We start from the raw sequence: 144,179 nt of genomic DNA, 5'->3' as shown, positions 1-144,179 counted from the left end.
CGAGAAGATGGGAAGACAGAAAGTGTGCAGCAAATGTGTTGTTTGTCCTATCTATAAAAGGAAATAAAACCCTTAGCATGGGGGCTTGCCTATCATAAATGATCTCACTTCACTCTCAGGACGTATAATTGTCAATCAAAATGAAATATATTTTACTATATTATGAGCTGATCCAACCCCTGGACTGCTGACATGTTCTAATACTTGGCGCCTTGCATAAGACCTTGCATTTAATGGATGATCAATTAGGCATTATCAAATGAATAATTTAAAAAAATATTTGACAGCTTAAGATAAATCGTTGTGTGAGCTCTGGGACAGATGCAGCTAAACTTATAAGTGAATGCAAGAAATGTCCCCACACATGTGGAGAATGAGCCTCTATTTGTGTCCACATATGTAACATGACTTGGAGGGAATTAAAGGGCCCAATGAGATCATTTAGGTATACTCTGCTGGCATATATAGTTTGAGTCATTTTGGATGTCCAATACAGTCATATCTTAATCTAAAGAAATGTTAAGTTTTAGACAAAATTATGCTAGAACTAAGATAATGGAGTTGACCAGTTGTGTTTTTATGATGGAAGCTATCGTTTATAGTAGTTAAAATCAGCTGCACTAGGCATTTTCTGGGTGTTAATAATACAAGTTTAAATGAAAGTAATTTTAAAATGTCTTTGACATCAAACCCAAATTCCCCTGCGTTAATTCTCATGTTTTTCAAATAAATGACTTTCGCAAGTTTTGCAAACTCATTGAGAATAATTGAATCCTATTTGCATGGATACCAAGGCAGGGTGTCCTTGATCCTTTTTTTGACAAATTACTAACACTGATCTGACAGGAGGAAGTAGATAATTAACCAGAAAATAAAATGCCTATTTCCTTAGGAGAGACAATGCATGCTCTGCAAAATAAAGCACTTAATTTAGGGAATAATAATTAACTTTTAAAATGTTGGTTGTTAGTGTTAAACTCAGCTAAAATTTAAACCCTTTAGAGTATATTAGTACCAAACACTGTGAATCTGACTGAAAACATTTTACTTGTTATTTATATTCATTGGTGTTGGGGAAAGTGAAAGCCCTTTGCAAATAGACCTTCGCCACCTTTATAATATTGTTGAAAAGCCTTATTGTTTATAGCAGCAATGTCCACAATAACCAAACTGTGGAAGGAGCCTCAGTGTCCATCAAAAGATGAATGGATAAAGAAGATGTGGTTTATGTATACAATGGAATATTACTCAGCCATTAGAAATGACAAATACCCACCATTTGCTTCAACGTGGATGGAACTGGAGGGTATTATGCTGAGTGAAGTAAGTCAGTCGGAGAAGGACAAACATTATATGGTCTCATTCATTTGCGGAATATAAAAATTAGTGAAAGGGAATAAAGAGAAAGCAGAAAAAATAAGTGAAAATATCAGTGAGGGTGACAAAACATGAGAGACACCTAACTCTGGGAAATGAACAAGGGGTAGTGGAAGGGGAGGTGAGTGGGGTTTCGGGTGACTGGGTGATGGGCACTGAGGGGGGCACTTGGTGGGATGAGCACTGGGTGTTATGCTATATGTTGGCAAATTGAACTCCAATAAAAAAAATTTTTTTAAGTCTTATTGACAGAGAATCCCTGTTTTTACTGTTTACTAAATCCATTTCTTTGTAGACAGAGTGAAACAAAGACTTCTCTTTAGAGAATATATTTTCTTGAATTAATCCTAATGTGTTAGAAACTGTATTTTGTTCAACAAACACACCACTTCACACCCCTAAAAGACCAATGTTTTCGAGGCATACTTTTGTTCTTCCATCTCGAGCTAAATCAAAAGACATACTTCAAACTCGAACTGCCCATCTCTGATCCTCTACACTTTAGTAGTTGCTCAATTAATCTTGAATGTGGAACCCTCCCACTATAAGAGTGACAAGAATAGGGACTTTGTTTAATTGTATCCTCAGCTCCTAGTATCATCCTGTACTTAATAGATGCTAAAATAATATTTAGTACATGGATAACCTGATTAAAATTTAAAATAGCCATAATGTGAAATGCATAATATCAGCATAGCTCAAGCCCAAGCTTGTTATACTATGCCTACATCTCAGAGTCGTCTGGTCCATCTCTGGTTCCTTCCCTCCTCTCTTGCATTCCTTTTTCCTTCTTCCTACATCCACCTGCATAGTCTGCCAGATTCCTACAGTGAAGGTGTTTAAAACTGAATTTCTAACTACCTGTTTTAAATTTCTTTCCTGACAAAGAGATCTCAATTCCCTTGATCATCTGTGATTTACTGAGTCCTTTGACCTCCTCTTCCTCACCACAGCACTTCCCATGCTCCTCCTAGCGAGGCCAGTGAAGATGTGCCCACACTCCCACTTCTGACTTTTCCCTTTCCTCCCAGAAATGCATGTTTGAGTTTGCATAATCTCTTATCCTGGACCTCTGTGTGCATTTCTGTCTAGTGACATTTTCCTGGACCTGCTGTGGGAACCTTGTACCTGGTCTCTCTGCTCCAAGTTCCTCAACTGTCGTCTCCCGGTTGCATCTGTTCTACACATACATCCATGCCCTGGATTTCCCATCTCTCTCTTGCTGAAGAGCAATGCTACAGAAGTGACCATGAAGAAGTCCATCTCCTCAGGGCATGCAGAGTTTTCAGTGTCAAGACCCAACCTATTTTTACATTCTTTCTCCTCCCTTTGCTTTGTTATTATTATAATTATATTCCAGCCAAACTAAACAGAACCCCTCTGCTCACACATTTTGCAAATATTTGCTTTGTTCCTGCTGTGCCTGAAATAACTCTTTTCATCCCTTTCTATTGAAACCCTGCTTATTTCACTAAGATTCTTCTCAAATGCTACTCCCTGGGTGCATGCACACAGGGACTCAGGGACAGGATTTCCTGCTTCTCCTACTGCTTCTTCTACAGGATTTGCCTGCTGTCATCACTGGTCCAGAGGAGGCCCCTCTGTCATCACATCCTGCTCTTAATCCTGCTGACACTTCCTCCTTCTTACAGCTTACAGTTCCCCTGCAGGTGGTCAAGAGCAACCATTGTAAAAAAAAAAAAAAAAAAAGAGCAACCATTGTAGGGGTTCACTACACATCCTTCTGTTTGTGTGTGCTCTGATCAGGTCATTCTTATAAGGCTGGCATCGCACTATGGGACAGACTGCCTCCTCTGTTTTGTGTGGTTCTGTGGTGTTTGGAGCCCTATCTTTCAGTATCTGTTTCCAGGCCATTGCTTCTAACTGCTGCATCTTTTCCTGCCAGTCTGCTTGTTCCACGTCAGCCCCAGTAACCTTTGAAAATACAAATCTGACCATGTCATTCAGTTGCTTAACAGCCTTCAGAGATCTTTCATTTCATTTAGAATAAAGAATTCTTAAAATGTCTGCACAACTTGCATGACTTTGCAGGAGGCAGGCTGTATGCAGCTCTGCGCTCTACCCACTGCCCTTATCCCTTCCATCTGCACCTCCAGCACACTGACCTTGCGGTCCTCAAACTTGGAACAGTCCCCGTTTGGCTCTTTGAAAACGATGCTCTCTCTTCTGTGGGGTACCAGCTGAAATTTCACTTTCTCAGATAAGCCTTCTAGGACTAGCAGAATAAATCAGGGGCCAGAGTGTTGAATATTCATTCACATCAGGTTTTTTAAATTATACTTTGCACAATCTTGCACAGTATTTATCCCTGGCTTCACTTCCTTACTGTGTGTCTGACCTACTGTGACATCAGCTCTGTGAAGGCTGTCCTTCCTCATGGGAGGACATGGGCAGCCCACAGTAAAAAAAAAAAGTGCTAAGTGAATGGATGACAGGAAAGGTGACTTACTCAAGGTTGGCAAACTAATTAAAGTCAAGGTCAGGACAAGAAAGTAGTGCCTTTCTCCTTCCTGAATTTGATGGTCTTTGAATGTAGTGCAATGGTGTCTTCTTATGACTACTTCTAGGTCAATGCCTTGTACAAAATCGATGTTCAATGACTGCAGGAATAGGTATAAATAGCAAGAGATGGGACTGTTGAATATGTGGCTTTATATTTACAAATTTCTATGAAATCTGCAATTCTTAGAAACGAGTGGCAAAAAATAATTGTCACTGCCATTCTCTTAAGCTCATAAGGAGACACTACATTTTAAGCTTTTATCAGGTTGAAACTGCTTTCTTTCTTTCTTCCTTTTTTTCTTTCTTTCTCTTTCTTTTTCTTCTTTTTTTACAGTCATAAGGTCAGAGCAACATTCTGAAAGTGTTGACAGGAGATTCTGACTCAGAAAATGTCTGTTAAAATGAGTGGAAGCTGTTTCAGACTCCTGGTGAATAGAGAGAATCAATTTATGAATGTTCAAATTGTGCTCATTTTAATAAAGGAAAAAGACTAATGACCTCTGTTTAAAAGAGGATGGATGGATTCAACTTTCTAAGGATATTTCCTTTACTTCTAGAGAACTAGAATAATAAACTGTCATTCTCTGCAACTTGGTTTCTGCCTGAGCAGGTTTTATCAATGGGCCTGTCACAATGCTGAAATTGGGAGCTCTTGCTATGTTGTTTTATAAATCTAATTATCTTGAATCCTTGCATTATCAGCAAAAAAAAAAAAGAAAGAAAGAAAGAAAGAAAGAAGAAGAAGAAAAAGAAACTCTTAAAAAGGATCCAAAATAGGCTTTTTCCTTATTTAAGTCTTAGCACTATCAGAGAAATTTCTATTTCTTCACCAATTGTTGTATTTATATTACTTACTGAATCCAGACCTTGAAAACCAAGAATGTTATTTTTTCCTGCTATCCTCAAAAAGTTAAATTACTTGGAAAGTAGTACTGTTTTAACTTTCGGTAGTGCTGATAGGTAAATAAATAGAAAATATGGCTCTTACGTAGTGTGACCAGGCAGGGGTGGGGTGAGTGGGTAAAAGAGTCCCTGGTCCCACTAGCCTGTCTCAGCATTTCATGTTCTATTATCTAGACCTATTCCTTTGGATTAAGGTGCTATGTTTATAGGATTCTGTTTTAAAAAATTATGTGTAAAAAATAAAAAAAATAAAAAAATTATGTGTAAGAGAGATAGGGAGAGAGGGAGCACAAGCCCCTGTGCATGCAATTGGGGGAGGGGCAGAAGAAGAGACTCAAACAGACTCCTCACTGAGCTTGGGAGTTCCAGGCAGGGCTCTATGTGAGGCTACATCTCAGCACCCTGAGACCACAACCAGAGCTGAAACCAAAAGTTGGACACTCAACTTACTGAACCACCCAGGTACCTCTGTAGGATTTTTATTTACTAAGTTCTGTCTAATTTTCAGAGTTTATCTATTCATTAATTATTTCATATTCACAGCTATGATATAACCAGATGAGTTATTAATACCCAATAATAGAAAAGGAAACTGAAATTCAACACGGCTAATTTATTTGTCCGTAGACTTGGAGCAGACATTCAGGCCTTCTGATGGAAGTACTTCATGAATGTCACCAAGTGCTAATGATTATTTACTCTAAGTGCTTTGACTGAGGCTTTTATGAGTCCTTTTTCATAGCCTCAGCTCTTCTTCCTTTCTGATAGTCTCTCATTTGACAACCATTTGCTTACCTTGCTTTAGGAAAGTCTATCCTACCAGGAGTTGGCTTTTTCCAACAAGTTTTACTTCTTTCTGGTGCCATCATGGCCTCTCAGGGCTCTCAGAGGTTCCCATTGTTGGATTCTAAAGCTCTTAACAGCTTACCTGGTGGGATTCAGAAATACACACAAGAATGAAATTAAGGAAGGAAAAAGAGTATGCTAAGTTGATGACTCTGGCCTCAGGAGACGGTTAAAAGAGGAGTCCAGGGATAAAGTTGCATTTATGGACATGAAGCAGGTTTTCAAAAAGGTGACAGAGGGACTAAACCCTGGCTGAGAAATGGCTGTTGCATTAGTCAGAATTCTTGAATCGTAAGTGATGGTACTCCCGTATATCAGTCTAAGTTAAAACAAGAAATTAATTAGGTCACATCACCAGGTGGAAGAACAGAGTATGGTAATGTGGATGGAAGCTAGCATCGGGGACGGCTGTAATCAGGGATCCGAGCTATCAAGCTGGCAGCCACTACTCTCCTCTATGCAGTTTCTCCTTTTTGAGGGATGTGGAGGATGGGGTACTGGAATATAGATAGACCTCCATTTTCTACTCAAGTTCTTTAACTCTATAATCAGAGATAAAAGATGTTCTTTTCCTAGCTGGAGTTAGAAATATTTAGGTGAGTGGGGACCTTGGTGGCTCAGCCAATTGAGCATCAAACTCATGATTTCAGCTCAGGTCATGATGTCCAGGTCCTGGGATTGAGCCCCACATTGGGCTCTACATTCAGCATGGAGTCTGATTTTCCCTCTCCCTCTCCTCCTCATTCTCTCTCTCTCTCTCTCTCTCTCAAATAAACAAAGAAAGAAATGAAATATATTTCTTAAAAGGAAATATTTAGGAGATAAATCTGATAAACCCACTTTGGGTCATATGCCAATTTCTTTGCCAATCAATATGGATGGGCACAAGTTTTATGACAGCCCAGGTTGAGTCATGTGCCCACAGCTATAGCCGGGAAGGTGGTTGCCAAAAGAAAGTGCAATTGTGCATTTATTGCCTTCCAGACCCAGGGATAGATCATGGAAAGCCTAAAAATATGGAGTTTGTCTGCTATGCATAGCTTATCCTTACAGGACTTAAAGTAAGAAAAAACATAAGTTTTACACTTCAGGAAAATAATTCTGGTAGTAACGTAAAGGGTAAAATAGAGTCCCCACCCCCAGCTTGATTGAGGTATAATATTTTCCAGCTTTATTGATATATAATTGACATATTACATTGTGTAAATTTAAGGCATAAAGCATGGTGATTTAGTATGTGTATACATTGTGAAATTATTATCAAAACAAGGTTAGTTACCACATCCATCACCTCACATAGTCACTTGTGTGTGTGTAGTGAGAACATTTAAGATCTACTTTCTTAACAAATGTCCAATATCAATACAGTCTTGTTATCTGTAGTCCATGCCATGCATTAGATTCCCAGAACTTAAAAAAAACAAAAAAAAAAAAAACAAAAACAAAAACAAACAAAACAAAACAAAAAAAAGATTCCCAGAACTTACTCATTTTACAATCAGTACCCTTTGTCCAACATCTCCCCACAGTTCCTGGTACCCATTCTACATACAAAAGAGATCATACAGGTTTTGTCTTTCTCTAATTTCATTTGGCCCAATGCCCTCATGGTTCATCATGTTGTTGTAAATGGTGCTCGTTCTCTCTTTTTAATGGCAGAGTAATACTCCATTGCAAATATTTTATATATATATATATACATATATATATATATCGTATTTGTCTTTACATACATTTATACATTTTCCTTATACATTTGTCTGTCAGGGACATGTAGGTTGTTAGCCTGTCTTAGCTTTTGTGAACAATGCTGCAATAAACATGAGGGTAAAGATACCTCTTGAGATAGTGATTTCATCTTTTTCAGTAAATACCGAGAGGTGGAATTTCTAGATCCTGTGGGAGTTCTTTTTTAATTTCTTGGGGGAGTCTCCATGCTATTTTCCATAGTGGCTTAACCAGTTTACACTTCCACTATCATGCACAAGTGTTTCCTTTTCTTTATATCCTGCCATGACTTACTATCTCTTGTCTTTTTGATAATAGCTATTCTAACAGGTGTATGGTAATATCTCATTGTAGTTTTGATTTCCATGAAATAGGGGCAGCCTGGATAGCTCAGCCATTTAGCGCCGCCTTCAGCCCAGGGCCTGATCCTAGGGACCCGGGATCAAGTCCCATGTCGGGCTCCCTGCATAGAGCCTGCTTCTGTCTTTACCTTTCTCTCTCTCTCTCTCTCTCTCTCTCTGTGTGTGTGTGTCTCATGAATGAATAAATAAAATCTAAAAAAAAAAGAAAGATTTCCATGAAATAGAATATATGGAAGGTAAGTGTCCTAGAAGGCTGTTCTACACGTCTAAGATGCAATTTATGGCCATGAGGAAGGCACTAGCAGTGAGTATAAAGAAGTGGGGTTATGCTTTATTATTGGTATGAAGATAGAATCTATAGGATTGTCGAGGCTTAGTAGTGGAGAATGGAAGAAGATGAGATGTTTCTAGCTAATGTGATTGCATAAATGATGGTATAATTCACAATGTATAGAAAACATAAGGAAAAGCAGATTTTCCAATAATCTTTTTTATAAAATCTGCCCAATTTTCATCTCTGGGTTACTAGGCAGTGACTGTGAGCTTTAGTATGTCCAGAAAAATAATGACTATTATTCTTAATTTCCTTTGTCTTTGATGTAAACTCTTTACTCAAAGAGTAACTAAAAACCTGCTAGAAGTATCTTGATCAGAGCCAAAAAGGAGAAGACCTTGGCAAGTGGCTTTTTCTCTCCTCACTCACTGAATCTCAAATCTGCATCTTCTCTGGTACTTTTGTGCACAGAGATGTTAATTCCTCAAATGGTACATTTTTTTTCTTTTTACCTATATGTATGTGTATGGATAGGGTGTATGCATTAGACATGACTGCACACTACTTCCTAAGTCTTCCATAAATGTTGGAGCAAGGAATAGCAACAGTGGACATGATACATGTGTCTGTAAGGACCTCAATAACAAGCTCAGAGATTATCCATGATCACACATTTAAGTGTCTGAAACTATCTCTAATTCAATTAATATCTTTCTATGTAGATGATTTTTCAAGAAGTCCTGCTCATGCTGCCATAGAACTCAAGCTTACCGACTGTATTGTCTTGACTTCATTAAAAGCTCTCATTCTTGATTGGACATTACTACCTCAAGCTATAGAATGAATTGTTTGTTTTCTTGTGTTTAGATCCATAAATAACAAGAAGAATGTTAGCATATACTTTCTCAGTAATCACTTTGACAAGCTATCTAGTATTATCTTTAAGGTTCCAGTATTAAACAGTTTCAGTTAATTTTATCATAAGTATTCGTATTTCTGAATCTCTGTATTCTAGACCAGGATTTCACACTACAGGCTGATTGCCAGTTTGGGGGGTTTTATTGGAACCCAGATATTCCCATTTGTTAAATATTTTTGTGGCTGCTTTTGTGATAAAATGCCAGAATGGAATAGTTGTAATAGAAACCAACTACCCTTCATAGCCTAAAGTATTTATTATCTCACTCTTTATAGAAGAGTTTTGCCAACCTCCATTGTAAACTATAATTTCTTGATAAGAGGAGACCCTAATTACAACTAACATTCTCATTAAAGGCATTCAAGAACAGGGTGGGGAAATACTCTTAAAAATATTTCCCTCTTTTCCTCTGTCAGCTGCTTTCTCTTTATGTGGTTTGTTCTTCCATGTATTTAAACTTGAGTGGATTTGCTGCAATGTCCCCACATACGATAGTACAAGCTGACCTACACCACCAGTATATGTGCATTTTAGAGGTTGATTTCTTGGGTCAAACTGGAAAAAAATAAATAAGTCATAAACATTTTCTGCTACCGTTGTGCTGTTCTCCCTACAGTGGAGAATCATTTTTCATTCAGATTATTTTTGAGAGAAGCTAACAAAATTAAAACATTTATGTTCAAGAGGTAACTCTTCATTGCCATTCTCTGCACCTTTTAATATCAGTTTATTTCCAGAGAAACAGAGATGTCACAGTTATGTCACCCTAACAAACTGAATCTTTATGGTTTCTCTGTGTCTGGCTATATATGATTCATAAGATCTATGGACTGGACACACATTTAGTGAAATGACTTCTGCAGTCTCTCATACGATGCTAACCTTTTTTGTCATTTGGGTCTTCCCTTAGGCAAAATGACGACTCTTTCTAAAGGAAACAAAAGTTAAAAGATAAATGTAAAGATGAAACAAACAAAAAACCATATCCCTTTGCTGAAATAGAAAAGAGAGAATGCAGTGGTTAGAGTCCCACCACAGGGGAGGCAGTTTCACATAGTGTTCTGGGATTAGTCTGAATCTCTACGCTATGGTTTAGCAGCAATGTGACCTATCTGAGATCCATTTCTTATCTGTAATGTGAGATAATAATAGATCCTATTTCATGGACTTGTAAAGGGGATTAAAAGAGTAATTGCACATAAAGCACTTAGCATGGAGCCTGATATTTAACAAATGTTCAACAAATGTTAGCTCTATTAATAGGGGCCATAATGCCTCCTTATAAGACTTACTGTCTTAGCTAGGTCTGCTGTAACAAAATACCATAAACTGGGTAACTTATCAACAACAGACATTTATTTTTCAGAATTCTGGGGTGTGGAAATCTGAGGTCATGATGTCAGCATAGTTAAGTTATAGTTAGGAAAACATCACCCAGGTTGCAAATGGCTGCTTTTCCCTGTGTCCTCACATGGCTAAAAGAGAGCCAGTTCAGTGTGTGACTTCTTGTAAGTACACTAAATCCATTCATGAGAGCTTATCCTCATGATCTAATACAATCACACTGGAGGTTGAATTTCCAACATAGGAATTTGGGTAGGACACAAACATTCAAATCATAGCATCCACTCTTATGTTCCAAGAGACTCTGGAGCAACATCTACATGAAGACATCTGCTCAGTGGGAGGTCACAATGTAATAGTCCAAGAGAAATGAGCGGTTACACAGAAGGCTGACAGACACTGCGCCTGGCCTGAAGAGGGGGTTTAGGCAAGACCAGGTATAGGAAGAAGGGAAGGGAGTCTCACGAGTCTTTACATCCACTTAATTAATCACATGCACTCTCTTCAGTAAGAAATAATGTTATTGTGCAATTAGATTTAATTACTTAGAAGAGATTTTCAAAATGGCAATCACCTTATTTTAAAAATAAGGTGATTATTCATATTTTTATAAATATGAGATTAAGAACATTTTTTGTTGACATTAATTTTTAATAATGAATATATAGAGTATTGCTATTTAATTGCCACCTCTAATTCATCAACAATGACCAAAAAACCCACATGTATCTTCTAAATATTAAAAAAACTAGGACTGTGTTTTTTCCTACTTATGGAAGAAAAGGAAAGATTTCTCACTGAGGCCTGGAGAGGGCCTTCCTCTCTGTAAAATTAATGATTTTGCTAAACGATATCATGTTGACAATTATTCTCATTCCTTTAGCTGTAGTGAGCTAGTGGGAAAATGTGCAAGCTGGTCATCCTTCTTGTTTAGGTCTTGGCCTGAGAATACATATGGGATCTGATGATGCCTTAACTTACAAAAACAAAAACAGTAGTTTTATTATTACCAGATTTCAGTAAAAACATTCACCTGATATACAGCCTCAGGGATCTTAACAAGTTCCCCTGGGCTTCTTCTCTGATAAACTAGCTATAAAATTGATTATTTTTATTAGTAGGTAGTTAGGCTTTCTTTTGCTGCTCTTTTTTTTTTTAATCAGTTTTCTTTTAGCAATAAAAATATCAAGATCCATTAATATTTCAATTACCAGTGTTCTTCCTACTATAACTGATTGATAAGTATAATATTTTAAAAAGTTTTTCAAAAAGTTATTTTAAAAATCTGATTATAGAGAGTAGAGAAAGATAATCCAGATTTTATTAGAATAGTTACAGGAGAAAGTGCAAATTAGCTAAACTTATCTTCAAGAATAGAAAACATAGACACGCTTGCAAGACAGTAGTCATCTGGGTGATTCTTTTTTTTTTTTTTAAAGATTTTTTATTTATTTATTCATGATAGTCACAGAGAGAGAGAGAGAGGCAGAGACACAGGCAGAGGGAGAAGCAGGCTCCATGCACCGGGAGCCCGATGTGGGATTCGATCCCGGGTCTCCAGGATCGCGCCCTGGGCCAAAGGCAGGCGCCAAACCGCTGCGCCACCCAGGGAATCCCATCATCTGGGTGATTCTTTAGGACAATCGATACGCTAAGGTGTTCTTTGAATTGGGTTATAATATTTTCTGTAAGCTGTGGAAGTTTCCTTTTGAGAAAAAATGTGAAGCCAAATGTAAATGGAGTAAACTGTATAGTAAGTGGAAGTGGATTCCTTTTAAGAAATTATTTGCATGCTCATCTGTGAAATTTATGACCATTTTTAGTATTACTGTTTTAGGATATCACACCATTGGTTGGCACCTGGGTGGCTCATTGGTTTCAGGATGTGAAATTAAGCCCTGTGTCAGGCTCTGTTCTCAGTGGAAAGTTTGCTTCTCCCTTTCCCTCTGCCCCTCCCCCTGCTTGTCTTCTCTCTCTCTCTCTCTCTCTCTCTCTCAAATAAATAAAGAAATCCTTTTAAAAAATAGAGTATCATACCATAACTAATTAAATCTGCTTTATAAACAAGCCACAGCTAACAAAGAAAAACTACAGGAAAACATTTATCTGTTTAAGTCAAGAATTTGTCTTCCTGGAGAGCCTGAGTGTCTCAGTCAGTTGAGTGCCTGACTCTTGGTTTCAGCTAAGGTCATGATCTCAAGATCATGAGATTGAGCCCAGCTTCAGCCTCCCAACCATGCAAAGTCTGCTGCAGATTCTCTCTTTTTCTCCCCTTCCCTCCCCCTGCTCATGTACTCTCTCTCTGTGAAATAAATAAATGAAATCTTAAAAAAAAGAAAGAAGAATTTGCCTTCAGTTTGGATGTCAAGCTTTCTAAAAGTAACTTAAGTCCCTGAAATCACAAGTTAGTTGCTCTCTGACATATATATAAAGTTCAAAACTCTGCCTACTTTCCTGTGGAGGTCATCATCTAATCTAAATCCTCTGATTCACCAGCCTGTCTACTTGGCAGGAATCTGGAAAGCCAGATGCTGTCACATTTAGTTTTTGTATAATGAGTCCTGGTGAATCCCATCAACTTCATCTTACTCTCCCCTCACCTGTCATTACAAACATACGTGCAGACTAACATACAATCCACAAATGAGATTTTCTGAGTCCTTTTCCTAAATTCAGCCAATGTCTTGTGTGAATTTGAAAAGTTGGGAAAGATAAGATATTAAAGATATAAAAATATAGTCCAGTATTCTCACAGATTACAAATACTTGGGCTCTGAAAGCTAAACTTACTATTGACCAAAAGTTAGTGGCAAAACCAAGAATGGAGATCAGATTTATTCCTGTTTCAAGAATATAACTTTTATTTTCACTTAAAACATGTAAACACATTTTTTACAATATGTACTGAGATGGAAGGATTGTGTTTAAACTCATGTGCCTTCAGATTATTTTGGATAAATTCCTTCAATTTTTCCATTCAATTTCTTCCTTAGCCAGTAATAATTTGGAAAATTACATTAAATTATTTTTCCCATTTATTATTTTTCCATTAAATTTCCAACCATTGCCACAATTGTAAAATAATGATCTATTTTCTGATTATATGGCTGATAGTTACTTTATAAAACACTAGTAAAATAAGTTTATAGAAACTTAAATGTGAATACAAAAAAAATGTATAATCTCAACTCTTAAATAATCCACTATTTTGGAGCATTATCTTTTGTTTTTTATTTTGGATATCAAGCATTCATTAAATCTATCAATTAAATCTATCAACTTATTTTGGTGCATTTACAATTCTTAGAAGTTGGACATACATTTTAGACAAATACAACCCATTTAGTATTTCTACTTTCTATTTCTTCCAAAAGTTACAGTTAAATAATTTCAAAGTAATAAATTACAACCATAGTTACAAAGGAGAAAAACAGAGTGTCCTGAGTATATATAACAGAGGAAATTCAGTTGTAGAGATAGAGAGGCCAGACAAAGCTCCCCTAGGAAAGTGGCCTTCACATTGATCCTGAGTGATGAGTAAAATTTAGCTAGATAAGGAAAAAATAGAAGAGGTTAAGGCAAATGTATCACATGTCATACACCTCACTTTTAAATTCCACTTTTTATTTTGAACATTAAAAAAAAAGCAACTTAGCTGTCATTCTTTATGCCCTGACAAATAAAAATTATCCTTTCTAGTCTTCACCTTTTTTTAAAGAAATCTCTACACCCAATGTGGAGCTTGAACTAATAACTTCAAGATCAAGAGTTGCATGTTCTACCCACTGAACCAGCCAGGTAGTCCCCTAGTCCTCACACTTTTTTAAAAAATGAATATAAATATAACTTAATAAATGATGAAATTACAGGATGTTTTCAATACCCTTCATTATATATTTTGAATATCCATTATTTCAGTTTTATAAGTAAACTGTAATAAAAATTGTTTTTTTAAGATTTGTTTCTCTATTTGAGAGAGAGACAGACTAAGTATGAGTAGGAGGGGTGGAGGGAGAGGGAGAGAGAATCCCAAGCAAACTCTGCTGAATGTGGAGCTTGATGTGGGGATGGATTCAGCTCGATCATGACCTGAACTGAACCCAAGAGCCAGATGACTGATCTGCTGTGCCATCCAGGCACCCTGTAATGACTTTTTTTTACTTCTTTTGTTAAGTCAGTCAGAGAAAGACAAATACCATATGATCTCACTTGTATGTAGAATTTAAGAAACAAAACAGAAGGACATAGAGGGAAAGAAAAATAAAATAAGATAAAGAGAGAGAGGCAAATTATAGAAGACTCTTAACTCTAGAGAACAAATGGAGGGTTTCTGGAGGAAAGTAGGTAGAGGATGGGCTGGAGGAATGTCAAGTGTGAAGAAGGCACTTGTGATGAGCACTGGACATCATATGGAAGTGATGAATCACTGAATTCTACTCCTGAAACTAATAGTATATATTATATGTAAACTAGCTTGAATTTAAATAAAATCTTGAAAGAAAAAAAAAAGATGCTTTCTAAAAAAAACAAAAGCAAAAAACTTTCTGAATCTATAGCTGTTTCCTGAACGCATATTCCAAAATGTGCAATAACTTAGGCTAAATAAAAATAGTGATAATATTAATGACTCTCAATACATATTAATAAAATTATTTCAGGAAGTACATCAATTACTTATTCTAAGGACACTACAGGTGAGTTTTGATCTAATGTGCCTATAGTATATATATTTTTATATCCAACAGTAATAATTTTTGAATTTGAAATTTTTGAATATTTGAAATTCTTATTTTTATATTCTTTTTCTGCTTGTGATAATTTGCTATGATAAATTAGTATTTTGTGTGCTCTTGCTCTGTATTAATACAATTTATTATTGGTGTCTATTAATTTTATTATTTGTCTGAAATTTTTATATATTAGAAGTATTAATACATTAGACATTTTATTTGGCAAATACTTTATTTTTTATTATTTAGTTTTACTATTTAAAAATTTTATATAAAACATATTGACATTATCTTATGATAGATTTTTAAACTAGTCTATATCATAGATTGTATAGTGTATATAGGTAGATAATATAAGAAAAAGAACTCCAACCCCAGCATGATCCTCCATAGCCAACTTTGGTCAGCTATTTTATGTGAAGTCCTGAAGCTTTTGTTCTATATATTTCATACCTATACATTCATATAAGCTTTTCTACAAAATTGTTCTTCTATAAACATTGTTCTTCATGGTATTACTATGTCCTAGAAATTATTTCTTGTTGGTTAAATTTATTTCATGTTGATAAAAATAGCTCTGCCCCATTCCTGTAAATGCTTACATAGCGTTTCATAATGAGAAGTTAGAAATGAAAGCAGTGATATGCTAGGAAGAGTTTAACAACCATCTCAGTGGGAAAAATAAATAATTAAAGCCTCGATTTTTACCTTCACTGACTTATGAGGTGGAAATTATCTTATTCCTGCTGGTTTTCAACTGCCAGTAGTTTATCTACCAGATCACAAAATTTCTGAAATTAACCATTGGCTTTTTTGCCAGTTGCACAAAGCTGACCTTATAGGTTAGCTTCTCACACAGAGTGACTTCTTGCAGGAGCAATGATCTGGAGCACAGCGCTTGAAGGAAGGAAAGCCCCGAAGGCTGAGGCGGGGGCAGGCTGGAGGCCTCGGGTCGGCCGTGTCCTGCAGCTGTGATCACCGGCTTAGACCCTGGCGCCTGAGCGTGTCAGGGGAGTGCACACCCCTCCAAGCAGGAATGCAGAAACGGCAGAGCAGAGTAGAAACCAAGTGTCTGCCATGGCAGGTGGCTATAGTCCCTGATTCAGCCAAGGAGAAGCAAAATACTTCTATTCCTGTAGGTTGTAAGATGATGACCGGAGGCCTGCGTTTCTCCCTTTAGGCATCTGACATCGGGCCTTGAACCTGCCTTGAAATTCTGGATGCATTTTCTCCCGATGAGTTCTGTTTCAACATGGGAGCATTCTTTTTAACGAATCCTTTAGAGTGGCTCCCTAGCGCAGTGGACAGCGTGTTGGACTTCTAACTAATCCTTTGTGAGTAAATATTAGATTATTTCCAGTTTCTCATTTTTAAAAACAATGTTTCATAAGTGCCATTATATGTGCAAATATATGACATCCTGAATAATAGAAAACTGGAATTGGAATTCCTGGATTAAAATAAGTATCGGGCAGCCCGGGTGGCTCAGCGGTTTAGCACCACTTTCAGCCCAGGGCGTGATCCTGGAGAACCTGAATCGAGTCCCACTTAGGGCTCCCGCCTGCTTCTCCCTCTGCCTGTGTCTCCGCCTACCACCCCCCCCCCACCCGTCTCTCATGAATAAATAAATAAAATCTTTAAAAAAATAAATAAAAAATAAATACCTTAAACATTCCATTAAAAATGCCAACATATCCTCCTAGATTTGACAATTTGGATCTTCACTTCCTGTCTTTTGTGGGTATTAGTTTCCCTTCAATGTCTTCAGTATTGTTTATTATTCATTGTTTATTGTTTATTATTTCTGGGTATATGTTTTTTCCCTAACAGTATATAGAAGATTGCTATATATTGTGGATATTAATTTTGATCTATTATAAATGGTTTCAAATTATCATTTACCCTTTAATTTTGGCCATGATGCTTTTCCTCCTACGGAAGTCTATGCCAATATTTCTTCCTTATAGCTTTTGATTTTAATATCTAACTTAGTAAGTCCTTCCTTTTTAATATATAAGAATATTTTCTGGGGCACCTGGGTGGCTCAGTGGTTGAGCATCTGCCTTTGGCTCAGGTAGTGTTCCCGGGGTCCTGGGATCAAGTCCCACATCAGGCTCCCTGCAGGGAGCCTGCTTCTCCCTCTGCCTGTGTCTCTGTCTCTCTCTCTCTGTGTCTCGAATAAATAAAGAAAATCTTTTTAAAAATATATTTTCCTATATCGGTTATGCGTATCTCTAAAGATTGCTTTTCTTTCTAGTATAAAAGAGTAATATAAGTTCAGAAATATTGCTTATCTATTTCTTCCAATAATTTGTTGTTTCCCCACTGAGCTGAAAGGTTTCCTTTGTTTAAAAGCTTATGATTATAGACTCCTTATTTAATTTCATTGACTTATTTGTGTTCGCCTATAACAGTACTATAATTTTTATAGCTTTATCACTGTCCTTCATTTTGAAAAGTATCTTGTGCATTCTGGAGTGTTTTATTTTTCACATGAACTTGGGAATTTAGAAATTTCCATTGGGATTGTACTGAATTTATAGATGTATGTTTGGATGTTCCACTTCTCTTGTAATTTATTATTATTATTGAGCCTTCTTTACCTTCTTCAGTAAAGCTTTGACATTTTATTATATACATCATAACCATTTCTTGTTATATTTATCCCCAGGTGCTCCTATCAGTTAGGTTTCTAGGTTGCAAGTAACACAACTCTATGGACAGAAATAGGCAATACAGAGTTTTCCCAAAGATATTGGAGGCTCACATACATCATAAACATGAGAAGCTTTTCAGTAGGCAACATCCAGAGTTCTTCTGGAGTGCTAAGAAAATGGAAATACAATAACACTGAAGCAGCCAAGCACAGTCCAGTGTGGACTCTGCAGCTGCGTTAATCCAGTCCAATCATTCTTCCTGAAAACTTGAGTCATGAGCTAAACCTTGAAAGTTCTCGAAAATCCAGTGGCTCAGTTGAAATGGGATACCTGTCCACTCTTTGTTCCAGGGACCTGGGACAGAAAGATTTAGGTCCTTTCCACTTCCACAGATGGAGTTGGACTCTTGGGATTATTTCCCACAAAAAACACATTTCGTGGTGCAGTGCTTCCCTCAGAGGAAACAAGGGTGCAACAGGAAAAGGAGGTGGGTCAGGTCAGAAGAGCAGCTCCTAGAGCACTGTAGTATTCCATGGAATGTCAGGAAGCTACTCAGTCTCATCTGTTTCTCTTGTATTTGCTTACTTTAATGCTTCTGTTATTTCAAAGAATTATTCACTTGATTGGCATCGATTTTCTAGATAAGTATCCACATTATAAATACATATTATTATACATATTTATAAATGTAAATGCAAATCTTGTCTCTTCAGGTCCAGGGTTGCATTTTCATTTTTCTTATTTTATTGAAATTGGTTTGATCTCTAGAGGCTATTGTTTCTTTTTTCTTTTATAGTTATTATTTCCTAAGCAAAAATGCCGTATTGTTTATAATTATCAAATACTTCTCTAAGCCTCATAGTCAAAAAAAGATTTTCTGGGATCCCTGGGTGGCGCAGCGGTTTGGTGCCTGCCTTTGGCCCAGGGCGTGATCCTGGAGACCCGGGATCGAATCCCACGTTGGGCTCCTGGTGCATGGAGCCTGCTTCTCCCTCTGCCTGTGTCTCTGTCTCTGTCTCTGTCTCTCTCTCTCTCTGTGACTATCATAAATAAATTAAAAAAATTAAAAAAAAAGATTTTCTAAATTCCACCCTTACTTGTCTCCCAGCTTCTTTCACTTTGTAACAATACTCACTTTTGAATCTTTTATATGTTTTTTTTATATTTACATTCATATTTCTGGACAATATATATGTCTTCAGAACTTACTATTTTGTTTAAATTTTAATTGAAATTCCAGTGTAGTTAGCATACAGTGTTAATATTGTTTCAGGTGTACAATGCAGTGACTCAGCACTTCCCTACATCACCTGGTGCTCATCACAACAGGTGTGCTCCTTCATCCCCATCGCCTGTTTCACCCATCCCCCCACCACCTCCCCTCTGGTGACCAGCAGTCTGCTCTCTTTTTCTTGGTTTTCCTTTCTCTCACTCATTTTCTTTCCCATTTGCTCATTTTTGTTTTTTAAATTCCACATATGAGTGAAATCATATGGTATTTGTCTTTCTGTGACTTATTTTCTTTAGCACTATACTCTCTCGCTCCATCCACATCATTACGAAGGGCAAGATTGTATTATATTTTTTAAGATTTTATTTATTTGTTTGTTTGTTTGTTTGTTTATTTGTAGCTCTTGCCAGTGAGGAGAAAGGGCAAAGGAAGAGGAAGAGAGAGACTCTCCAGTAGACTCTGTGCTGATCACAGAGCCTGATGCAGGTCTCAAATCTCATGACCCAGAACCAAAATCAAGAGTCTGATGCTAAACAGTCTGAGTCACCCGGGCACTCCAAGTTTTCATTCTTTTTATGGCTGAATAATATTCCACTCATCAATCGTTGGACACTTGGGCTGTTTCCATAATATGACTAATGTAGGTAATGCTTCTATAAACATAGGGGTGTGTATATATATATATATATATATATATATATATATATCTTTGAGTTAGTGTTTTTGTATTCTTTGGGTAAATACCCAGTAGTAGGATAGCTGGATCATAGAGTAGTCCTATTTTTAACTTTCAGGGAACCTCCATACTGTTCTCCACAGGGGCTACACCAGTTTGCATTCCCACCCCACCAACAATGTAGTTTCCCTTTCTCCACATCCTTGCCAACACCACTTGTTTCTTGTGTTGTTGATTTTGTCACATTCTGACAACTGTGAGGATATATCTCATTATAGTTTTGATTTATATTTCCCTGATGGTAAGTGATGATAAATGTCTTTTCATGTGTCTATTGACTGTCTGGATGTCTTCTTTGGAGAAATGTCTTTTCATATCATCTGCTCTTTTTAAAAATTGGATTATTTAGGGTTTGAGGGTTGACTTGTGTAAATTTGTTATATATTTTGGATACTTACCCTTTATCAGAAATGTCAAGATATATCTTCTCCCATTCTGTAGGTTGCCTTTTAGTTTTGTTGGTTGTTTCCTTTGCTGTATAGAAGCTTTGTATTTGTTTCATTAGCTTCAGAAGACATAGCTAGTAAGAAGTTGCTATGGCCAATGTCAAAGAAGTTACTGCCTGTGCTCTCTTCTAAGATTTTTATGGTTTCAGGTCTCACATTTAGGTCTTTAATTCATTTTTAATTTATTTTTGTGTATGATGTAAGAAAGCAGTCCAGTTTCATTCTTCCGCATGTGGCTGTCCAGTTTTCCTGACACCATTTGTTGAAGAGACTGTCCTTTACCTTTAGAACTTCTTCTGATTTTTTTACTTTAGGCAGACATTACTGGTTCCCCATTATAGTACCTGAGCCTTTAACTCCCTTATATAATTTCTTCCCTAATTCCCTACTTTTATTTTCCCAACATACTTACTGTATAACTAGTTAAATCAGTAGCAGGCTCTTACACTGTTCTATGTAGGTAAGTACATACATACATTTTTTCACTGACGAGGCCAAAAATATGAATTATGTATTCTTTACTCATATTATTTTCACTCAGACTTAACCATTGCCTCATTGCTTTTATTTACATAATTATCTATTTATCTTCCATTACTTCTCCCAAAAGTAATGTTTCACACAAGCCATAACATGCCAAGTCATATATCTGGCTTGCTTCTGTTGTTAAGTTCCTGATTCTCTTTCTCCTTCTTCTCTTTTCCTCTCTGCTGCAGTCTATACTGCTTACTCCTCACCTGCTACAGGACTGCCATCTTGGGACTTTCTTTATCCACTTTTCCACAGTGAGGCTTCCTTTCTGGATCCCATCCCTTCCTCTTGCTTCACTGCCCACAAGCACCTTTTCTACAACTTCTTAAGAAAGAATACTTGGAGGATCAACTGTTAAACCCTTGGTTGATTATTTATTTATTTATTTATTTATTTATTTATTTATTTATTTAATAGATTTTATGCATTAATTTATTAGAGGTGGTGGGGGAGGAGCAGAGAGAGAAAGATAAGCAGGCTTCACATCCAGCACAGAGTCCAATGTGGGGTTTGATCCCACGATCCCGAGATCATGACCTGAGCCAAAATCAAAAGCCAGACACCTAGCCAACAGAGCTATCCAGGGATCCCAATCCTTGATGAGTTTTAAATGTCCTTAATCTGCTTTACAATTTTATGTGTGAGCATGTCAGGTTAAAAAAAAATAATTTTCCTTGGAATTTAGAAGATGATGCTCCGTTTTACTATAAGATCCAGAATTGCTACTGAGTAATCCAGTGTCATTTTGATTCCACTCCTGTAACATGCCGATTTCCTGATCCCACCCCCTGATGCTTTGAGGATTATCTTCTTACCCACAAGGTTTTTAATGTACAAATTGATGTACACCAATGAAGTTCTTTATTAGTTTTACTGGATATCCAGTAAACCTTTTCAGTATTGGCTTTTAATGTGTGCCTCTTCACTTCTAGGACATTTTCGTGCTTTAAAAAAGTATATCATATATATTATTTATATACACTAGTATATGGTTTTATCTATGCTTTTATCCTTGTTTTCCTTTGTTTGGGCTTCTTAGCTATGCTGGTATGTAATACCCAGCTATCCTCCCTCCCCGCTTTGCCCCACAACCACCTGTCACTAGATTGCCTTCTATTTTTGCTCCTAAGGTCCGAGCTTATCAGTTTTTATCAAAATTCTTTCTCTTTTTCAAAATAAAGAAAGCTGTCTTATGTGATAATGTGTACTCAGCAAATAGAAGCATACATCACTGCAAGCCTCTTATTAAACTTTGGATCTTACAGGCCAACGTGGATACAGGACAAAGAAGCTGTGATGGATCGTCATTTACAACATGTTTATCTCTTTCATGACGTGAGAAGTAATGTTATTGATTCTGAGATGACTCTTATAGTCTAAGAAATAATGAAAACCCATTGTCACATAGCCATTCACTCATTTATTAATTTTTTTTCAAGAAAATGGATATGTACTGTGGATTAGACATTAGGAGACACTGACTTTGATTAAATAAAAACTGAAACCCATTCACTGCATTGGAGGAGCTCTCAGTACATTAAAGGAGATAAGAATGTAAATGCAGTACAACACAATAGGTTAATAAATATAACAGCACAATGTTTTACTGTAGTCTAAAGGAGAGGACTATGTTTTTAAATTTTACAATGAACTCTAAGTCTGGAGGTTTCTGGAGGTCATTTTGTCCTAAAGAGAAACAACAACAAATGAGCACTTACTATGTAAGAATATCTTCAGGTAATTTCACTCAATCTTCAAATGAGTAGGATACCATATCAGATTTGCCAGTGAGAAAATACATGGAGGGTTGCACTCACTCATCTGTTATTTTTTTTATTTTTTAAAGATTTTATTTATTCATTAGAGACACAGAAAGAGAGAGAGAGAGAGGCAGAGAAACAGGCAGAGGGAGAAGCAGGCTCCATGCAAGGAGCCCAACGTGGGACTCGATCCCAGATCGCGGGATCAATGCCCTGAGCCAAAGGCAGATGCTCAATGGCTGAGCCACCCAGGCGTCCCCACTCATCTGTTATTTATCAGATACTTACCAAGTGTTACACCCCATGCTCTGCACAGTAGAGGCAATCAGAAATAAGTCTCACTGACCTTGATTTCACGGTGCTTAGTCTGGTAGGTGTGAAATATATGTCAAGTGATCCCACACACAGAAAATAGGTAAATGTTTAAGATGCGTGTTACATGCTGTTGTCAGCGTGCACACTGGTGGAATCTTGTCATTCATGTAAGAGTGAGTTTAGGGCTTTGGCTCATTGCTAGGCATGGTCCTACTGCTAGAAATACCACACAGATAAGTCCAACACGCTTCTTACCCTCAAGAGAATTACAAACTGGTAGATGCCCAGAAAGGACAGAAAATATGTTAGAGGTTATATATTTAGGAAACAGGGATCCAAAATTTCAAAATTCACACTTATTCTGATGCCAGGCCTGTCATCCCCTATAGCATGCAACTTTCCCATTTAGTGAGCTTTTGTCTCTTTGCTTAGCTGCCCAACAAATGAATGACCTCCCCGTGTCGGAACATTCCCCACACAATAGGAGTCTGTGGATGTGGACACTGAGAAAACAGTCTTCTTTTCTAGGTCACTCACACAGAAACAGGTTGGGCGTGTGGTGTACCAGTAATGTATGCTCCCCTTCCATTTTAAGTGAAGGAGTGGACATTGGTGAGTGTATGGGCAGAGAGAACGTGGCCTTCAGGGGCTCGCCGAATGGAAGCGCAGTCTGTGGCTCTGATGCTCAGTGGTGGTAACAGGCATGGTCACAGGGTGCTGTGATTTTGACTCCAGTTGTCTCTTTTTCTTACTATTACTGAGTCTGGTTCTCCCTTCTTCTGGCAACTGATCAAATCATCTGGACTTAGTTTCTATTACTTGCATCTAAGAACCCAGGCTAATTCAGTTTGGGAATTTTCACAGCAAGCCCTGAACTTGCCTGCCCAATAGTGAATTGGATGATGGTGAAATGGAATTGTCAGGTGCTCATGCAGAATTCTGTGTAACTTCCAACTCCATCTCCTTCACTGTGAATGATCAACAATTAAAATACTGGCCATGCTTTCAGGACCATTGACTGGTGTCATGGCAAAGAGAATCCCCTTAGAATAATTTGGCTTATTGAAACCTCTACATTGATTCAGCCAAAATGAGTATCTACAGATATCCAGACTCTCATTGATAGTGCCTTCTACACAACTGAAATTGATAATAAACCTGAGATATTTTTCTTTTCTTGTAGGCTACTCCTACTAGTTGTTAACCTTTATACTCACTTTATAGCTTATTCTTTAGATTTTGCGTGAACATCCCCATCATTCTAAAATTTGAACTGAAATATCTGTCAAAATCTTTAACCTCGTGATCACCAAATAACTGAGTACTTGCGATTTTCTACTTTTCAACGAGTTGCTCTGATACCAGATACACATGGTCTAAAGGGGCCATCAGGGAATTTGCTGATCCTCAAAGCTGTGGTGTCAGCCAGAGAAGTCTCCTTACCACCCCTGCATTTGTCGGTGGTCACTGGTTTACTCATTGGTGCCTATTCTTGTAATTCATGAGCAACCTCCATTTTTCTGAGTTTTCACTAACATTAATTTACATACATCTTCCTTTCTTTGTTGTTGAAGTTTCAAAGAGCTTTATATTTGCCACCAGCAAAGTTTATTAAATAAATATATATCTTGCTAAATAGAATTTTTTTCTGTGATATTTATTCATGATGGAAATGATTAAAGAATCTGTTGATTGAGCATGTTTAATTACAGGACTACATTAACAGTTCTGAAAAGAAAAATGATCTAGCTATCCACATTTTTCATTCTGTCAGCCTTTCACATCTTTCAAGAATATTAGATAGCTTGGCCACTGGGCATGTGGCTCTATCAATTCATATTAATACACGGTAACCAATACGTCTTCATCACCCACTTCATCTATATTCAGTAATTTGGATATTTCTGAATATTTGGATGTTTGGTAGGTGGACATCCAGGCAATGTAAAAAAAAAAAAATCCAGATGTTTATCTTTGAAGCCTACAATACTATAGACTGATGCCTTTAATGGCTTATCCAAAGTTCATTGAGAATAAGGAAAAGCACTATTATGTCAATATCAAATAAAAATAAAAATACAGCATAAAGGGACAAAAGTATACATCAATATACCTAAATCTAAGCTATAATGAAATATCTCGGTGTAAAAGCAGATGCCAATAGATGCCTTGTATCAGTTCGCTTTTGCCTTATTTATTCTATTACTACCATCACTGTATTTCCAAGCACCTCAGTGTTAGCTTTTGTGTTTATTTGTTTTTGGTTAGTTTCCTTGGTAATAATATCTTTCAGATTGACTTAGTCTAATTTTAGCTATATTATTTATTTACATTTTCATTCTAGCTTAGTCTACCAAAATACGTTATATTGATCCCTAATCCTGAGTGACACTCTGTGCTACAGTTTATTTTAGAAGATAAAAGTTATTTATAGTTTTAATATTACCCAGGAGACGGTGAACTCTTTCTAATCCAGATTTAGGAGTGGGAACAAAAGTATTCTAGAATAGGAGGCCAATATGAATGACTAGTGTTTTCACTGACAACCTTCATCCAATCACTTCCCTCATTTTTCTTCTGGATCTATGAGTGACTGAAGGGCCTTTTGTTCTTATTTGTCATCAGGGGAGGTTTAGATTCATTGTCCTCCAGAATGGGAGGAACTCATGATGCTCTGCAATCTACCAAGTGTCAACTTCCCTTCATGTTTTACTGCAAGCATTACTACTGCTGTCATTATGTATCTGCTTGTGTCATTATATATTGCGATTACTTACACAGACTTTATCACTTTGTATGTCTAACACTTTCCAACAGAGTATCGGTTTTTGTCTTCATTCTGTGGATGACACTAAAAGGCCAAAAGTTGAGTAGCACATGCTGGCTTGTTACATGGATTCACTGCTGAGGAAAGCTACTTCCATAACCTATGAGTCCGAGTGGCCTTTCTAGGATGCTGCAGCATCTCCTGCTCAATTATTGTGCTTCTTTTAACCAACCCCTATTCTCTGGGTCCATGATAAAGCCCATGGCCACTTTTATTACAGGATGCCATAAAGCATCAAAAATATTGCTTTCTAGATATTAGAATGTAAGTAAGTGTAAGACAGAAGCATTTCTGTTGTATTATAATCCAAGAATCAAATTCACTTCTGTACCAGAGAATGAAATCTCTGAGATCTCTCAGCCTCAATACATGGCAAACAGACTCTGTAGTGTTATTTACTTACAGCCTTTCTCGGAGTTAGCTTCTTATGCATGGGGGCCGATTTTGGCTTTTCTCAATCATCTTAAGAATAAATATGGAACTACAGAATAACAGTGCTGTTGGGTGGAATTGCATTTTACCAGTTTTTAAAACTTGATCTGATAAGAATCCTGTGAAAGTGATGGAATAGATTTTATTTTTTAAAAATATCTTTTAAAGGTATTTATTTATTTATTTATTTATTATTATTTATTTAATTGAGAGAGAGAGAGAGAGAATACGACTAGGGGCAAAGGCCAGAGGGAGAGGGAGAAGCAGGTTCCCCACTAAGCAGGGAGCCTGCCTGACATGGGTCTCAATCCCAAGACCCCAAGATCATGACTTGAGCCTAAGGCAGATGTTTCACGGACACCCAGGTTTCTCTGGAGCAGATTTTATAAGTCTCATTTTAGAGGTAAAAAACTAGGATGAAAAGACTAGTTCAAGGACACAAAGATCCTGAACAGCAGATTTGGGGCTGGAACTCCCGTTTTCTTGGCAGGTCTGCATTTCTTCTACCCTTCTGCCCCCTGTGCCTGGGCTGCTGACTGCTGGCATTCTGCACTAGTGACAAGGGAGCAGCAGAGTGTTTTCAGTTCTGCTCAAGAGCTGATATACTGCCTGGACCCTTTCAGAGGCTTCCTTCATTTTGTCATCAGCTTGATGTAATCAAGCAATCAAAATTCTTCATAGTGAAAACTCAATCCCTAATTCCACAGTAATGCATGAAAGATGCGCTTCCTGGGAGATGCATGTTCATAAACGCAAGAGAACATTCATACTTGTCAGCCTAGGGAGCTGCTCTGTGCCCTGACTGGGTCACACCCTCATCCTGGGTTACATCCGCGCACCCGGTGTCAGCTTTGGGCTGTTCCAGTTAGTGTACTTGCCCTGAAACAAAAATATGGAAGCAGGAAAACATTGCTGACTGTCGCTCCATCCCAAAATAGTTTGTTCACGAGTGAATTGCCTACATGAGTTGACAGGCAGTGATTCCAGAGTCTCTTTTCCATGAAGCGGATGTGAGGTAGACAGAGCTGGCCTGTCTCCATAAAGGAAGAAGGATGTAGGAGAGGAGACTGGGATGCTGAGCTGGACCAGGAGCTGACAGTGCTGCACGGGGCCTAATGAGGATGAAGCAGGCTGCTGAGGACTCTTGAGAGACAAATGATGCCTCCACAGTGAATTTGGTGCCTGTTAAACTGCCTGTTAGCTAAACACCATGTGCTGGAGTGCGTGCAACATACTGCTCAAAGCAGGATGTGGTGTGGGTGTGTGTCGTCTGCAAGCTCTGGCATCTGAAGGCATGTGGCCATATTGTCGGATCAGCCTGGCCCCTCCTATCCATGCGTGGAGCTTCACTTAGCTCTCTTGTATCTGAAATGTTGACATGCCTATGCACATTTCCGCATATTTCCTTTTTTTAAAAAAAAAAAGATTTTATTTACTTATTCATGAGAGACTCAGAGAGAGAGAGAGAGAGGCAGAGACACAGGCAGAGAGAGAAGCAGGCTCCATGCAGGGAGCCCAATGCTGTACTCAATCCCAAGACTCCAGGATCATGCCCTGGGCCGAAGGCAGGCACTTAACTGCTAAGCCACCCAGGGATCCCTTTCCCCGTATTTCTTAAGTGAAGAGTGACCCGATGCTCTAAGAAGCTCTTGAAGGCATCTGAATCTTTAAGAATAATTCTAATCTAAAAAAGGTAACACACTATTCAGAAAATCAGTATACTCAGCACTAGAAAAACTCATCATTGGGTTCTGTTGTAGTGATCACAAGTTTCTTTTCAGCCATTTCAAATGTCATGTTGCCGTGTCACCTCGTTATCCAGTTACAGCTGTGTACCTCTTCTTGGCTGGACCCTGGTGGGCTCCATAATTTTACTCTGACCTGCTTTTCTTATCTAACTTCCCATTAATTTTTAATCCTTATTCCATGTCTTCTGTTCAAACATCTTTCATCTTCTCTCCAGGCTTTCTGCTCTTCCCACTGCTTAAATGCCTTGTTCCCACTTTGGATTCCTACCTTCTATTCTTCCTTTAAGTTCCAACTCAAATGCATCCTCTCCCTTAAAATATTTTCTGCCTCCAAATAAGCATGGGGGTCACACATTTAACCCTGATTACAGACATCTGCAGGAGGTTAGAGCTAACAAGGGTCTTACTTCTTTATTTCTCACACCTTCCTGTGAAGCAGAATAGGCAATGACTCTAGGTACTGGTGACTACAGGGGCAGACATTTCATTGATCAGTGGTCATTTTATCTCGCTGAAAACAGCTAAGCTGAGAGTGCTTTCTTTGTACTTACTGAGTAATTTTTGAGAGCTCAAGTAGCAGTGAGTAAAGATTTAAAGAGGCAAGTTCTGTTTGTACTTACAGCACTCTGTCTCAGAAAGATGCATAGTGACAGTCTATTTGCATTAGCAATATTTGTATTACTTTAATGATAACTGACTCACTAGGTTCCTTCTGTAAAATATTCAGGATTTCAGGATTCTTGTATTTGACCTTTGCTAGATGACAGTGTCCCCAATATGTAGTGATCCTCAGCACATGTTGCTCAGCTATCATGAGACATCCATTCTAATTGTTTTTCTTGGTTTGAATTCCAGACATTAGGAGTACACTTTAAAAGTTATTAAAAATCAGGACACCTGGGTGGCTCAGTCAGCTATGCAGCTGCCTTTGCCTCAGGTCATCATCTCAGGGTCCTGGGATTGAGTGCAGCATCGGGTTCCCTGCTCAGTGGGAGTCTGCTTCTCCCTCTCCCTCTGCCTCTCCCCCTACTTGTGCTCTGTCTCTGTCAAATAAATCAATAAAATCTTGAAAATAAAATAAATAAATGAATAAAGTTGTTAAAAAACATTAAAAATTACTGGAGCTATTTGGGTGTGTTTTTCTTTTTCTTTTTTTTTTTTTTTTTTTTTTTTTGATTTGAGTATACTAGGACATATACACTTGTTTGGCAAATAAATATTAAGTATTCACTCTTTTCCTTAATACAGTATTCCCATAATACAGTATTGTGGACATATTGGTGGAGGTCTACTTAAAATTATATATTTTAGCCTTTCCACTGAGAAAGTCATATATTTTTAAGTAAAAATTATGATACCTTAATATAAAGTGATTTTTAATCTTATTAACACATTAAAAATTTCCAAGCCTTCTCCTAATATTTGGCCCAAAAGAGTTTGTCTTCTACCTACTGGAACTTTGCTTGCCTGCAAAATAAGAGGGAGTGGAAAGAAATATTGCAGCTATTATTGCTTTCTTTTCCAATAGACTTTTAGTGATCACTTACTCCTGTGTTTTAAGATTTAGATACAAAAAAGGGTAATGTCAGGTACTTCCCTCAAGAAGCACACAGTCTAGTGGGGCGAAGTATATTTTACATCGAATAATATCTTATCCGTGTATTTTACTTATTTGTTGCTAGTGTTATTTCATATATGAGCAATCAGATTTCACAAGTGAGGTTGTTTGCTGGGAGCAACACTCATGCAATGGCCAAATGTACATTTAAACCAAGGTCTTGGAATGCCTGGGTGGCTCACTGGCTGAGCATGTTCCTTCATCTCAGGGTGTGATCCTGGGGTCCTGGGATCAAGTCCTGCATCGGGTTCCCTGCAGGAAGTCTGCTTCTCCCTCTGCCTGTGTCTCTGCCTCTCTCCCTGTGTCTCTCGTGAATAAATAAATAAAATCTAAAAAAAAAAAAAAAAAAGAAAAGTCTTGTGCCTGCAAATGGAGGCACCACCCACTATAGATTTGACCTTCTCTTAACAGACATTAAACCCCTGAGGAAATTTAAATCTGTCCTTTCTCAGATTCTTAAAATGGAGATACGTTTACTGCAACAATGGCAACTTCATTCTCAATAAAAATTTACTATCTTCAAATTTTTTCTTTATTCACCTTTCGATTTAATCTGTTGAGTGTTTCATGGCTTTTCAGGTGGAAGAGACACAGAATCAATGTTATGCTGCCCTGAAAACTGTAAAAACAGCAAGGAATTATGGAGAAGCACAAAGTTGATTATAGGGGTTCCAAAATTAGGTAACTAGGATTCATTAACTAAGACATAATCCTCTGTTTCCTGGAATGACTGTGGTTGAGTGGTAACCAACCTTTCTATCTGATACAAAAGAACTGCATGTTTTTTAGTGGGTTTGAGTCCCCTCAGTTTGCAGCATCAGGAACGCCATTGACCTCTCAGTGCAATGACCAACATTTAGAGACTGGCAGATTCCAGCTCACTGGAAGAAATGTTTCTAACAATCATAACTGACCACAACAGAATGAGCTGACTCTGCAGTGGTTCTTACAATTGTATGTTTCCACGAGAGCTATAGACATTTTCTTAGGTGGTAGCAGAGGCGCTCCTTTGAAATGGTAAGGGGCTGAACCATGATCTTGTTTTCCTTTGATCCCACTTTTCTGACTCTCCTAGGTTAATGCTTTTTGCTCTTTCCCCTTCCTTTCAAGTCTGATGATTTTGAAAAGTGTACATATGAGAGGCAGAAGGAGGATAAAAATATGATAGAAAGATAGAAAGGCACCTGGGTGGCTCTGTGGTTGAGCATCAGCCTTTGGCTCAGGTCATGATCCAGGGATCCTGGGATCGAGTCCTGTATTGGGCTCCCTGCAGGGAGCCTGCTTCCCCCTCTGCCTATGCCTCTGCTTCTCCTTCTGTGTCTCTCATGAATAAATAGATAAAATCTTAAAAAAAAAAAAAAGGAAAAAAAAGAAAGATAGAAGGCAGATGTAGGGAAAGCAAGTAGGCAGTATGAGGAAGGGGATGCATTGTGGCACATCTAAGAGTCTTGTTTTTCTTTAGGTGAATGAAACAAGCCCATACAATGTTACCAACATCTAGGAAATGTATCCCAGATGTGCTTATGTGGCATATGAACAGCCCATTCAGACCTCCGTGATGTTAGGGTACTTGGTAGGGCAATGATGCCAGGCTGACCCCGACACTTGGTCTGACCCTTTCCACATATAGTTTTGCTCCATAGCCTGCCCAGATAGTGGAGCAGCAGTGCTCCAGTATATATGGCTCATTCAGGAATGACGCTGTGGCATATTCTTGCCTACCTAGTTTCAAAGCTCCTGTGCTTTAGGCATCATCACTCATCCTCCTATTTTCTCCTGTCTTTTTCCCATTTAATGCAATAATTTCCTTCTGATTTTAACCTGGCTTCTCTTCAGGAAAACTGTATCTTGTTTTGGCATTGTCTATAGAGGAAATTATCTAACACCCCCTCATACTTGTGTGGCCCTTTCAACCCTTTCTGTGGTAAGATGTGGTCTCATGACCCATTCTTACTATTCTCCAAATCCACCCTCTTTGTCTTGCTTGTGGGGCTGGAGAAGTTTGCTGGTCCCTGCCTAAGGTCACTGGGCTCTGGTAGGGATGCACACCAGACTCTCCCAAAGCTTTCTTCAGGACCACAAAGGTGAACAACTCTTATCATTAAACACTGAAGAAACATCTTCTGTTTCTCTTGCAGTAAGAAAGACTATGTAGACTTAGAAGGCAGTGAGTGTGAGGGAGCTTAGGAAGGAATAGAAGAGCATCCACAGCTGCTGACTCTCCTGTGACATCCGTTTACTCATTTCTCATTCCAAACCATTGAACTTTGCATACTTGTACACACACGCTGACGCCATGCTCTGGGAATGGGCTCTGTAGTGTATCCTAAAGCTCACACAGGGTGCAGGAAGGCTTTTGTATCACAGCTAACACAGGGATTTTTTCCAAAAGTTTTCCTGAACTTGCTATATTTCTGCTTGTGATTTTCCTTTTAACCTTTCCTCATTGAGCAATAGCAGCTGAAGCTCTGCCTCCAGAGGGGTCATCAAATGGGAAACATTGCTCTGGGATGTTGCTGAAACCACAGACAAAACATATGGGCAGAGATAACATTGCTCACGATATCTCTGAATTTTGGAATTTTGATAACAAAACACAGAATTAGCAAATCTGTCTAGACTTCTAAGATATCAAATTGGAAGCAAACACTATTACAATTCATATCTTTAAAACCAGGGTTGGGGATTTTGCTTCTGTCTGTGAGGGAGAAATCCCTCCCGAAGGAAGTAAATGTAAAATCTGGATAGGAAACGAAAACAAAACAAAGCAAAGCAGCTGTGTGAATTTGTTAGTGAGCAATCACAACAGCCAAGATCTGTGGAGACCAGACCTAGGGAAGAGGAAATTGCATCTTGGTGAGCTCCACATTCATCTTTGTGGTCCCTGAACCCATTCATCTGCTGATTCTCAGTGATGGGGATGGAACCAAAAGAGGCCATCACAGCCTCATGTTGGGCTGATCTTGCGATGGGGAGAACACATTCAGAGTTCAAGGAAACCAAGGCAGCCACAACTGGAGAGGAAGTGATGCTGGAGGAGGTGCTGTGAACTGCACTGATAATAGCCTCACCTCCTGCATGCAGATTTGCCAGGAGCATCTGCAACCTCCTCAGCTGTATAGGTTTGGTGTGAGACACTGAGAAATAAGGCAGAGAATTCATCCGTTTCCTAGTACTACAGGAGCAATGTTAGAGGTCCCATCTCACAAAAAACAAGGAGATCAGGAAAATGCCCCAATGGAGAACCTCAAAGGGCTACCCTTAGCAATAAAAGCCACACCATAAAAATATTAGGAGCATGTTCAAACCACAGAGGCAAAGTATAAAACTTGAACTCCAGACTACACTACATGAAGAAGATCTGGTCATACTCTAGTGACTTGTAAGAATTACACTAAATTCTTTTTTTCAGGAAGATCATATTCTTCACTATCATTATAGTGTTTTTTATCACCAAAGTCAAGTTCAAAAAAAAAAAATCTGTCACAGAAGGAAGTAGAACAAAATCTTTGAAAAAGAAAAAAAAAAGACAAAGACAATAGTAAAACACTTATAAAAGATTTGAATATCATAATTATCAGGTTCAACACTTCAATATAACCACAATTAATGTGTTTAAAAGCTAGAGAAAAAAAAATGAAGAATTTAACCAGAGAACTGGAACCAATTGAAATAATACAAATTCTAGGAAAATATATAGTAACTGAAATTAAGAAAGTAACAAAAATTACAATAGTAATTTAGGCACCATAAACCAAGGATTAGTGAACTAGAAGGTGGTTCAGCAAGAAATTCTCAGATTGAAGCCCAAAGAATATAAAAAATGGAAAAAAAAAAAGAAAAGAAAAGATTTTTAAGGGCTAGATACAACATAGTGAAAAGTCTGGAAGTTTGTGTAGTTAGAGTTTGGAAAAAGGGCAACAGAGAATTAAAAGAAACAATATTCAATGAAAATAAAAAGCCATGATTTTTACAAAGCTTAAAAAAAAGAATTATCAAGGCCCTGTTTCACATAGCTTTCAAAATATTTCAAATGAATTAAAGAACACATGCAGGCTCATTGTTGGTTTGGCTGGAAAGCTGAAAACAGGAAGATATGAAAAGCAGCTATATAAATAGTCATGTTTCCTTCAAGGGTGAAATAATAAGATAGCAAACTTTTCATCGGGAACATAGAAATTACAAGACAAAGAGATGTTATCCTAAAACACTTGAGAAAAAAGTAGTTCCACTTTAGAATTCTATTCCTTCCAAAGATAAAGAAAATAAATTCCTTTGTAAACAAAAATCAGATGTATCTTGTGGTGACCACACTAAAAGAATTATGAAAAAAATGTTATCAAGGAGGTCAAAAGAAAAGAATATTCAAATTTTAAAAACATAATAATGATGCGTTGTGGAGTTTAAAAAATATAGAGAAATCAAATACATGAAAATAAGGAAATTGAGTTCAGGTTGTGAATTCTTTGCATTGTCTGGGTAGTAGTAAAAGTATTAATTTGAAATAAATTCTAATAACTCAAGGATACATATAGGAATATTTAGATTAGCCACTGAAAAAAATAATTAAAAGCTCATAGAAGAAAATAAATTGAATGGTTTAAAAATATTCAAAATAAGAAAGGATTAAAAAGGAAAAAAGAACAGATAGTTTAAATAGGAAACTTTAAAACTTTAAGATGGTAGATTTAAAACTGAATATATCTATAATTACATAGATATATATGTATAGAAATCTCTAGTTAAAGACAAAAGTTTGGGATCCCTGGGTGGCGCAGCGGTTTGGCGCCTGCCTTTGGCCCAGGGCACGATCCTGGAGACCCAGGATCGAATCCCACATCGGGCTCCCGGTGCATGGAGCCTGCTTCTCCCTCTGCCTGTGTCTCTGCCTCTCTCTCTCTCTATCTGTGTGTGACTATCATAAATAAATAAAAATTTAAAAAAAAAAATAAAAAAAATAAAGACAAAAGTTTTTGAGTTGGAAAAATCTCAACTACTCTCATAGATGAGATAACATAATAAGTTATGTCCTGTTAAAGTCTGATGTAGCTGCATTAATATGAACATACAATTTGGATTAAGACAAGGGCTATTGAAAAGATTGTTTCATCAAAATAAAGTTTTCCATTAATTAGAAAGTTATAATAATTCTAAATTTGTATGCTGCTCATGTAATAACATAGACTAAAATAGTCTAATAGCACAGAATTAAAATACCATAAAACAGGGGCACCTGGTGTTTCAGTTGATTAAACTTCTGACTTTTGGTTTTGGCTCAGGTCGTGATATCAGGATCTTGATACCAAGCTTCTCTTCAGGCTCCAAATTGGGTATAGAGTCTGCTTAATATTCTTTTTCTCTCCTCTCTCCCTCTGCCTCTCCCTCTCAAAAAATACACTCTATCTCTCCCTCCCCAAAAAAAAAAGGTAAGTAAATCCTTAAAAACTACAAAAACTAATGAAACTGAGAAACAATGTGGAAAAGATAGAGTCATAGAACCTATGTAAATATTAGGAAAGGCAGAAAATAAATCATCAGGGTTAAAGAAGATTAACACTCATAATCATTGATGTTAGTGAAGTAAGTGTAAGACTGCATCAAACAAAAAAGTCACAATACATTTCATAGGATTGAAATCCTTCACAGTATGTTCTTTTCTTATAATGAAATTATGCAAGAAGATAATATAAAAAGATTACTAAAAAATTCAAGTATGTATACAATAAGCAAGAAACTTTTAAAATAACCCATGAGTCAAGGACAATATTAAGTTTTAAACCTAGTGGGATGTGGTTAAATCTGTGATTAGTAGAAAGTTTATAAGTGTAAATATTTCTAAAAGACAAAAATAAAAACTTTAATATTAGTGACTTCTGTGTTCCTCCAAGTAGATAAAAAGGGAACAGCAAATTAAATATAAGTAAATCGATAGAGAAGAATTAAAATAAGAGCAAAAGCCAGTGAAATAAACAATAGAGAAAATTAACAAAGCCAAAAGTTGGCTTTTGAAAAGACTGATGTAATGTGGTAGACCTGGAAACATGTAGAAAGAATTATCTTCAAAGGACTTTTCTGTCCAGGGGCACCTGGGTAGCTCAGTTGATAAAGCTCTTGATCTCTGAGTCATGAGTTTGAGTTCCATATTGGGTGTAGAAATTACTTAAAAATAAATTAAAAAAAAAGAGGACTTTCTGTCCAGCTGTAGAGAGTGTGGTGAGTAAATCTATTCAGTTGTCATCTTCTTCGTGGTCTGCTTCATCTGTAGAGAGCTGTCTGTTCTAAATCATGACTTTCCTGGAGCAGTGCATATCTGAACAAGGCAGATGTATAAAATCTCTACAGTATCAACTTGACATGGGGTAATCCTGGGGAAATTCTTACTTAGTGCCCCCTGCCATTTTCATCAAGATTTTAGCAGGCTAGCATCATAGTGTTCATTCCTAATAAATTGTGATTATTGGCTGGGAGTAGTTGAAGAAGGCAGGTGAGAAGATAACTCATGTTTAAAGTTGGATCATCCACTATCTACCTAACAGTAAGAGTCTCGATGCTGGAAGTTGGTAGAGCACAGGTACACTTGCCATAAGGTCCAATTCCCACCCCGTTACTACTAGTGAACTAGGAGAGTGTAGTGGAGGAAGGGAATGCACTAGGTTTGAAATGTATACAGAAAACAGTGGCTGTGAACATACTTGGCTGGTTGTGGCCAAATACCATTGATGTTCCACAGAAAGGTAATGTAGCAGGGAGTACTAGGAATTGACAGCCAAATGAGAAAGCCTCTCCTGCAGTGCATTGAAGAGAAATCTGAGGACGAAGTAAAAAACTTAACAGAGAGGCCAACTTCAAAGATGGTTAAATGCCCACCTAGGCTGCTCCGTTATGTCAAGGTCATTTTCCATGTTTAAAAAAACATACACCCTGGTACCTTGACACATGGATGAAGACCGCAGGGTGGATGCCATGTAACTTCTTGTCTTCTCACAAACCTTCTGAGTCTTTAAAAATAGCACTCCCATCAGGAGCCAGAATGCTCCATTCTCCAACTCTTATGTTGGAAGACAACTCAGAATCAGGGATGCCATTCAAGATCTGCTCCACCTTCTGTCATGGCCACTACTCCTATAATTAGGATTAAGTTGGTACATAACCTAGTTCTAGAGCCCACAAGAGCTACAAGATATAGATATCATACACCAATAGGTCCTGGGGGAGTATGGTTGGGACCATATTCTGAGAATACTAAATCAAGGGGCAAGAATATAAAATAGGTTATAGGATAGAGTTTATTGACTTGGAAATGCTCTCCGGGACTGTTAGATTTAACACGAAGGCAAAGATCCTAGAAGATGGGGCAGACTTGTTACTTGTTTCACATTAATGTCACTTGAGTGACATTAAAGGCTAGAACTGTCATAGCAAAAAGGGAAAAAAATGAAATCAAAATGCTCATGAAATGGGCGGGCATCTAGGATTGGACATAGTATGTATTCCAGGTCTACCAGATAACTATGTTCCATGGGCAGGTGCACACTTACTATTTACAAGGGCTATGATGAGAGTGGTGTTTTACTCTATAAGCCAGGCTGTCAGTGAGAGAGACTATTATAAAATGCAGCTTGCTGAGAGTAATAGGCAGGATAGGACTCCCCCCAACATAGAAGACAGGTGGTGGAGTTAAACGCTAAATCTAATAGGCTACAATTATTCTATTACCTAGCAAGTTGGAGAGGAAGCCAAGGGATTTGACCTACAAAGGTTTTGAACATGGCACCCCTGAGGGCAAAACAGGCCGTTCACAAGGGTACGACTCAGCTCTTCCCAATAGAAGAAATCAAAGATTAATGACCAGAAGGCTGAGGGAAGTTACTTCAATAAAAAATTGTGATCCTTTTTTTTTTCAGCTCCCTAACTGGAGCCTGTTTTCATATCTCTAATACATTGGTCGGAGAGAAAACCAGGTCCCCAAGACAAACGACTCTGCAACATCACTGAAATTATATTCAGTAATCTTCTCAGGCTTTCCTCCAGGGAATTTACAGCCAGTTATACAGATGAAGCAACAGACTGAGATAATTGTATTATTCAAACATTTCAAGGACTGTTGGACACCTATCTGAATTGGCATTGATCCCTGGAGATTCTTTCAAAGTATCATCATGGTCCCCCAATAAATGTGTGGTCATTTGGGGCCAGATAATATAGAGAGTCTTGACAAAGTTCTAGCTTATAGTGTGTCTCTCGGATCAGTGGATTCACCCAGTGGTCATTTTTTTGTTTCCCAAATGAGTAATTAAAATACTTAGCAGTTGGTAAAACCTATACTGTGATTTCTTAGCCTTTGAGGTAAAAGCTATGAAATGGAGAAGACAAAGTCAAAGACTCTGAATCTACCTCCATCTCTTCAACCAGAATAGTTAGTAGGAAACAATGTCCTGCTCTGGAGATGTCAGAAATGAGGTGCCTGGAGAAAAATTTGCCCGCACCCTTTTCCTAATTTACCCTGCTTCCCCGGCTTCCTGTCTCTTTCAGCTTGCTCCCTGTAGGGGTTTTTGCATCAGTCGTTTTTTTTTGTTTGTTTGTTTTGTTTTGTTTTGTTTTGTTTTTTGCATCAGTCTTAACCCTCTTCACGATACAACTAGAGTGATCATTCTAACACAAATCTTATCCAGTCATTAGTCTTCTTCAAAACCCAAGCATGGTTTACTTCTGGATTAGGTCAGAACTATGTGACCTGGCACATTCCCACAGCATGCACTTCTGAGACCTCTCCACTCACACGTAGTTTGTACTGCATGGTGTACTCTTTCATATCTCTATAAAACTCGTCGTCATTGTGTACGGTAGCTTATCCATTCCCTCCGGCCTTCCTGCCCACACTACATGATACCCAGAGGCAAGGAGCTATGTCTTATTGACCTTTTTTCCGGTACCTTACCTAGTGACTGATACAAATCGAGGTGTTCAATACATGTATGAGCGAATCAATGTGAAAATACCCAGCACGCATTAGAAATAAGAGTCAACAATGACTAGTTAAATCTGTTAGTTGAGTGCTGCCAGGAGGCAGAGTTGAGGGAGCTACCAGAGTAATATTTGCTTCAGGGATGCGGGATTGGCTTGTTGTCTTTTTGCAGAATGTATTTGCTTTCATAATTAATTTTTAGCCTAGGCTAACATTAAAATTAGTTGTTATCCCTAAGGGCACAAAGAATGCCAGTAAATGATGTCAGAGTTTTCTCAGAGCAAAATCTACAATAATACTGCAGTTGATAATTCATATGCAGATACTGTAGAGCTGGCTGCCATAGCAATGCTGATCGATTATAAAAAGCATGTTAAGTTCTTTTGCTCTTCTGTGCAGATGATAGCTGCCCACAAATTCTTGCCAAGTCAGGATGCAGAGAACATGTTATAGCCCTACTCTAATTTCGAAGTCCAAAGGTTGGGAAATGACTACCCACCCCTCTGTTATGCAGTGGGATTTTCAGGACAGATAGATTGTTCTCAATCTATATCTGCAATCATAATTGAATTAATTCATATTTCTAGAGTCAAATGTTAGAAATGGAAGGTTTTTTAATATTATTCTCATTTTACCCTGTCATTGCATAGTCCAGTAAAGTTGGTCAACAGGTATTCTGTAACTCTACCCAGAAGCCTGCAACCAGGTAGTGTTCAGAGCCCTCAGGCATATTTTCCTTCACTGAATGATGCCACCGTGAGTGGTGTTGCCTTATAGGGTCTTCATGGGGTCTGATTTAGTAAAGCACAGATAGCCACAATGTTGTCAGAGTGGGTCACAGAGGTAAACTCCAACAAGTGGCCGAGTTCAAGTATGTTCGTTTGTGTGCCTCAATTCAGCCAGACATCATGTAAAACTAGACATTATAAATTGTTCTTTGGAACATTTTCCCCTTTAATTCTATAGTGTTTTTCTTTTCTTCCTGAGAGTAGAATCTGATGCTCCTTTACAGGGCTTGGTTATAAATTTTTAATCTGTTGAGATTTCAGGGAAAGATTATTCATTCTTCTAATATGCTTCTGTGGGTAAATGAAAGCAATTCCATTCCCAAAGTATACTAAAATATCATTCAACGGCATGTTTTAATCTAGGGAAAGCAAAATAAGTTCAATTAGAATTATAAAATAATGATAAAATTTCAGTACTAAAAACCGGCTTCTTAGGGCACCAGGATGGCTCAGTCTGTTAAGTATCTGCCTTCAGCTTGGGTCATGATCCCAGGGTCCTGGAATCAAGACCCTGTTGGCCTTCCTGCTCAGTGGGGAATCTGCTTCTCCCTTGCCCTCCCCCCACTCCTGCTTATGGTCTCTCTCTCTCTCAAATAAATAAACAAAATCTTTAAAAATAATTTTTAAAATATGTAAAAACTGGTTTATTGTCAATGAGTATTTAAAGGTCCACTATATTTTTAATCTATAAATTAATATAAAGGATGTTTTAATTCCAGTAATATTCAGTTTACATAAAATTAATGAAATATCAAAGAAAATTTTATTAAAGAATTTGTAAAATAATCCTCTTATCTATGAATAAACAATTTGACAATTATAGTGTGAAATGGAGGACCTTAGAATTCATCTCCTCCAGCTTACATTCCCTCCTCTGTTACTTCTCTAGACATACTGATCTGAAATACAGCAACTACCAGGAACTACTCTCTCCATACAATTGCAAACAAGCAAAATTCTAAGAATGCTCTGATTCATTAAAATTTAATTTTCTCTCTCCATCTTCTATCTGAAACTGGCCAGAGCAGTGTGTTAGGTTTCTAGGTTTATTTCTAGGGAGACTCTAAAATTCTGGGAACTAGACAATATTTTGGAGGCCCAACACTTGTATTTTTCAAAGTTTGTCTTTCAAACATAGAGAATAATATCTTTATATATATATTGAAAAACTACTCTTCTTGCCCTCCAAACATTGTAGGACCCACATAGTCAACTATAGTCCATGGCATTTCATGTGAAAAAAAGATTCATAAATAAGAATATAAAATATCTATACCCTCAGGATTCTGGCTCCCTGCCCCTTCCCATTGTCATGGAAGACGGCAGCTTTACTGCCCAGAGAGCTTGAGGACACCAAGTGCAGCTGAGTGCAAGACAGATGTGCCTTACCAAGACAGGGCACCACCTCCAAGTTCATAGGTAAGACTGGAAAAGAGGGAAAATAGAATTTAAGGTCAGTTGTGCTGTTAATGAGCTACTGCACCAGCTACTTTCTGATTTCCCATACATCCAAAATCATTACATGTCTCCAATGCTCAGTCTCCTCTTTTCTTTCATTTCTGAACTTCCAGAAACACAGTCTAGCAGGTGTTTGTTACCCTAATCAGGACAATAAAGAACTGTTCTTTGGGAAATCCATTCAATAGAAAATTCATTGATGCTCTGCCTCTCTACCTGCCCTCCCTCTCTGCACCCCCACCCAGTCCTGGCAACCACTGGTCTTTTTCCTTCTGTATAGTTTTACCTTTTCCAGAATGCCATGTAGCTGGAATCACAAAGTCTTGAGCCATTTCACATGGACTTATTTTACTTAATAATGTGCATTTAAGGCTCCTTCATGTTTTCCCATGGCTTGATAGCACATTTCTTTTTAGTGCAGAATAATATTCTGTTGTCTAGAGGCTTTACCTCTGGTGGAAGGGACTATAAAGTGGCAATGTTAAATGCATGGATGCAAGAAAGGGAATCACTGGACTATTTTCTTTCTAAAATTTCGAGCCAACCCAGTTAATATATCTTTGTCACTCATTGCTTTTCTTTTTTAAAGGTATGATTGACATACAATAAACTATTTAGAAAGTGTACAATTTTATAAGTTTAGACATATTTATATACTCACGAAACCATCATCACAATCAGGATATTGAATATGCCATCAGCTCCATAAGGTTCCTTTTGCCCCTTACAATCCTTCCTTCTTATATACCCCACACCCGTACCTTTTCCCAGGTAACATCTGACCCACTTTCTATCACTGTGGATTAGTTTGAATATTTTAGGATTTTATGTAATCATAAAACATGCATTCATTTGTCTCTTGCATATTTCACCAAGCATGGTTATTTTGAGACTCCTCCATGTTATTTTGTTTATCATCAGTTTATGGTTTTTGTTGTTGACCAGTAATTCATCCTACTACAGGTTGTTCATTCACTGGCCTGTTGATGGAAATCTGGGTTGTTTCCTGGTTTTGTCTGATATATATATAACATCACTATGAACAGCCTTTTCTGTGGGCATACTCTTTCGTTTACATTGTGTGAATACTTACAGGTGAAATGGATGACTCCATATCCTTCATAACATTTGGTTGAGTTTGGTGGGGTTTTTTTTTTTTCAATTTTAAATATTCTGACTGCCATGTGGACATATGTCATTGCAGTTTGCATTTCCCTAATGACTAGTAATCTGAGTACCTTTTCCTGTACTTTGTGTCCAAATACTTTTTTTTTCCTTATATAATAGAAATATCTTACCATTCTAGAGGCTGAGAAGTCCAAGATGAAGGTGATGGCAGGATAGGGCTCATTCTGAAAACTCTTCTCTGGACCTGTAGGTGCTTACCATCTCCCCATGTGCTTCACACAAGCTCTCTGTGTGTAAGGGGCAGAGGGAGTGAGCTCATTCATACATGTTTTGTAAAGAATCTATTCAAAATTTTTGCCCAAGATTCAGTGTGATTTTTGTTCTTTTTTAAAAAGATTTTATTTATTTATTCATGAGAGACACAGAGAGAGAGAGAGAGAGGCAGAGACAGAGACAGAAGGAGAAGCAGATTTCCAGCAAGGAACCCAATGTGGGACTCAATCCTGAACCCCAGGATCACACCCTGAGCGGAAGGCAGATGCTCAACCACTGAGCCACCCAGGCATACAGGGTTTTTGTTTCTTACTTTCTTTTTTTTATATAAATTTATTTTTTATTGGTGTTCAATTTGCCAACATATAGAATAACACCCAGGGCTCATCCCGTCAAGTGCCCACCTCAGTGCCCGTCACCCAGTCACTCCCACCCCCTGCCCACTTCCCCTTCCACTACCCCTACTTCGTTTCCCAGAGTTAGGAGTCTTTCATGTTCTGTCTCCCTTTCTGATATTTTCCACTCATTTTTTCTCCTTTCCCCTTTATTCCCTTTCACTATTTTTTATATTCCCCAAATGAATGAGAACATATAATGTTTGTCCTTCTCTGATTGACTTATTTCACTTCAGCATAATACCCTCCAGGTCCATCCACGGTGAAGCAAATGGTGGGTATTTGTCGTTTCTAATGGCTGAGGAATATTCCATTGTATACATAAACCACATCTTCTTTATCCACTCATCTTTCGATGGACACCGAGGCTCCTTCCACAGTTTGGCTATTGTGGACATTGCTGCTAGAAACATCGGGGGGCAGGTGTCCCGGCGTTTCATTGCATCTGAATCTTTGGGGTAAATCCCCAATAGTGCAATTGCTGGGTTTCAATGTTCCTTATGTATTCTAAATACAAGTTTTTTTGGCAACTACGCATTGGAAATGTTTTCAACTGGTCTGTGATTTTCCTTTTCATTCTCTCCACAGAAAATTTTAAGAGCAAATGTACTTAATTTTGATGATATGGGATTCATCACTTTTTTCTTGTATACATTTGTGCTTTTAAATTTTACATAAGAAATCCTTCCTAACTCAAGATAACAAAGACTATCTCCATTTTCCGCTAGGAATTTAAGTGTGTTTTAAGTTTATACTTCCATCTATGATCCATTTTGAGTTAACTTCTGTACATGATATGAGGTATGGATTATAGTTCACCAATTTTTGCATATGTACATCCAATTGTTTCAGCATTTTATTTTGAAAAGACTATTCGTTTTTCACTGAATTGTCTTTGCATTTTTGCTAAAAATCAAGCCTTTTATTCTTTAATCTGTTCCATGAATTTGCCTAATTTGTTGCATTGATCTGCTTTGATGCCAACATTACAATCTTCACTACTGTAGCTTCTATAATCTGTATTGAAGTCAGGTTTTGTAATAATCACCCAACTATTTTTTTTCAGGTTGTTTTAACTTTTCTAGATCCCTTGAATTTCCATATGAAAAATTAGAATTTTACTGCCAATTTTTGTATAACAGTCTGCTGTTTTGACAAAAATTGTTTTGACTAAAATTGAACTGTGGATCAATCTGTGAACAATTAACATCTTAACTCTATTGAGTCTTCTGATCTATGAATGTGGACTGACTTTATTTCCATTTATTTATCTTTTCTTTAATTTCTCTTATCAGTGCTTTGTAATTTTCAGTATTAAGGTCTTCATATCTTCCATCACATTTATTCATAAGCACTTTGTATTTTTTATATTATTACAAATGCTACTTTTTATTTCTGATTGTTCACTGCTAGTATGTAGAAATACAACATATTTATTCTGTATTGATCTTGCATCTTGCAAATTTCCTAAATTCACTTATTATTTCTAGTAGCTTTTTTGTTGTTCTTTAGATGCCAGTGAATTTTCTACATAAATGATCAATGTCATTTGCAATCAGAGTTCAACTTCTATCTTTCAATCTGAGTATAGGTTATTATTTTTCTTGCCTTAGTATATAGGCTAGAACCTCTGGGACAATGTTGAACAGATGTATTGAGATTTCCTTGTTCTTTAACTTAAGAGAAAAGCAATCAATATGTTACAACTGAAAGCATGATATTTTATAGTTCAGGTGGGTTTTTTTATATATATTTTTTTTAACAGGAATGGACGTTGGATTTCATCAAGTGTTTGTGGGGTTTTTTTTGTATTTATTGAGATTATCATATGGTTGTTCTTTTTTCATCTGTTACTATGGTAAATTATACTGGTGAATGTTCAGATGTTAAACCAGCCTTGCATTTGCTGGGATAATCTCTGTATAATAATGATGCACGGTTTCTTTTATACATATATTGGATTCCATTTATTTATTATACCTGTGTTCATGAAAATTATTGATCTCTAGTTTATTTTTTTAATAAAGTATTTTTTCTAGTTTTGTTGTTAGGGTAATGCTATCATATTGAGTATTTGGGAAGGGTTTCCTCCTCTTTAGTTTTTAGAAGTCTGTATAGAATTGACATTACTTCTTCCATCAATTATTTAGAGTAGGATGTTGAAATCTCCAAATATATTTGTAACTTTATCTATTTCCCTGGCAGTTATATCTTTTTTTATCTTTGTGTATTTTGAAGGTCTGGTACTGTATACAAAAATATTTAGGATTGCTGTATCTTCTTGATGAAGTGACCCTTCTGAATGGTGGGAATGGGCAGTATTCCAGGCTCTGTATGAACTATAAATATCTCCTTCATCCTTCCCAGTGGCCCTTTCTTCAGCTTCAGGAAAATTTCTCACACACATGTACAGGTCAGTCCTCTCCTGCAGAACCTGAGACAGACCTTCTACATATTGTCAGGGGTTCACCTTCTGGTACTGGCTAAGTGGACTTTGGCTGCTTTGGCCTCAGACCTCTCAACTGTCCTCAGCTCTACTGGAATGCCACACACTATACTTATTCTCACTCACCTAGGTTGGAAGCTAGAGCTGATTGCATAATGTTCTACTTAAATTATGCTATTTTGTACTAAGGTCTGAAATTTCATTTTGAATCATCCTTATAGTCTTTATTTAAGGAACAAGATGTCATAATTCTTTTTCAACAAATTATGTAAAATAGAAGGATAGAAAAACTAAAAAAAATGATAGAGAACATAGGAAATATGAGTAACACCATTGAACAAATTCACTTTTCTGGTGTCAGGGAGAAAAACTTTTCACAAGCACTTTTGCCATCTAACTGCTCTTCTTACAGTGTGATGTATTGTCACCATGTTATAAAGAGAAGCAAGTATGAATAATCATTTTGTGGAAGATTATTACAGATGCATGTGCCTTAAATAGAACAAGGCTAAAGAACATTTTGTTCTTGTTACTGCTTCTCCAAAAGTCTGGTGGTTTCATTTTAGTTCAGACAAACCCTTTTGATAGCTGGCTCCTCAACCAAGCTCATACCAAGGATGTTCAGATGCCTTGAAAACCTCCTGTTCCTACCCTCTTCTTGTCACCTCCTGTGTTCCCTTCCCTGACCTCCCTCCACATCTGATAGGCTTTCAGTAAGGACTGAACATGAGAGGGCCAGACTTCTGGGCTACAGTTTTCTCTCTCCAGACATTTCAATTAACATTCCACAGTGTTCTGATTTCACCAAGTCAGTAAAACTCCCTAATGTTACATTCTTTAATATGTCCCTGCTGCTAGTCCCTACATCTTTTTGGGACTTTTGACACCCTCTTGATGTTTAAAACAAAATGTGGAAACAACACCATTTCTTATTTTGTCCCAAGATGACCTCAAAATAAGATATTGCTGTAAAGATTTGGATGGACAAATATAGGCATTTATTCCAAATTAAATGAATGGTCTTTGAATTGAGTGTCAAACTGTGAACCTCAAAGGATAGTTAATTATAAAGATCAGCAAAATTCCTTTATGAGAACAGTTACATTGTCATGAATACGAGCTTTTATATCCTGAGAAATCAGAAATAAGTTCTATGTTTAACCTTTCTTAACCAAGATATCTGTGAACCACCATTACAGGCAAGAAATTTTTCTTAAGATCTTAAAGCAGAATGTGCTCAGAAAACAAGGGTGGCATAAATGCCTCAACTCCTGTGTATGCTGTGCCTATGGATATTGATTCTGTAGTGATAGATTAATATTATTTAATCTTTCTCATCAAAAAAAATGTATTCCAAATATTTAAACTCAACCTTTATCTTAGAGATAGTGAACTAAGTAAAACGGTGAGCACCAGAGAGAGACAAACATCATAACTCTAACTCAGCTATGATAGTGAGATGGAAAAATAATGTTCACCATTACTTTATTGGGTCTGGGAAATGTTACTTTTGTCCTAAGGAGCACACAGGGAGGCTGTAAATGGTAGATATGGTGAAAGAAGATACTGACAGCATTTCTGGGAAAAAAAAAATAGCTTGGGTCCAAACAAAAGGGGTCCTGTTGAAGATGCATTTAAGACCCTGTTCTCTTATTGTTAGAGCTCCATTAGGACTTTTTTTTTTTTTTCCTACCATCCCAGGACTGTGGCTGTTTAGCTTGGTTTCTATTATAACTTTTTTGGCGCCTTTTAGGACCACTAGTACATCTCATAGGACACTGGCGAAAGACAAAGACAACACAAAAATGGTATGGCATTCCTCAGACTGCGACTGTTTAGAAAGACTGTTTAGACTACCCAAGTCTTTGGAAGAATATGCCAGAATAAGGGCACAGAGGGAAACAGATGATTGCAAGGATGTCCCACGTACAAAGAGCAAAGCACTTCATTGCATTGTTATATAAATATTAAGAGGGTCAATATATCAGTCCTTTGAGGGGGAAGAAGTGTTCTTAATTCATTTGCCTCTTATACCTCTCTCCTACTTAGGCCAGTAGACACAACCCGTTGGCACTACAGAGATGGCCTATGGAAAAGAAAGCAGTACATTCCTTGGTGGGTCAGTAGATGGCAGTGTGTCTGAGTCTAGTATTGTAGTGGGGGAAAGCTTTGCAGCATTTTCCAAGAAAATGAACATTTTGAAAGCTGTGAGGCAGCATGGGGCTAGTGCATGGGCCAGAAGACTTGATCTTATTTCTGGCTCCACTCCTGAATAAATTTATTTGAATAAAAGGGGACCAGCCACTTAACTTTTGTATTCCTTACTTTCCTGAACTTGAAATTGGAAAACCTATTCTGCTCCTCCCCATCTCCCTTACTAGGACACTGTGAGTTCAATCAGACTTCAGGATCATTTCCGTCCTTTGAAGAAAGACTCTTTATGAATTTGCTGTGCTATTTATAACGTGGGTGGCAAAACTGATCTGTGTTGTTTATTGGGAGTTGAAGTAAATAAACACAGAGACAATTGGCAAGAAGGGTCTTCTGTATTTCCGTGCCATAAATGTGGGCATATTTTGGTTTTACGTAGCAGCATTGAATCTCAGGATGCAAAATGACTCCTGTTACTTGGAATTAAAACAACTTCCTCAATGCCATGAAACTTGACAATTATGGAATGAAGCCAAAGGCCCTTGGCAACTTCCCAATTTAAATGTCAGCTGTTCACTGCAAGTACAGATTCAGTCAGATACAATAATTTTCGCTTGTGCCTCCTATTGAACATGAGAATTTTCACTTTGGCATTTTAATCCAAAGCTGGCAGTATGATATATGTGAGATGAAATTATAAATTTGAAACAGCACTGAATGATTAAATGATGATCATTTCCCCCACTGTGACTTGGCTGTGCATGGGGGTGCCACTTGCACCTGAGGTTAGAACCCGCAACCAAAACACACATGCAGTCACATGGCACCTAAATGGGTCATAATGAGATCATGTTAGGGCAGAACAGACTATGACATCTGTTCTACCAAACTGGCTCTGGCTGTGTTCACAGATAAACTTCTCTGCGGGAGCCCTGCCATTTTGAAGCCGACAACATGGGTGAAAAGGGGATAAAGTCTGTAATACTTTTCAGGACAGGTGGATTCTGATAGGGAGGGGTAGGATGTACCTAAGCACAGACTCCTATTCCATCCAGTCTTCCAGGAAGCAAGAAATTATATTGTGTGATTTAGCCAGAAACTTATTTGCCATACAAAAAGTAAAATCATACAACTAAATGGATATCATGACTTGAATATGCACCATACCATCATTTCTAGCTGGCAGCCATTTCATATATAGACAAATATTGGAAATTAATTATTTCTGTATAAGAAGCTGTCAGAAAAGCTGTGCTAATATCAGAATCCACTATCAAAATGTGAGCAGACAACTAGGCTTTTTAGAAATCTCTCGTGCCATAAGTATGGATTCAAGACAGGTGATTTTTGCTCTGCGTCATCTTATTTGTCAGACATGTCTCTCTAGTTGCATGCTGGGTGGCTTGTTGGTTTGAATGTCAGGAGTTAAAATTTTAATTTAAATATGCATAAGCATTAAAATGTATTCAAGAGAATGTCACATCAACCTCAACCTCAAAGTACCAATTATGTTGTTTGGGTTCCACATTTGACACTGTTCTGACTAAACTGGTATCCCCAGCTCGGAATTTCTAAAAATGCTTAGATCTCACTTTCATAATACATTCTATTTAAAGTAGAAACATTAAGAAGAACGGATTTATAGGAGCATTATTTCATCGTTTCAAGGACACGAAAGTCAAAGCCAGCAGCTTGCAGCTAATGAGCAATTCTAGAGACATACAAGCCTGACACTGTCTATTAGCGTGAAGATAGTGGAAATACACCTGAACAATCTGTACCCACTCAGCAGGATAGATCCCACACAAAGACAGTTTTAAGGTGGGAGTTTCATTAGAAACACTGATTTGTAAGTTGGATGAGAACATGTAACTGTTTTTAATCTTTAGCCAGTAAGTTTCATTTTCCCCTTGAAGCCACTTATTGAAGGAACACCTAATGCAGAAGAAAGAAGAGAAATCACTGTTAACTGACATTCTGTGTATATTTATAGAGAGAGCTTAAGTGGGAAGAACTGGATGGTAGCTCCATCATTGAAATAAGATAAAACTTAATCCACTAGGCAGTCAACCAGAATTCTCCATTAGGAATCCCGTTATAAAATTAACAGTAAAAGTCTGATACATGTTTGCTGATGCTCTGAAACACTTATCAATTCAAAATAAATAAATAAATCAGAAATTGAAGTGCATACAAAATGCTTTTAATATTATGTATGCTTTATTATATTTTATACTTTTGAATATTGATTATTCATACCCAACTTGTGGTAATCGTATGAATGTTATTTTTGGTAAGTTGTAATACTTCTTTTCAGATCATTATTTGTTTCATTATATTCTGTATTAAAATAGTTTTAGACTTTGGTACAATGTTTATAGATAGTTGCTCTGACGAACCCCGAATCAGTTTAGTAGTTACGTAGAGTCAGGGAATATACGGATGTGTTTCTGCATGCTAGCTGCACACATCCATAAAATAAATGTAAAACAAAGTGACACTAATAAGGTGGCCTAGGAACCTGAGGGGCTGAAAGCCCATGGAGGTGGACTTCCCAAACCCCAGAAGGAAAGTAATAAAATAAAGGGAAAAAAACAAAGCAGTGACAGGTAAGTGTCAGAAATCCTTGAACTTAAGTTCTCTCAGGTGTATGGTTCCTAGATTGTGCCTATAAACTGGGTAGACAGTTGATAAAACTACTGATTTCAGGTACCTGGGTGGCTCAGTCCGTGCAGCATCTGCCTTGGACTCAGGTCATTATCCCAGGGTCCTGGGATGGAGCCCCGCTTCGCTGCTCCCTTTCCCTCTGCCACCTGCTTGTGTGCTTCCTCTCTCTCAAATGAATAAATAAAATCTTTAAAAAAAAATAGACTGATCTCTGCAAACAAGGGATCTGAAATTTTGGGAAGTGAAATTTCACAACCTCGTGCTAATAAAGAATTGCAAGTAGTTGACAAAAAAGGTGATAGTATCAGTCAGGGTCCTTCCTGCTCAAAATGATCAATGATTATACTTAAATGAAATTAATACATCTGGGGTATTGCTGGCTAATGTCAATGAACAGTGTAGTTTACTTAGGAGCTAGGATTGTAATAAGCAGCATTTCCCTTCTGCGCTCCTCTTGCCTCTGGGTTGGCTCAGCTCTCATGGGAGGGCTTCTGCACCCCGAAGCTGGCAGCAGCCATCACATCCTCCTGTCGCCTATTGCGGAGACGGCGTTGTTGTCCAGCAGGCCTGGCACATGGGACACATGGGACATATGTCTACAGAACATGCATATGGGACTGCATGAAATTACTGGCCAGGGCCTGAAACAGCCTGATGGCCAGGGAAATAGAATGTGGCTGCTGGCTGAAGTCTGTATTCATCTGCTAATCTGTGAACTCATCCAATCAATTAATCAATATGTTAAAACCCTTCCTTGACCTCGGTCACTATGGTCCAAGGGAATGAGCCATGCCAGTAACACCCTAGGCCATACCACCAGAATTGCATAATTGGTAATGGGGAAGTGGTAGTTCCCCAAACTACTTAGAGCAGATGGGATATTGTTATCGGAAGGGAGGACAGTGGACTTGAGAAACATGTGCCTCCAGGGGACCTAAGGCCTGCTTCCAGGACCCAGAGCCCAGGGGGAGCGGGGGAAGCTTCTGTATTCCCAGGGCTGGCTCAGGAAAACAGGATATATAAGAGTGATGGCCAGTCAGGTGCACTGGTTTTACGAGTCCAGGTCAGAGCTACATTTGTGAGTTCGTTTACCCTCACTGTGTCCATTTACCTACTCTGCATCACTGACGTGTCATTAAGCTTCCTTGTGTAACGGAGTCAGTCCTGCCTTTCAGACAACATGTGTAAACGGTCACTTGTCTCTGGAGAACCTTCCTCATCCTATAAGAGCCAGGCAAATATCCCTGTTCCTGTGAAGGCTGAACTGAAACACCTTTGGGGCAGCCACAAGTGTGCCCGGAGCCCACACCATCTGCTGGACGTCCTTGTCTTGCTTCCTGTCTCCTCTACTCAGCTCTGAGCTGTTGGATGATACATCACCCGCTTTGTCTCCGGGGTGAGGCACGACAGGACAGAGTACTTAGCAAAGGCTTGGTTAAAACATACATGCATAATTTAATGTCCTCATTCATCATCTCAAATCTCAGCAATTTTAGGTAGGAGATATCTCAAGATATGGTGCCTAATACATAGAAGCTGTGGAAATAATAAATAACTTGGATTTATTGCATCCCGGTTAGATAGTTTTATATGTTTTCCATGCACAACATCATCCCATCCTCCCTACCCATGTGCTGGGTGGGCACTGCTGCCTCTGCGTAGAGGTTCAACAACCTGCAGCAGGCTGCCAGTTAGTCATTGGTGGGAGTCAGATTCTGCTCACACCCTCTCTGACTCAAATGCCCGCACATTGTCTCTAGCTCCTCAAACTTCCACTGGCAAGGATGGGGGAATTCCCTAGCAAAGAAGAGAAACATTTTAATCCAATACCAAGAAGGAAAGTGAAAAACTCATGTAAATGAAAAATCAGCTGTGAATCTGGAAACTAATCATATATAAAAGGAGCTTTAAAAACCCAAGTAACCCTGAAAGCGTGTTTGTCACACGTTATGACGGGTTTATTATTTTTCTTTGAGGTCCTGTGTGTGTGAGCTGTTGACTTCTCATGTTCACATGGGTCATGCTTTGCTCAGGAGAGCTGGTCTGTTGCTTCAAGGTATGAAAACTTGAACATGTCCAGAGGATAAGCCCTAAAGAAAATCATGAAGGGATTGTTTGTGAGCTGCTTCACATGGGTATTCACAATGCTTTAGTGTCTATGGACCTGGATTGATACAAATGTGGGGTCACGTAAGGTATGTGTCCAAAACCCAGGCAGCCAGACTCCTCAAAGGTCAGCGTGAGAAGCAAAGCTGCTTCATGTCGCTTTTCTCTAGGAAATCATGTTGATGTCTTAGGATTTGTTTCAAAAGTGACTTTATGAGAAAAAAGTGGGGGGAGGAGGATTTTATGTGTTTAGACCATGGGCGGGAAGGCTGCCTGTGCCCAGTGGTAAAGGGCAGCTCTGTAGGTTGCTGGACCGCCTGGGGTCCCGCAGAGCCCGGCCAGGGTGCCTTCTCAGGACAAGCCCCCACTGACTGCGGCCTGAACCCCCTCTGTGCTTGCACTTCCTCCAGACAAGCTTGTGGGCACCTGCGTCTCCCAGCGGGCATGGCCCAGCCCTTAGTCAGCCTGGGGCCTCTCAAGGCACGTGTCCCCCGACTCCCAGTTAACTTCATACGTTCCGATCTTCCTAACTGCTTTTCCCCCCTGAAAAAAAAATGGCAAAACCATTTAAACTTCTTACTGACTTGTTGACTTTATTTTCAATACTCTGACAAAGCAACTTTATTTCTTGTGTTCTGTAAAGCCAACCTAGCACGAGGGAATCAAGAGAGCCACCACGTCCTAGGAACTGTTAGGAAGGTTCTTCCTGGCATAGTTTTGGGACCTTGGACCTGGTCACACTCTGGGAGTGTTGGTGGGAAAGAAAGGAGACCTAACGGGCCAACGCGCAGCCTGGGAGCGCCTCACGGCCGGAGCTTCTAGCTGTGCGGACGCAGCTTCCTGACCCCTGCGGAGGCCCGCCCGGCCTGGTCACCGGCTTCGGCTCTCAGTGCTCACTGCTCCTCGACTGGCGGGTTAGCTGCGGCCCGAGACCCCGGTGAGACTCTGGGGTGCACTGGGTGGTGGGGGGAGCCCGGGGAGGGAAGACAGAAGTCCAGTTGTGAGGATGGAGGCACATGCAGGGGTAAAGACAGCAAGGGCTAACTTGCGGGGAAGAAGGGACACTGTGACCCACAGAAAGACGCCCCAGCTCAGCGGCAGGTGGGCGGCCTCGCGCCAGCTCACCCCCTCACCTCTTCACGGCGGTGAGACCTTATGACACTGAAAACTGGCTAAAGGATGAAGAACCGGAGAAGGCACAGCCAACAAGGAACAGGAACTTGTACATGCTGGAGATACAGAGTCAGGACTCGGTCCTTTGGGGCAGGAAAGAGCAGGCTCCAGTGGGAGGTACCGCCAGAGAAAGGGTCGGTCTCAACAGAGAGCAAGGCCAGCAGCCCTGTCTCCTAAGCCTTAGGGGTGAAGTTGGCCGAGAGTAGAAGGTGAAGGCCCCTAGAACGTCTTTATTTCCCACAGAGATGAGAGGCTCCGTGTGGGCTCGGACACAGAGCATCTGACACTAAGGAAATTGGGTGGGAGATGGGTCCGTGCAAATACATCACTGCTGCAGCCACTTACAAGTCGGGAGGAAAGTGTGGCTAGAATTACATCTGTAAGCGTGTTCTCAGAGACTTGTACTGGCATGTGAGAGTGGCCTGCAAAACTTTTGTAGAATTTCCAGCACACACGAGGTGTGAGGGGAGGCGCGAGGGCTCATTCTTTTCCATGGTGGGTCTGCAGGAGGACAGCTGGCCGGGAAACTGCTGCACCACGGGGTGTTTACACCTCGTCGTAGAGCAGATTCTTCCCTGAGTGGGGAAAGGGGTCACTTGGCTGGTGCTCGGTCTCACTCAGGGGAGAGGTGGCTTGCCTGCCAGGGCATCAGCCCTCGGAAACACTTCGTGCAAATGCTCACCTGTCCCAGGATGTCCCCTGTGCTGAGTAGGGAGAAGAGGCTGAGGGCACAACACCCGCCGCACACCTGCAGACTCGCCCAGGTGCCAGAGCAAGAAACCAGCAGGAGCAGGATGGGAGGATGAGGACAAGTGTTTGCAGAAAGAGGGGAGGAAGAACTGTCCTGCATCTGGTGTGCGGGAAGGCTCTGTCACAGCGTCGGGGGCAGCCTTTGTCCAGAATGGTTCAAATACAGAAAATAGACTAAATGCTGGCTCTCAAAGCAAGCTCCCCAGTCCGTACCGGATGTCTGTGAATATCTCAAAAGACACTATTCATTTCCTCTTGGCAGCAGCCTATGAAAAGAGGGGGTAAACAAGTTTCCACAGGCCTTTTTTTTTTTTCTATTGCAATCTAAAAAGTTATTTTCATAAATTGTAAAGAAGAATGTTTGTTCCATATCCTTCCTGTTATTTTCAGGGCCTACCATTTAAGGGGAAATAGTGCAATTTTGTAGTTGTAAGAGACGTATTAAATATATTTTTTTATTTTTTTAAAGATTTTATTTATTTATTCATGAGAGACACAGAGAGAAAGAGAGAGGCAGAGACACAGGCAGAGGGAGAAGCAGGCTCCATGCAGGGAGCCTGACGTGGGACTCCATCCCAGGTCTCCAGGATCACGCCCTGGGCCGAAGGTAGGTGCTAAACTGCTGAGTCACCCAGGGATCCCCTACATTTTTTTGATCCCCTATATTTTAAAACCATAAAAGACTTCATGTTGTCAGTCCTAAAATCTACCAGGTGGCTCTACTGTCATTGCATTAGTTTCCATAACTAAATGTTGTGTTAGTGTTCTTCATAGATATCTGGTGAGATACATCTCATTTCACTATGGATTTGGGGCCCTGCTGCCTTCTGAGGACAATGTGTTTTTACCAAGGAGTGTCTTCAATCTCTGTGGCCTTTCATTAGTCTTTGTAATATTTTATTCTCTATCAGGGGATGCAAATGCATGGATCAAGAGGCCCGTCAGAGTCTAGGGCTAGATTAAGTCTATGAAAATGTTATCCCAAGATGATTTTATGCTTACAGACAAGTGGTGCTAAAAGTATGAAACGCTAAAAATTCAGCATGGCATTATTCGGTGAGTTTTCTGAGTGAATAAGCTAGCCTAGTCGCCAGAGCTAACCAACCACATTTTTCTCATACAACCAAATATTTGTCTGAGCTACCAAGGCAGATTATAAGATGTTCCTCTAAGCAGTGTTAGCTCAGAGAGAAGGGAATTGGGTACCACTGTCTACTGTGCATCAATCAGCACAGTCTCTCTGAAGCTCATACTGACCTATTGCAGTGCATCTTGCAGACGATGGCCAGATCTATGTCTCAGAAACTTTGCTCGGAAGCTGCCACTCATCCAACCAACAGCTTTTAATGGAAGATTCTCAGCCAAGATGAAGCCTCTTAGGGACATTGTTGGAGCCTTGCAGTAAAGAATCTCCAGTGGCTCTGCAGAACCAAATAGTCACATTTTGAGGGTCAAGACTAACGGTCAAATGATTCTCATATTTTGAAAGGAATGTCTGCCTGCTTCCAGGACAGTGCAGTTAGATGGAGACACACCCGGGGCCTGGCCTGTGTTCACTGTAAGGGATGAGCAGCAGACACCATCTCCAGGTCTGCCCCTGACCCGGAGGGTCTGTAGCTCTGCGGGCTCGCCTCACAGCAGAGCTGCCAGTGTGTGAGGCTGGGTGGCAAGCACACGGACGTGGGGACAGAGCTGTGACCGAGGACCTCCGCCCTGCCCTTAAGCCCTCGTGGACAGCTGCTGAACAGGAGGCAGGCTGGCATGCGGGGAGAGACCCAGGCCTGTGCCCTGACCCCTCTACCCTCCAGCTCCAGGACCTAGGGCTTCTGTGGGTCAGTCACTGCCTCAAAAATGTGAATCCTAGGAGTGACAGTAGTATTTCCTGGGGCTTTTGAGAATGAAATGAGTTAATTTTATCATAAAAGCAGTTTTAATGTTTTGGGGTTTTTTTTATGGGGGGGTGTTTTTTGTTTGTTTGTTTGTTTTTTGTTTTGTTTTGTTTTTTTTGTAGTGCTTTAAAGATTTTCTAAAGCCAGCTTAATCTTGAAGTACTTCCCTTCACCCTACCCTCTTCCAAAGGTTAGAGCAATTTAAATAACCCCAGTTGTGCTGTGTCAGGGGGAAGGACTGAGCGGCTCTCGCAGCTGTGGCCGGGGTTTGGGCAGCAGACAGGCTGGAGGGGAGTTCACAGCCGTGAGTCCTGCTCTCTAGACACGGATGTGGGCAAAAGCGAGTCCACACACATAGCTGGAAAGATGGAAACACGGCTCTTGCAGAGAGTACTTCAAAGTCTGCACTCGAGCCACTGCAGATGGAGAGGCCAAACATGCTTCTCTTTCATATTCACTCTGAAACAGCATGTGGCCAGGTCCTGGAGAGATGTGGGCCACGAGGGCCGTGTGCAACCAGAAGCAGAAAGCAGCATGCCGACATCAGGAAGGCGAGGAGCAGAGTATATTTGGGTACTAGAAAGTCATACTGTTGGGGTAACATACACGCTTGAGAAGACTATATTTTGTATGTGTTATAAGGGGATTACCAAAAAGAAATCTTCCCTTTCAGATTATTTACCTTGTTTAAAGGCAGACATTCACTGAGGAAAAGGAACTAGATGACACAATAATAATCTTGTAACCTAGTTTAAAACACGAATGATCTCTCCTATATATACTTATTTACTCTCTAGCTCTTCCATTTTATAGTAACAGTGATAAATGAATATTTGAGATACTTTGAGGATCACTAGCCATAAGTCTAATATAGTCCATACTTGATTTTAAAAATTTTGAAGATTATTTTAGAGAGAGAGAGTGAGAAAGCAAGAGAGAGTGCCTGCAAGTCAGGGGGGCAGAGGGAGAGAACCACAAGCTGACTCCCCTCTGAGCACAGAGCCTGGCACGGGGCTCTATCCTACCACCTGGAGATCACGACTAAGCGTAAACCAAGAGTCAGATGCTTAACCAACTGAGCCAGCCTATCAACCCTTAATTAAAAATTTTCTAAGCAGTGTGTTATTAATTATGATTTATAAGATTTATACAGCAAGAGGAAAAAGAAAGTAGTTTGCAAAAGCCAAAAATATGGTTGAAACATCAAGCTGCCTATTTTAATTAGCAACCTGAATTTAATAAGCTAATAAAATTCTTAAAAGCACCAGCATCATTGTAGACATGCTCACACATCTGAACATTCTTTCTCTTGGTTCTCCCCTTACTCTTTGTCCTTTTCCTCCTACATTTCCATCAGATTTTCCATTCATCCTGGGTCCCTCCAACCTCTTAGGAACAAGGGTTCCATCCTTCACCTGCTGACTTTCTTAACCTCATGCTGTCCTTGGGAAATCTCATCTACTATGAAATAATGAATTATTGTCTACAATTCTACTTTTCCAAACCCAACCTTGGCCTTTCTCTACACTTAGGACTCCTGTGTCGCCTGGGACATTTCCGGGTAGCTTAGACTTATGGTGGCTTAGCAGCGCACAGTGGTGTTTCCATCCAGCTTTCTCATCCTTCCCTGTTTCCCAGTCCATGGAGCCACTATATGGTTTCTGAACTTAAACTAAGTATCTTGCATTTACTCCCTAGTATTTGCTGGCCTGTTTATCTTTTTTGCTTCTCTTTAAATGATTATGAGTGTATTCTTACCTCGCACCCATTCCTCCTTCCAGTTTGAATGACATTGGATTAACACACAGCTCTCTTCTTGACACTAAGATCTATTCAGTTTTTCAAGGCAACTGGGTCCCAAAATTTGGTTTTTCTCAGGCCTTTTTTCAAGAAGACTAATTAGGAAATGAATAATCTGAAACATACTCTTCAGATGTCTTCAGTTCCCTTAATCCACATGGCCCCAGCCTCACCTGTTCTTTGGATCTTCAATTTAGAATCATGCCTGGACATTAAACCTACCTGATAATAACATAAATATGGTTATTGGATTCATTGAAGAGTAAAATTTCTCAATACAGATGGATCTTTAAAGTGCCCAGTATTCATTTTATGTGTCATTCTTCTCTCTTTCCTAGTGCTTACTATAAACTTTTACTTCCTAACTGAAGCTGGCCATTTCCAACCCCAGGATAATCTTGACTTTTATTTACCACAGAAACAAAATATAATGCCTACCAACTTTTTGATGTCTTCTTTCTGCCTCAAAAACCTCTGACTTGACTCGTCCTTATGGAAAGGATACTATGTTCTGTGTGGAATTTTTCTCTTGTCCAAAAATTGATGCTAAGGTCCAAAGTCAAGACCAGAAGTTCCTAAACATTCCACATTCTAAACTCAAGATCCAAAGTCAAGACCAGAAGTTCCTAAACATTCCACATTCTAAACTCAGAAATCTATCATCTGTTGGTCAGACCATCTTCCACAGGACTTACTGCAAGGGGCATCAGAGAACCCATCCCACAACCATTGCCTCATATAACCCAGCTCATCATGTAAGAAAATTGAGGAGAGAGTTTTTGGGCCTTTGGGCCTTTTTGTAGAGTGTGATGTTCTGTAAAAGAAACTATGCTTCCTTCATTCTCTTCCCTACGGAGAGGCTTTTCATCTCCAAATTGAGAAAGGATACAAGAAAAATCACTCATAAAATGCAGAGTTCTGCAAAAATACGACACTAGCATTTTGTTCCCCATTGAAAATTCATTTAACCTTTGGACAAGTTAATATACCCTTTGATGCTAGAGCAGGAGCAAAAGCCCTGGAGAGAGAGGGCATGAGGAAGAATGAGGAGAACAGGAATGCTTCCTATATATCCTGGCTTTCCAGAGATCTAAGGTTGTGTGCCAAACCTTGTCTTTAGGTCCTGGAGTTGGAAGTCTTGGAAGGAAGGTGAAGTTGTGGATGTGATAATAACGTGGATTAAGGTGAGTTCTGGACAGATTAGAAGAGAATTGAACCTTGTCCATGGTGGTACAAGCCAATGGATAAGGAATCTTTGTGTCTTCAACCCCTCCTCCCCAGGGAAAGCTCAGGAAGAGAAAAGAGAGGTAGTCAGAGTAAACCACACCCCAGTTCCAAGCTTATAGAGCTGCCTACTTTCTGTAGGGGATCTTTCTGTTGCAGAGGGAATAAAAACCAAATAAGAAACAACAAAAAAACTTAAAGAAATTAGATCAATGATTTTGAATGATCAAGATTAAAAACTTAGTAACACTTAAGAGAGTGCTAGAATTGAGCTAAAATTTTTAAGAGGGCTACCACCAAGCAGAAAGATATCACTGAAAGCAGGAATCAAAAAAATTTAAAACTATCTGAAGTTTGTGTGATTATTAATTTAAAAATAAATCATAAATAGCACAAGGGTCGGCAGGTATGTATTTTAACATTCTCCTTAAACCTTAGTTATTTAATTTCTTTGAACAAAGATCTGAATTGGAGATTTAAAAAATACGTAGAAAAAATAATCTATTAATCAGTACTTGGTGTTTTTATGTCAAATAATAGACTTGATTTTCCGTTTTAATCAATGCAAATTATTATTACCCACAATGTCTCCATCTTTTCTTCTTCTTTACAGAGTTATACATGTGGCAGGATTTAAGTCAAATCTCTTAAACCCTCTTTACTCTTTAAATTCCTATTTGTTGTATTCATTATTTATTTATTTTTTTTAAATATTTTTTTTTAATTTTTATTTATTTATGATAGTCACACACAGAGAGAGAGAGAGGCAGAGACACAGGCAGAGGGAGAGGCAGAGACACAGGCAGAGGGAGAAGCAGGCTCCATGCACCGGGAGCCTGACGTGGGATTCGATCCCGGGTCTCCAGGATCGCGCCCTGGGCCAAAGGCAGGCGCTAAACCGCTGCGCCACCCAGGGATCCCGTATTCATTATTTAAACATTAAATTCAATGCTTAGTGGTTGTTCTCCACTATTTTATGAGGGTCTGCTGTAGCATTCAAGTCTTGGATGTGATAAATGTAATTTACATATGCCTCCAGACAAATCTGAATGAACGCAGTAGGTACTCTGAAAGCATATGGCTATATGCTGCAAATAAGATCTCCCTTACTTTTCCAGCATCATTTAGTGTTATTTCACGGACCCTTTCTGGAAGGTTGGGAAACTACCCTTGAAGAGTTACTAGCTATACCAACAAAGCCATAAGATTTGTTCAAAACTGTAGTGGTCACCACATAATGAATGATCCTGTCAGGGTGTATCTGACTGACCCACTGACCCATTCTGCATTCATAGTCTGCTGCAACATTTCTGAAGTGCCAGAGAGCCCCGACGGGTTGTCGTGGGGCCCACAGGCAGAAATCACCCAGCTCATTCTGGAGTAGGCGTGTTGATAGAGAGCTCCCTCCTTCACTTGTACAATTATCTGCACGATTGAAAACTAAATTTAAATATTTTCCGGCGGGGGGGCAGGGATGCCAGTTTGATGTTCTGTTACCAAAAAAAAATATATATATATATATTTACATGTGATATGAGAAAATTGTATTGCTGGGTACAGTAATTTAGCATGTGTTAAAATTAAGTATCTCAAATATCTACAGAGCCTGAAAAGGTGGATGGAAATGAGCTGCTTTCCAAGCTAATGGCACAGGAAATGACAGCTACACTGCTCTCTTTTCCTCACACTTATAATGATCTGTTTCTCTCAGGGTTTGAAAGAACGTAAGATCTCGCTGCTTTCCACTCTGGGGTATAGAAGATTCAGAGAAATGAGTCTCGGGCTCTGGTGTGAGCTCAGAAGTGCCTAGTAGCTTCACTTGTGATGCTCAGTCTCCACATGTGGTGCGTAAGCAACCAGGCAGACCTAGCTGCCCCTCCGGCCTCTCCACTTTCTGCCCTGCTTTGATAAGGCAAAAATTTTTACAATTTTTATATCTTTTCCTTCTCTAGAAAGATCCTCTGTGAACCTGTATGATGTCTAATCTATACAGGCCAAATTGTTCTACATGTTCCTTTTTCCTATACAGACTTTCTTGAGGATCCCTTCAATCTGCATTTCAGAAGATGGGAAGGGAAGTCCACTAAAGTGCTCCCCACAGAATGGGGTTCCCAGAGCAACGCTGTAGGACGTCATCCCCCCAAATCCTGACCCAACTGCGGCCATGACCAAATGGGTTTTGCTGCTTTAAAACACTGTTAGTGTTTTGTTACACAGCCTTGAATTGCTAGAACAAGAGACAATCATGTCGCTGTCAGGATGTTGGTGTGCAGTGAACATCGTGGGAAGAAAATACATGGGGATGTTGTGTGCTTGAAGATTAAAAAAAAACGTGTTTTCAGAGGTGATGAGAAAGATGTGATTTTATATCTGAAGTTAACTGTAGACATATTCTAAACCATGTTTTATCTCTGAGAAAATTGATTATGAGGGAGGTGAAGAAGCTGGCTCTATGTCAGCAGGTTACATTGTGCCACAATTGCTGCTTTCTGAATTCCTGAAAATGTTCAATATGGAGGAAGATGAGAATTAAAGTCTCTTAGTGACAACATAAAGGTTAATAAAATTTAAAAGGACAGGAGGCTTCAAATATGACTTTCTATTAAGTCTGTCATAAACACATAGGAATAGACCCTGGCTTTTAAAAGGAAAAAGGCTAAAAAAAATAAATAAATAAATAATAAATAAATAAATAAATAAATAAAAGGAAAAAGGCTGATAAAAACGTCTTTCCGCAGTATGTCTGTATATTGACACTTGTGATATATTTTAAGTGTATTCTCCTTGTGTGAGCTGAATATACTCGTGGTAATCACAGAGGGGAAAAAGGAGAGTCCGGGATTCATAGCCTCTTGTATTATGTGTACATGTTTATACACATGAAAATATATGGACATGCATTCCTATTTTACATCTGTATTGAGCATCACAAAATCAAGAACTTTTAACATCATAGCCAGCAAAAACAGCTTACATGTAGGTGTAATTAGCAATGTGAAGCTGCTGTGGAAGCCCCATCACGTTCCTCATGTTGGATTAAATGTTGAACTGTAGGAACAGATTCTCCATTCTCAACATCATCTCAGTTATAATCTATAAAACATCATTTACTACACATAATGTCAAAAGCCGTGGCTTCATTGATAAAGGTACATTATGAAGAGGCATATGTAAGCATTAATCCTATAAAGGAAAAAAACACAACAAAAAAGTTTTAGCTATAGGAAGCTTTAATGTAAGGATGGAGAAAGGACCCCATGCATAGGTGGTGTCATTTTGAGGACAATTCTACATCCTATGGAGCCAAAGCTGACCTGTACAAAATCCTAACTTCTCTCATTAATCACTCTGAACTGTTTCTATCTCCCACACATGATAATAACATAAATATGGTTATTGGATTCATTGAAGAGTAAAATTTCTCAACACAGATGGATCTTTAAAGTGCCCAGTATTCATTTTATGTGTCATTCTTCTCTCTTTCCTAGTGCTTCTCTCTTTCCTAGTGATGTTACTTCTCCATTGCCCGTTTCAAACCTCAGACACAACCCAGGTGGCAGGAAGAGGTGAAGGTATGGTTACTCTGAAGGCCGTGCCGATAAAACATGTAGGGTTTTTGGCGTTGGGCTCATGTCTAGGTGACTCAATGCATGGAACTCACATCCAGAAAAGAAGGTTACTGAGACCAGAAACTCACCAGAGATGACTCTTGCATGAACAGCGTTGTAGAGAGGTCATATAGCACAGGTGATGTGGGTACCCATGGTACCATATTAATCCCAGCTCAGTCGTCCAATAGTTTTGTCTTTAACAATTTCAACAATATTTACACCAATTTAATGGAATTCACAAAATAATTAAATGAGTAAATTAATATAAGTACTTAGAGTTTCAGAATATAAATTCTTAATTGATGGTAAATACTGCTAGCTATTTTTCATGATAACTTGTTCTCATGCACAAGTAAATCTTTAATAAGATTAATAAAGTTAATGTCAAGTTAATTCGTGATGGGTACAATTTCAATTTACTGTTATATTTTAGTATAAAATATATTAATCATGTGGAAAATACAGAGAGTCATGTAAAAACAGCAGCATACCCATCACTCAGCTTTTAAAAAATCTTGATACTCTTTCATTTTAACTTTAGAGTTTGTTTTGTTCAAAAAATAAAACTATGTACATACTGGTAGCCCTTGGTACACAAGAACCAATCCCATTTTCTTTCCTTGCAATCCAAAGAGAATCTTGTTAGTACATGTAGAATGTCATCCTTATGTTTTCCTACCTTTAAAAGTATATTACTGTAAGCTTTTCAAAAATTGTTTTTTTAGATTTGTGCATCTCTCTCTCTGTCTCTAAGTATCTCTGTCTCTCTACACATATGTATACATACAATGTATGCTCATTTTGTATATATATATATACATATAACTATAACTGTACAACTGTATAACTGTTGTTAACTGTATAACTGTATAACTGCCGTATAACTGTATAACTGTTATAAGCTTCCCATGTATGAATATATTAGGCTTAAAATCTATTGTCTTGTTAATGAGCATTTAGGCAGCTTATTTTTTTAAGATTTTATTTATTTACTTTAGAGAGAGAGAAAGAGAGCACAAACAGAGGGAGCAGAGCAGAGGGAGAAGCAGACTCCCCTCTGAGCAGGAAGCTTGATGTGGAACTTGATCCCAGGACCCTGAGGTCATGCCCAAGGCAGATGCTTTACCTACTGAGCCACCCGGGTGCCCCAGCATTTACATAGTTTAAATATTTGCCACGTTATACACATCTCCTTGTGCCTCATCTTCATTTTTAAATTGGAAATATTAATAGTAACCCCCCCATAGGATTGTTGTGAAGAACAAAATACATAATAAATATAAGAATTTTACTTGGTGCTACATAAATACTATGCATCTCCTAGTGTTGTAAATACTGTTTCAAAGATCCTCCTGCACTCAGCAATCTGACTCCAAGTGTCAGGTGGAGAGATAACACCCAGAAGTGGAAATATATGGTCTTCCAGTGTGTGCTTCGTCAACTTGACTATAATTTTCCAGTCGGCTCTCAAAAGTAATTGTACTATTTTATGTTCTCAGGATTATATGGAATCTAGAGTCAGAATCCCTAAGAACCAGCTGTGTGACCTTGACAAGATAATTCTCTGTGACTAGGTTTTCTCATCTGTCAAGTGACTGTAACAATAATGTCTATCTTACTGGGTTGCAGTAGGGATGAAATAAGTTACATGTACAAAACATTTGGAACAACGTGTCCCACACCTCGACTGGACTGTAAATACTAGCTCTCAAAACTGTCACCAGCAGCTTAAGAAAGTTCCCATTTTTCCATGGGTAGCTGTAATTGCCTAATTTATTTTGTTGTTCCCTCCCTCCCTCGCTCCCTTCCTTCTCTGTCTCTTTCTTTCTTTCTTTGCCAAATTGATGTGTGTGAAATAATGCTCCATGTTTGCTTTGATTTTCTCTGATAAATAGACAGGTTACGTCTTGGAGGAGTCCCACCTTGCTGACAGTGGTGATGTTAGTCTTTGAGCTGTTTCTGAAACCAATCCCTGGCTCTCCCTCCTGCTTTCTTTGGGTCAGGGGCTTCAACCTGATTCTCCTCCCTCTTCTACCCCATGCAGATATTTATTTATTTATTTATTGAATCACTGGATATTCTTTTAATTTTTTTCTTTTTGTATATCCTATTTTCATATGACCCATTTCCATAGTCATCTCACTGCTTTGTGTTGGGAGCAGAGGGCTTGTCTCCTTTATAAATTTACAGACCAACTTGACTTAAAAATATTTTTTTCCTGAAAATAATTTATGTTCACTGTGGACAACATAGAAATAGATGAGAAGCATTAATACAATAAATAAAAACCACCTATACTTCTAGTTAGGAAACATTTTTTCTGCCTTACAGATATGGTGGCTTTGGTGATTATTCCAGTAGCCAAAACGATCCCTCAGCAAAGCTCATAGGGTGAGCACCTACCTGAGCATGAAAACACAGTCTGAGGGAAGGGATGTCTTCCTTTCAAATGATCTGCTAATTCTTTGCAGCCCATAGTTCTTTGATTTCTATGAATCCACAGAAGCAGGCCCACCAAACAGGGTTTTGTCTGCTAACCTGGAAAAGTCTTAATATGAACGAGTCACTGGCAATGGGATCATTTTTAAGTCTGCTCCATTAAGAAACATTTTTTATTAAAGATTTTATTTATTTATTCATGAGAGACACAGCACAAGAGGGAGAGGCAGAGACACGGGCAGAGGGAGAAGCAGGTTCCATGCAGGGAGCCAGATGCCGGACTCGATCCTGATCCCAGATCTCCAGGAACACAAGCTGGGCCAAAGGCAGCGCTAAACCGCTGAGCCACCCGGGCTGCCCAGGAAACATTTTTAACACTGTTTTATATTTCCATAAAATGAAATCTAAATGAGATTATATATTAATGCCACTGCATAGGAAACTATACAAATTGTGAAAAATCATATCAAAATGTTCTCCATCACAGTTTGATTACATAATGATATAGTATTAAAATAAATTGAATCAAAAGTCAAATCTAAAATTTGAAAGATAATGTAAGAAAAAGCAGTTACATGGACTTAAAAAAGTAAAGTGTATAATAATTTAAGCAGGAAACAGGGTAAAGGTTTGTATTGTTAAATAAAGTCATGGGATGGTTCCTTTTAAAGAATAAAATACATAAACCAGTTGGTAATGTAAAGATGAAAAGATATAGGGGATTGTACAAAATTTGGCATGAACAAAGAGATATAATGACACTTTGTATTTTATAATTAAAATAATAAAATATGTTTGAAATTATTTTCTAGGAAATATAGATTGCCAAAATGACCACAAAATCAAGTCAGTAAGCTAATAGACAAAAAGCCTTGGAAATTTTTTATGATACTTATCAAAAAACTACTAACAAAAAAGATGCTCCCAGAAGGTTTTATAGTTAAATTTATTGTAAATTCAAACACATATTTCTGGGGCTATTTAACCCATTAGGAACAGAAAAAAAAAAAGGATAATTTCCCAGTAATAGTAATTTCCCAGTAATTGAAAACATGTACCATAACCCTGATACAAAAAATAGTACATATAAAGCGCATAAAACTTGAAATAGATCTCACTTATAAGATGCAAAAATCTCGAATAAAGTTTTAGCAAGTCAAGTGCAAGAGAATATCAGTTGAATGGTGAGCTATAACTCATAAGTTGAAAAGGAAATAATGCTTAAATATTTTAAAAATCAAAATCTTCATGTTAATAAGTCAAAAAAACTCTGCTCATCTTAGCGACAAAAGTACATGTAGTAAATTTCCACATTTTTACATAATTTGTTAAAATCAAAGAATCTACAAGTAGTTTGTTACTCTTATAAAAAGTAATTCTCAATTTCATCTGGTGTACTTGTATACATGTATATCTATATCTATGCTGAATTTGAAATAAAACTTTTCTTCTTTACTTTAAAACTTCTTTAGATTTTGAGTAACATTAAATCATTAAAAATTAAAAATTTTTTTTGAATTTTTATTTAAATAACTGGAGTTTTTTAAGATTTTATTTATTTATTCATGAGAGATACACAGAGAGAGAGAGGCAGAGACACAGGCAGAGGGAGAAGCAGGCTCCATGCAGGGAGACTGACGTGGGACTCCATCCCGGGTCTCCAGGATCACACCCTGAAGACAGGCGCCAAACCGCTGAGCCACCCGGGCTGTCCCATAACTGGAGTTATTTAAACTCCGGTGAGTTAACATAGTGTGATATTAGTTTCAAGTATGCAATATAGTGACTCAGCACTTCCATACATCACCTGGTGCTCATCAGGACAGGTGTGCTCCTTCATCCCCATCACCTGCTCCCCCCATCCCATCCCCTCCCCTCTGGTGACCAGCAGTGTATTCTCTGTAGTTCAGAGTCTGTTTCTTTTCTCTTCTTTTTCTTTCTTCCCTTTGCTCGTTTATTTTGTTTTTTACATTCCACATATGAGCGACATGATATGGTGTTCCTCTCTCTCTGATTGACATTAAATCTATAAGTTATTTTAGAGAAGAGTTGTAATTATGCTATATCATTACATTTCCTAAAACTATATTTTTCAGAATGCTTGCTCTACCGATATGAATAAACGTCCCTTGAAGGAAAGATTCCATCAAGAAATAAGTTTGAGGTACACAGGTCAACATAATCTTTTGTTTTAAGACTATTTGAGAGAGAGAGAAATTGAGTATGGTTTCTAAAATGTATTTGGCCATTAACCACCCCACTTTCCTTTCCTATTTCTTCAATGTCCATTGGTAAAATGTACAAGTAAAGGTTTCTTACTAAGAGGAACCAGATCCTGACTCTTGATCTCTTAGTTTTAAGACTGTTTGCCAGTGAAATCGAATATGATTGTATATGAAAAGTTGTACCACCAACTTTCTTTATTATTTTCCTAAACTGGATATTATAATTGTATCTATTTAATAGTCTTTTGCCTTAAAGAATCTCATTAAATTTCCATTCAAAAGAAAACATCAACAATATTGGTTTCATGAATTATAACTTTCCTTCATTGAATGAACTTTCATGAGATGCTTCATAAGAGCCAGATGTCTTCTAAAACAAGAGTATTCAAATTAAATAAAACAGGCAGAAAAAGGCCTAACCCACAATCACTGTCAAGCAGTAATTGCTTAATTTGTCAGAATACATTCCCCCTTCAGCACACTTTTTGAGTATGTAACTTCAAAATACACACATTGCCTTATTCATAAAGTTATATGCATTTACTGTTGTGCCTATATATTGAGTAGATTATAAAACTTACTTTTTTAAAAAGTTGAAACTGTACAATATTTAGAACCATTTTTGACACATGGTCCAATACCTACAGTGTCTTTTTAGGGGTAAAATTCTGGAAGTCATAATTTCATGCTCAGAATAAGAGCAAAATTAGATTTTATAGCAGCTCTGAAGTCACTCTGACCCACCACATTGGCCATTATCACTGACGTTTGCTGAGTCCTGGGAAGAAAAGAGCCTGTACTGGACAAGAAGGTACAATATAAAGATATCAGATGGAATCCTTGGTGGTTTTCTAACCACCTGCACAGGATACAAGTAATTTACCTTCACTCCTTAGTGAAGAAATAATACTTTTTCCACTTGTATCTTTTTTTTTTTAAGGTTTTATTTTTAAGTGATCTCTATACTAAATGTGGGCTCAAACGTGTGTTCAGTCCTGAGATGGAGAGTTCCATGCTCAATCCCCCAAGCCAGTCAGGTGCCCCTCTTCTTGTATCTTTTATATGGAAAATCTTAGAAACAGAGAGTATACTCTATAAGAATAATAGATCTCTGCTTGTCACCCATTTTATTCACGGATAACAAAGTTACCCAATATGGTTTTTCTCCAGGGTTAACTAAATTAAATGACATACTAAGCTTATATTAAATTATTTTACCATTTCTCGTCCTGGAATGGAAAAATAAAATGTATTAACAGAGGGAAGTATTTTAGTCATTTTTGTAACTGTGCCACATGGGCCACTGCATATACAGATGGGAGTCTGAGGACTCCTAAACCAAAAGCAATTAGTGGGGAAAACCTTTCAGTGATGACCTCCCATTTGGAAATATACAATGGGCAAGGCTGCAATTTTATACTAAATATAATAAAAATTCATGGAAGCAGACCTGGATCTTTCCCATTCACAGGAGGATGTGGAGGCCTTTCTTTTAGCCATTGATCCCCTGAGGAAAAACCAGCCCTAGACTTTGATTCCCTGGTCCCTGCAAGTGAGGCACAACTGCAGAGGCTTCAAGAGGCAACACAGTGCACTCTGGCTCCAGTTACTGCTGCAATGTCTACTTTATTCCTATCCATTTGGAATAATATATTAAAAATAAAATAATGTCTTTTAATATATTAAAAATAATAGACTAAAATGTTTTCACTTCCTTAAGTGAATGCAGAGTCTTGTTTTGCAAAGCCAAAAATAAACTGTACTGAGGGATTTTTCATCCCACTTCTCACCTTTTGCCCAGAAAAACAGTGACCAATGATGGCCATGTATTTTTTTCAGAGGCAGCATGATCTCAAAGAATTCTTATTTTGGGACCAGATTTCAGTCTTGATGCATATTTAAAACCATACTTAGAGATGAGGTCGTCAAGAGTGCTTTCTTTGGAATGAATTCCTGATGTTGAAATTTTTTTATGAAGCCATTTTCTGATTTGACATTACATCTTAGATGCAGAGTTGAGCATGGTTGAACAGTTTGGTTTCTTGGAAATCCTCAAAGTAAATTAGGATTCAGCAGCAGCAAGTCAGTTTTCAGCTGCTCTAAGCATTTCGTTATTACATATTATTACATATTATTATAATATTTGACCACGAATGATGCAAGTGGATGGCAAACATAGCAATACTATAAAGAAATACACAAGACAAGTGCCTTAAAGTAGTAAAATGTAGTTTCTAGGCGCTAAATTTGCAAATTGGAAATTTTGAAGCTGTTCAATTTGACATGGAAAAAACTAGACCTAATAAATTAGCACAATAATATTAGTATCTAGCTGCATAAAGAAAAAGGTGAAGTCAGGAAAAAAGCAATGTGTTTGTATTTCAAAATGAATGCATAGCTCTCTGCAATTTCTCTTTGCTTGAAATCGGTGACAATACATCCTGCAACTGTTGTAAATTGAATGTATTTCCTTTATTGAGATACATTGCTTTCTTTTATATAAATATTTAATTAGCTACAAGGGTAAAGCTACTAGAATATTTCCTTCATTGCAGTGAGGTTAGTAAGTGATTCAGGGTTTACTGCAACTAGCTAAAAAGCTCATACCTTTTTAGCCCTCCCTCAGAAAATGGAACTAAAAATTTGTCCTCTGTAAGCCAACGGAAGAGAAAAAAAATGGAGCAAAGAATTGACAGATCAGGTTCTAAATATGAAGCAATTATTTATATTTTTTCTACTACTGTCATTTAGATTTTCTTCTACCATTATCTTATTAAAAGATCTCAGTGGTGGTTCTATTTCTCTGGAGAACCTTGACTAATAAAGTCATTTAAAGCAACATAAATGCCCATCAATGTAATGAGCACTAGGTGTTATATGCAACTGATGTTTCACTAAATTCTACCCCTGAAACTAATAATATGCTCTGTGTTAACTAAGTTGAATTTAAATAAAAAATTAAAAAATAAAGCTTAAAGAAACAAAATTAATCCCAGAATATCCTGTTCTTTAACTCTTCAGTGATCCTCTTGTGTGCCTGTATCAAAATGACATGTGATTACAAAATACTTCTTTAGGAAAAGACAAAAGGTGATGTGAAGGCCACATGTTTGTGTTCTTTCCTTCTTCCCTAACTAATGTCATTTTAATAGTCACCCCTCACAGTCAGGGAATAATGAAATTTAGCTTACCTTCTTCTGACTATCCAATTCAATTCCATGACCCACACAGGTCTATCATGACGGTCATCTTTTCAGCACACTGATTCTGAGTCGGTTTCCCTTTATTATGGCTCCCTGAGGAAATCCAATCAGCCCAACTCTTTTTGCATTCATTTCTATGAATTGGTTAGATTGTTTCAAATTTTTTCATCTTCGAGGTAAAGGAGGTCTGGAACAATACAATCTGTATTCTCCCCTGCTGGAACTTTTATGAACTTAACTTTCCTTTCATTTGGACAGATGCATGTATGTATCTATATGCACCTGGATCCATAGTTCTACTGCTCCTTTTTTTTTTATTTATTTTTTTATTTTTTTTAGTTCTACTGCTCCTTTGCACAAGTCACCGTTTGTGGTCAGCTGTCTACCACCTTTCCCAACAATTCCAATGCCTTGCTGTTCTGGCTTATAGCTGAACAATCTATCCCACTGTTTAACCAGCGGCCTCTGTTATCCTGTCATCCTCGGTTCTTCTGCACATCTGGGGCATCCAGCCTGCTGACAGAGCAGCCAAGAATGGTGGTAACACCACAAGGGCCTATGCTACAGAGTTCTGTCCAGCCGACACTACATGTCCTGTGTTTTCTGAATCATTAGCTTCTACTTGTGTCTCAATCTCTACAAAGCTGGCTTCTCAAAAATCCAAATGTTCTTATTTCTCAATAACATTCTTTCTTTGAAGAAGTTGGTTTAAAATATTTTAGCAGAAAATATTGTTCCAATTTATACTAACACTCAGTTCCTAGATATTTTGTAAGCTCATCATAAAATGATATAAATGTATCTTAAATCAGTGACTTGACTAATAGGAGTATTCTGGTTTGTCCCAGTATATTTGCTGTGTCATCCCTGGTGTACCATAAGCTTTTTGAGATAAAATACTGCATTTTCTATTTCTTTGTCAACCTCAGACACACTGCAAGCATTAAAACCACAAAATAAGGGGAAGAGCTACAGGCAAGGTTGTATCTTTGTCTAATTAAGTTTTGTGTGTGTATGTGTCAGTGTATGTGTATGAAGAGAAATCTTCATACACGCTGTAAATCTTGGTTAAAATAGCTGTGTGAAAAATATTTAATACCAATTAGAAGGATTTTAAATTTTCTGATTAATAACTATAATTGATTTATTTTTTTAAGATTTTGTTTATTCATTCATGAGAGACAGAGAGAGAGAGAGTGGGAGAGAGAGAGACAGAAACACAGGCAGAGGGAGAAGCAAGTTTCATGCAGGGAGCCTGACATGGGACTCGATCCCGGGTCTCCAGGATCACACCCTGGGCTGAAGGCAGGCGCCAAACCGCTGAGCCATGCAGGGATCCCCTATAATTGATTTCACATATGGGAAAAATTAATTCTGTGATTCACATTTACTTAAAGACTACTTATTAACCAGTTATATCAGGCACGTCATTAGCCACAGTCCTTCATGGATGGCTGGGATATAATAAACATCTACTCATTTAAAAGTTTACTAATTTTTCTTATCTATTAGTCATACATTAGTCTAAGTCGGGTCTTTGATACAAGACCTAGGTTATGCAGAATATCAAAGGCCAGAAGATTAGGACCTGCATTCTCTTGCCTCTTTGTACCAGCAAACTGCAATGCCAGTGCCTTCATTGGTGCTTTCATCCCAAAGGCAGAACCTGACATGGAATCCTAACTTCTACTTAGTATGCTTTTCCTAATGAAGGATAATGAGATTCTCTAATGCAGCAAGTATTATTTATGAATTGGCATCAAATAAAGCTTTGAAAGCAAACCTAAGACAAATATCAGCAAGTTAGCTATTCATAGCCTGCCTGAGGAATTAAATCAAAAGCAACGAATAGACTAACATCTAAAGATTATGGGCCAACTGTCTTTTACAGCTGACAAGATGCTTGGCACTACCATCCAAATCAAAAATTATTTCATTATTTATCATTTGCATTGGTCTCGCAAGATTGTGGATCACAGTTTAAGAGGAACATCCATAGGACCCTACAGGGGAGTATTTTAAGAGAACGATAACTCCTTGTATTGTCAGATGTTTATGTTGCTTTTTAAAATGTGTAATTCAAATAAATAAATAATTAAAATAGACTTTAAGTCATTGATATAAATGATAGTCTTGAATTTTTCATGAAACTCCATGGAAGTTAGTAATGCACTAATCCTAACATTTACTGTATATTTTTTCCTATATGTGACAAACCGAATCCATGATCTTCCTACACCCCCAAACCTGCTCATTATTCAGAATTTGGTGTTCCTAGTTTCCTCTTTCACACCTGTCAGCTCAGAGTACCCCATAATTAAGAGACCACTAAGCAAAGATAATTCTACTTCCTAAATATACCACTAAACTCTCCTCTTTCCTTGATTCACTATATCATTACTTCATTTATTCCTCTCTCGTCTCCTACCTGTACCAAGGGAAGAGTCCATGCATAGGAAGGAAGGTACAGGACAATGTCAGGACAGCTGCAATAAAAAGATACCAGTGGAGGACCCAGGACCCAGGCAAGTTAAGGATGGACATGGACATTTACTGAGCTGGGTATCGCTTGGCAAGGTCTTGGATTTTGTCCTAAAATTGATGGGGAAGCACTGTGGGATATTAAGAAGTGAATGCTTCAAAATTATTTTGGTGTAAAGGATTGTTTAGAAGGAAGGCATGGTAGACAGAACTATGGTCACTCCAAGATGTCAGTATCCCAATCTCTGAACCCTCTGAGTATATTACGTTAGAGATTAAGGACTTTGTGATGGAGACATTATCCTGGGTTATCCAGGAGGGTCAGTGTAATCACAGGGCCCTCATCAGGGAAACAGTCAGGCAGGAATCCGAGAGAGGTATGTGTGCACACACACAAAGACTGGGAGAAAGAGAGGTTTGTAGATGTCACCCTGCTGGCTTTGAAGATGGGGAGAGGCCATGAGCCAGGGAATCTGAGTGGCTTCCAGAAATTGTTAAGGAAATAGATTTTCCTCTCCAGCCTCCAGAAGGAGTCTTGTCCTACTGACACCTTGATTTTAAAGCAGTGAGACCCATTTTGGACTTCTGATTTCCACAACTATAAGAATATATTTGTATTATTTTAAACCACTAAGTTTATGGTAATTGGTTTGCATAAGAAAGGAACACAGAAGGAAAAAAAATGAAGGAAAGCGAAGAAGGCAGTTTCTCTGGCTTAGCATGACAGCGCATCTCTAGTAATCATAGTGGTTCCAAAAAGCCAGGTTTAGAAGGTAAAGAACGGGTTAAGCCTCATGCTTCAATAAAAGGACAGTACGTTACAGAGCTGAAACAACTGTGCAGTTAGGCTAAGACCCAGATTATTTGCAGGAGCCCCTGTTCTTTACCAGACTGCGTTCCTGGTTAGTGGGAGGACTGGACACATGGTGGAAAGACAATTCAATGCTATTACTAAATGACTGGGTGCATTGGGAATTTTCATCCTTATTTTCTGAATCTCTTCTTGTTAAATCCAGTACACTAATTTGCATAATCCACAATGATAATACAGTTGAAATGACTTTTTGCTTTCATTCTAGCTCCCACATGTATGGCAAAACATAAGGAAATGCAGCGAGTTCGAGGACAGCCTCGTGGCTTCATAACTTAGTAGCTCCATACTGCAAACTAGCGACAAAGGAGAGGAGATGCGTGTGTTTGGGTGTTGAGGGTATGAGTGGTTGCTTCTTCATCTAACATTGAAATAAAAATCTTCCATAACATAGTAGGCACTGAAAGGCATTTTATTGGGCAAACCATTTTGCACTTGGAGAAGCTTAGTCCCAGAAATACTGAACAGCTCTTCTAGATGAAGTAGCCCCAAGTAATGCTGCCAGCAAGGCCAATTCTCATTCTTAACCTCTAGGCTGCATCATCTACGTTCTGGGATATATATCACTGGTGCATCTCTTCTTTTGCATTTGTGAATAGCTACCCAAGTGAATAAACATAAATCTACTCAGTATCTTCATGGCTGCAGAGTATGCCATGCACTGTTATTATTGAATATTTGGCTTCTTGCAATTTTCTTTTCTAATGAGCAATTCTGTAATAACCATCTCTCTAAGCAAGTCTTTATACTCAGCTTTATTTATTGACCTTCAGTTCCTAGAAATGGAATTGATAAATCAAGTGTTTGCATGGTTAAGACTTTTCATTAAGCAGTCCTTAATTGACCTAGTGATAGGATTTATTTACTATGCCTATATTTAAATTTTTCTCCCAGTAATGATTCTCTAATAAGGGATAGCTTTGTAATTCCTTGTACTAATGGTTTGCAATGACACAGACCCATGTCCATCCTATCTCTGATCATGTGGAGGCTTTTCTGACATGCTTAATATATCAGTGGATACTCTCTGGGAACATTGAGCTTGAAATGGATGAGTAACATCTGATATTTCACTAAACTCAGAGAAACCCTTAAGTTACAAAGAGGGGAACTTTCTGATATTCCCAAGGTAATTATTAAAATGCCTAACATGTTAAGGTCAGAGCCCACTCAAATTAATGAGGTGTTAACATGCTCTAAGAATAGTCTAATTACAAGTCCCATTGGGTTAAGGTTTTCCTGCCTTCTGGGATCTGGGTCCACACTGATTCAAGTCATTTCCCCTCTTCTCATCAGAAAGTCACTCAGAACAGTCTCTCATCTGTTACTCCCTTCCCTTCCTGTTTCCATCCAGTTTTGCCTGAGACTCAGATGCTGGACATGAGTGCATCTGAGTAAGGACGCCCGTGCATGACTCTAGCGATAGTCACGGTTCCCATTGTCCTTTCAGGTCTGTGTTTTTAAAAGATGTGGAATAATTCATTGCTTTTAGTTATTAAACATGATTTAACTCTGTTAGTTATTCTGCAATTACTTTATTTATATGATAGACTTAACTGGAATCCTCAATACATTAGGTATTAAAAAAAAAGACTCAGGAAATGTAAGAGTGTCCGTGATTAAGTTATAGCCATCACCATGGTGTACATGCACACATGCACGCACACTGACCAGTCAGCCATTATTCATTCATTAATTCATTTTTCTCACACAACAAATATAGTGATCTGCTACAATGTGTGAGATATTATGCGAGACAAAAATTAATAGCATATATAGTCCTCCCTTTCAATTAATCCAATAGAGAAGTAAGAAATCACCCTAAAAGTAGAATGCACAGTGAAATAAAATGAGATATTACTGGATGGCCTTTGTTCTTTCCTAAGTGCAAATTCCATATTTTTAAATATATTTTTAAAGATGTTAATTATTCATGAGAGACACACAGAGAGAGAGAGAGAGAGAGAGAGAGGCAGAGACACAGGCAGAGGGAGAAGCAGGTTCCAGGCAGGGAGCCTGATGTGGGACTTGATTCCGGGTCTCCAGGTTTGCACCCTGGGCTGAAGGCGGCGCTAAACTGCTGAGCCACCCGGGCTGCCCCAAATTCCATACTTTTAAATAAGGAACAATACTAACTACATAAGGGATGCATGCTCAAAGATGTGAAGACAGATGGGCAGGGATGTGTGGAAAAGAGGGAGTGGTGGTTTCTCCCTGATTGAGGTACACAATATCTAAAAAAGGAGCTTTTCAAATAAGGTAGGAAATGAACTCCTGGAAGAGACATCTGTAGGTCACTCATTTGACAACAAGGAGTATTGGAAAATTTCCGAAATGGAAGTAAAATGATGAGTTATTTTCTCGAGATTGTTATGAAGTCAGAGAGAAGGGAGAGAATGAAAAGGAAGAGCTGTCTTGAAAACAGTTGTCATTATTATAAACTGTTAACTCATTTTACAAACATTTAGTGAGTTTCTTACTATATTCCAGTCAGTACTAAACACAAAGCTTTATAGAATATTAAGGCACAAGGAGCATAATCATGTAGAAAGACCACCAACAATCAAAGTGCAGCGAGTAGAAGTGAAGATAATGGTGAGCTTGGATGCTAACAACACAAGGGAAAATGTGCTTCCTTGGAATCATTCAGGGAGGGGAGGTGATGGTAAGCTGCAAAACCAGGGCCCAGACAGAACAGGTTCTAAGAACTCATAGAAGGTAACATGTTTGAAATGTTGAATATGCACAAATGGAAGAAAATTCTGTACAGTAGTGTAAAGGATGGCAGTTTCAAAGAGCAGGTTGTAGTCACAGCCAGGAACAGGTGTGGAGGCGTCAGAGCTAGGGAAAGGAAAGGGAGGAAAGGATTGCTGGGGGGTGATGCCATCAGACATCTAGCAAACCCAGCTAAGAGATGCAGATATTCTCCTGGAGGCAGTGAGGAGGAGGGAATGTCACGATCATGTAATTGCTTAGATGGGTCGTTCTCACAGAGTGTAGAATGGACAGGGCGAGGTCACGTCTGGAATAATGGAGAAAAATTATTTATTGCTGCAGCAGTCTACAGGAGACACCATACGGGCCCACCTCAGTGCAGGGGTATAGGGAAGGAGTATTAGGATGGAATCAATAGTTCAGTAGCTCTTGGAAACCAGGTGGATTTAAAGGTAGTTTTGAGAAAATGGCAACATGCAAAAGTAAAAAAATATATATATATATCTTGCATAACAGAAATAAGTTATTGCCAATGGGTTCCTAGTTGGTGCTTCAGGTAAGGCGTTAGTGTGAAGAATGGGTCTCCCTTTGGCAGTGGACTACAGGGACCCTGATTCCAGTATTCAGATTTCTACATCAAAGTTTAACAGAGGAAACTGTGTAACTGTGAGATCATCAATAACCTGCTTGTGTTGTTGGTAGCCATGTTTTCTGTGTGAATTGCATCTCACCCAGGATATTGAGAACACAGGTTCACCCTCAGCAGACCCCACAAAATGCTCGTCGCTAACCTTGATGATGATGAGAATTTCCTAATGGGCTGGGGATGCAAGGCACAAACCAATGTCAGATTTCTTACCTACTTTCTTTCCTTCGCCAGCAACAAAGTTTATTTACTTTTCAACACAGAGCATCTTTAATTAAAAAAAAAATATTAACCAAGTTGCAAAAAGTTGAGTAGTTTTATTCCACAATAAACACAAATAGTCTGACCTTATGAGATTCTGATTCCAACGTGTGACATTCTTCCTCCTATGGAGCAGCATAGGCTCCATGCAGGTGGCTCTGGTTGACAGAAATTTTGAAAACAAATTGTTGATGATGCTGCCAGTTTACTGATTACTTTGGGTTTATTCATTTGTTCTCTGTTATGTTAGGGGAATATTGTATAATTGCTGCAAATTCATCATGATTATCATTGTTCTGATATTCTTTAGAATCTGATAATAAACTTTTTCAGTGTCTATTTCCCTTTTAAGTTCTTAGTTGGAGCTTGGAAAAGAGTTCGAAATCCAGGATTTTAGATCTAGCATACAGTTGTTGTTGAGTAAATAAACAGTGAATACCTGAGTGAAAGGGCTTTATTTTCTCATGACAGGTCGGCCACTAAAATTACACTTATAATTTTAATGTCATAGGCAAATATGAAATATTAAGGAAAACTTTGAGCAGGTGCATATGGAAGAGGCAGGGTGCTAGGAAATATCACGTATCCATCACAGAACTTGATTAATTATCTACCCATGGCCAGTCCTACTTCCTCTGTATCCCTGCCTACTTCTGTCCCTTTCCCCTGCAGGTGTTCCAGACAGAAAGAGCAGGGTTTTTTTCTGAATATTCTGAATATTGTTTAGCAACCATGAAACCTTACCACCTTGCCAATATATAATAATAATTAAGTCACTGGAGTGAATTTAGTGCACTGAACTTTGCATTTCATGGCTCCTGTTTCTTCCTTATTCTGAGTTCAAACCTCTCTAATTTAGCTCTTCTTTCACTGTCTCTGTCTTTCCCTCTAAGTATGTCATTTCCCTTTCTATATCCTGCAGCTGCCAAGCCATTCATGGAAGTTCCAGTTCCAGTGGCTCTTGTTCTGCTATTTTTTTTCTTTGAAACATTTCTACAGTTATTGAGATAACACTCACCTTTGGAATAAATTGCTCATATTAACCTTGTCAGATATTATTTTTCCAACTTGTCAACAAGACTTTTGTCACTGAAAGAGATATAGCCAAGGCCTTTGGTTTCTCTTTGTTTTGTATTTGGAGAAAACTTTTATTTACAGGGGAAAAAAATTATTTTCCTTAGGAATTTAGAAATTCAGATTTTTTTTTTCTTCAAGAAAATGAAAGAATCTGTTTAATTGATGTGGGTTTAGGTATGAATACTACAATTTTATAAAAATAACTGGTTTTTAAAATTATGATTGTTTAACTACAAAATCAGCTGTCACCTATTTCTGCAGATGTCACCTAACATATCCTAGAAATGTTTTCCAATTAAAAGAAATGATCATACATTGTCACTCAGAATGTTATAACTATTTAATAGTCATATCTTTATTACTAATTCAATAAAGATGTTATTTATTTATTTATTTTAAGATTTTATTTATTTATTTATTTATGAGAGACACACAGAGAGAGAAGCAGAGACATAGGCAGAGAGAGAAGCAGGCTCCATGCAGGGACCCTGATGTAGGACTTGATCCTGGGACTCCAGAATAATCATGCTCTGGGCCAAAGGCAGACAGATGCTCAGCTGCTGAGCCACCCAGGAGTCCCTCGATAAAGGTTTTAAATCAAAACAATCCAATCATGTGCTAGATCACAATCTTCAGACTTGGTTTTTTCTTGGCCTTTTAGCTGACCTTGTGGTTTTCCATTGAAAGCCATGTGTAATGTGTCAGAGAACAGGAACTAAGCAGGTCTTCCGTGGAAGCCCTGTGACAATTCTGCTAGGAGCTGGCTTGCATGTCATAGTTGCTGGAGTGAGTGTCTCAGACTCAGCTCCTTCTCGTGTCTTTGTGTTTGTGTTTGTTTCTCCTTCTTAAGTACAGTCTTTGTTTTGAAGCTCTTTGAGCTGTAATCCACCGTCATTGTACTGAAGCCCTTGTGATGTGCTGGTGAAGTGTGGAGGACAAGAAGTATTCTACAATTTTACAATTGCATCTCAGTTTTTTTAGTTCTGGGGCCTCAGGACTGCCACCCTCACAAGTTTTTGGTAGCCTTTTTTTCTCACCTTAGGTGAGTCAAGGGCGCTAGATCGGGATGATCACTCTTCCTCAGGGTGAATAATAAAAATGCTTCATTTTTTTTTCTCTTCCTGCCAGAGACTCAGGGGATTTTGGTTTTGGAGGAGCTGGTGGCTTTCCTGGAGGTAAAACCCATGACTATGTGGTTGTCCCCTCAGACTTGGCCCCCATAGCATCTCATTGGAAGGTAGTCCACACTCCGCTTCTAGCAAGTCATCAGAATCACCATTCCAGGGTTCTACTAGTTTATGGTTCTAGTAGCTTCTGTCCCAGATAAGCAATCTGTGGCTCGATTCTGTGTGTTTGTCTCTCCAGATTTAGTGGCTCCAATTTTCCCCTGTAACCTTAATTCTCTGATAAATCCAAAAAAAGTTGTCGACTTTTAGTTTATTCAGCTTTTTTCTTGTTAAGAGGACAAGAGTGATGACTTTCAAGCTCTTTCCATGACAGAGCTAAAACCATAGCTATCATTTTAAGCATTGATTATGAAAATTTTCAAACAGAGGAATTATAAAGACTAGCATGCAGAATTTTTATATGCCTGTCACTCGGTTGATTAGAAATAATAGCAGTGGCTGACCTTGTTTCATCTGTGCCTGCCATGTGTTTATATCTCTGAGTATTTTAAAGCAAATATTAAATATCATAAATTCATTTCACTTATATTTTAGGATATCTCCAATAAATGAGGCTATTTCAAAGACAAAACTGCAATAAAACCCAACAAAACTAATGACAATTCCTTAATATTATTTAACACTCTGTCCATGTTCGATTTTCCTTCATTGTTTCAAAATATCTTTTTACAGATCGTTAAAATTAGTATCCAAACAAAGTTTAGACACCATGCTTAATATATCTTTTATACCTTTTGACCTAAGATTCTCCCCTCTTTTCCCCCATTTTCTTCAGGATATTAGTTCATTGAAGGAAGTAGGTCATGTGTCCTGTAGGATTCCCCATGGTCTTTTTTTTTTTTTTTTTCCTTTTTTTTTCTTTCCCCATGGTCTTGATTTGCACTTTGTATCCTCATGGTTTAAAGAACAAACAACCAGGATGCCTGGGTGGCTGAGTCATTCAAGCATCTGCCTTTGGCTCAGGTCATGATTCCTGGGTCCTGGGATCAAGTCCTGCATCAGGCTCCCTGCTCAGCAGGAGAGTCTGCTCCTCCCTCTGCCTCTGCCCCTCCCCACCTCCTGCTTGCGCTCTCTCTCTAAATAAATAAATAAATAAATAAATAAATAAATAAATAGAATCTTTTTTAAAAATTAAAAAACAAAAATTTATTCTTCCAGTTTCTCTATTTTTTCTATAAAGGGTGTAGTTGGAGCTAGAGGCCTGGCTAGATTCAGATTCAGCTTTGTTAGTCTGTGTTTGGTGAGAGTACCACATAGGTAGTGGTGTATGCTCCCTGTTGTTACACCAAGTGTTTTTGTTTTTTTTTTCTTTTTACTGCCCACCTTTTCTTACTCTTGTGATAAAATGGATCAGTTTGGGTAGTGGCAGTTTGATCCATCCATTACAAATAACAGACAAACCAATCTGAACTCTGGTAAGGACACACTGTTGGGAAAGGCCATTGCAACCGCCGGTGCTGCTCTGTTGTAGAAAGTGATAGGGACTGTTGCGGCAGAGAAAACCCTGCCTGTGAGCTCCACAGACATCGCAGCGACCAGACAGCAAGGCTGTTCTTTTATCAAGAGAATAAAGGAAGCTAGAAATGACTATGTGTGTGGTAGAATTCAACAGCTGGGCAGGAGACATTTCTCCTTCTGGTCTTCGTTTCCTTCCTTCCTTCCTTCCTTCCTTCCTTCCTTCCTTCCTTCCTTCCTTCCTTCCTTCCTTCCTTCCTTCCTTCTCCCCCCACTCCCTACCTCACTCTCTTTTTTGCAGTGGTTTAGGTTTTCTCTCTGTCTCTCTCTCTGTCTCTCTGTCTCTTTCCTTTAGCTTGGAAAGGGCCACTGAGAGGATTGTTCTGGGTCCTGGTGATGACCCCAATTGGCAGGGAATCAGAGTCCAAATGGCAGCATGACAATGAAGCCTGACTCAAGGCTGGTCAAGTGCAGAGGTCAACTGCATCTTCCAGACTGGTAGGTGGGGATAGACTATTCTGTTCATCGTTTGTGAGGCAAAGAAGGGGGATGTGGAGGGTCTATGTATGGCCTTGTCATAGGTTGGATCATGTGTGAGTCTTTTTTAGGTCATACTGTCATTGTTTTCCCTGCTGAGTGCAGGACTCAGCTGGAGGTCAGTGTTGTCATGAAGTTCTCAAAAAATTTCACGTGGGATTTTAGCAGTACTGATGGGCATTTCCTGGATGCATTATTTCATTAAGAAGTGTAACTATTAACACTGTCTACATTACTTTTAGGTGAATGTTCTATTCTTCACTACTTAATTTTTCGATCTTTGAGTTTGTGTCTACAGAGACTATTTGAATGTTAGATGGCTCCAAAAAATGAGTTTGTTTTCTAATCAATAAACATTGAAGATCTTCAGAATCTTTTCTTCACAGAAAATTCTGATTTTGCATTAGACACAAAGAAGATGGTTTAGAATGTTAATAATGAAACAGGATGAATCATGGTTTGAGAGTTTCTGTGTGTTTTGAGTTTTTGTTATTGCTTAATACTTATATTTTAAAAGGCATGATTAGAAGATTTAAAAAATATTCAATTTCTGATCTTCCCACATACCTGAAATTTTTCTTACCACTGAAACAAAAGGCACAATATGTGCATTTTCCTCCACTACTGTTTACCTAACTGCTTAATAAAAATAACCTCTACTCTTTCCTATTCTAATGAAAATTGTGCTTTATTTTTCCCCCAAGATAGTTTTTCTTCTGCAATTATGTCAGAAAGCACTCAAATAATGTTGAATAGAATGCTAATTTCATGTGAGACACCAGAGTGAGGGAGGGGTTGTCACTCTAAGAGGATGCTAGTAGACCACCTAGATATTTGGAAATCAAGGAAGAATTTATGTTGGCAGTCTTGTACAAGAGCACCTCAAGTTGACTAAGGAATTTACACTTTATGCTAATATTCATAATAATCAATGAGGAAAGAATAATATAATTAAGATAGTACCATATTGGTAATATGGTATTATCCTAATTAAATATCCATATACCATAATTAGGATATTACAATATCTTTCAGGCATTTAGGGATTTAGACAACAGTCATCAATGACTGAGGACAGCACAAAACCAGATAGGTGAACATTAGGAAAGATGCTCAATGTTGGTTTGTGGCTTGAGATGTACAGATAGGTATAGATGCGGAGGTTAGGTATGGATAAGGATTCAGACCTAGGTAACATAGTTTGCTGTATGTACTATAAATCAGCGGTGAGATTTAAAAGCTTGGTCAGGGGAATCCCTGGGTGGCTCAGCAGTTTGGTGCCTGCCTTAGGCCCATGGGTATGATCCTGGAGTCTCAGGATCAAGTCCCACATAGGGCTCCATGCATGGAGCCTGCTTCTGCCTCTGCCTGTGTCTCTGCCTCTCTCTCTCTCTCTCTCTCTCTTGCTGTGTCCCTCATGAATAAATAAATAAAATCTTAAAAAAAAAAGCTTGGTCAGGTATACCCTGTCCTCCATCTCTCTCTCTCTCACACACACACATACACACACACACACACACTCACACACACACACATACATTCTAGTATTTCTGACATAACCTAAGGAATAATATCAGTTTATTGTTTTTGTTTATGGTAATTGACTTTATTGATTATGTATTCTTATTCTCTTCTTATACTGAAAAATACAACTTTAAAGTATATTTTAAGGCGTATTATAATTAATTTTACCTGAACTGGACCAATCATATATGAATATAAACTTGAAAATACTTTTTATAACTAATCCCATTCACAATCACACTGTTATAATTTCCACCAGCCACTAGAATAGGCACACACACAGACACACACACACACAGTGTTTTTAAGGAGCATCTTTGTAGGAATTGTCAAATATTTGTAATCATAATATCTAACATGAATAGTGAGCCTGATTCTACTATTCCATTTATACACATATTCTCACATTGGTGTTCGCATCATGTAGATGTGGATCAGGAAACTAGAGGTAAAGAAACTAGGTGGCCTTCCCAACATTACATAATTAGTAAAGTACCAAAATGTAGTTCTGTTTGACCCCCATGCACATAGTTTTAGTCCCCAAAATCAATTTATCCTGATAGTGCCCAGGTTAATTTTAGTGACAGTCACATATGACAACAGTCTTGGATATTGACAGTAATGTTTTCCTCTCTTTGGCACACAGTATGTTTTAAGGTGATCTGGTTGATTGAAATAATACTGTATATGTTCTATGTGACTCAGCCATTCTTCTCTGACATATGTATCCACAAAAATGAAAATATCTCTCCACGCCCAAACATGGACAGACCAGAATCTGTACTAGTACTGTTGCTACTATAACAAATCATCGCAAACTGGTGACTTAAGACAGCACAGTTTGGTTTTCACAGTCCTAAGGCACAGAGTTGATAGGGCTGCATCCCAGTAGGGGCTCCCAAGAAGAATTGACTTCCTTGCCATTTCTAGCTTCCAAAGGCTACCTGCCTTCCTTGGCTCACGATCCTTCTTTATATCATTCTTATCATTCTTTCCTTCATACCTTCCCCTATTAGACCATGACAGCATTATTCACAGTAGCCAAGTCCTTTTAAAAAGTCAAACATCTATCATTTAGTGAGTGGATAAAGAAGTAATGGGACCTCCATACTGTGGAATATGACTCAGCAGTAGATGCATCCACAGTGGTGATCCATCTTGAATATATAATATAAATTAGATAAATCAAATACAAAAGCTTCAGCTGTGTGGTTTCACTTATATAACATTATGGAAAACTCAAACTATCATGACAAAAAGTCTATCATTGTTTGCCTAGGACGGGGACTTTAATGAAGAGACCAATGCAAATCAACAAGAGAAATATGCAGGATGAGGGAAATGTTCTCTATCCAAATTATGGTACTATTTACCCAACATTATAAAGTATTCACAGCTCAACAGCTGTATACTTAAAATGGATGGATCTGAGTCAATGTAAATTACACCTCAGTAAAATTGGAAAATTTCTGATAGACTATCTGGTTATTTTAAAATTTCTTGTGTGTATGTCACATAATTAATTTCCCAGTGATTGGATTTGCCAATGATACAAACCTTGTCAACATAGTCACTAGAACAGTGAGTTTCACCTTTTTCATGATATAATACCAATAGGATTAGTTTGTGGTCGTCGGAAATAAATACAGAGGCGCCTGGGTGGCTCAGGGGCTGAGCATCTGCCTTCAGCTCAGGGCGTGATCCTGGGGTTCTGGGATCGAGTTCTGCATTGAACTCCCCGCAGGGAGCCTCCTTCTCCCTCTGCCAATGTCTCTGACTCTCTCTGTGTGTCTCTCATGAATAAATAAAATCTTAAAATGGAAATAATAATGATAAATACAATAGTAGATGAGACATCTTTCTTTTAAAAAATCTGAGATTGAGCATGCAGAGGTAGAAAAAATGGTATTGATAAAATTCCCCAAACTTCTTGAATCATTTTCTTCCTAGCATTTAAGTTCCCCAGCCAAGAACTAGCCTGGGAAAGTTATGCAAAAGAGTTAAAGCAGGAGCCAGGACCTTGTTTTCTATAAAGCTCCTCTGATGGGATAAGCAGTGAGAGGCGAACTGTAAAATAAACTTTGATGCCAATGTCTCACTGAAAGACATATCAGCAAAGATGAGCCTCATTCTTTATCATTTCTTTACTTGTAAAATCATCTAAGGAGATTGTTTCGATGTGAGAGAGTTAATTTTGTGGGGTGCTGTTTGCCAAAACATCCAAGGGACCTTTTCCTAATTATTATTACGATAACCATAAATGTACATATATGTCCTGTTTTGCGTAAGTTAATAGGAAGCCCAATTTCCCTCAGTTCTGCCAAACAAAACATAGGGCAACTTTAATTCGATTCATCCTTCTGCAGAATTATCTGAACAACAGAAGCAATTAATTTGTAAGTTATTTACAAATGCTCAGTGAAGCACACAGACTACTGATTTATACGGCAGCTAAAGGCCTATGAAGAAGGCGATGTTCACTAATCACGGGCACCTGGCACATGATCACCATAAAGTAAGTGAGACATTCTGAGCATCTTAAAATGTAGACAGAGAAGAGTCTACATTCATCAGGGGCACCTCACAGTCCTTCTGAGACTCCTGAGCTGAGCGCAGTGGCTAAAACCATCCCTTCTAGCCAGGGGTAAAGCATTCCAGGAATATCAATATCAATTAAATCACCGTGTGACCCTTGGCGAGCGTTTATCTTCAGCTCATGCATTAACTCCATGTCCCAAAAACTCACCTTGGAATTCTACCTCCTGTGTGTGTAGCAGTTGTGCACTTCCATTGTGTGAGTCCGAACCCTCATGGTCACTTTCTGTGTAACTGCCCTGTACTTACCCTGGCCCTACTCCACACATTCCACTACTTGATCCCTCTAAGACTACATCCCACTTAATTCTCTGCCCCACCTCTCAATGCTTCCAGTAGGAGGCTGGATGTGTTGCCACAATATGTGAGAACTCAGATGGCCCCGCCCCACTCACCTCTCCATCTGTCAGCCTTCCCTATGAGCTGTGGGTACACACAGGTGTGTTATGATTCGGAAAGACTAAAGCACTTTGCCTAAACACAGCATTCCACTTTATGCTTCAGATAGATTTCACATAGATCAAAAAACTTCAGTATTATGATGACAGATACTCATGTGTCTTCCTGGCAAACTCTTGCAATACTTAGACACACCTACCTTGTCCTGATGCATCTCCAAGCAACATGTCACAATTATTCACTCCCTCCTCTGTGTTCTTGCTGTACTGATGAAACAAATTATTTTGTATAATTTGTATAGGGCATACTGTTGTGTATTACCTACAAACTATTTCCCAGCTATTTTTTTTTATTTCTCTACTATAATTTCCTGAAGATAGGAAACACGTCTTCTTCACCTTTGCAAACCCGGTGCCTGGCACATAGTTAGTGCTTGTTTTATACTTTGCTATAGACCATGTGGAGGAAAGTCTGTATTAATGCTAGATTAGATGATTTTCAATGTACTTTCCACAAAAAGAATTATTTATATCTCTTGCTTTCTCATTTTTTCCCCTAGAACCTGAACTTGACAAAACTAGTCCCTTTATAGTTTCATTCTCTTTATTAGATGTTTGTCCATAATATCCCTGAGGTAGAGCAAATAAAACTTTCTTTTCTATTTCGTTAAAGCATACAAATAATGTATAATGTCCTTCTTTTCCAATATTTCAGCTCTCTTAGGACATTCAGGATACAAAGACAAATATTAATTTAATTTCACTCTCTTTCCTTGTATTTATTTTTCATCTTATTTATTAAAAAATTCAGAAAGTGTAACAAAACACAGAGAAATGACTCTGGTGTAAACTTACATACTTTCTATGCTGCAGTTTTGCAGTATTACTGAATCAATTACCTTTTGAGAAAAGTACATTTCTGATGGTTTTTAAGTGAAGTATTAAAAAAGTCTTTCCCTCAAGTTCTTTGTAAAGGTTAAATATACACATTCATTGTGTGGTGTGAATCTTAGTAATATATTTTGGGAACACTGATTCATCCAATTTTCTCTGTGGATAGCAGACTGAGGATCCTTGCCCCCATAAAAACCATCAAAAAGGCATTATGCTAAAAAAAGGTTTCAACACCTCTTCTATTCAGTGAGATGAAAGTTTAGGGTTCTGTTTAAACCAGCTGATTTTTCATGACACTACCACTCATCAGATCAACACGTCACATTCTTCCCATTGATATTTATGACTCTTTTCCTAACTAACTCTGTGGTTCAAAAATGAACTTTATGGATACTGTCAAATGTTGTAGATAAAATCCTTAAAACAGATTCTTACCCTTAAAGATAGAACTATCAGTTGTTATCAAGATATTCTGAAATCAACTAGAAATAATAACTTAAAAAAAAAACAACTCTTCTATTTTAAAATATCTAGCTTTTCACTATTCTAGTAATTAAATGGTGGATTCTAACAAATAGTCTGTTCTATGTCACATCACCTTCTGGAGGTGGTCCTTGTTCCTCTTGTCTGAGAATTTATGCTAGCAATGCTTTGTTTTCTCTTATGTCTCCCCTCTCCATCTCTCTCTCTCCCTTCCTTTGTCCCTCCCTCCCTCTCTCTCATCCTTTAATCTTTCCTTCATGACTAGCTTTTCCCTTCCCTACACATCCTTTTTTCTTTTCTTTTCTTTTCTTTTCTTTTCTTTCTTTTCTTTTCTTTTCTTTTCTTTTCTTTTCTTTTCTTTTCTTCTTTTCTTTTCTTTTTTTTTTTTTTTTTTTTACCTCTCTCTTTAAAAAGTTCTTTCTTTGACCTGGGTGACGGATCATTCCCTTTCCTTTATTTGTCAAAATTAATGAAAAAAACATTTATTCTCACTGTCTTCCTCTTCCTTTCGCTCCCACCTTAACCACTGACAAAGTGGCTTCACATTTCATTTCTACAAGGACTTTTCTTAGTCCCCGCTGTCCTTGAATTCTGTTGGCTTTCCTACATTGAAATCATAAATCCCTTTCTCTTTTCTTCTTGGAAATACTTCCTCCCCTTAATTGCATGCAGCTGTACTCTTTTGGTTTTCTTCTTACATGATTAAAATCTTGGACAGCCAGGATTCTGCCTGCTTAGGTCAAATTCTTACCCCATCACTACCTGCTGTGTGACTTAGCAAAGTTATTGCCCCTCCTCATGCTTAAATCCTCTCATCCAAGACAAAGTCTTATCTTTAGACCAGGTGATCTGTCACCATCATTATTGAAATAAACAATTTGCATTAAACTAATGGGTCTTCTCAAATCAAGACAAAAATTCTCAAAAAGAAAATTCTCAAGGAATAAAGTTGAATATACAGCAACTTTTGAAAATCAATATTGTACCATAGATAATGTGCTGCATTAAGCCTCACAAAGTTTTTGATGACCAAAATAGATAATATGAAACTAAAATTTAATAACTAGGCTTGTTTTTAGTCATTACTTAACAAACATTTGTTCATCCATTAAGCACCAGAGACTGTACTGGGTGCCTGGATTTGCAGTAGTGAGGAAAAGTCACATATAGATACTGACATTACACTAATTTATTCTGTAATTTAACTAATACCACCATTATTTAAATGTTTGAAACTTCCACTTGAAAACTGTGAATAAGCATTTTATTAAGGCACAGAGATGCCTGTTGCAATACAGAAATCCTTGCAGATCCCTGGTTTATTAGTCCCAGAGTCAGACATCCACGTTGACAATTATTTTATATCATTTAACCCATTTGCCCCAGGGTCTCTGAAATGACTTCTGCAGTATGTGAAAACTTCTATAATATAAGCTCAAACCAAATATATATATATATATATATATATATATATATATATATATATATAAGCTCAAACCTAAACTTCGTACTTCCATTTTCAAGAATTATTTAGTGACTTAGAGCCATATCATAGACAGAAAATCTCGTGTCATGCACTTTCCTGAGAGCACCCTTTGAGGGAGAGAGGGTCCGAAGTATCATCAGCATCTAGTGCAGGGAATGCTGACGTGTTTGCTGTTAATCTCATTAGTGAAAATATGTACACATGTGGAACTGGGAAATTCTGGTTGAAGAGCAGGGAGCTGTGGTTGCTAACAACAAGAAGATGACAGGAAAGGGGAATGAAGTCTCTTATCAAGTGAGCTAATCCATAATGCATTTATGCATTTATGTGTAGTCATTTTGATGACAATGTAAATCTATATTTTAATATACAGAATACGCTCTGGGAAACACATTGCAGTAAATGCTATTGCTTTTATAAGATTACCCTATTCTTTATATGGAAAGTCATATTCTCTTGTCTAATATCAGTTCAAAATATTTATTAGTCTGCTTAAAATGGTCTGCTGGCTGGCATATTGGGATGTTCTACATGGTTTATGATATAATTTTCCTTTTCCTCTGTATTTTCTACATTTAGTCACTACCCACAAAACTCATTACATTTTTGCCAGAATTTTATCATGATTCCTGAGAACTGGGGGGAGCATCAGACAAACTTTGTATTGTGTTGATATGGACATTTTTTAATGTTATATTTTATTTATTAAATATTATTTTATTAATATACTTTTCTTCTGCTCTTTTCTTATGCTATTTAATTCAGTATCTCTACTTTTAGATGAGGCAAACCTGTCAGAAACAAAGTTTCTGAGAAAACCTTGACAAATCTAAAATTTTCCAAAAAACATTAATAAGGTTTATTCTGTATATGGCAACTTTAGTGGAGGTTCACTCCTGACAGTTTAAGGCACATAGTTAACATGCATACATAAGGAAGAGACAATACTGTTTCTATTTTAGTTACAATTATAGTGTAGACCAACAAAAACTTTTTTCATTACTGGCAACTATATCTGACTAGCACTGTTGTTGTTTCTGAAAATACAAGATGATGAAATGTAGTTAATAGTGAAAAGCCTATAGTCCATCCAAACCAAGGGTCCCACCTTGTTTTTCCTTTCCAAGTTAAAGAAAGAGAGACCTAACAGGTGCACTCTGTTTGTAGGCCTGGCTCTCTATCAGTAAAGTTTCATCAACAGCTATATAACTTAGGCAATATTTTCTCTTCTAATTTTAAAATAAAATTAAAGTGTCTCTATTAAAGACACCAAGTTTCGAAGTAGTAAACCACAAAAGAAACATCTGTGTATATGGTTCATGAATTTTCTTTAACACCAAAACTAATGATGATTAAGTAACCAGAACAATAAAAGGTCAAAAAGGAATTAGGGTTTAATACATGAGAAATTATAGGAGAATTCATAGATGGTCTGAATGAACCCAGCATTCCAAGTCCAAAAGTGTGAATTTCTGTTCTTAGAAAATTCAGAGACAGCGTTAGAAACAAATGTTCCAAAGTTAGGAATATGAAAAATTACAACATGAAAACTAAGGAACTGTTTCCCCAACTTTTAAGAGTTAAATAAAGTTGATTGTATTAGAGAATACAGACCTGAAATACAGTGGCTTGCTTCCCTAGAAAGACCTTCATTGATCAGCACTATTTGCCGTAGAGAACATCTATGCTTGCTTCTTTATTGAAAGGATTCTCGTGTTCAGGAATTGGGAAATGCTGCTCAGGTGCTATGTCTGAATTTTCACAAGCCATTAATCTCTGAAAATTATTTGTCAGGCAGAGTCACAATTGATTAAAAACAAAAATAAAAAAACGTGTATCTTACAGGCATTAAATATCAGTGTTTCCCTGGAGGCAAGTTACTTCTGGTGAACTGGGGATAGTCCATGCTTTCTTCCATTCAGGGATCTAGGCCGGGCATCAGGAGGGGAGGGCTTGGGGAAGCATGCGTCCCTGAGAGGAACCCCAGTAGATATGAACTGGAGACCAACAGGGAAGATTGTTTATGTGATGGCCAGGCAGAAGGAGGACGCTGAGATTAATAAACCAAGTAACAGAGGTGGGGTCAGAGGTCCAAAATGAACAGATTAGACATTCCGTCTGGAAAAACTAAGTATATACAGGTTTTTCACAGCCCAAGACACAGAGGGAATAGAGGGAGGCACACGCGTCTCCATGTGGTAGTGCTGTGTGGCACTGGCTGTCGGGTTGGCTGCTTCTCTAGGGGTTTCTAACATGAGGATGAGCATGTTGGGCTGGTGATATACACCAGCAGGGCTCAGATCTGATGATATCCTCTTCCCCTATTGCAGAATCTCCCTGGAACTTCGTTTGGGTCCTGGGCCAGACAGTGTCAGGTGTGCATGGAAATCATTCAAGGACTCCTCAAGGTCACAATGATTGTTATAATAACACGAAGACACTAGGTCTTTTTTACTGTGCTGACATTTTCACTGACTGTGTAAGAACAGTTGGGTAAATCTGCTGGCAACTTCTCACAAATCAAGGTAGGGGTCACACACTACTTATAGTCATTGTACTTCTCATTGCCGTGTAATACACACACACACACACACACACACACACACACGCCAATTTTATTTATGAGTGACCCTGATAAAGCAATAAAAATTACTAGTTTTATTAAATGTTGACCCTTGAGTATATGATCTGTCATTTTAATATTCTGTGTGACAAAGTGAGAACGTGCATAAAGCTCTTCTGTAGCCTGCCAGAGCATGGTGCTTGTCTCTGAGTAAAACCCTAGTGTGATTATTTCAGTTGCTCTCTGAATGAGCCCCTTTATTTATGAAGCATCATTTACTTAAAACTCCAACAGACTGACAAACTATGATTATTCACACTTGAATATTTTGCAGATATTTTCTTTAAAAAATAGAAAAGAAAACCTAACAAAATGAAAGATGAAGTAAACTTGTCCCTTTAAGAAGACAACTGCCAAGGATAAAATCCCAGCTTTTTAAGCAAAAATTAGGTTTTTGGAAAAATGATATCTGCCACCAAGGTCTTGAGAGCCTCTCACTACTTAAAGATGTTTCTCTTGAGATTCATGGCAATATTAACAAATGTATGCTTCAAAATATTGTATAATGAAATGTATCAGCATACGGAAGATCTTTTTAACTCAGGCATTATTTTTCGAATGGCTTATGCGTGTGGCTACAAAATCAACGGAGGTAAAAGATCCATTCAAAGTGTACAATAGAAAGTAGTTTGCATAATAAGCATCTGATAGATATGAGTTCCTCTTTCCTTTTGTCCTACAAAAATAAACACCCACCCACACGCAGACACATACAATATGCAAATCACAATAACCAGCAATATCATATCCTCCTAGTTATCCTAAAGCTTGCCATGCTCCCATAATACTCACAGCCCCTGTTGTGTGGATAATCTCACAGAAACTATGCCTGTGAGTTTGTTTGCCATATATTACTGATGTGCTCACTCTGCCCCTTTCTGATGTCAGGGGCGGTTGTCAAGGGGGTGGGACCACCAGTTCACCAGTGATCTGGACCTGAGCAGTCAGAGGCTCCTCACCCCCTCCCCTGTCCTTGGAATATCTATTCTTCTTACCTCCCCAGCTTCCTGAAGCTTGTCCCAAGCATTGGGACCATCTGAATGATGTACATGACTGACCCAGTTAAGGCCTCCAAATAAACTTTTAAGATCTGGCAGACAGGTGCAGAGATCTTGTAGATCTACTTGTGGCCGTCCGACACAAGCCTCCTCATCAGAAAGACTCGCTGCCACCTGCCATCCTAGAACGGTCTGCCTGATTTCTTCATCTCTTCCTGTGCTCCACGTAAGGGGCCCATTTTAGATAATACCTGGGAAGCTCCCAAAAAGGCTGCAGACTGGCATGTGGGACCTTCTATCACCGTCCTTCTCTGGCAGTCCAAATAACCAGAGTTCAGAATAATTTGTAAAGGGGGAGATTTACTTTCCTTGACCTTTCCCTCGTACCTTCCAGCAGACACCAGACGCTAGCTACTTCTTGACTTTCAACAGGGCGCTCTCTTTGGATTTAAATCTAAAGTATTCTGTGCCCACAGAGAGAAAATACATAGGTCACTGTTAGAGTAAACCACTTGTTTGCTTTCATGATGCCATAATGTAGACAACTTCGAAATCCCTAACTCCTGCTTAGAAGTGCCATGAGGAAGTGAACTACAATCTGAGAGTGTTGGCTGTTGTATCTCTAGGTTTTTATCATCATTGTTTATACTAATTCATTTATCAAATTATTAATGGCTCAATCTTTCATTTCACTTTGGCTTTGGGAATCTGGTATCTGATCCAAATCCTCTTCTTTAAAAAAAAAAAAAAAAATCTCCTAAAACATGAAAGCCATTGGAGTGCATTGCAAAGCGTCTTTCCCTAGGTGAATAAACATCTAATCTATCCATTAAAGCAATTTTGAAAAGTATCAGGCAAAATGTGTCTAAACATATATATTTTGTGTATTTAACAAGTAAAAATTATAGTAATTAAACATATTCAAAAAAATTAAACATATTCAACTTTTATCTAAGAAAATTCTTAGAGGAATTTATTTTTCGTTTTCATTTTGTGATATTCAAATAAAGCTCAGTTGCTCAGTGTTCTCATTTAATAAACAACCTTTAATATACTTTTAGACAGTTAATGTCACCCTGGGTCTTTTTGTTGTTGTTTTTCTAATAAGTACCTCTTACTCTATTAACCCTTTTTCACATGGGCTTAATTCTATTCATTTAATCATTTTTGTTGCTTGTTGCTAGATCTATTTCAAATTTGTTCTGTTTTCAGATATCATTTTAAAACATAAGAGAAAGTCTGCACTGTGCAGATTAAGTCAGGTCCTTCACAGAGGCCAGATACCAGCCAGCCCATCCAAGCCATGCAGCACCATTGTTCTGCCATGGGGCAGTTGGCTCCCATTTGTACTATATTCAAAAATTCCTTCTTCCAGGATACTTTAAGAATAAAGTAAATCAAGTCCCCATGCAGTGCTAAAAATAATGTTAAGGAAAAAAATGAGAATTAGGTCATGACAAAGTGGTCATTCTAGTATTTATTCATTTTAATTTATCATTTTTGGAAGCACGTTCTAAAAGATTACTAAAGACAAGTGTTCTTTATCCTGAGAGGTGCTTGATTGGGTGTTGGTCTTTTGAAACAACACTTCTATCTAATACCACTTCTCATCCCATCTTTTAGACTAGTTCATCTGATTCTGATTGCATGCTACCAAAGGCCCATTTGTGAGACACCTGCTGTGGCTAACAGACTCAGGTCTGCACATGACCTGGAAAGCTCACCATTTATTGTCAGGCATTAGAGACAATTGCTCCAATGTGGGTCAGACCTATAGAAGAAGAAACAGTACCATGGCAGCACTGATATGGGAACGATTATATCTAGGAAGTCACAGAAGAAGCTGGGCATTGAAGAATAAGATGAATCAAGGCATAAAAAGCTATGGGGTCAGAGCTAATAGGGAGTTGAAAACATGAGATATATCTGGGAAAGGAAGAAAAACTCAGGGAATAGAATTCAGTTTGCATAGAAGTAGCAGAGGAATGATAAAATATAGAGACAGAAAAATATGTCAAATATGTCCTTTTTGTATCTATTGCTTGTGAAAAGATGTGAAAATGCAGCTGTACTAGAAACAAAAGAAGAATGGGAAAAAAAAAAGTGGAAAAAAATCCTGGAGAGTTTTTGAGCCACATTGCAAAACTTTGAATGAAATAATAAAGAGATAATAAAGAATTGATGGCAAATTAAAACTCTCTGAGAACACAAGTAACATAGTTAGTGAAGGAGGGAAGAAGACAATGGAGTCGGGGAACAGGATTATCAATTGGGGGAGGCCAGAGGAGGTCTGAGTCTGGAGCAGGTGAAGTTCAAGCAGCCAACAGCCCGGATGGAACAGAACCGACATGATGAGTATACTGTAGTGAAGCAAATAAGAATGAATGGTCACAGCAGATGCTACAAGTGACCTTCCTCTTCTCTCCTCAGCATGCACCCTGGGCCAACTTCCAAATACCGGCACCTCTGATTTTACCTCGGAGTTGTCCCTGAGCACCAAAGCCTGTTCTGCTTACTTGGTGGGTGGACTAGAAACATCGATGTGTGGTAGCCCTCAGGATCAACCATCCCTCAGCCCATGGCTGATGGGAATGTTTGGATCATTAGTTTGTCTCCCCACCTCTTGGGTGGAATAATTCTCAAGTGCTTGTTTCTCCTCTGTCTTCAATAGGATAAAGGTCCAAGAGTCCACAGTGGTCGTGCATGTTCCATTGGGTCCCTTCCATTCCTTGTATTACTTACCTTTCTCCATTGGTGTCTCCTGGGATCACTTCCCAAATATTCTAGTCATGTTCCAATTATTGGTTTTTAGGATCTGTTTTAAGGAGAACCCAAATTAAAAGAGTTAGGCTGGAAGTAGTCCTACAGATCCACAGATTGATGTGCTAACAATGACCCTGTTTCTAGGAGTAGGTCACTAATAATTCCATTGGAATTGCTGGAGATAATTCCTGGCATTCTTCTACATCATAATTACTAATGCTTTCTCCTGAGCAGAATTAAGATGAAGGGGCCTGAAATGGGGATATACGCTGTATTAGTTTTTTTACTGCATCCATAACAAATCACTACAAACTTCATGACTTAACACAACACACATTTGTTATTTTTTATTTCTACAGGTTAGAAGTATAATATGGATATCACTAGGCTATCAGGTGTCAAGAGCTCTGTGTCCCCTCTGGAGGCTGTCAGCGAGCATCCATTTCCATGCCTTTTTTAGATTTTAAGAGGCCACTTTCATTCCTTGGCTTCCTTCTACCTTCAGAACCTGTAATATGGCCTGTTTCTGACCCTTCTTCCAATAACCATATTACCTCTGACGCCAGCTAGTTAAAGTTCTCTGCTTTTAGGGACACAGGTAATTAGATTGATTCCAACCTGATAATCTAAAATAATCTCTCTACCTTAAGGTCCTTAACTTAATCACATATGTAGATCCCCCTTCTGCCATGTTAACAATTTCTGGAATTCTGGGGACTAAGATGGGCACATCTTGAAGGGGCATTATTTTCACCTAGCTCACTGGCTCATGGGAAAAAGAAAGTATGTAAGAGATGTGAAGACAATAGTACTTAAAAAGCTTGTGTGGTTTGTTTGTTTGAGTTAACTGCCATCAAAGCATAGGAGGGAAAAATTACAGACTCAGGTCAGGCAATTAACAATTAAGGGTAAGCTGTGAAGAAAGAAGACATCTATGATAATATTTAGATATACCCTGTTTCCTGCAGGCGGAATATGAGGCTGGAATCTGATCATGATAGAAGCAGGGTTGAATTCATAGCCCCAACAAGTATTATAGGAATAAGAGTGTGATAGAGGAGCATAAGTGTGTATGCACCTTAAAACCTTGAACATCCAAATTCCCTTAAAATTTCTGGGTCTACAGGAATGAGTGGACCATGTGGCTGTTGGAAGGCATCAGGTACCTGCTGGCTCTGGGCGGGGACATCCGTTCCTTGCCACATGGGCCTCTCAATAGGAAAAGTTACAACATGGCAGCTTATTTACCCACATAAACTCTGAGACAGTAAACGTTCTTTTAAGCTGCTAAGTTTTGGGATAATTTGTGATTCAACACTATATAACTAATAGAATGCTCAAAAGAAAGCAAATTTTATAGATAAAGCACTGAACAACAAATAAGTATAATAAGACCTCCACCGACAGGCAGGCAGTCTTTGTCCTTGGCACTTCATGGCTCTTGAACCAGTCCAGTGAACTAGTCTGTGGGATGGTTACAGTGCCAGCGATGAAGACTACACACTGGGATGACAGCACAGCCTCCTCTCATCTAGACTGACAAGGCTGTTGTCAATGATGACTGTAGGAGCAGGCAAGATCAGAGACAGCCTTCAGTGCACCACAGCTGCTTGTGGCCACTAACCAGCTACTTAGTGGCATATTGTTCACATCGGATCACGTGTGCTTTATCTTTACTGAGACTGATGTGTTTTCTTGGAATGAGTTTGTCTTCACCTATTCAGGCGTCACTATCTCAGGCTCACATAATATCTGTTTTATGATCATGGATTTTCCTAATGTGGTCTTGGGCTAATGGACCTATTTGACAGTAGAAGAGATATAAAAAATAGGACAATGAGATTTGTTGGTCCTATGTCATACTGTATCACTTAGAAACGGTTTTCTAATAGAACATTAGAATGACTTCATAAAAGCTCATTTGAATTGAGCTCTTTGGGTGAATCTTTGTAGGACTGGAGTTGAAGCCAGTAGCTATTATATGGTGCTGTATCCTCAGTAGTAGAATAGATACCTCTGAGATTAGAAGTACGAATACAGGCTTTGTGCTCAGCGGGGAGTCGGCTTGAGGATTCTCCCTCTCGGTCAGTCCCTCCCCCTACTCATGTGCGTGTACACATTCTCTCAAATAAATAAATAAATAAATAAATAAATAAATAAATAAATCTTTAAAAAAAAAGAAGTAGGAGTACATCTATCTCTTTTGCCATCACTGTCAGTCATTGACTCACTTGGGTGATTTTTACCTCCTTTTCTCTGAATAACTCTCTAGAATTCTGGTTTTGGAGGGAGGATGCTCATACTAGGGACCCACTACAGTTCCATCAAACCTAGAGATCTAGAGGTTCTATCAGAAGTGATTGACTTATTAAATTGAATTATATTGAATATTATTATATTGAAGTGAAAGATTGCTGCTCTGCTACTGGATTGGAGAGGAGTGTGTCTAGATCATGTAACTTTGTGAGATGGCTGAAATCAGGGATGCTGAGTTTCTCTCATGCCTGGTGATAAATATAAATGGGCAGCTGCAGCAAGCCTGGTCTGAAAAGGCATGGTAACCAGGATGAAGATGTGAGTTTCCTGTCAAGGATGAAGATCTGGCCTCCTCAAACAGCAGAATTGTTGGCCAAGGATTAGTAGTATCTACAACAGTCAGTAGAAGAAGGAGATAATGAATGTCAGTTATACCCTTGGGACCCATTGGTGCAACAGAGACAGTAATAGTGAATATAAGAAAATAAAAAGAACTTTATCTTTTTAAATTTAATTTTATTTTTTTATTCTTGAGAGACACAGAGACAGAGAGAGAGGCAGAGGCACAGGCAGAGGCAGAAGCAGGCTCCATGCAGGGGCCTGATGTGGGACTCGATCCCAAGACTCCAGGGCTACGCCCCAGGCCGAAGGCAGTCACCAAACCACTGAGCCATCCAGAGATCCCCTGAAAAGAACTTTAGATAGAATCTGAGTAATGTCTAAGCAAGATTCCCAAAGCTATCACCGGCAGACATCTTGGACATTAAATTTTGGCAGTGATAATAGTGTTCTCTATCAAATACTGTTTTATTTTCCTTTTTCTGAACCCACTCTTGGTACCCCTGGCAGAGTGACTGGGTTATGACAGTGGGATGGCAGTGAGAGTTATATAGGCTGGTTATGAATAATCTTCCATGGACTCATTCAGTCTCTTCTCCCCTGCCATTATGAGCAGGAAGGTACCCGTGTCTGATTTTATGCCCCACAATGGAGGCCCTTCCCTGACTGGCATAATTTCATTGAGTCAACAACAAATTATTAATATGTTAAGCCATTAAAATTTCAGGAATGATTTGTTATCACAACATAGCATACCCTAACCTGACTATTATTACTGAAAGAAGAAAACAGCAGGAGGAGGAAGAGGGAAAAGAGAAGAGGAGAAGGGAGAGGAGGAGAAGCAGCTCCTCAGTAGATGGACATACCAGGATGGACACAGAAGAAAATTTAATGAGGCATCAAACATTGACCTCAATTCTCTCACAGGGAAAGGCAAAGGGATAAAGACATGATGTAAGAGGACATTTACAGAGAACTCCGGAGTTTCCAACAACACTTAATGTGTGTTCAGGAGAAAGAGTGGAGATAAAAAATCTACAACAAGAGAAAATCTACAACAAAAGAAAATCTCTTTTCTATAGAAGAGAGAAAGAAACGTCTGTGCGGAGGCCTGCCTCCGGGCTCACATGGACAAGGACCGCCGAATGGCCAACAGACCACAGTTGACAGGAAACAAAGAAGGAGGTGAGGAGAAAGAGCCACCAGCTGGTTGGAGCTAAGATAAAGTTCATCTTGATTTCAGAATTGAGTTACTCATTTTAAGAACATGTGAAAACATTGGTGGCGATGCAAAGGGAGAGTGTCTATCAAGAAAAAGAAAGAGAATAATGAGATAAACAGGGAAAGAAGCAGAGGGAGGGGCCCTCGGTCACCTGGATCCTTGGGAGGTTTCTGGTACGTGCATGTCCTGGTTGTGCTGGGTTTTCTTTTTTTTTTTTTTTTTTTTTTTTTTTGCTTTTCAGATATTTTATTTGCTCCTTGCACATATATATATATTTTTTTTCCTTTTTTTTTTTTTTTTATTGGTGTTCAATTTACTAACATACAGAATAACACCCAGTGCCCGTCACCCATTCACCCCCACCCCCCGCCCTCCTCCCCTTCTACCACCCCTAGTTCGTTTCCCAGAGTTAGCAGTCTTTATGTTCTGTCTCCCTTTCTGATATTTCCCACACATTTCTTCTCCCTTCCCTTATTTTCCCTTTCACTATTATTTATATTCCCCAAATGAATGAGAACATATAATGTTTGTCCTTCTCCGACTGACTTACTTCACTCAGCATAATACCCTCCAGTTCCAACCACGTTGAAGCAAATGGTGGGTATTTGTCATTTCTAATAGCTGAGTAATATTCCATTGTATACATAAACCACATCTTCTTTATCCATTCATCTTTCGTTGGACACCGAGGCTCCTTCCACAGTTTGGCTATCGTGGCCATTGCTGCTAGAAACATCGGGGTGCAGGTGTCCCGGCGTTTCATTGCATCTGTATCTTTGGGGTAAATCCCCAACAGTGCAATTGCTGGGTCGTAGGGCAGGTATATTTTTAACTGTTTGAGGAACCTCCACACAGTTTTCCAGAGTGGCTGCACCAGTTCACATTCCCACCAACAGTGTAAGAGGGTTCCCTTTTCTCCGCATCCTCTCCAACATTTGTTGTTTCCTGCCTTGTTAATTTTCCCCATTCTCACTGGTGTGAGGTGGTATCTCATTGTAGTTTTCATTTGTATTTCCCTGATGGCAAGTGATGCAGAGCATTTTCTCATATGCATGTTGGCCATGTCTATGTCTTCCTCTGTGAGATTTCTGTTCATGTCTTTTGCCCATTTCATGATTGGATTGTTTGTTTCTTTGGTGTTGAGTTTAATAAGTTCTTTATAGATCTTGGAAACTAGCCCTTTGTCTGATACGTCATTTGCAAATATCTTCTCCCATTCTGTAGGTTGTCTTTGAGTTTTGTTGACTGTATCCTTTGCTGTGCTGGGTTTTCTGTGCCTGCAGACCTTCCACACTGTGTCTTTCCAGGCCGTGTGTGCCCTGCAATCAAAAAGCAGCATCTAGAATTCCCCTGCACGTTTCTCAATTGCACCCCTACCTGCCTCCTCAGCTGTGTGTCCTGTCGCTTTCGTCAGCACAATCCTCTTCACTCATTCCTAATACTTCGCCCCTTCCTCACAGAGGAAGCCCACACTTGCCCAATGCCGTTCTGTCTCTGCTTCTGCTTCTGCCTGAAATGCCTCTTTCCCTTCATCCACCCAGCAAATTCACACTTACTCTTTAAGGATCAGATGAACTGTATTCAACCTGCCTGAGAACTTTTCCTGTGCTTTGAAGGAGACTTCCTTGCCCTTACCATGTGAGGTCTGGTGTTGACACATGATGAAAGTGCACTGGGCAGGGAGGCCTCCCCTTGGCTGCCTGTGTGCGGTGCTCCCTGGGCTGGCCGTACCTGATGCAGGCTCAGCCCGCTCCTTGTTCTCTGCTCCTCTCTCACTGCCTGTCTCACAGTGCGCAGCCCGACTGGCCCACAAACCCCGACTGAGGCCATGAAGCAGCAAGATGGGTTGTTTGCCCTCAGTCACACGCCATCAAGTCTGGGCATGGTCACCGTGTAATTTCATGAGATGACTGAAATCATAAAACGATTTTAACTTTATTTCATTTTCTTTCATTTATTCATTTAGCTTGATCATCTACACAATCTAAAAGTATTTGGGGTCAGGAGAGCTGAGAGGACGATTAATTCAACAACCATCAAGGCATATGACAGCCCTCAAGGCAGCTCGGAGCCGCTCCACTCACCAGCTGCTTCTGGACGCGTCTGCCAAGTTGCCAGACATTGTGGAAAGAGCAGTTGCTTCCCATATGACATCTGTGATATCAGGTGGGTCTCACCACGTCCTTGTGCTAGGCCAGGCACTCCTAGGCTCTCCTACCATTTTCTTCAGTTTGTGAACTAAAAGCACATTATATTTTTTTCTCTCTCCCGTAACAGTCCTGGTTGCTTGGCCTTCTTGCAAATAAGATTCAAGAGAAAATTATACATGGCATATGTCTATTTTGAGGAGGCCAAGGGCACTGCCTATTTTGGCATTTTACAGCAAATTTAATCTGTAGTAAAGGTATTGTCCCAGTTAGGAGTTTATAAAAATGTAAGCTAATCTCACACTCACATGCTCACACACACATACTCATAAACACAGGCACACACGCTTACACACACACATACACAACCTTTTTGGCCTGAATTTTACATTATTTTACTGGAGTGAAAATACATTTCTAAAATCGTATGATAGTAGGTAACACTTGTTCAAGGCCTTTATTTTGCCTTAGAAATAGCAGGCCGATTAAAACCAGTAAAGGAATATTTCTTTTGTTATAAATATGCAGCATTTTGTTCAGAGTATTTTGTATTTTGTTCAGAGCATTGCTCCAAATTTAAACATATAGGCCTAAATTGCATTCCCAACCAATTCAGCTTGTTTTGAATTGAGCTTTCCAAATAGACTGTTCAACCATCAGCAGCTCAGTTTTAAGAAAAGAGCAGAATTGCAAGGCACGCTAGCACATGGGTATTTGGTTGACCGCTGAAGCTGAAATTGCTTTCATGCTTCTCTTCTCACTCATCAAGGCAGCAACAAGCACTCGGTTTGTGAAAGCGGAGGAGACTTTATTACGTTATTCTACTTTTTTAATGGCCTCATTTACATACAGCGAAATTCATCCTCTTTAACAGATAGTTCTACGTTGTGACGAATGCATGAGCAAAGTCACATTCCCATCAGGGCATCCGAAGTGCAGAAAAGTTTCCTGCATCCCGTGGAAAGCACTGGTGTGTTTTCTGATCCTCTGCCTGTCTCTTCAGAATGTAACGTAAATGACATTGTGTTAGGATGTAGCTTTTCCACTCTGCCTTCTGGGACTTAGTATAGTGGATCTGAGTCTGTGCATGTTACAGAGTCTCTCCATAGTGTATTTTCTTTCTGTTGCTGACCAGTATTTCATTATGTGGATGTGTTACACTTTGTTTATTCCCTATTTGACAGATATCCCAGGTTGGATAGTCATGAATAAAGCCTCTCCAAAAATCCACCTCCAGGATATTGTATGAATAAAAGAGATTCTCTCTCTTGGGTAGATAGGAGTGGGCCTGTTCTCTTGCATTGTAAGTGTATGTTTATAAGAAACTGCCAAACGGCCTCTTGCCTGATTCCAGTCTTGCTGGTGAGCACCCAGTGGAGGTTCATGAAGAGGAGCTTTAGAGCCATGATGAAGAACCTGTGTATCTGTGGCTGCGGGGGGCTCGTCCTGTGGAGCTTACACTCACCCGCACTCTGCCTTTAGAAATGTGTAAACCAATGTAGCTGAATTCTTCATGCTTTTAATGGCACCTGCTGTCTTTTCCTCCCATGTTCTACCACAGATAATCCTGGGCTCATGTCCCGTCCCATCCAGGGAACTTCTGTCTCTCTTTAGATTTCAGTCTACTTTTTTGCCATGTAACCCCAGCTTTCTGGTAGATTCAAGAAAACATGTGATTCTGTAGTCTGTTCTTTTCTTGTTGTTAATGGGGAAGCAATGTTCCTTCCAGTTTTCTCCATCCCAAATGGAAGCTTAGCTAAGCGGAGGTTTTTTAATGAGGCCAAATTATCATTTCTGATGCTCTTAAGCATATTTAAATGAACAATCTTTAGGTAAGTGAGCTGCCCAGTGAAGGCGAGCCTTGGCAGAAATGCCTTGAATATTTTAAATGCAAATTAATCTCTCCAGTTTAGTTGTCTTGGAAACCTAAGGAGATATTCTCCAGAGTTGACTTGGAGTTTTGCAAAATATACTGATATAATAAATAAAGAACCACTGTGTTGATCATTGTATATTCACATCATGAAGACAGAGCTGCATATAAAAATGGAGACATTTTGACATAAATTAGCCACTAAGACTTGCTTCAAAAGCTTGTGAGGAAAAGCCATCCTCTTACTGGACTTGTCACCTTCTTGTCATGTTGTCAGTTGTGTGTGATTCCTTGTTTTCTCTTTTCTTTGTGTAGTTCCCCTAATTCAACATCCATGCCCTGATGGTGAACTTCTGCAAATTTTTTAAGGCCCAAACTATCTTGTAAAAATTCCTGCCCCTCCTCTCACCAGAGGCAATGGTGGTTTTGCTTTGGACTGCAATCCACTTTGCACAGATATGTTCCAGTGAAGTGGCAGATATTCTTTATTATTCTCTCTGCCCTTCTTTCTTCATCACAGAACTCTGGTTTTATGTAGGTTTTAATTTTCTCCAGATGTATGACATCTTTGACAAATTCCACTCTCTTTAATTGGGAATAAAAGGGACTCCACAGTCGAATTCCAGCTAAACCCTGCATCTTCAAGGTTTGTCGTTCCTTGCCTCAAACACCAAAAGGCTTCAGGTGCACTTCACAGACCATTGGATTTCCCTCCTCCTTGCCTTGCCTCAGAGCACTGCCTTCTTCTGCAGTCACTTCCTCCCCCACTAACACACTTGAAATCAGCTCTGGAAGCCCTTCCTTCAACAAGCCTTGACTGATTCTCTCTCTGGTTTGTGACGTTGGCCCCAAATATGTCCCCTTTATCATCCCCACCATAACGTGCATGATGGAATTATCATCTGCTCATCTGTTTTCTCTCTCTCCTTGCGTTCGGGGCCCATGAATGCAAAGACTGTCTTCCTCAGCATTATTTCCTCTGCACAATGCCTGCCACATTCAATGAATATTTCTGTTTGATGGTTCATTTAGAGGACAGTACTTTTCCTGAATTAAAATTCATTGTATCAGGAGATTAAAAATATAAGCTGCAGACAGGAAGAAAATATTTGCAAAGATGCAGCTGATGAAAGACTGTTATCCAAAATATACAAAGAACTCTTAAAACTCATTGATGAGACAAGCAGCCTAGGTAAAAACTGGTCAAAATATCCTAACAGACACCCCAACAAAGAAGATGTCCAAATGGCAAACGGGTCTATGAACAGACACTCAACATCATGTGTCATTAGGAGATTGAAAACTAAACTACAGTGACAAACCACTACACACCTATTAGAATGGTTTAAATCTAAATCACTGACAACACCAAATGCCAGCAAGGATGTAGAGCACAGAGAACTATAATTACTCATTAATCAAGGGAATAGTACAGCCACTTGGGAAGATAGTTTGGCAGTTTCTTACAGAGCTAAGCATAGCTTTACTACAAGAGCCCATCGTCATATTTCTTGATATTTATCCAGTATTTTATAAATATATGCCTACAGGGCATATCTCTCATAAATAAACAAAAAAAATCACACAAATAAATAAGTAAATAAAATCTTTTTTAAAAAAGATAAAAATATATATGTCTACAAAAACCTGCACATGAAGATTTATAGCAGCTTGATTTATTCATAATTGCCCCAAATAAGAAGCAACCAAGATTTCTTCAATAGGTGAATGGATAAACAAACTGTTATAGACATAGATTAGAATTTTATTCATTGTTAAAAAGAAATCATGTAGTAAGGCATGAGAAGACATAGAGGAGGGGGGATCCCTGGGTGGCTCAGCAGTTTGGCACCTGCCTTCAGCCCAGGGTATGATCCTGGAGTCCCGGGATTGAGTTCCACGTCGGGCTCCCTGCATGGAGCCTGCTTCTGCCTCTGCCTGTGTCTCTGCCTCTCTCTCTCTCTCTCTCTCATGAATAAATAAATAAAATCTTAAAAAAAATGGAGGAAACTTAGATGCATTACTGCTAAGTGGAAAAAACAATCTGAGGAAGTTGCATACAGTTTAATCCCAACTATGTGACTTTCTGGAAAAGGCAAAAATATGGAAACAATTAAAAAAAAAAGTGGTTGTAGAAGAAGAAGGAGGAAGAGGGAGAGAGGAGTGCAGAGGTGAAGCACAGAGGGTTAATGAGGCATGAAGGTATTTTGTGTGATCCTGTAATGCTGGTTACATGTTGTTGTACAGTTTCCAAACTCCATAGGGTATACATCACAATGAGTGAACACTTATGTAAATTTGAACCTAACTACCTAATAATATGTCAAAGTTGGTTCACAAATTACAACAAACATATTACACTAATACAAGGTATTCATAATAGGGGAAGCTGTTGGGGATATGGGAGAACTCTAATTTTTGCTTAATTTTTCTATAAACCTATAACTCTAAAAATAAAATGTATTAATTTTCTTAAATCAGTGCACAGCAATTTACAAAATATAAGCTCTTTTCTCCCTGAGGACCATGAAAATGGTTTGGAAATGAATAGTGGGTACAGTTTGCAGACCACTGTGTCGTGTACGGGAGAGAGGTAGCTGGTTTAGAACAGCTGCAGCATAGACACATGAGTTATGAGAACAAGATCATGGTTAAAGTCAGGTATGTTGCCCAGACACAGTCTTGCTTTTCATAAAACTTGATTCTCCATGCCTGTCAACATGAGATGGATCATGAGAGACAGAAAACCAAACATCTGGCTCACTGGGCCCCCCCCTCATGACTTTGCAGTCACAAGGGCTTTCCTTACTCAATTTCTCTCTCCCTTTAAACATTACCTCAGGGTGATTGGATGACACATATCATTAATACCACTTTACACACGAAAAGACGCAGGCTTGGGGTACCCGGGTGGCTCAGTCAGTTAAGTGTCTGCCTTCAGCTCAGGTCATGATCTTAGGGTCCTGGGATTGAGCCCCACATCAGACTACTTGCTCAGTGGGGTGGCTGCTTCTCCCTTTCACTTTGCTGCTTCCCCTGCTCGTGCTCTCTCTTTCTCTTAAATAAATTAAATGTTAAAAAATAAAATAGAGGAAAAGACACAGACTCAGAAAAGTTGAAGTTGCAGCAGGACTTGAAACAAGTGTCCGGTCTCTACAGCCTCTAGCTGACCCACGTCCACCCTGTTATCATCATGATAGGTGTAAATCTATGTCTCTTTCTCTCTCACCAGCTACAACATTTTTGGCAAACAATAGACTGTTATATTTTTGCACTGGTCTGGTGTCATGATTTATCTTCCCATGTACGATCTTGTTCAGTATAAACAAGTTCCCTGTCATCTTCTTGCTGCTTCTTTTCTTCTCCTTCCTTCCTCTTCTCCTCTGCCTCCTCCTCCTTCTTCCTACTTTGATAATTTATCTGAACCATTGCATTATGGATTTAAGTATGGCTTGCATATACTGGGGGATATTTAATTATGTAAGTGTTTTCTCCATATCAGGTTCCTTCACATATATAGGAGTTTCATTTAATTTCATTTTATATGAAATTTGGTAATAGGTGGAAACAAGTAATTAAGATTCATATTGGCTCATTTTAGAACTGATATAGGACATTGCCATATAAAGAACAACAAGGCATTTGACTAGGGCATATTCTCGTGCTGTCAACATAGGGGTACAGGGAAGTACTAGGAGACAATCTGAAACGAAACAGGTTAACTGTCCTTGGTAAGTGCCTTACATGTATAGCAGTAGTGTTGAAAAATGTTTTTTTAAGAACAATTTATTTATTTGAGAAAGAGAGAAGGAGTGCATTGGGGAAGGGCAGAGGGAGAAAGAGTCTTAAGCAGACTCCCCGCTGAGTATGGAGCTCAACTCAGGGCTCAATCCCACAACTTATGATATTATGACATGAGCTGAAACCAAGAGTCGGCACTAAACTGACTATGCCACCCAGGCACCCTGAAAATTTTGTAAACAAATGGAGAATTCCCATAGCTCAAACATTTTTTCCCCAAATATATCTTCCAGAGAAATTGGAAATCAAGTAGTTGATAAATGCATCCGTACAATGTATTTGTAAGGGTTGCTGTTTTAAACTCAAACTACTTATGTATACAAACCATTTATATTTGTAATGTAAGCTTTAATTATAGGTTGAGCTAAACTGTACGGTCTATACAGAATATAAAATTACACTAATGTGATCATTATTTTTATGTTGATTGTTAAAATTATTTCACACCAGAGATTTGTTACATTTAACAGGACCGAAATTAGAGTATATCAATTAAGTATATTACCCAGTAATTAAATTGAACTGATAATTGAGTTACTATGTTTATTGCTTTAGGGAAATGCTAAAACCAAGATAATATTCTACCTTGAAAATATAACAATGCACAGTGTGTACCTTTGTTGTGCATGGCCTTGAATTTACATCTCTTATCGCTTATAGTTTGGTATGTCTCCATATTTGTCCATAATGGCTCTCTTGTGTATTCAGTTATGAGTTAAATTAACTAGTACATATTTTTACAACATCATGGAAACAGTGAAACTCTAAGGTTCCACTCAACCAACTCTCAAATCCCTTTTCCTCCTTAAAATGATTCTTCTTACTGCAACCAGTGGCTTTGATAAAGAGAAAAACAAGAGTCTTGGATAATCCAAAATTAGCTCCACCACCAAACCTAGACTGATGGGCAAATCCTAGTCCCCAGAAATGAAAGTTCCCCATTATCCACTATTTCTCTTATGCCTCTGTTCAGTAAATATTTACTGAGCAGCTGTTATGGGTAAGGCATCGTTAGGAGCACGTGCATGAACCATAATCAAAACTGAGTCTCTGCCCTCATGGAACTTACCTATCAGTTGGAAGAAGATGGAAAGAAAAGGCAAATAAATGAAAACCATGGCATGGAGTGAGAAGCACGACTGGAAGAAATGTTGAGGCATAAGAGAGTTAGGTTGCTCAAGAATGGTGTCTCTGATGGAGCAGGGGATGGATAGAAGAGAGTGGGAGAGCATTGCATGCTGCGCAGGAAGAGTGCAGGAGTCAGAACAATGAACCGTGATCCTAAAGGCAACAAGTATTCTTGGTAAGAAAGAGGAAGAGCAAGAAAGGCCATGACCCTAGAAAAGAGTAGATGACGGGGAGAGTAGTGAAAATGATGTCAGAGCATCAGTGAGGTGACAGATCATCAGCCCTCATTGACAACTGTCAAGATGTGAAGAACTAAATAAAAATTTTAGGATTCACTGAAAATCCTCCTTATAGATGGGGGAAATGACTTTGTCACTAAAGACATATTCTGGAAGTATCCTTGTTTATTTGAGTGAAAAGGCTTTATAACTACAGAAGTGAAAGTTTGGGGATGCTTAGTGGCTAAGGGTTCAGCCACACAGAATGGTGTCAATCAGGTGCGCTGAGCCAGAGAAACAGTATTCATTGGGACAATACATAAAATTAGAAGGTGCATGTCTGCAGACCACAGGGATAAAATATCTAGGACTGAAACATCCAGTAAGAGCTAGATAATTTGATGGATTGGAGCAGCAAGTGTTACTCAGTTAAGTACAATCATAGATCAGGACCACTGCAGAAAATGGGCCAGAGAAAAGTAATCTCATTGATTTCTCATTCTGCTGGCCCCCTTAGAAGATGACTGCGATAAAAATACAGTTCTGTTCTGTCTTTTCATCTTTAAAACAGAAATTCAGTTCTGTTCAAGTATCCCAGAATTAGAGAGTTTTATGGGACCCTGGAGACCATTTGATCCACTCATTCTTGGCCATGGTAGTATGTCAGATTCATCCGGGAGGGCTTTTTAAAAATACTGATGCCACCGACAGATCCTTCATCTATTAAATCAGAGTCTCTGTAGTATAGGGTCCTGACATTTGCACATTTGGTTAGTGTCCCGAATGCTGCTGGGGTGCGGGCAGATTTTAGAACCTCCAGTCCGTTTCCTACCTGTGTCTTTCAGCTCCACCAGCCAGGGATTCTCATGGAAGAAACCATCAGTTGACTACTTTTAGTTTTTACTTGTATCCAATCAACACTTGCCTCCTTGTAATATCTGTCCTTTGGTCATTTTCCCCTCCTCTGGGATTCCACAGAGCCCTCTCCTTCATCTTCCATGGAACTATCCTCAGATATTTGGGACTCTCCCAATCCTCGTCTCCATGTACAACATTCTGAGTTACCATGATGCTTCTTTAAGTCGTTGTTTTTAGACCTCTTGTCTGCCTGACCTTTAACTCTTTCTCATCTGTGCATATCTGCTGCTGAATATATTCTTCTGTCCTGGTAAATTAAAATAACTAAAGTATGTACCAGTTTCTTTTCTCGGTCCTATCAAGCTATCTCTATTCAGTTTGTACCGATGGTACCATATGTTGAAGCTTAAGGGTGGCACACAGAAGTGTTAGGCACGATGCTGACCATTCTGTCCTGCAGAATCATGTTGATTGGAAACCATATGAGATAGAGTCTGCTTGTACTCTCATTTAACACAGATAAAGTGCCTGATTTACAGTGATCAATGTTGGAATCACACAACTTAAGAAGTAGGAGAGCTGGGATTCAAACTCATTTCTTTCCTGATCTAGTAGTACAACTCTTAAACTAGTGGTATACTCTTCCTAAATGACACCAAGCCCTGGAGACACTGAGGAAAGCCCTGGTCAACTTCAGAGTCTGTTGGGTTCTCCATTACAAACAAGGGGAGGGAATCATGCAGCAGGCAATGGAAGAATTTAGGGTTGTAGAAAATAGACCAATGAACTTTAGAGTCAGAATTCCAGGTTCAAACCCACTCCTCTGCTGAGCAGCCCCATGACACTGAGTAAGTTAGTGAATTTCTTTGATTTTTCTATTTTCTATTTTAAAGTAGTATTGAACTCTGAGGTGTATAGTGACTCTTGAAGCAGTGACCTTTTCTTAGAACTTTTTGCCCATGTTAACATCCTGATACATAGTAAACAGTCACTCAAAAATCATTTCTTCGTGGTGAGAGATAGAATATGCAGAGCACTGAGGATTATTAGGATGGTGCAAATATTCATTTTATTATAATGATGGATATGTCACTATGCTTTTGTCCAGAGTCACAAAATGCGTAACACCAAGAGTGAACCCTAAGATACACTGCTGACTTGGGGTGAGTGTGATGTGTCAATGTAGGTTCACCCTTGCAGGAGTCTATGCATGTGGAGGGGCATCAGGTACATGGAAAGTCTCCGTACCTCCCTCTGAGTTTTGTTATAAACCTAAAACTGCTCTAAAAATAAAGTCTTTAAAAAACTCCAAACGTGTTAGAGGTAGCAAGGTTACAGTGTGTAAAGGAGGAGATACAAAAGAAGATCATTCAGAGAGAAAACACGTTCAAGGGAATTTTTGGTTTGTGCACTGGTTATTTTTTATGGTAAGGAAATAGCATATATAGTTGCATGTATGTGTTTGTATATATAGCACACAAGTATATACTTTATATGTATATAAGGCAAAGAGAGGACTATATATACTCATACACACATACATATATGTGAACATATCGAAAATATATTAATACAGATTAAAGGTGCATTACAGGGATCCCTGGGTGGCACAGCGGTTTGGCGCCTGCCTTTGGCCCAGGGCATGATCCTGGAGACACGAGATCAAATCCCACGTCGGGCTCCCAGTGCATGGAGCCTGCTTCTCCCTCTGCCTGTGTCTCTGCCTCTCTCTCTCTCTGTGTGTGACTATCATAAATGATTAAAAAAAAAAGGTGCATTACAGATGCAAACGGAAAGAGGAGGATTGGGAGCTTCTTGACAATGTGATAGAGTGAGGTCCTTATGTAGGAGGCCAGACAGAATGAGATCAACAGTTAAGGAAAAAGTTGTTTTGGAAAGAAAGAAGCTGAATTTGGAAAAAGGAAGTGCTTTGCTTCTAAAGCAGGGAGTAGGCCAGCCTAGTTGATGGGTCAGCTGTGTCTTGAGCAGGACACAGAGATGGGAAAACCTGGGAAAATGACAGGGTTAAGGCTTGCAAATGATGCTATTTTAGGAACATAGGATGTGGTGTAGTCAGCAGGGTGTTTGTTAAGAGTTTCCTTGAAGCAGCCTTTTGAATAAAAAGACTTACCAGTGGCAGTGAAAGCCAGTATACAACCAGCAGGAACATAATTTCCACATAGCTTTGGGATGAGTCCCCCCAAATTGTGAGTTGTTCTGGTTGTATCACACACAAGTTACTGCTCTTGAAAAAGATAGCCCTCCCTACAAATTCTCTCTCCTGACTGAGTGGCCCCATCTGTCAACCAGTTGTAGCTTTCAATTTACCAACGTACCTACATCGAGTTCGTCTAAATTTTCTTTCTTTTGTTGTTTCTTTTCACTTTGATATTTCAAAATTGCAGAGATGTTGCACAAATAAAACAAGGAGCCCCAGTACACCTGCCAGATTTACCACCTGTTCACGTTTGGTTGCTAATTCCTCATTCATATGTTTATGTATAGGATTTTTTTAAACCATTACAGAGTATCTTGGAGATATCATGGTCCTTACTACCCTTATGTACTTTCATGTCTCTTTCTAAAGATTAAAAAAAAAAAATAGCCTCATAAAACCTAAGGTCAGTTATCAAAATTAGGAAATGCAACATTTACACATTATTATGGACATGACATTCCATATATCCATTTTATTGATGATCACAATAATGCTTATAGATTGATGTTTTCCCCTGGTCCAAGATCTAGTTAACAGCTATCTTTAAAAAAAAAAAAAAGATTTTATTTATTTATTCATAGAGACACACAGAGAGAGAGGCTGGAGGTGGGGGGCAGAGACCCAGGCAGAGGGAGAAGCAGGCTCCAGGCAGGGAACTGGACGCCAGGGTCTCCAGGATCATGCCCTGGGCTGCAGGCGGCGCTAAACCGCTGTGCCACCAGGGCTGCCCTAGTTAACAGTTATCTTAAAGAATTAATTTTATAATTTAATGTCCCCTAAGCCTTTCTTCATCTGGAACAGTTCTTTAGCTTTGTTTTTATTCCTTGATTTTAATTTTTTTGAAGAGTGTAGGATTTTTGTTTTTTGGGTTTATTTTTTGGGGAAGAATAATTCCAGATTTGGGGTTGTCTACGATTTAGCCATTGTTAGAGTTATAGCAGGGGCACCATTGAGTAGATGCTCTCGTCTTCCTAGTGCATCACACAAGGAAGCACAGGATGCTGGCACATCCCGATATTGGCCATGCTAATTTCATCACTGAGTTATGGCCACGTCTCAATACTAACAATATGTGGACAGATGGGTTGAGGAGGGACCTGCCTTGTGGTCCTTCTAACTGGACTCAGAGACAGATTAACAGGAGAAAATCCTGTTTACTAGGCATCCCTATGGGGAATCCACACAGACATGGAATTCCAAAGACAGTGAGGCAACTTGAAGCTATCTGAGCTCAGGGCAGGGGTAGAATCTGAGGACAAAAGGAAAGACAACCATTGGCAGGAAGGTGAAAGGAGATATCTGAAAAACAAAGGTGGCCCTACTGTGTTCATAAGGAAAAAGGTCTCTGTTAATAGCTCTTTTCCTGGTACAGACCCTCCTTTCCAACATAAACTTAGGCAGTTGAGAACCAGAAAGACCTTCCCTGAAATTGCTGGGTTTTGATTACTTTGAACTCAAAATAATGTTCATGCCAAAGTGGTCCATTTTGGGGCAACCTGCCTTTGGCCTCTACATAATCTATGTAAATAGATTATGTAAATAGATTCATAATTTAAGTAATCTATGTAAGTAGATTACATAGATTACATAATCTATGTAAATAATTCTCATTATTTATGTTGTTGCTAAAATTATCCCAGATTTGGCCAGTGGAAGAAGAAGAAGCTGCATAAACCCAGACACCAGGAAGGGGAGATTTTTGACACAGAGAAGGAGAAATACAAGATTACAGAGCAATGCAAGATTGATCAGAAAGCTGTAGACTCGCAAATTCTGCCAAAAATCAAAGCTGTTCCTCAGAGTGGCTACCTCCACTCTGTTTTCTCTCACAAATGGAGTTTACCCTCACAAATTGGTGTTCTAAATTTCTTACAAAGAACCTAATTAAACAACTGATCCATTAAAAAAAAAAAAAAAAAAAAAGGCTTCAGTACCATCTTGCCTTGTCTCTGATTCTAGAACATTTTCAGCTTCATCTTTAACTTTTCCTTCCCCTGGAATCAAACATTTCTACAAAAAGCCTTGGTGACTTTTTGTGTTGAATGGAATGTGTAAAGAAGACCTAAATCCTAAGCATACTCATTACCTATGGTACGCCATTGCTGCCAGGCCTTTTCATAGGAAAGAGTGAACATGTGTACACATATACACACACGTAAGCATGTATCTATACTTCCAGGTCTTCATATGCATCTGTAATCTTACTACCTCCAGCTCAATAAGAGTTCCAGTTGTCATCTCTGTACGTGTACCTCCTCAATGGTGAGAAAACTGGCTTCCATTATTCTCAACGTATTTATTCATTCGCTTAAGTGTGGAAGACACAGATGTTAGTTTCAGCTTTTCCTCCCTTTTATCATTATGAAAATCGAACTTATTAATTAAAATCACTATTTACAGTTCCTTTTTGAGATAAAACTGATACAGAGTGAAATGTATAAATCCTACATTTGTATTTCAGTATGTTTTTAGAGTTTCAGAGGTGAGTTAACACCTCTGTAGCCCACATGCCTGTCAAGACACAGAATGTTTCATAAGGGATGAAGATACCTTGTGTCCTTTATGGGTCAATCCTCCCTAAGAGCAACCACTCTTCTGATTTTTTCTTCATGGATTAGTTTCTCCTAGATTAGAACATTATGTAAATAGGATCAAATGTGTGCTCTTTGGTGTCCAACTTATTTCCTTCTGCGTAATAACAGACTCATTGATTTAGTTTTCCATACCGGTACTTTATTCTCTTTGTTCCTAAATAGTATGTCATCGGACGAATACTCCGTTGCTTACTCATCCCCCTCTCAACAAACATTTGTGTTTCCTAGCTATTGTGAAATAAGATATCATGAATATTATATGAATTTAATGAACAAGGTTTTATTTTCCTATGCAAATATTTAGGAAATGTAATTGTTGGGACATAAGCAGATAAATATTTACCTTTAAAAGAAACTTTATTTTCCCAAAGGCATTGTGTTATTTTACACTACCACCAGCAATTTTGAGAATCCTGATTTTAGTCATTCTATTATATGTATACTGGTATCTCACTATAATTAATTTAATTTTGGTTTCCCTGAAAACCAAAAGTATTGAGCCACTTTCTTATGTCTCACTGGCCATAATATATATATATATGTGTGTGTGTGTGTGTGTGTGTGTGTGTGTGTGTGTGTGCAATGACTGTTTAAGTCCTATGTCCACTTATTTACCAAAATTTTTGTTTGGTATATTTTGTTCCCAAGTTGTAGGAATACTTTATATTCCTAGATTAAGTCTTTTATGAGGTGTGACTCTTCTGTATTCTCTCCAGTCTTCTTTGGCCTGTTATTAATGTCTTTTAATGAGAAGAAGCTTTTCATTTTGACAAAGTCTGTTTTTTCAATTTTCTTTCATCACTAACTTCTTTGTCCTTTCTGATAAACATTTGTCAACCCAAGGTGGCAAAAATGTTCTTCTATATTTTCATTTAAAAGTATTTTAGATTTGGCAGCACCTGTGTGGTTCAGTCAGTTAAGCACATGACTCTTGGTTTTGGCTCAGGTCACAGTCTCAGGTCATGAGACCAAGCCCTGAATCAGGCTCTGTGCCCAGTGGAATCTGCTTGAGATTCTCTCTCTCCCTCTGCTCTTCTTCCCCACTTTCTCTCTCTAAAATAAATAAATAAATCATAACAAAGTAAGTATTTTAGTTCTGACATATTTATTTAAATCTATAGTCCATCTCAAATTAATTTTTAAAGATTTTATTTATTTATTCATGGGAGACACAGATAGAGAGGCAGAGATAGAGGCAGAGGGAGAAGCAGGCTTCATGCAGGGAGCCCTATGTGGGACTCAATCCTGGGACTCCAGGATCATGACCTGAGCTGAAGGTAGATGCTCAACCGCTGAGCCACCCAGGCATCCCTTAAATTAATTTTTTTATAGTGCATGATGGGGGGTGATGGTTTTCTTTTCTTTTGACATAGGGATATCCAATTGTTTCAGCATCATTTATAGAGAATAATTTCTTTTCATAAATCGGATTTAATGTCTTTGCTAAGAATCGAATTTCCACCTTTGTGGGTCTTTAAGAATCATTACTTTAATTCATTGATTTAAGTCACCTTATGCCAATATCACATTGTCTTAATTACTGTTGCTCAAAATTAAGTCTAAGTTTTTTGGATTTCCATATAAATTTTTCAGTTTGTTAGTTTCTATTATAAAATCTCCTATGATTATGACTGAAATTTTGAATTTATAGATCAATTAGGGGATAGTGGACATTTAAACAATATTGAGTATTTCTATCCAAAACATGGTATATCTTTCTATTAAGTATTTTTTTAAATCTTATTTTAATGATTTATAGTTCATGGTATAGTGAACTTGTTAATTTTACATTATAGTTTTGAAATAATTTTAAATGAAGTTTTAAATTTTATTTTTCAATTATTTGTTGCTGGCAATTACAAATATATTTTTTCCTCTGATGAACTAAATTTATTTGTTGATTCAAATAGTTGTTTTGTATAGTCCTAAGGTCTTTCTGCATAGCCAGTTGTTTCATTTGTGAATGGTGAAATTTTACTTCTTCCTACCCAAACTTTAAACAATTTCTTTTTCTTACTCATCTATACCAGATAGACTTTTTTTTTAAAAAAAGGAATTTATTTAAATTCAATTCGCCAACATATAGTATAACAACCCAGTGCTCATCTCATCATGCTAGTACAATGTTGGGCAAAATTGCTGAATACTTACATCTTACCTTACTTCAGATATTGGTGCAGGCACTTTCAGTATTTCACCAGCAAGTATTTCTGTAATTCTCTGTTTCCTCTGTTGGGCCTAAAATGTCCCTTTTCTTCCTAGTTTCCTAAGATACTTTGCTTTCATTATCTTCTTTTTAAAAAAATGCTGCTAGGTATTGCATTGTGTCAGATATTTTCTTCTGCATTTGTCAAATTGATTTGAGATGTGTTCTTCACCTTTATTATGTTAATGTGATGACTAACCTTGAATGATTTTCAGTTTTAAAGAAATCTTCTGTTTTTTGCATTCTTGCAAACTCTGTAGTTATGAGTTACTCTTTTAAATAGTATGACATGTTAGCAGCTGATATTTTCTTAAGAATGTTTAAATCTATGTTTTTAGAGATTTTGGTTCAAATTTTTTATTTCTTCTCATGTCTTCTCAAGTTTTGGTATTAACATTATACCAAGCACATAAGGCCAGCTGGAAAGTGTTCCTTTTGCTGTATATTCTGAAAGTTTATATACAACTGGTAATATGTTTTCCTTGATTACTAGAATTCACCAGTGAAACCATCTGAACTTCTTTTTTGTTTTTAGAGAGTGTGCAAGCAGGAGGAGGGGCTGAGAGAGAGAGAGAGAGAAACTCAGACTCCTCACTGAACCCTGAGCCCCACACAGGGACCCTGAGATCATGACCTGAGCCGAAAGCAAGAGTCAGACATCCAACCTACTGAGCCCTGAACTTGTTTTCTTTATGAGGAAGTTTTTCATAACTCAACAACAATAAAAAAACTACCCCTATTTTCTATTTCACCATTTTGTTAAATTAATTTTAAAAGGGATTTGACTATTTCATCTTAGTGGTCAAATTATTCCATGTAGATTATTCATCATATTCCTTATTCTAAGATCAAAGGAGTTTGAATGATACTTTTCATACTTTTTCATTCCTGAGATTGGTAATTTGTTTTGCCTCTCTTTTTAATTTAGCCTTTCTGCAGTTTTATCAATTTTAATACTGTTTTTTTCTTTAATAAATCACTTTTGTCTTTGATTCTTCTCTAGAGATCACCTTCTGTTTCACTGATCTCTGCTTTTAAAATGGTAATATTTGGGGACACCTGAGTGGCTCAGTCAGTTAAGCCTCTGCCTTGGCTCAGGTCATGATGGATCTCAGGGTCCTTGGATCAAGCCCCATACCCGACTCCTGCTCTGTGGGAAGTTTGTTTCTCCCTCTCTCTCTCTCTCTGTGTTCTCCCTGTTTGTGCGCTCTCTCTTTCTCTCTCTCTCTCTCTCAAATAAAATGGTAATATTTTGCCTCCTACTTACTTTGAGTTTTGGTAAAAATGTAAATCATTTTCTTAACCTTTCTTTTTCCAGTATAACTCTTTAAAACTATAAATTTCCTTTTTAACTACATCTTTAGTGGCATCCCATCAACTTTGATGTGTTAAAACTTCATCATTGTTCAGTCTTAAGTATTTTCTAATTTTCTTTCTGATTTTTTGGTTCAACCATCACTGCTCATGCAGAAATAAATTGTTTAAATTTTCAGATACTGGGAGTTTCAAGGTGTGTAATTTTACAGCTTTCTAATTTAATTTTGTTCTCACTGGAGAATATGGCCCTGTGGACCATACATCCTTGGCAAGAATGTGTGTTCTGCAGTTACTGGGTATAGTGTTCTGTAAATGTCAGTCATATCTGGGAATCTATCATTTATCAGGTAGTGTTGTTCAGATCTTCTGCATACTTACTGACTTTTGTCCAGTTGTTTTATCAGTTTCTAACAACAGTCAATTTCAACCATAATTTTTATGCCTCTGTTGGCTTTTCAAATATACCTCCCTGTATTATTTTTGGATTTCTATTGTTCTTTCTCCCTTTAGTTCTGTCTGCTTAACTTCATGTGTTTTGAAGCTACTTTTCAGCTCAAATGCTTTCAGGGTTTTTGTGTCTTCTGTCTAGATTGATCATTTTACTTCTATGAAATGCCACTCTTTAGTCATATTCCTTTTTTAAAAAAAGATTTTATTTATTTAGTCATGAGAGACAGAGAGAGGCAGAGACACAGGCAGAGGGAGAAGCAGGCTCCCTCCGGGGAGCCCGATGTGGGACTCAATCCCAGAGTCGAAGGCAGACGCTCAACCGCTGAGCCACCCAGGTGTCCCTCTTCAGTCATATTCCGTATATTAAAGTTTATTTTGTCCAATGTTCACATAAGCATGTCAGCTTTCTTCTGCTCAATGCTCACTTCCATAATATCTCTTTTATACTTACTGCTTTTAACTGAAATTGTATTTATATTTAAAGTTCATCTCTTATAGAAAATAAAATGTTGAATTTGGGTTTTTTAGTCATTTGGAGAAGGTCTCCTTTTTAATTTGGGTGTTTAATACATATGCATGTAATATAATGTAAATAAAAGTGATTTGATGTATCTATCACAATGGTTCTTAATTTATTTTTGTCTGTCCTATATGATCTTTTGTTTGCTTATTTTGTCTCTTTTTTTGCACTAACAATATTTTTGTATTATTTCATTTTTATGCCTCTGTTGGCTTTTCAAATATCTATCCCTGTATTATTTTTTAAAAATAGTTACTCTGGGGGTTAAAATATGCTTCTTTAATTTATCCTAATCTATGTAGATTTAATATTGTATCACTTCATGTAAAATATAAGAAACAGCAGAATGATTTCATTTAACCATTATTCGTTGTGTTTGTTCTCTTATTTGTATTACTTAATTCCTTCAGTAACTTTCTTTATCCTATTTGTACCTTATATTTTTGGATGTGAAATTGCTACAAAAAGGCCACATGAAGATCTCAACATCTATTCTCTGTGCTTAGTATACTGCTGGCTACCTGAAAGAAGGTGAGCTGTTGGCTACCTGAAAGAAGGTGAGGATCTCTTTCTCAGCACATGAGAATATGAAGATTGATAGAGCTTGAAAAAAAAGATGCAGAAACCATACCAAAGAAAATAAGTGTGTTGGAATGTTTACCTAATTCTGAGTCTTGGGACCTTATATTTTAGGGTATCATTGAGTCAGCCAGCCTTCCTGCGTGTTCCCTTCCTCCCTCCCTCTCCCCATTCCTTCCTTCCTCTCTTACTTTTGTTACCTTTTCTTTTTTTTTTTGCTTCCTTTATTCCTTATTTCCTTCCTTCCTTCCATTCACAAACCTTCCTTCAACTCGTACCATATGTTAGGCACTCAGACACGAAGTCTGGAACCTTGGTTTTCTCATCCATAAGATGCATTGAGTAACTCTTTTCTCGTGTTCTTGAGGAGCTTGAACTAGAGGGGGAAAATTAAAAATCTGTGTTTTTGGTAATTAGTCTCTGTATTTACTGACATATCAATCAGTGATATTGGTCATAATTATTCAACAAATAACAACTTCCTCCTCATCCCCCATATGCGGTCAGTTGTGTCGAGTTTACCTTGCTAAGTAACGTTCTCTAGGCAATTATTTTTTGCACTCTGCCCCTCAAAAGGTCCATGAGATTTCACATAGCTACAAGGATCAAAGCTCTGAAACAAGCAGGCCCATTCCAGTTTAAACCTTAACATTTAAGTTTTTTAAAAGCCACAAGTGTCATTATCATCTACAAATAACAGAACTCCAAATGCTTCAACAAGCAACTCTTGTTTTATTCCTGTTCGTTCTTGTGCATTCTCTATTTATTGCTGGTATCATTCATGTTAGGTTTTACAGTGATTCTCAGAAGGCTTTCAATATCTTAAATTTGCAGAATATTGATATTAAAGGCATCTAGCTAACATGTTAAAACTTAGGCAAGCAAGCCTGACTAACATGGCATATTCATTAAGCTTACTGCCAGCAATTCTTTCCCCAACCAAAAACTTACTATTCCTACATAATGAATTTTTAGCTCCCTATGAGATCAGAAATATTTTACAGTAATGTTTTGCAGAAGGATGACAAAACCAATCTGAAAGAAATGCCTAAATATATTTGCATGTGAAACTCAGGTTTTATTCGAGGTTTTAGGAAGGTAGTGCATGAAAAACCACATTGAAAAGACGACTGATCAAATTGGTTAATATGCTTTATTAAACAAAATAAAACAAAATCAGGTTGGTTATTTGCACTTTGAATTCCCATATACCTCCTCCAATATACTGTTTATATTGTATTAGAAAAATAGGAGATTAAAGAAATCACTCTCAAGATTTACTTAATTTACAAGTTGTTTCCCTCAAATATGCCACCCTATTTTCTTTGTATTCAGGTGGCTATTATTAACCAAAATTTTTATGTGGAGGATAGGTCCAACAATCTGAATTTCTTTAACTTAATTTTCATATCTGTATAACTTCCTGGGTCTGCTGTAACCAAGTACTAAAAACCGGATGGCTTAGAATAAGAGAAATTTATTTTTTTACATTTGGGAGTCTAGAAGTCAGAAATCAAGGTGTTGGCAGGGCCATGCTCCATCTGAGACTCTGGGTGGAATCCTTCCTTTGACTTCTGAGCTTTTGCTGGTGGCTGGTAACTCTTGCTGCCAAACCACTCACTGCCCCAGCTTCCTGAAGCATTCCTGTGTGACTGTGTCTGTGTCTCTGTCCTCTCTTCCTCTGGGACACTAGCGATACTGGATTAGCCCTCCCCTCAGTCTGACCTCACCATAACAAGATTACAGGTCCAAAGACCCCTGTTTCTAAAGGAGGTCATATTCTCAGGTACCAGGGGTTAGGACTTCAACAGGTCTTTTTGGTGGGCACAATTCAATCCACAGCAGTATTGTCAACCCACTTTTCTTTGAAATGATACCTGATGTTAACAATCAGGGACATCTGGTAAGGACAGGTTGCAAAAACAAAATTTGGTCAAAGTATTGTCTTAGTCCACACTTGCACATGAATGCATATGGCAGTTTCATTCATGATTGACAAAAACTTGGAAGCAACCCAGCTGTCCTTCATTAGGTAAATGGAATTAAATAAACTGGTGTCCTTTCAATGGAATACTCTTCAACATTGAAAAGAAAGGGGCTATCAGGCCATGAGAAAACACAGGGGAGACCTAACTGCGTATTACTAAGTGAAAGAAGTCAGTCTGAAAAGACTATATATTGCCTGATTCTAATTGCATGACATTCTGCAAAAAGCAGAACTCCAGAGATAGAGAAAAGATAACGGGTTGTCAGGGATAGGGGTTGGCATTGGGGTTGTCAGGGATTGGGGTTGGCATTGGGGGAGTGATGAACAGGTGGAGTACAGAGGGTTTTTAGGGCAGCGAAAACACTCTGTGTGATGCAGAAATATTGGACACATGTTATTATACATGGATCCACACCCACACTGCACGCGTTGAGAGAGTCCACAGGCACCCCACAGATTTTGGGTGTTGAAGTGTCACTGTAGATTCATCATCTGTAGCATTCGTACACTCTTCAGAGGAATATGGGTAATGGAGGAGGGTATTTGTGGGGGTTTATGGGGTATATGGGAAATCTCTGTACCTTCCTCTCAACTTTACCATGAACCTAAATCTGTTTTTTAAAGCCTTAAAAATATTATTTCATGACATAATTCAAGCTGTTTTCTGGTGTATTTTAAGAAATACATGGCTAATCATACCCATCCATCAAAACCCTCATGGCCCTGGCAAGCATGTTTAGCTTCTGACTTTTTCTTCTTGGGGTATTTTAATCAGGGAGCCATTTCCTTAGGTCGCTGTTCAAAGGAGCACTTCTGGAAATAGTTTCCTGAGTCAGCTGACTCACTCATTTCTCTTCAGTTAGGAAGTATTCCTTTTTCCCCTCCTCCTCAGGGTTATGAATGTAAAGGTTTTTGACTTGCTAAAAATTCCCTTTGTGATGTGATGAAACTAGAAATACTTCTAGGGCTACATGCAACCTAAACCTGCTGTCAGAGCTCCTCTACTTTCATTCCCTGTGACTGTAAGAGACAGTAGTATTATCTTGAAGAAGTACTAAATACCTTAACTTCCTTTCCAGAAGATGGTGATCAATTGTCTTTTAATGTCTCAGCCCCTTGGAAAGTGTTATTCTTCCTTATTTTCCACGTTTTATTTCCAAATTTTTTGAGAGTAGTCCGTTATTAAAGACCCCTGATCAAAATCTATACAAGTACCTCAATTACTGATAATTCACAGTCCTGGGAATTTTGGGTGAGCCTCATTTTTTAATGTTCCTGTCCAATATGTAAGCATTTAAATGTTACTTAGGCTTGTTACTCTATGTGGCACAGATATGCAAAGATCTTCGGTATACCTATCATGTGTGGCATACCTGAATTATTGGGGGAAGCATAAGAAGATACAATTTTGTTTTAGTGGGGCAAAAACAAAAGTACAACGTCAGATTTATTCAAGCCTTAGAGTGATCAATCCTAGGGAAGGTCTGCTCAAAAATCTTCAGACTGGGAAAAATCTTATCAATCATTATTGGAGTAGACTACATAGTGAGGATTTTCTTTGTACATTAAGCTTACACGATTATTAGTATTTTCTATGTAACAAAATTATTGGCAAATTGTATAGCTGGGGCTTTAAAATTAGAGAGCTGCAAGGACTTCATGAAATCACCTAATTCAGCCCACAAGTTTGTGTTTGTTTGTACTTGTTTTTTATGATGAAGCTAATACTTTATGAGGAGAAAACATCTTAGAGAAAATTAGCACAGAGGCAAGATTGGAAGTCAGGTCCTCTGAGGCTCAGTCCAGGTGTTTTTAGATTGCCTATACTCTCCTATCTCTGCTTTGTATAATACCATATGTAATATTATGTGGCTGTCCTTTTTGAATCTGCTTAAATATCCTTCTGGTAATATTTTGTCAAACAGAAGTATTTCAACACATTTTGGGTTTTCTTTTCACTTTGAATGTACTCTTCCATTGCTGGTTTAGTTTTTCCTTTTTTTTGGAATGTGGTTTTATTATATGGGTAGCTAATCATCAAAGAATGTGTCTTTGATGGCAGAACAGTAAATTCCATTATGCTAGAAATGATGATTCTTGTGGTTTGAATTATAAGCATGAAAACTCTTCATCATAGCCATGCCTTGAATTGAAAATAGCACTCCTAATGATATACAAATTAAAAACATAATGAAAATAGTAAAGCCACTGAGTTCATGGTGGAGAATTGCTTACTTGTGCCACTAGGTTACCTTTTTGGATTTACTTATTTCGTGGGTTCAGAAATAGGAAAAGATCTTTGTAAATGAATTAGATGAATGAGATATAGCCTTAGACTTGGTTTGAATGTCCATGCTTAATAAGACCAGCATTACTTAGCATAAATAAGATATGCAGACATAACAGATGCTTCTGTTTGTTTAACAAGGACACAGTGATGCTATTTGATGGAATCCAGATGTGTCTATATAGCTTGTGGTTTCATTCCCAAGTCCCCAACTAAACAAGAAATTTTGGACCAAAGGACTGAAGAAACTGTCCAGATGGTCTTTTCCAAAAATCTGCTAGGTATCTAGACAGTTCTAAATATTTTTATTCACCAAAATGAAGTAAAAAGTGAAAAAAAAAGTTGACTCTGGGTTATTGGGGGATAAAGACAATCAGAGATTCTATAACTTATATAATTATTTGAGGAGCCAATTGAATACACACACACACACACACACACGCACACACACACACACACACACTTCTTGGATAGGGCATAGTACAATGAGATATTTTCCAGAGGTGGTACTATGTAGAAAGGTGTTGACAGGGCCAACAGAACAAAGTGATTAGGATAACGTTTATGTAAAGATTTGCTGCAGGATTGGCACATTTTTTTCTGTAAATGTCTAGACAATATGTTTCAGACTTTTTAGTCCCTTTGGAAAAAACTCAATTCTGCCATTGTAATGTGGAAGCAGCCACAGATGGTACATGAAAAATATATTGACTGTGTTTCAGTAAACTTTATTTCCAAAAACACACAGTGGGCTGAATTTAGCCCATGGACAATAGTTATCTGACCCATCCCTGATAGAAAGAATAGCAAAAAGACCAAGAGACTTGAAATCAGAAAATGCAGTTTCAAGTTGATCCTCTTTAGTAATTTTTTTTTCCACCTTGGCAAAGCATATTACCTTTTTAAATCTTCCATCTTAGCTCATCACAGTATAATTAGTAGGAGACAGTATAATCTTATTTTCAAGTTAAAAAGAAAGAACATAGGCATCTGGCAAACAGGCACCATAGGACACACAATTACAAAAATTTATCCCACTACATCCCACCCACCACAAACGAAACAACAGAGGACAGAAGACATAAACTCACGAGGACAAAAAAAGGTATGAGAGGATACCAGAGACGAGATACATCAATAAAGTTTTTGAATTTATAAAGCTGAGATGTGAATAGCATCCCTTTGTTAGAGTTAAGAATGTTGAAACATGAAGTGTCCACAGGAGCCAAAGTAAGAAGGAGGCTCACTTGTGCTCCCGAAACTTCCAAAACCTGTTTGGAAGTGGACACGTTGTATCTCCCAAAGGTGTCAATGATAGTAAACACATGGAAAGCAGACCTCACATTCTAGCAAGCAGTGTCCCCATCTACCGCACCCCTGGAAAAACACAGGGGAGCTAATCTCGGTATATGTTCATGCAATGGGCTCTGAGCTCAGAGACCACAGGCAGACTGATCATGGGCACTTGGTCTTACTGAATACAAAGAGGCTTGAGTAGAATCCATACTCTGGAGTCACCTGGTGGCTCTGCGGGTGAAGTGTCTGCCTTCAGCTCAGGTCATGATCTCAGGGTCCTGAGATCAAGCCCCATGTCCACCCTCTACCCGGCACGGAGTCTGCTTCTTCCTCCAGCTCACCTGCTCATGCTCACTTGCTTGCTCCCTCTCCTGCTCATGCTTACTTGCTCTTTCTCTCTCTCAAGTAAATAAATAAAATCTTAAAAAAAATCTGTATTCTGAACTGGTGGCTGATCCTCAGCTCTCTGTTCCCAAAATTCACCAGAATGCTAACAACATTCAGGCTTATAAGCCTGGTGGAAATAAACTAATCTAACAGAAAAAGGAAAAACAAAAACCTCCACAAAGCTTCACAATGTATAATTATATCATCAGAGAGATAAAATAGACATTTTTTTCATAAAACAAAGAATACTATTATAAAAAGGAATATCCAGAAAACAAAAAGGAAAACGGAAATTAAAAAAATAAATACAACAGCATAAATGTAGAACTTCACCATAATGAGTGAAGCACAACTTCACAGTGATTCTCAGGTATTTCTTAAATTTAATGCACATAAAAATCACTTGGAGAATCTGACAGAATGCAAGCTTTGATTTAGTGTTTCTGGGGTTGGGCTTGAGACTACGTTTCTAAGAAGCTTGCAGGTGATGCTCATGGTGTTAGTTTCAGATACTCTCTGAGCAACAAGGTTCTCTAGGCTATAAGTAAACAAAGAGAGAAAAAAGCAGAGAGAAAATAAGAAATCAGAGTGCCAACCTAGGGGATTTCCTATCTGGCTATGAGGAGACCCTCAAAGAAAAGGAAGGAGGCATAGGAGGGGGAAAAATTTTTAAAAGATGAAATAAAAGAAAATCATCCAGAACATGAGTTTCCAAATTGAAAATGCTACCAAGTGTCTAGCACAGTAATTAAAGAATAATCTACAGCAAAGTGGGTAATAAAATTTCAGAGTATCATGTAGGGATAAAAAGATTATAAAAATTTCCAGGATATAATCACTCACACACACACACACACACACACACACACACACAATCACCTCATAGCAAACTTTTCAAAAATCAAATAGCCAGAAGCAGGATTAGGGCCAGGTTTGAATGTAGAACCTTATACCTAGGCTGATTCATACTTCAGTACAAGCAAAAAGAAATGAATGTTTCATACGTACAAAGTGTATAAATACTTTGAAGTAAACAACTTAAAGGAGGTTGTTGTATTCTTTCTCAGATTGATAATGTGCCCCTCAAAACAAGACGTAAACTTCCTGGAATCTGGGAAGCAAGGGATTCAACAAAAGAGAAAAGCAAATGGGATTTCTAGATGGCAATGAGGGCCAATTCAGCATGACAGCACATCTAGGTAGTCACCAGTACAAACTGAAGCAGAACTACACATAGTTCCAGGAAGGATGTTTCCAAGAATAGACGGGGTTGTTGAGTTGAAGGGACCACAGACAGAATCTCAGGCTGGGCTGCCAGGAGCCCAGCAAATGAATGAAAAGCCCTAAATGACACATGGAAGGAAAGCTTTGAGTATTTTAAGGAAAGATGAGAGATCCCCAGTGATAAGGTATCCAAAAACCTCATGGCTACCCCATAAGACTAGATATTTCAGTAGCTAAAATGAGACTTTTATTACAACAAAATGTGACTGGAGGACTTTTAATGTAAAATTATTTTTAATTTTTTTTTTAATTTTTAAGGGGATCCCAGAAGAACCAGATCTACCTTAGCCCTAGATGTGAATGATGTGTGGGAGAAAAGTCAAGGTAATTTCTGATTTCATCCCGCAACTCCCACATGTTCAATGGAAAGGCATGATGCTCCTCATGCAAATGGCCTTAGGGATCACTGGAAGAAGCATGGCTGAGTTTGTGGGAGGGAATGAGGTAACATTCCATTGATCCTAAGGTTTGGAGGAACTGCTGCCCACTTTCTTTCTTTTTTTTTTTTTTTTTTAAGATTTTATTTATTTATTCATGAGACACACAGAGAGAGAGAGAGAGGCAGAGACACAGGCAGAGGGAGAAGCAGGCTCCATGCAGGGAGCCCAACGCGGGACTCAATCCCAAGTCTCCAGGATCAGGCCCTGGGCTGAAGATGGCGCTAAACTGTTGAGCCACCTGGGCTGCCCATGCTGCCCACTTTCTTAAAGGAGTTAGATTCTTTTTAGTGTCTGTATTTTGTAAAGCATTGAAGTTAGGTGAACAGAACTGGAACAAGGTCACACAATGATAGACTCAGAGGAAGTCTCCATTATAACTCTTTGCTGCTCAAACAACTGATTTAACTTTCAAGCAAATTAAAACAGAAACACTGTTTTAAAAAACATTTTGATAACCTTGGTAACCTTGGACTTATTACTCCAAGAGGAGTTCTGATTTTAAAGTAGAAGTTAGAGGAGTTTTTTGTTTTTGTCTCTGTGTGCTTTAACTCAGAAGATGATAGAGGTTAGGAGAATGATCTGGGGTCCCACCTGACCTTGAAGGTTATTGTCAAGATATAGTCACCCTCACAAATTTCCATTGATGACATTTTCTCTATAATTATATTTACATGATAAATATATAATAAATATACATAAATATGTGTATTATATTTATAGATGAGGGCTCCAAAAAAGGTTGTGTGATTGACATTCATATTATAGACAGAGTGAACCAGAATTTGCTAGGAGCTACAGAGATTTTAATTATTTCAATAGTCATTCATTCACTAGTTCATCCACTGAAAATACATGAGTATTCAATATAGGCAGAGCACCTTGCCAGCTACTGGCAAGACAAAAGAGTTATCTGTCAATCTATATATTACAGACATTACAATTATATATATACTTATAGAATATATATAACATAGTACTGTATGACATTTAGCATCAATAACATGTTGTATAGCATATAATTTATATATTATATGTCAAATTATTTTTATAACATAATTATATATACTATATAAATATGTATTTTAATATATAATATTAACTGTATTATAAAATTCTCATTATATTGTTACATAATATATATTAGTATGTTATAGTTTATATTATATATAAACATTTGTAATTCTGATAGAAGCCTGGGGTTTTACTGCTTTATGTTAAGATCAGCAAAGTTGCCATCAGTTGAAATATAGATTATAAAGGATGCATAAATCACCTAAAAAATAAAATGAAAACTGACACTTAATTACATAAGTATGTAATTAAATATTTAAGTAATTAAATATTGATGTTATGCATAACAGTGTTTGGATTCAGATTTTACTCAATAGAGATGCATTCTATACCCTACCTCCATATTTTTATATGTAAATATATATTCTATAACATTTAAAATTTTTAAATACTAATATAAATATTAAATGTATTTTATATTTCGATTATTTATATAATATATGATTTTTTTAATTTTATGTATTTATATTTCTTAAAATTTTATTTATTTATTCATGAGAGACACAAAGAGAGAGGCAGAGGCATAGGTAGAGGGAGAAGCAGGCTCCCCGCAGGAAGGCTGGTGTGGGACTCAATCCCCCCTGGCCCCAGGATCATGCTCTTTGGCAAAGGCAGATGCTCAACCACTAAGCCATGCAGGCTTCCCGGTATATATAATTATTAAGTATTAATACAAATGGTAAATATATTTATGATTGTATTTTCCCTATATGTCATCTTTTTTGAAATTAAAAAAGCAAGTATATATAATATACTTATATAAGTTATGTAATAAAGCAGTGTTATATTAGCTTCAGGTGTACAATATAATGATTCAACAATTCTCTACAGTGCTCATCATGATAAGTGTAATCTTCTTATTTACCTTTAACTATTTCACCCATTCCCTTATGCATTTTCCCTCTGACTGCCACCTGTTTGTTCTCTATATTTCAGAGTCTGTTTTTTTGGTGTCTTTTTTGTTTGTTTCAAAAATCCATATACAAGTGACATCATAGGGTGTTTGTCTTTCCCTCAATAACTCATTAACTGATTTCACTTTACCCTCTAGGTCCATCCATGTTGTTGCAAATGGTAAGATTTCAATTTTTTTTATGACTGAGTTATAATCATATATATATGTATATATATTCATCTTCCTTATTCACACATTTATTAATGTGCACTTAGGTTGCTTTACTGTCTTGGTTATTACAAATAATGCTGCTATAAAAGTAGGAATGATGTAGCCTTCCAAATTAGTGTTTTTATTTTCTTTGAGTAAAAGCCCATTCATGGAATTACTGGATCATAGAGTAATTCTATTTCAAGTTTTTGAAAAATCTCCATGCTGTCTTCCACAGTGGCTGCACCAGTTTGCATTCCCATCAACAGTGTACAAGGGTTTCCACATCCTCACCAACACTTGTTATTTATCTTTTTTATTCTACTCATTCTGACTGGTGTAAGGTAATATCTCATTGTGGTTTTGATTCACACTTCCCTGATAATTAATGATGAGCATCTTTTCAGGTGTCTGTTGGCCATCTGCATGTCTTATTTGGAACAAGGTCGATTCAGATCCTCTCCTATTTCTATTCAGATTATATGTTTTTGGCTTTGATTTTGGGTTTTTTTTTTTTTTCCGGCATTTACGTGTATAAGTTCTTTTCATATTTTGGGTGTTAACCTCTTATCAGATAGAGCATTTGCAAATATCTTCTCCCATTCAATGGGTTGCCTTTTGTTTTGTTGATGGTTTCTTATGCAAAGCATTTTATTTTGTTATAGTCCCAATAGTTTTATTTTTGTTTTTATTTCCGTTGCATTAGGAGATATATCTGGAAAAAAGTTGCTATGGCTGATGTCAAAGAAATTACTTCCTATGTTTTCTTCTAGCAGTTTTATAGTTTCAGAGGTCTCACATTTAGGTATTTAATCCACTTTGAGTTTGTTTTTGTGTGTAGTGTAAGAAAGTGGTTAAGTTTCATTCTTTACATAGCTGTCCAGTTTTCCCAGCACTATTTGTTGAAGATATTGTCTTTTCCCCCATTGTGTATTCTTGTATCCTTTGTTGAAGATTAATTGACCCCATAAACATGGGTTTATCTCTAGGCCCTCTATTCTTTTTTTTTAAGATTTTATTTATTTATTCATGAGAGACACACACACACAGAGGCAGAGGCACAGGCAGAGGGGGAAGCAGGCTCCATGCAGGGAGCCCGATGTGGGACTCGATCCCGGGACTCCAGGATCACGCCCTGGGTCGAAGGCAGGCGCCAAACTTCTGAGCCACCCAGGTGTCCCAAGGCCCTCTATTCTTTTCCATTGATCTATTGTCTATTTTTGTGCCAATACCATACTGCTTTAATTACTACAGTTTTGTAGTATATCTTAAAATCCAGGATTGTGATGCCTTCAGCTTTGTTCTTTTTCAAGATTGCTTTTGCTATTCAGGCTCTTTTGTGGTTTCATAGAAATTTTAGAATTGTTTGTTCTAGTTCTGTGAAAAATGCTGTTAGTGTTTTGATAGGGATCACTTTAAATCTGTATATTGCTTTAAGTATTATGGACATTTTAAAAATATTGGTTCTTTTAATTCCTGAGCTTGGAATATATTTTCATTTGTTTCTGTAATCTTCAACTTGTATCATCAAAGTCTTATAGTTTTTGGAGTACAGGCTTTTTCACTTCCTTGGTTAAGTTTATTCTGATGTATTTTATACTTTTTGGTGAAATTATAAACGGGATTGTTTTCTTAATTGCTATTTCAGATATTCATTACACATGTGTAGAAATGCAACCTGTTTCTGTATATTCATTTTATATCCTACAACTTACTGAATTCATTTATCAGTTCTAGTAGTTTTTTTGGTGGAGTTTTTAGGGTTTTCTCTATATAGTATCTTGTTATCTGCAAATTGTGAACATTTTACCTTTTTCTTAACAGTGTAGGTAACTTGTATTTCTTTTTCTTATCTGAGTGTTGTAGCTAGGACCTTCCAGTACTATGTTAAATAAAAGTGTAAGAGTGGACATCCTTGTGTAGTTCTTGTTCTTAGAAGAAAATTTCTTTTTTTACTTTTGAAGATGTATAATGTACAATTTTCTCTATGTCTGAATCATTCTTTCAGTCTTTCCAGTTCCTCTTTCCTATTTCTGTTGTTTAAATTCTAATTCCAACTACTCTTTTGTGTGGATTACCATAATAGCCTCCAAGCTAGTTTCCCACTTCAGTCTCTCCATAACTGTTCTCATTGACTCAGGTCAATAACCTATCAACTGGAAAAATATTTTATATCAAGTAAGCTACAAGTCTGACTATATTACTTCACAACTAAAAATACCTAGCCTATTGAATTAAATAGTCTGGGGCCTCCTTCAAATCTCTGGTCTTGTGGTGTGAGCTCTATCTACTCCCTCAGTCTCAAACACACTGAACCTTCCTCGCCATCCTAGCAGTCTCCTATCTGCTTAGAATTCCCTTAACTCTTCTGTGGTCAACTGTCTTTTCTCAAGATGACCTCAGTATGGTACATGCTCTCCCTCAGTGTGACCTTGCAACTCCTCCATCAAGCAGTAGATCCTATGTCACCACCCAGTCTATTTGTCCACTTGAACACCGCCAAACTGTGTATAGCATTGACAAACACAATATGGCAGAAATTACTTTGTCCCAATTCCAGGTATAGCCCTTAACCGGCCTTTGATCTTCTGCTTTTCTGTCTTTGGGTAGCAAGCCTCCCGCTAAGAAGCATAGTTGCCTTGAGATCACTGTGCTGTGAGAAGGTGCCAGAAAATGCAGAACTATGTTCAATGAGCATTGAGAGTGGTGAGGGAGAGGGGGTAGAGATGAAAAAGCACTACAGTGTCAGACATGTGAGTGAGAGTGACAAAGCCATCTTAGGAGCTGATGCCTTATGAATGTATCAGAGCCAACTCTCCCCCTGAATCTTTTCTGAATTCCTGACCCACAAGATCATGAAAAAAATAAAGTGGTTGATTTAAGCTACTAAGCTTTAAGGTAGTTTGTTTCATAATAATAGATAACAGAAAAATCTATCTGACTCTGCCTTTCAATAAACAAGGCTTTCACCAAAAGCATCAATAATCACCTAAACTCCAAATAAAACATCTTCCTATTCCCTACCCACTAAACTTCTATGTGGTGTTTTTCACTGTTCACTGCCCTTTCTGTAAATACTGTCCTCGGGTAGTTTATATCTCTGGCTGTATTGGTTTTCATTTTGATTGTTGGGTCCTCTACCTCTGCTAATATTCCCAAGATTGGTTTTCCCTCAAAATTCTCTTTTGATGGTCCATCAATCATGTCTCCATACAACCAAGGTTAAAAACCACCTAAGATAACTCCTTGCACAATGCAGACAAAACACACTCCTAGGTTCAAAACTAGAAAGTTACTTCTCTCTTTCTCTCTTTTTTCCTTGTTTTATACTTTTATTTGTAGAAATATTTCACAAAATTTACTTCATGCCACAATATTTTCAAAAGTTATTTAAATGCATTAGTTGAGGGTGAGAGGATACATAAATAATAAATATTTATTTCCTGAATATAATATGGTTACTAGTTATTTGAGATCCTCAGAGGACATAGAGGAGTGTTAATTGATAAATTTTCAAGGGTGGATGAGAAGTATGTTTTACGTTTTTTATTCTTTGAAAATCTTAATTGAAGTATAGTTCACATATAATATTACAATAGTTTCCAATGTACAATATAGTGATTTCACATTATATACATTACAAAATAGCGTGGTAAGTCTCTCTCCATACAAAGTTATATGATATTTATGGTCAGTATTATTAACCATATTCCCTGTGCCCTATTTTTAATCTTTTTATAATTAGAATACCTATTTTAAAAATATTCCCCAATATCAACTTTTGTCTTTTACCAGTTTTTTTTTTTTTTTTCATTGACATTCTTGTTTAAAAAAAAGAAAAAGAGGGATGCCTGGATGGCTCAGTGGTTGAGTGTCTACCTTCAGCCCAGGGCGTGATTCTGGAATCCCGAATCGAGTCTCACATTGGGCTCCCTGCATGGAGCCTGCTTCTCTCTCTGCCTGTCTCTGCCTCTCTCCCTCTGTCTCTCATGAATAAATAAATTAAAATCTTAAAAAAAAAAGAATTATAATTATTTCTTCCAATTCCACTCAACCAACTATGGAAAAATATAATCCATATTTTTTCTTCTGATTTGACCCTGATGACAAAAATTTTAAAGTTGCATAAAGTCTTTGTATATCCTGATAATGTCCACTTCTAAATTCTAGGGATTAATTTTTCTATATATTGTTCTTGTCATATTTTTTTATTTCTGATTTCTCATTTACTCTTTTAATTCCACATGATATTTAAAAGGTTTTAGGCACTTTTGTTTTTGTTTTTTTAATTTTGTTTCTTCATTATTTTATATTATCTTTACTCATCAAAATGTATAAACTACTTGAAATAAGTGCTGTTTTTCTTGTATAAGTGCCTACATGTAATATGAAATTATATCATCTCTCCCTAAATTAGTTATAACAAAATGAATAAAACTGTATTAACTCAAGAAATCAATTCAGATTAATTATACTTTTGTAATGCTGAATTCATATATACTAAGTAAATAACATGTATAATGACACATCTTTTCTTTAATATATCTTTAATTGTTAAGTACAATATTTCATATTTTCATCTTAGTTTTGTTTTTAGCTGCAAACCTTTATACAGCCTGAGTCCACCTCTGTGTTTTCATTCTTTGTTTAGAGGCAGTTCTAGCTCTGTTCTCTGCAGCTGTGGCTCATTAAGTAAAGTCTGCAGTGAAACTTTGTTTCCTTTTCTCAAAATCGTGGTGTTTTGATTATGGCACTGCCAACATCATGAACTGAATGCTTATTTATGCACCATACGAAGGATGTCCTTTTTGGTAATAATAATAAATAGTTTAAAGATTGTTTTCATTTTCATGTACAGAATCAAAATGATCTTTGGACGGCACTTGGTGGCTCAGTGGTTGAGCATCTGCCTTTGGCTCAGAGTGTGATCCGGGGGTCCTGGGATTGAGTCCCGCATTGGGCTCCCTGTGGGGAGCCTGCTTCTCCCTCTGCCTATGTCTCTGTCTCTCATAAATAAATATATAAGATATTTAAAAAAAAAAGATCTTTGGAAAAAATATTTTATGCATATCAACTTATTAACATGCTCAGATTGTGTCAGTATACCAAAATAAATGTTAAGTGCATATTGAGCTAAAGCAGGGTACATAAGGATGCATCAGATATAGGTAAAATTTTTTAATATTTATAAGATACATCTCTTACACATTTATCAGAAGTTCAAAGGGTAGTTGGTCTATTTATCCATCTATGTTATCAAACTACACAAAAGTATGCAATTAGGAAGAACTCAGACTCTTATGCTATGCACTGTTTACGATGTCAGCCTGTATCCCGGGATCTTGACCCCTGGCAGATATAGTCCTGTCATAGACAGGAGTTAGCTGCCCAGTAAAAGTTATGTCCTGACCTTAGAATCTTGAACAGGTTGTCTATTAGCCTGATCTGTCCTTTCCTGACACTTTCTTACCTTTCAAGAAAGGCCTTTGTCAGAATTCCAGGCACAAATCCTTTCAGCATTCTCCCTATAGATGCCCTCATGCAATTTCAAAAAAATAACTAATGTAATGGATCTGTTTCCTTTAGTGCTCACATATGACTATAGCCATGGTGAAGACCCTGTATCAGGCCTGTTCACGTAGTTCCTGGGTAATGATGTTCTGCATACCTGGAAGTGGTGGGTAGGGGTGAAAGAGTTTGTCAACATGTTGAAAGTGAGTACTAAGGTTTGTGATGCGCACCTGGTGCCATATCTGGGGTTCACACCGTGGCTAATAATTTGTAGGTTGATGACCAGCCACCTTTAAAGAATTTCCCCAGCAAGAGCATCATGGGACCTTATAGTTCACAGTTGAAGATAAAAGATATCTTTGCACAGACCATGCAAAAGGACAAGAAATTCGTTAAGTGTCCTTTCTAGCCTTCACCTGTGTATATTTTTTTTCCCTGTTGTTCTTGTCCTTTATGTTTTCCTGTAATAAATCTTAACCATGATAATAATAATAATGTTGAGCTATGTAAGTTCTTCCAACAAGTCATCAAAGCAGTAGGTGGGACTGCCAAGACAGCAGTATAGTTTTTTATGCACGCATTTGTTAATGTTTCATTTTAATTCCATGTGACTTGAGTACTTTTAATATTTCAAGACGTTTAAAAAACTAAGCATATTGAAGTATATTTCTTTGTGCCCTTTATTGGGACACCAATTTTTATTTCTATTAGCACCATTTTCTTGTTTTAAAATTTATTTTGCTTTTTCCCTACATGAATCTATCTTATCCTATAGCATTTGTTTATAATGAATAAAAATACTTTAAAATACACACAATTTGGGGCACCTGGCTGGCTCAGTAGGTGGAGTGTGTGACTCTTGATCTGAGGGTTGTGAATTCGAGCCCCACATTGAGGGTACAAATTACTTAAAAAAAAAGAATCTTAAAAAAATTAAAAAATAAAATTTTCCAAGACCATTTTTGGTCTATCAATATCTACGGAAAAATGTTCCCATTAGAATATTAATGGACTAATAACATACTTTATGACTTTCCCTAAGGTACATATAGTAGACACAAGATGATTAGATCCCTCGGTACATGTTTTTATTCTTTCTCTGTCTCTTTATTACTGTGTCATTTGGACAAATGATATAGAAAAAAAAATCTACCTCAAAAGCTGTTTGAAGATCAAATTAGACTGTGTATAAAACTCTGCCCAAGGTCCAACATGCATGTAGACATCAAGACAGAATGTTTATAATCTTTGGTGAATAAAAATGTCCTAAATAATTTATGTCTCTTGTTACTATTGTAAATGGATTTTTATTTTATTTTTTTAAGATTTTATTTATTTATTCATAGACACACACACACAGAGAAAGAGAGAGAGAGGGAGAGAGAGAGAGAGAGAGACAGGCAGAGGGAGAGGCAGGCTTCACGCAGGGAGCCTGACTTGGGACTCGATTCCGGGTCTCCAGGATCACACCCCCGGCTGCAGGCGGCGCCAAACCACTGCGCCACTGGGGCTGCCCTGTAAATGGATTTTTAAACTGTATTTTCAAAATAAATAAATAAATAAATAAACTGTATTTTCATTTTTGAAATCTGTGCTCCTACTATATATTTAAAAGTAGGTTTTTATCTGCTAACTTTGTAGTCTGCCTGTGATTTTGCTGAATCCAATGATGAGGTCTAGTAGGTGTTTTTAAATGCCTTAGAAGTTTTCATGTAAGCAAACCTGCAATACAGTGTTGAATAGAAATAGTGAGAATGAGGATCCTCGACTCTCTTCTCATCTTATTGGGAAAAAGTTCAATATTTCACTGTTAAGTGTGGTGTTAACTGTAGATTTTTCTTATGATGCTTTTTATCAGATTGAAAAAGCTCCATCTATTCCCATCTGTGCAAAGTTGTTTTCGGGAATAGGTATTGAATTTTGTCAAATGCTTTTTTGCACCTATTAAGAAGATCATATGGTTTTTCTCCTTTATTCTCTTAATAGAGCGAATTACATTGATTGATTTCTTTGCTGCTAATACAGCTTTTCATTCTTTAGCTAAAACCTACTGGGCATTACATATCATCCTTTTTATATGTTGCTGCTGAAATTTATATGAAACTGCTTTACTTTTGAATAGAACTACTCCACAAATATATTTACTTTCTGTAAATTATACATTCATTTCAAAGCTGTATCTGTCATTATTCCTCATGCAATGTCTCTATAGCTTATTTATTCTCTCATGTTTTTCTGCTTAAAGCCCACTGTATTTTTTGGCTAGTTCACATATTGGTTTCTATCAAGTAGCTGAAGATCTTCCTTACATGGATGTGGAAAACTTCATTCTGAAATTGTTTATGTTGTTATAAGCAATGAAATCCATTTCAAGTGCCAAATTATGGACTTGGAGTTTATAAAGATACCTGTTCTGAGAAATGTCACCTGGTAGTATGGAACTTTGAGAGTGGTGTTTACCTTTTTTTGTTGGGATTATGATATATGTGTATACTCCACATTTTTCATTAAAAAATGCATGTTATTTCTTGTCATTTAATATATATAAGTCAATATATACACCTTATTTCCACATTTTGATCAGCTTATTTAGTAAGCCAAAAACCCTTAACTACTCCATTAAAAAAGAACTACTGAAATATTATTTTTATTAAAGATTATAAGATTATATTCCTGCGATTAAAAAGGAGTGAAGGAAATGTATCTACGGGTTCACTATTAGCCATTCTTATTAATGGAGAGGCTGTTCATCAGACATGTATTGGACACACACTACATGCAAGGCGCTGTGTGAAGACTTGTATGGGAATAAACATGGAAAAGCTTCACATATTGGTGTTTTTAACACATCTATGTTAAAATTAAACGTTTCAAAACATTAAAAGCATGACTCATAAACATACACAATGTACATATGTCAGCAACTTCGTTTTACTCATTAATTAATGAAGGAACCAGTAGGTTGTCTTAACTGGTTTAAAGAGCATTTGTGAATTCATTAAGTATAGACAATATATTTGAGATCACTGCGTTAGAAACAAAACCAGTTAATGTTCACAGAGGAAATAAAATTTTGAGGCCATCTGTCCCGCCAGAGAGAGATTATTTCATCTTCAAAAAAAATTTTTTTTCTACAAGTTAAACTGTAAATTTCTTAAATCTAGGACCTTCTAGTCAAGGAAGTCAAACAGTAATTCCTGAAAACAATTAGTTCAAAGTCGCAAGGGCTTGCTTAATAACTGGCAGCTTCTCTAATTTTTGCCTCTGCTTCTAACTTTGGACCAACTGCAGAAAGCCAAATCCACATTCCTCCCCATTCATACAGGGTGCCGGCTCTGGCTGGCCCCTCTCTACTTCCCCACCCCAGTGGCCAAGCAGTGTGCCTCTGAAGCCCTGTCTCTTCCCCCTTCTCGAGCTCTTTTAGTCCTATGCCTGCCTTTGAGTATCTGCCCAAATGCAGGTGATGGTGAGGGACTCCTTTAAAATCTGCTACAGTCCGAAAACAAAGCTGCTGCTTGTTCTCATTTGGGCAGTCTTTATTTTCCTATGTGCATTACAATGGAAATAAAAGACTTTCTAAAACAGCAGCTTTATGGAGAAGGCAAGTGTTTGCCAGGCCCTGTGCTAGGCGGGGAGGTTGCTATTATACAGACTCCTACTGCTGCTCTCAGAAGGCCTCCTTATGTGAGAAGGAAGTGAGTAAATGTACATTGTTCAACTGTCACAGATAAAACAGCCCGAGGCAGAATTAACAAGTGACACACCTGCTGTCACTTTGATCTCACTGGAGGTTAAGGGTGCTCATCTCAGAGATCTAGGGATAGTGACTTGCAAGGATGCCCACTTTTTGCAGCTTCGGCCAGCTTTCCCAGGGTCCCATATGCAGGCTCTGTAGCAAAGGGGTGCCCCTGTGGGTCTCAGCCTGTTCACTTGAAGCTCCCCTTTATCCTGAGTGCCTGGCTGAGGCCCCTTTTTCTCAAGGGTGCCTCATAAATGGTTGAGCCTATCTGGGGTTAAAAGTTCTCCCTAGAGGCCACTGCAGTTCACGATCATTTAATAAGGCTAATCTACTTGTGAGCCGGAAAGCAAAATTATGTGCACCACAGGCCTCACATTGGACCATTTCAGCTTCGGTCCAACCCAATCAGACCCCAGCCTGGGTGTGAGGCTTAGTGTAAGCAACTCCACCTGGGGCCACTTGCCATGTTCCTAACACTACATGTGTGTCTTTGTTTCTTTGTTTTCCAGGAGCACAGCTAATACATAAAGCAGAGCTGCGACCTGGTAACCCATGACCTTGTCTTATTTCTACTGCTAGTGCCAAAGAAATTGAATTGTCCTGCCTTTAACAGCGATATGCTCAGTAGGTTAGCTGTCGTCACCACCAGGGCGGCTCACGTGTCCTTGTCAGCAGTTCACTTGGGTGACTGTTGGGGAGCTGTAATTAAAAACAAAATCCCGGTGTTCTCTCCATAAACAGTAGAGGAAGACTGCCTTTGCTACTGAATAAACGTTTGGGCTGAATGGGACACACATCTGGGGCAGTCTGGGGGAGACTGGGAAGAGAGAAAGTAATACCATCCCCTCCTAGAACCAAAGAGGTACAACCCAGGTCTCCAAGATGAACGTGACTAGTCCTCAACTATTCTAACGTCTGCATTTCTCAGGTCCTTGAGAAAGACATTCCCAGATCATAAAGTTGACAAAAGACCCATCTAGTGTTCATAAGGACTTATATACATTTCAAAGAGAGGAAGGAGTACTTATAAGGATAATTTTTCTAAAGTAAATGCTCTGAGAAATAGGAGCATAGAGCAGTGTCTTCCCCTCTATTTTCCAGAGAGAGAATTGTCTCTTTATTTTTACTTGTCCTTATACAAGACACACCTGAATGTGCCCCCCTAAATAAAGTAGCTTGGAAAACATTTTTTTAAAAAGATTTATTTATTTATTCAGAGAGAGAGAGGGAGAGAGAGAGAGGCAGAGACACAGGCAGAGGGAGAAGCAGGCTCCATGCAGGGAGTCCGACGTGGGACTCGATCCTGGGTCTCCAGGATCACACCCCGGGCTGCAGGCGGCGCTAACCCGCTGCACTACCCGGACTGCTCGGAAAACATTTTTAAAATAGTGTTTTGTTTTGTTTTAAAAACATTTTTTAAATGGTGTTTTGTTTTGTTTTTTAACAATGGCAATCACTGACATTTGTGAAGGAATTCTAAAATCTTAGTTCTAGAAAATTAGAGAGCTTTTTAAAATGCAGATTCTAGGGTGCCTGGGTGGCTCATTCATTGGAGTATCTGCCTTCGGCTCAGGTCATGATCCCGGCGTCCTGGGACCGAGGCCCTATTCGGGATCCCTGCTCAGCGGTGAACCTGCTTCACCCTCTACCCCTCCCCCTGCTTGTGCATGCTCTCTGTCTCAAATAAATAAGATATTTAAAAATATAAATAAATAATAAAATACAGATTCTAGGAACCTTGCTCATGGATACTGATTGTAATGTTCTGAGATTCAGTACAAATATCTTATTCCTACCCAACTCTCCCCTGACTGTTCTGAGCCAGGTTATCCCACATCTCCCTTTAAGAAGCACCACCTAGGTTTTCCCTGCACAGTGGCTTTCTGGTTTGCTTAGGGTTCTTCGGATCTCCCTCAGGCTACTTGTTTCTCAAAACTAATTATCAATTTGTAATTATGCCTAGAGACATCTTTTTTCTTTTTCGGAAATGAGATATTCCCTGTTCCATGAGGGAATGATTATCATGACCTCAGTAATTCAGAGCATCTTCTGAGAGTATCAGACCCACACAAAATGCACTGCTGTGACTGTTTAATTTGAAATATATCCTGGCGTACTACTGTGTTCGCTACAGAATGAGCAAGTCTCTGCCTCTTTTTAGGAATCAGCTCTCAGTTTTTTGTTTGTTTGTTTGTTTTTTTCTTTATAGCAGCAAACTAGACCCCTAAGGCACGGCTGTCTTCAACTCCAGTGCTTCAGGCAGTAAGTATGAAAATTACTAACACAATTACAATGATTAAAGTGTTCGTCTAAAAATAGTGACACCTACTTTTAATCAACATGACAATGGCTTTTCTAGTTATTTGAGTTGTGCAGCAGAGGCTTTAAAATGAGCATAACCTGTGTTGAATAATTTGTTAAAATATTTAATAAGAGAGCTAAAATAAAATACAAATATTTAAGGGAAGGAGGCAACACTTTAACTCATTCGTTCAGAAAAAAAAGTAAGGATATGGTCCTTGTTAAAAATATGTGTTTTTGCTTGTTAGAATATCATTAAAATCTTGAGGGAAAAAGGCCTTCAATCATTCACTTAAAAAAAAAAAAAAACTGTGGTGGTGATTTATCACAGAATTTACTGGGATAGAGAAATACTTCTGCAAGGCATGGTTAGGGAAATAAGAATTTTGATTGATTTTGTTAGGACAGAAGCCCACAGTTTCATGAAAACCTGATTCAGTTCCTACAGGCTATGGTTGTTTTTGGTCGGCCAAGATCATCCTCTGTTTTGGATTCCCAAGGCCAGGTGCCTGCCTGCCCTCACCGCCCCACAGGCACAAAACCAGAAATAGACTGCGGCACCCCTTTACTTCCTACCTGTCTTTAAGCTCTTCAGCTCTGCAGCCAGAAGCTCATTTCCACTTCCCACCCTGCCCCTAAAAAGCCATTGGTTTATTTTATGTAGCTCTTTCTCCACTTTTTTCTCTTTAGCCAGATTTAGAGAATTTAGTTTTCTTTGTACAAAATATTCTCTTCATTTCCTGCCACCTTGTCTTTGGTTTTGTTTTCAATGGCACTTCCTCCTGGAAGCCCCTCACGCTTTCTTCACGTAGTTCCTTCTCCAGCTGTGTGTAAATTCCAGCTGTCTTTCAAGACCAGGAAAATGCCGCCTATTCCTGGATGCTGTTTACCTCCACAGCAGAAACCATGATCTCTGAATGATGCAGCCATAATGACTGAGTTCATGTCATCTCTGCCCTTGGCCATCCAGCATGTATGTGTTTGCCGGATGCCTCTGCGCCCAGAAGCACTTCACCTACCAGGAGCCAGGGTCAAACAGGTTTGGATCCCTGACCTCATGGAAGACAGTTCCCGCTGGTCATCCATAGACCTGAGGATGGTCGTCTCTTCTCCAGCTTCACTCTTCAGAGGCGGGGATAGTGTCCTATTCATCTTTGTATCCTGACAGCCCTTTGCACAAGATCTGGCCTCTAGTAGGTAAGTGACCCATAAAACGATCTTACTGTGGAGAAGAGATGCTGCATTCCAGGAAGGCAACCTCTGGAAGTGCAGGTGGCCCCTGATTGACCGGCTGGTACTTTATCTCTCTGATAAGGTCTCTTCTTGCTCTTTAGCCTGAACTCAGCCTCTGCTATCAGAGGTTTATGAGTTACTGTAAAATCACTGGGGAATCTTGGAGAGCTGTTGGTGAGGGCTGTGTGCTTCAAGAAGGTCTAGGGGACGCTGGTGATCCAGTACTTACCGGGAATAGATGTCTCACTGCAGCCAACATACGTTTTCTGAGCTACTAATCTGAACAATCCATGCTCATATTTACAACTGTTTACAGACAATATTTCTTAGGATAAAACATAAACCAATTAATATCCTGACCAGGACATGCATTAAATAAACTGCTGATTTTTTCCATTTCCTTCCTCCGTCTGTTTGCTTGGTTAGCTTTGATGGTGCTTCTGGTCTCTCCCCCAACCACATCGCTGTCTCCTCAGTGAACCCTCCTTTGCCTACTCTTAGCCATGCAGAGAGAAATTGCACATGACTGTCAAGTCAGTGTGCATCTCCGTGTCCCCTACCCACAGTGATCATGTTAGGGCTAGTGGGCAAGTTACAGAGGCCTCACTGAATCCACATAGTCTCTGGTCTTCTTGCTGTCATGATTGGTTCAGAAGGAAAGGTGATCCTAGGACCTGAACTGGTTCCATCAGCAGAAACCTCATGAGTTCTCCTGGAAATACTGAGACACTGAAGCTCTTTTGCCTTTTCAGCATGAGATTTCTGTAGCTACAAGGTAAAGCCTGGAGCCCCGGGCTGGTGAGGGTTGGGCAGGGAGAGACCATGTGTGGATCCTGGATGGTGAGCAGACCAGAGCTGGTCCAGATGACTTAGGACCAAGGATGCTGTTCCCGAGGATGCAGCCTTGGCTGGGGATTGTCTAGCCCACCGACATTTAAGTCAGCACTTTAGACTTTGACATTTTCACAGGCAACATACAATCGGTAGACAGATGCTAAAGAATGCCAACGGCTTTTTAATGTAATAGCTTTATTAGAATATAATTCACGTAATATACAACGTATTTAAAGTGTACAGTTGAGTTACTTAACAGTTACAGGATTTTACAGCAATAATTACTATCAGTTTCAGGGCATTTTCATTGCCCCACAAAGAAAGCCTATTCCCGTGAACAGACTTCGCTCATTTACTTCCCAACCCTCCTGCTGTAGGTGACCACCAATCTCTATTTTATCTTTGTAATTCATCTATTCTTGCTACTGTACATAAATTTTTACATATATTATACATAATAAGTGGTATTTTGTAACTGCCTTATTTTGTGTAACATGTTTTCAAGAATCACTGCTGTAGTGGGTATCAGTATTTTATTCCTTTCTTTAGATAAATACAATAGCACTGTATGGGTAGACAACATTTCATGTATCCATTGACATTTGGGTTGTTTCCATTCTTTGGCTAGTGTGAATAATTCTGCAATGGACAGTCATGTGTAAGTTTTTTTTTGTGCAGACCTCTGGTTTTGGTTGTATTGATTATGTACCTAGAAATAGAATCAGTGGGTTATATGGCAACTCTGTTTCACTTTTTATGAGACTACCAAAGTGTTTCCAAAGTGGCTGCACCATTTTATATTCCTACCAACAATGTAGGAGGGTTCTCATTTTCTCCACATTTCTCTGATTTCTTGCTAACAGTTGCTAATGTCTTTTTTTTTTTTTCTTTTCTAAATTATAGCCATTCTGTTGGGATGAACTGATATTCATTATGGTTTTGAATGGCATTTCCTTCATGGCTAATGATGTTGAATGTCATTTCATGTAGTTTTTAAACATTTGTGTAACTTCTTTGGAGACATGTCTTTTCATATCATTTGTCTATTTTCATTTCTGTCTTTTTATCATTAAATAGTAAATGTTCTTTTTATATTCTGAATACAAGTCCCTCATCATAAATATGTTTTGCAAATGTTTCATACCATTCTGTGGGCTGTGTTTTCATTTTCTTGATGGTATTCTTTGAAGTGCAAAAGCTTTTAATTTGAATGAAGTCCAATTTATATATATTTAGTTGTTGTTCTTGTGTATTTGGTGGCACATCTAAAAAGATTTGACCAACCCAAGGTAACAAAGATTTATTCTAATATTTTATTCTGAGAGTTTATAATTTTGACTCTTATAATCAGGTCTGTGATCCATTTTTTTTAAAGATTTTATTTTATTTATTCATGAGAGACACAGAGAGAAAGAGAGAGAGGCAGAGACACAGGCAGAGGGAGAAGCAGGCTCCACACAGGGAGCCCGATGTGGGACTCGATCCCGGGACTCCAGGATCACGCCCTGAGCCGAAGGCAAGCGCCAGACCGCTAAGCCACCCAGGGATCTCCTCTGTGATCCATTTTAAGTGAACTTTTATGTGGTGTAAAGAAGGGGAACTGCTGCATACTGTGCATGTGGATATCCAGTTGCTCTACCACTATTGGTTGGAAGTGCCGTTCTTCCTCCACTAGATTGTTCTGTCATTTTTGTAAAAAAAAAAATGATCATAAATACAAGGATTTGTTTTCAGAAACACAATTCTAGATATGTCTAACCTATGTCAGTATCACATCATATTGATTATTGTAGTTTTGTAGTAGGTTTTGAAATTGAAAATTATGAGACAACCAACTTTGTTCTTTTTAATATTTTTAATATCCAGATTTTGGATATTCTGGATCTCTTACATTTTCATATGAATTTTAGGAATACATTGTCTATTTCTGCAATAATGCCATTGAGATGTTGAAAGAGATTGGGAAGAATCTGTAGATAATTTTGG

The 144,179-nt window shown here is 38.2% G+C and overlaps 1 long non-coding RNA gene across 14 annotated transcripts; it reads right to left on the bottom strand.

Annotated features, from left to right (window-relative positions):
* Positions 1-38,883: 38,883 nt before the first annotated feature.
* On the bottom strand, positions 38,884-95,130 carry LOC112671428 (uncharacterized). Of its 14 annotated transcripts, none has more exons than XR_004815779.2 (10): positions 94,972-95,130; positions 90,223-90,384; positions 85,946-86,012; positions 64,535-64,679; positions 62,218-62,325; positions 61,495-61,703; positions 54,865-55,028; positions 41,817-41,933; positions 40,337-40,485; positions 38,884-39,419 (listed from the first exon to the last, which is right to left on the bottom strand). It is a non-coding gene; the product is annotated as an uncharacterized LOC112671428 (long non-coding RNA). The 14 variants fall into 14 exon arrangements; XR_004815782.2 differs by lacking the exon at positions 94,972-95,130 and adding an exon at positions 92,617-92,799; XR_004815781.2 differs by lacking the exon at positions 94,972-95,130 and adding an exon at positions 92,227-92,607.
* Positions 95,131-144,179: the final 49,049 nt, after the last annotated feature.

This window comes from Canis lupus, chromosome 5 (assembly GCF_003254725.2).
Source record: "Canis lupus dingo isolate Sandy chromosome 5, ASM325472v2, whole genome shotgun sequence".
NCBI classification, from domain to species: domain Eukaryota; kingdom Metazoa; phylum Chordata; class Mammalia; order Carnivora; family Canidae; genus Canis; species Canis lupus.
Note: the sequence above shows the minus strand (reverse complement) of the source record. Positions and strands in the feature narration are given on the sequence as shown.